The sequence below is a fragment of the Oculina patagonica genome, chromosome 4 (genome assembly GCF_052425735.1).
Source record: "Oculina patagonica isolate OP01 chromosome 4, crgOcupat, whole genome shotgun sequence".
In the NCBI taxonomy this organism is placed as follows: Eukaryota; Metazoa; Cnidaria; class Anthozoa; order Scleractinia; family Oculinidae; genus Oculina; species Oculina patagonica.
In genome coordinates, this window is record NC_135761.1 from 5,872,219 (window position 1) to 5,994,114 (window position 121,896).

Genomic DNA, 121,896 nt, shown 5'->3' on the forward strand with positions numbered 1-121,896 from the left:
ATCATACATGCAGGCCTTCGTGTTCCATTTTTTTCTGAACTCACGTTCGCATCGATAAACGGGATTTGTTGCTCGCCGAACGCTGGGCCACCACGTGCAGCTGACAGTATGTCATGAAACTACAGAAAATAAAGGAAGCACTTGTAACCCTGAGGTACATGATACAATGATGTTTATTAGTGAAATAAACTCACTTCACTCAGGTATGTGCACTTTGCTCATCTCCAGACTAAGGTAACACACCAGCCTAGCAGTGGACAGCTGTTTCGACCACTTTGGATCTCGTCAGCACTGCGTAAGGCACGGTGGTAATGGAAGAAAAGTTCTTATTTCTCCCACCTCAGTGATCCAACACTTCTAGTGTGGTACACAAGGTGGATCCCTGGAGATAAGCGCACCAGTAGTCTCAGTGTAGGAGCATATTTTGGATATTATTTTCATCTGCGGAAAACCATGATTTCATTTATGAGTTCAGTAGTGTGACTCGGAACTTCGCGTTACAACTAGGTGAGAACTCACGTCGCAGATTGCTTTAAAATTATCTTTCAGTTTTATTTACTTTTCCGTAGTCGCTGAACGGTTACTCATATTTAACTTATCAAAAGGAATCCTTGTTTCAACCTTATTGTACCTTCAACCTTAAACTAATTTCGGTTAACTACTGTTGTAAATCTTATAACTTAGGAAACACATACACTTAAGAAAAGATATTTATCTGGCTAAAAATCTGCTTTCCATTATAACTTATTGAAAAACTTTTGCTTTTGCCGAAACGAACTATTTGAGTAAGTTGCGGAATCGTTCGCACGTTTTAGTCAAAGCTCGCATATTGATTAGTTTTACAGATCTCATTAAAAACTAAACTCCCTCGCCAGAGTTGACACGTGCACCTTCGAGTTTTCTTGTTCGCAGCTGAATTGCTTTTTGTTAAATTTCGTATACTTTTTCGTTAATAAACTGCAATCTTTTTCATCAGTAACTTTATGGAGCTATTAGCTTTTGATCTATTCAGGGCTTCCGAAAATCACTCTGAGCCGAGGTTTTCCTGGAATCTGATCATGAAGCCGCCCATCAAAAATACAAAACTGAAATCTTCTTTTTCAGAGTACACTACGTGTTGAAAACAGCGCTCGAAGAGTATGTAGCATTCCAAAAGATCCTCTCATCATACTTCGCTTTGGGTTTTTTTGGCATTTGCTTTACGTGAATTTGGACTTGACACGGAATTTTCCGCTGGGTTAATATCCCTTAAAAAGGAACGTCCACAAGGGATAATACGCAATAGAGTTGCACGGAATCTGTCATTCATTACAGTATATACGATCGGGTTGTAGATGACGGAGGCCTTAGCTAGCAGCTCTGGGACTTCCGCCTCGCCACGGGTCAACGTGTTAGTACCCCGGATGGTGGCAATGATGCTGACTAAGCAATATGGTGACCAGCTCAAGACGAAGGCAGCAATCGCCATGGCAATCGTGCGAACGATTCTGATTTGGGATTTTCTTCGGCTGGCTTGAATTGAAGCGTTGTCCGTCGATGGTTGTTGTGTGTGAATAAACCTGCAATGAATGGAAATGAAATTGGTTAAACTAGTTATTACTTCTGATAATTTTTTGTTTTGTTGAAACAGTGGTTTAGTTTCCAAATAAACTAATAAATACCATTGACAGCGGTCAAGCGCAAATAAAAAACACAGGATTTTCCAGATTTCGCCGCCTCCAACTTTGTAAGAGTTTGAAGTGAAATTGAGCAAAACCTTTTGTGCAAAAACGTTATAAAAAGTAAATCAATTGCACCCCGCCCCATCAACTCTACTCTTGAGCACGCTCTCTGCTACCCTCATTTACTTACCTATAAATCCTGTAATAACAAAAGATAATAACGCCCAGCGGGAGTATAAAGCCAATGAAAACCAACAATGCGTTGTACGCCATTCCAGCCTTTGCTTTGGGTACCCAGTTGGGACAGCAACTAATCCCTGCGGCGCCTGGGACGAACTCGTTCCAGCCTACTAACGGCGGAAACATTGCCATCACTCCGTACAGCCATGTGAAGGTGATAACCGCGGCCATCTTGTTTCTTGAAATTCGTGGCGTGTGGCTGAGCCTCTTAAAGGAGGAGTACATCATAAGGCTCATCATCGTTAAGTTGGCGATGGAGGCGATCCCGACAGATCCGTTGATAAATCCTGACCACACACACTGCGCCTGGCTCTTACGAATGTCGAGCCCGGAAGAGGAGACGTTTGCGGCAACAACCACTGGGTATCCAAACACGATGATAATGATGCCAGCGATCGCTAGGTTGATCATGAGTGGAGTGATGTTTTTGTTCCTGTGTTCTTTGCATCTTAACACGACTATAGTCAGAACATTGCCGACAAACCCCACTACCAAGATGATCGTCATGACAACAATATATGCTATGAATTCTGGGTCATCATGGTTGAGTCTGGGTTGTTGATCGCTGCGAGTTGTTGCTTGAGCCGTACTCGGTGCTTCCGTTGTTAAATTATCCATTTTTCCCGTTGAAACTTTATGCTTGTCAATTTGGTTCGGTTCTTAACGTTTGACGCTCGACTTGTCTAATGTAACATAACTGCATACACTCTGTGTGAGAAAACAAAACAGAAGTATGTTAATTAGTTTACAGAAACGGCATCACGCACCTTAGTCTTTATAATAACATTCCATGGCATTGTGGTCATTGTGTCAGTTCATTAGGGTTTTAAAAAAAAGTGTTAAGAGCTGCACATCCATACCGAAAATGGTCTCTGTGGACAATAACTGAACTAATTAAATAATAAAAGCAAGGGTGTTAATTACACCTAATCAAACCACCTTGACCCCCTGGGGCACAAATCAAACATTTTGAACAGTCTTCATCCGCGGTGGGTGTCAAAGGCACGGCATTTCTTTGAAAGAATTTTGCATATATCGTGCCGCGTTTCAGTTATTGTTTTCACAAAAGCGGTAATGTTTAACTATTTTGTAAACTTAAGCCAATTTTTGTGTACCCTGGGTTCCAGAGGCTTTTTTCTTTTTTGCTGGAAAGACACTATTTGTGAGCGGCGAAGCCGCGATCGTGACGAGCGAAAAAAACGCTCGTTTTTCGCTCGTTCGATCGTGGCTTTACCACTCTATCAACGATCACGGCTTCGCCGCTCTTTGTCGCTGCAAAAAACCCCTCTGGCACCCTGGGTAATTTTTGTGTGACCTCTCGAAGATCATAAGACAAAATTTTCGGAGTGAACATGTTACAGAGATAAACTAGGGCGAGCTTACCCATTTGAAAGCTAAGAGAGCTGGTAACTTAATAAGCGCAGAACCTTTACATTACATTAATTTGCCTTTTCCTTCGCTCTTTTAATCGATAATTTGTCCCAGCCAATCGAGTAAAGAAGATAACTAGGATAACTAGAGCTTGGTGTCATAGTTAACAATTATTCACCGAAGTGGAGGCGCGATTTTGTAGGAACGACGGATCAGGTGAAACAAACAGCACGAATCAGCGGATTTGCCTTCCCCAATTTAGCCACCTCATTATACGAACTGAATCACTTGGGTCGCTTCAAAGGACATCAGGTTTGAAAACTTCTCATACATATACACCAATCAGCACAATGCATATCTTGATGTTCTTGTAGCCGTTGCCTTTTTTCAAAACCGAGGAAGGCCGAAGATCCTCGACTGAAACGTCTTTTTTCTTTTTAAGAGTTTTAAAAAAACGTTATTTGAAACGATTGATATTAGTCAGGGACAGACAAATATTTGTGTTATGAATATTCCTGACTGCAATTTCAGCGTTTATGTTCTTGTAGTCTTTGTTTGACTATAAGCCACTATTCAAAACGCGATAGAGCTTTTCAGTCGTCCCACAGCCAGAACAGATGATATATTTTCATTGTCAATATAAAATACAGCAAGGTGTTTCCGAATAAATTTTTTAACTCTTTACAACATGCTTTCTAAATACAGATTCTCCTTACAGGTCTCCGTAAATCTTCAATTAACCAGTTGGGAGAATTTGATTATGTGAAGACAATTTCCTCGGCGATTGACAACGTTATTCTCGTGATCTATGCAGTTGATTTCGTATTAATATTTGGAGAAAATATAAGGTGTAGATCACAAGTTGAAAGGAATCAACCTTGTGAGGTTTATTTAAGACAATGTAAGTTGAAATATAAACAGCGTTAGAGAATTTGATTAATTTTACATAACACGCGAGCAATTTTAGGCCACAGATGTGCTTTTAAATAATATTTAAATTCAATCGCAGAATAGAAACGTTCTCTGGCTCCCCGGATTCCAGTATCTTTTTTAAAAATAAACTCTTTTTAGTGATCAATGTTTTTATGTTTATTTTTATTCACCATTGCCTTAAGGCAGGATTTTCAACTGAACACTGACTGAGTCAACCAGACAAAGTTATTTGCCACTGCAAGGAACTGAAGCGTAGTTCCCAAGCGTAGTTTTGTGAAGAATGCCAATGATTACTAAATACGATTAGTTAAATGGAAGCGAACAAAACTATTTAGTTTTACCTGCAGTGAAAAGATGATAACTTTTTGTCTCTGTTCAGTTTGCAGTCCAGCGCGCTTCTCAACATTAGCAACACTGAATTAATGCGCAGAAAAGAGATTTAATAAGCCCCAAGCAGCTGTCCTTTCTAATAACTTTAGAAAAGGAGCATATAAACTGTTCAAACAATGATAAATACCTCTCATGCATGCGGCATGGGGTGTTAACTTGGCAGCTAATTTGCGTATATTCAGTTTGTTAAGAAGAGTTGCCATTAACAACCTGACATATAACGGATTGTTTAATTGGACCCAAAGTAAAAGGGAAACAGTTTTTCTTCCTGTTAAGTCCAAAACAAAGCAGCTGTTACCTGCCTGTAAAGTCTAATGACTTTGCAATTGACATCTCTTTTCTTTCCTTTTTATTTTGACGTTTGAACGAAAAATGACATTTCTTTTCCACAGACTTAAAGGTATTCTTGTCAATGGAAAATGATAACCACTTTTAGGCTCAAGTTATCTTAAAAATATCCCTTGAAAGGATTAGCATACATTTTCCAGTTAAATGTTAGTTCTGATTAACTTGTTATTCAAGACACTGTGTCTATTCCTTGTGATTGTCTTTATTCTCGTCACCTGCATGTCTGCTTGAAAATATATTCAGTTTGTATCGGTAGAAGAATTTATATGTTGATCACTCCAGCGATTGCATTTAAAAAAACTTGGTCATTTTGTAGTGTTTTTTTTCTGAATTGTTTGTTACGTTTTGCCAAAAACATTTCAAAGTTTGTAATCAGAGCGACTTCTAATAACGCCATTTACTAAACTTTTTTTCTTTAGTGGGGAAAAGCAGCTGCTCGTCTGCTTGCATATATTATTTCTTCTTTAAACTCAATGGTTTACTGTACATTCTACCATTCTTGGGAGGCATGATGGCCCGATGGTTAGCGCGGTAGCTGGACTCCAGATCGAGCGATCCGGGTTTGTTAAAGCGCTAGTCGGGGGGTCGGGCAAGGGGTGGGGATTTTGACATTTTCTATAAAAAAATGTCAAATTCCCCACCCCCGGGACAAAATAATTGGTCAAAATCCCCATGAAAAGTGGTCAGATGTCCTTCAAACCTTCTATAAATGACCAAACTCCCTACCCTGGGGCCATCACGTACGATCAAAATCCCTACCCTGGGGACCTACCTCACGATCAAAATCCCGTGGTTAGCCCGACCCCCCCCCCCCCTCGGGCTTAACATTGATAGGTGCATTACCTCATAACCGGCGTTTGCACTTAGATGTTCTGCAACGACCAGCAAAGCATTCACACTGGCTCCACCACTTCCTACACGAGCCTTTGGATCTTCCAAGGTCAACAGCAACACATCTTTGTCAAAGAAACCTTTGCTTTGATGGATTTCAAGTTCTGATAAGAGAATAGCATAAGAATGCATTAATAGCATAAATCAACATTTCAATTTAGGCCACCTGTTGTGAATAACAAGTGTTTGTAAATTCCACTTAAATTCTAATGTTCTAAATCGGAAAAAATTCTGAAAGCCAAAATTTTTTATTCAAACCTCGACAATGTTTAATGTTGCCGATGCTATTAAAACATTTCTCCTTAATACCCTTACCCACTTTTGCTTAGGGTGCGTTTCTTTGGGAAAAATCCAAAGCCGGATTCTTGATCCAAAAACGGATTTTGCGTTTCTTTACCTATATCCGAAAATGGATTAATCTTGGATCAATGATCTGAAGAATCCACACTTCGAGTGGATACATCAGATCATATCTGAATCCGGATTTTTAGGATTCATGATCCGTGCGTTTCTTTGGGTAAGGATTCGAAAAAAGTACCTTGGCCCAGCGGTCTTTGCTGTGAAAATACAGGTTCGCTCTTTGTAAACATTGTCATACGGAAAGTTTTAGGCGGTTATTTCGATCAAAATACAAAAATTTTTCACGATAAAAGGAAACGGTAGCTTCAGATAGGTATGTAGTATCATTTTAAACGGGATAGAGGTTTTCTAGAACAGCCACTGTGTGCCTACGGAAGTTGTATCCTTTTAAAATTGTCACGAGTGAAATTTGCCTTGATCATTTCGCACTCATTCTTCGCGCTCAGATGCTTTCTCGCCACATTGTGCTTAACGCTAAAGAAGATCTACTTCGACGTGTGGTTTTTGTAAAAGATTTTGTATGCTTAAATTATTTTAGCTAGGATACAGTCAACGAAAAATAAATTTGTGCTGATATTTTATGTTCTGTGTCGATTCTGTGCGAAATGTGTTTACAGGGTTGTCATGGCAAAAAATCCGTTTTCGGATTCTTCGTTTCTTTGGGAGCAAAGTATCCGTGTGATCTGAGATCAATGATCCAATTTTGGATTTTCCCAAAGAAACGCACCCTTAGATTCCTTATATTGCACCCTGAAGTCGAATGGCATGTCAAACTTGTGGATCGAAGATATTCGAATCCCATTTACAACATTTACTAGGCTGGGAACTGGATTTTGCAAGAATGGATGCAATAAAAACCTAAAAAGGTAAAGCAAGATTGCTACCAGAAGTGTTGCTAGCCTGGCTACACTAAAGCAAGGAGCCCCTTGATCAATATTGCTATTCAGGTCGAAGTCTGTTTATGGCATTGTCACGAAGGTCCTAATTTGGCGATTCTATATTTAACTTAACACAACCAACAACAAATATCACACAGACATAAACACCACTGTATTACCTACCTTTCTGGAAGGTGTGGGCGCTCGTTTTGTTCTGACAAGTCAACACGATCGCTGTCCATCGTTTCCTTCTTTCCTTGTTTACCGCCGCCATTATTCACTGAATGTGCCAGGCGTTACCACGCGGTGGGCTTGGGTTCAAGGGTTCCGGGCGGGGTCGACACGTGTTTTGATTGGTTCAAAACAGGGCGCTAAAATTTCAATACTATGCTTCTCACAATAAAACTTTCGCTGGTCAAATGGATCGGAAAGAGGAAACAAGAATAAGCACAAAACGTCCTTCTAAATTTTAGGAAACTTTTCCCGAAACATTTGCCGTTCCATTGAGTTTCGAATCGGAAATCTCAAAACGTTTGGTTAAATGGAAAGCGTCCCGCCCCTGTATCGCCCATAGGCCATAACTGGATATTAATTGTAGATTGTGCGCAGTCTCTCTTTTGCTCTAAAGTACGTGGACAATATATCACAGGGCTAATTTCAAGCAAAATACCGGCTCTTTGGTCCATTTTGGCCCAAAACGACTTAACACATTTGCCCCGGCCGGCACGGCTGCCTCTGTCTAAACCATCCCTCACCTAAACCACATGCATCCCTTGGGACAACCGCGTGTTATGTATTTCCGCTTTGACTTGCCTGCAAGCCGTCAAGACAGACTAGATCACGCAGTGCTAATTTCAAGCAAAATCACGGCTTTTTGGCTTACTCGGGCGTAACACATTTGCGTTTTCTCAGCCGGCTAGGTTGCCTCCGTCCAAATGCGCACATGCAATACCTAGCCCACTTCGTCCGACAGCCGCATGCAAAGTTTGGCCGATCTGGCTTGCCAACAAAACTGTCAAGACGGACAGGACCATACAGTGCCTACTTTTCGCAAACTTTAAGCAACGTCTCGGATTTTTGGCCCATTTTGGCCCAAAACGACTTAGCACATTTACGTTGACCCCGGCCAGCACGTTCTCGTGCGACCAAATGTGCACATGCAACACCTAGCCCTCTCCTTCGGACAGCCGCTCCGGCTTGCCGGTAAGGTCGTCAAGACTGACCGGACCATGCAGTGCCTACTTTGCGCTAAGTTCAAGCTTTTTGGCTTAATTGGGCGAAAAACATTTGTGTTTCCCCGGCCGGCACGGCCGGCAACCACATGCCAATTTTGGTCGCTCCGGCTTGCCTCCAAGACCATGAGGACCGACCGCACGCTAATTTCAAGCAAAATCCCGAATTTTGGCCCACTTTGGCCCAAAAGGGCGTAACACATTTGCGTTTCCCAGGCCGGCACGGCTGCTCGCGTCTTAGCACATTATATATCGCGCTCCCTTGTTATTTTCGCGTTCGTCTCCACGAACTTTAGAACAGAAGAGACACTGCTTGCAGCGTACCATAGGCCGTTTTACGGATATTGACTTTGCCCCCAGAGCATCCTATAATATTTATATTTTTTTCTTTTATTATGGTAATTGCGGAATTATCACAATAAAAAAAATCATTTTAATAAGCATTATAGGATGCCAAGGGGGAAAAATCAATATGGTCGCCTTATCCGTAAAACGGCCTAATAATGTAATGAATTGATCAATCATAAATCCAATGAAATAACTAGACTAGATACGATTAACGCAATTTTTTGCCATTCAATCGACAACTCCACAAAGAGAGGTTTGGGGTAAAATATCTGAACAATGACGGTTATTTGTCCAGACATTATGTCATTCTTGAAGGAGGGTAGCAAAGGGTTTATGCGTGACACGTAAAAAGAAGAAAATTAGACCGTGACACGTGATTCGTGAATTCTACACGGTAATTTTGTCCGTGCAGCGGGATCACGAATTCCCCTTTGCTATCCTCAAGGTGGTAAAGGGGTTATGCGTGACGCGTGATTTGGGCAAAAATAAGCAAGTGACACCTGAAAATAGCTCAATTTTTTTATTTTATATATTTTTATTTAATTATTTGATTCAAGCTGAACACGTCCGTGAAAAACAAAGTACTCAAAAATAAATTCAAATTTATCGAAGCAAAATTGACAAACGATCGATACAATCTTGAAGCCAACGAATGATTTTGTATAAGGACGCGTTCTTTTGGCTCAATTAATGCATTTTAGGTCTTATCTTATACTGTGAACTCGCCTGAGAGATCAAGTTTTTGCTATATGGCTATTGCAAGGTAAATGCGACACGAATTAACTAATCAGTTAAAGCTTATTTTCTTTAATTAATAATAAATACCCAAATACGTGATCTGTGAAATGGTCCAAAAACAAATACGTGACTCGTACTTTGTAAGAAAATAGGCTTGTGATTCGTGATTGCCCCCCACCCCTTTACCACCCTGTGCATGCAATAACATAAAATGAGAAACCAACACTCAATCGGTTTTTATTTACCTTGGTCTATACGCTTATTTAGAGCCACCGTATCAGTACGGGTTACAACCAACTACATAATGCATGATACCAGCTAAAGTAGGCTTGTGTATATTAACAAAGACTGGGGTGGGGCTCGAGTAATAAAAACAGTAAAAAGTATAAAAAAGAAAATATTAATAACTTTAAACGCAAACGAATTTACTGCAGTAAAAACCTCGAGCATTTATTCGTGTATTGTTGGTGCAGTCTTTCCTCACGCGGCGCCCCACGCAAGTCAAGCCAGTGTTAGTGCATAGCTTTGTACACGCTATGAACCGAGGTTAGTCGAACCTCTTTTACGGGCACTTCTATACAACCAATAACTCACTTGATCCCAACAAATTTACATACAGGGGGGAGGGGAGGGGAGGGAGGGGTAATCCCTGACCTCTAAAACACGGACACTCAGCACTGGGCCTTTGAAGAAGAGTTCATGCGCTTACGTATACGCTTACAAGTTTCTTCGGGCTTTCAAGTTTATTCTTGTTCCCAGAGTGAATTTCGTTTCTTTTGGTCAGATGACCAGAGAGACAAGTAGCTGGGGAGGAGAATGGCTCTCCTTTGTCTCGATCTTGACCCTAAATGGAAAGGGGTCAGGTTGCGAAGTTCTATAAGTGAATCGGCTTTGATATACTCTAACGATTTATATTAATTTTAGATTAATTAATTAAAAAAAATTAATTTAGATTAATTTTTGTGGCGGGAGGAAAGCCGGAGAACCCGGAGAAAAACTCTCGGAGCAAGGACGAGAACCAACAACAAACTCAACCCACATATGACGCCGGGTTCGGGAATCGAACTCGGGCTACATTGGCATGGTGGGAGGCGAGCGCTCTCACCACTGCAACACCCTTGCTCCCCCTAAAGCTCTCATTCAGGAGTTTTTAAATCCGAGGCTTTCCCTTCGACCACTCTCGTAACCGACAAGCTGAAATTCCCTTTGAATTGTCATTGCCTTAAACTCTGTCAAGGTAACCACCTTTCGGAATTTAAGCTTTTTACTTGTATCTGAAGTCGTAACCACTCTACGATTCAGCTGACTCGTAGTGCTAAACGTTTACTTACGCTACTGGGCTGACAGTTACGAAATTTTTAGCCTAATAATGTTTTTCCTGCGATAAAGATGTCGAATAAAAGTTCACGATGATTGACGACTGGAGCGACTTGTTTCCACCACTTTTTTGAATTCCAGAGTTCGTCGCTTACGCGAGAGCTTCGACTTTATTAAAATTTCCTTAATTGATGTATATATAACTAACTCAGTATTTATACGTCAAGTGCACTCGCATGTGTTTTTTTTTTTATTGTTATTATTGCTGGCCGATCGACTTACGGGGAAAACTTATCAACGGCATTACTAGTACTGGTGGCTCGCAACACCTCCATGCCGCGTCAAGGGAGGGATCCCGAACAACCTGAGCTCCCATCAGGTTTCCCTGGAATCTAAACCCGTCTATCAAAACTACGAGACTAAAAACTTCTCTCCCAGTAGCCTGCTCCAGGCGTTCGTTTACTTGGGAAGCAGCGTAAAAACGGTCATTGAAAAAATAAGGGGGGTGGTTTGGGCTAGAAGGCGAGGGAGCCTTGCTCTCTCGCCCCAAATCCCTCGCGATTTTTTCCACTCGCCGGTCTAATCCCATTTTTTGCGCTGCTCCCCAAATAACCGGACGCCTGAAAGAGGCTACGTTTCCAGGCTACTTTTCCAGTTAGTACATTACGTGTTGGAAACACCTCTCGAAGGGTGTGTAACATTCTTAGACTTCTCAAAGATCCCTCATCACACATCGCTTTGGGTTTTTTTCCTTTCCCGCGAATTTGGATTTGACCCGGAATTTGCCGCCGGGTTAATATCCCTTGAAAAGTATCGTCCGCAAGGGATAATGCGCAATAGAGTTGCACGGAATCTGTCATTCATAACAGTATATACGATCGGGTTGTAGATGACCGAGGCCTTGGCAAGCAATTCTGGGACTTCCGCCTCGCCACGGGTCAACGTGTTGGTACCCCGGATGGTGGCAATGATGCTGACGAAGCAATATGGTGACCAGCTCAAGACAAAGGCAGCAATCGCCATGGCAATCGTGCGAACGATTTTGATTTGGGATTTTCTTCGGCTGGCTTGAATAGAAGCGTTGTCTGTGGTGGGTTGTTGCGTGTGAATAAACCTGCATTGAAATGCAACCGGTTAAATCAGTTATTACTCGGCTCATAATTTATGTTGCAACCGCTTATTAGTTTGTAAATACCGTTCACAGCGGTCAAGGGCAAAAATCAAACGTTAGCCTGTGTACAGCCGTCCTGCTCCACAGGCTAATCAAACGCCGGATCGAACTTTGTAAGAGTTTGATGCGAAAATGTGCAAAACTTTTGTGGAAAAACGTTATAAAAAGAGTAGGGCTAAACACGACTACGAGCCAGTAAACTTCGTAAAATAGTTGGGTGGTTGACGGTTACTAAATTTGCAATGCGTATGCGGAGTACAAAGGTGGTTGTCTTAACTTTTGGGTTAAAAGCGAAGGATATCAGAAATATAGGGCGAGTATAAGCGGCAGTTTTGGCGAGTTTTGGCGGAAACTGCGAGCGCAATGCGTTTGACCGCTGTTTGTAAATACCATGGAATACACTCCTTAACTTAAGGGGTAGTAAGAGGATTGTGGAAATTCGAGGAGTGAAAAAAAGATGTCTAGCAAATGCCTCCCCTCTCCCCCTTCTCCTTTTTACGCCTGCTACGCAGGCTATCCTTAACTGTTCGTGTGATGTGACATAAATAGTTGCTAAATGTACAGGTAGTGTGCTCAGTCCTTCTGATAATGCGCCCCTGTTTCAATTTCCGTGTTAATGTTTTTTCAAATGAATGCAAAGACCGTGACGAAACTAGACAAGAACGATTCATTGCGTCAGTGGGCAATAATCTCTAATATTTTTTACCATTTTTTCAAGTTCCCTTGCAAAACATATTACGTGTATCATGCATGACATAATTAAGATGTTACTCTTACACTTAAGTACGCTAACAAATGCCTTACCCCAAGTTGTTTCCCTAAATATTCAAGACAAAAAAATTATACCCCACTCCCCACCAATAGAAAACGTAAATCCATTGAACCCCCTCCCCCATCAACTCTACACTTGAGCACGCTCTCTGTTCCCCTCGTTTACTTGCCTGTAAATCCTGTAATAACAAAAGATAATAACGCCCAGCGGAAGTATAAAGCCAACGAAAACCAACAACCCGTTGTATGCCATTGCAGCCTTTGTTTTGGGTACCCAGTTGGGACAACAACTAATCCCGGCGGCGCCTGGGACGAACTCGTTCCAGCCTACTAACGGCGGAAACATTGCCATCACTCCGTACAACCATGTGAAGGTGATAACCGCGGACATCTTGTTTCTTGAAATTCGTGGCGTGTGGCTGAGCCTCTTAAAAGAGGAGTACATCATAAGGCTCATCATCGTTAAGTTGGCGATGGAAGCGATCCCGACAGATCCGTTGATAAATCCTGACCACACACACTGCGCCTGGCTCTTACGAATGTCGAGCCCGGAAGAGGAGACGTTTGCGGCAACAACCACTGGGTATCCAAACACGATGATAATGATGCCAGCGATCGCTAGGTTGATCATGAGTGGAGTGATGTTTTTGTTCCTGTGTTCTTTGCATCTTAACACGACTATAGTCAGAACATTGCCGACAAACCCCACTACCAAGATGATCGTCATGACAACAATATATGCTATGAATTCTGGGTCATCATGGTTGAGTCTGGGTTGTTGATCGCTGCGGGTTGTTGCTTGAGCCGTACTCGGTGCTTCCGTTGTTAAATTATCCATTTTTCCCGTTGAAACTTTATGCTTGTCAATTTGGTTCGGTTCTTAACGTTTGACGCTCGACTTGTCTAATGTAACATAACTGCATACACTCTGTGTGAGAAAACAAAACAGAAGTATGTTAATTAGTTTACAGAAGCGGCATCACGCACCTTAGTCTTTATAAAAACATTCCATGGCATTGTGGTCATTGTGTCAGTTCATTAGGGTTTTAATAAAAAGTGTTAAGAGCTGCACATCCATACCGAAAATGGTCTCTGTGGACAATAACTGAACTAATTAAATAATAAAAGCAAGGGTGTTAATTACACCTAATCAAACCACCTTGACCCCCTGGGACACAAATCAAATCTTTTGAACAGTCTTCATCCGCGGTGGGTGTCAAAGGCACGGCATTTCTTTGAAAGAATTTTGCATATATCGTGCCGCGTTTCAGTTATTGTTTTCACAAAAGCGGTAATGTTTAACTATTTTGTAACCTTAAGCCAATTTTTGTGTACCCTGGGTTCCAGAGGCTTTTTTCTTTTTTGCTGGAAAGACACTATTTGTGAGCGGCGAAGCCGCGATCGTAACGAGCGAAAAAAACGCTCGTTTTTCGCTCGTTCGATCGTGGCTTTGCCACTCTATCAACGATCACGGCTTCGCCGCTCTTTGTCGCTGCAAAAAACCCCTCTGGCACCCTGGGTAATTTTTGCGTGGCCTCTCGAAGATCATAAGACAAAATTTTCGGAGTGAACATGTTACAGAGATAAACTAGGGCGAGCTTACCCATTTGAAAGCTAAGAGAGCTGGTAACTTAATAAGCGCAGAACCTTTACATTACATTAATTTGCCTTTTCCTTCGCTCTTTTAATCGATAATTTGTCCCAGCCAATCGAGTAAAGAAGATAACTAGGATAACTAGAGCTTGGTGTCATAGTTAACAATTATTCACCGAAGTGGAGGAGCGATTTTGTAAGAACGACGGATCAGGTGAAACAAACAGCACGAATCGGCGGATTTGCCTTCCCCAATTTAGCCACCTCATTATACGAACTGAATCACTTGGGTCGCTTCAAAGGACATCAGGTTTGAAAACTTCTCATACATATACACCAATCAGCACAATGGATATCTTGATGTTCTTGTAGCCGTTGCCTTTTTTCAAAACCGAGGAAGGCCGAAGATCCTCGACTGAAACGTCTTTGTTCTTTTTAAGAGTTTCAAAAAAACGTTATTTGAAACGATTGATATTAGTCAGGGACAGACAAATATTTGTGTTATGAATATTCCTGACTGCAATTTCAGCGTTTATGTTCTTGTAGTCTTTGTTTGACTATAAGCCACTATTCAAAACGCGATAGAGTTTTTCAGTCGTCCCACAGCCAGAACAGATGATATATTTTCATTGTCAATATAAAATACAGCAAGGTGTTTCCGAATAAAATTTTTTAACTTTTTACAACATGCTTTCTAAATACAGATTCTCCTTACAGGTCTCCGTAAATCTTCAATTAACCAGTTGGGAGATTTGATTATGTGAAGACAATTTCCTCGGCGATTGACAACGTTATTCTCGTGATCTATGCAGTTGATTTCGTATTAATCTGATTTGGAGAAAATATAAGGTGTAGATCACAAGTTGAAAGGAATCAACCTTGTGAGGTTTATTTAAGACAATGTAAGTTGAAATATAAACAGCGTTAGAGAATTTGATTAATTTTACATAACACGCGAGCAATTTTAGGCCACAGATGTGCTTTTAAATAATATTTGAATTCAATCGCAGAATAGAAACGTTCTCTGGCTCCCCGGATTCCAGTACCTTTTTTCAAAATAAACTCTTTTTAGTGATCAATGTTTTTATGTTTATTTTTATTTACCATTGCCTTAAGGCAGGATGTTCAACTGAACACTGACTGAGTCAACCAGACAAAGTTATTTGCCTGACTGCAAGGAACTGAAGCGTAGTTCCCAAGCGTAGTTTTGTGAAGAATGCCAATGATTACTAAATACGATTAGTAGAAACTCAGCTGTGTTCTATTGGAAATCCGCGAATCTGATTGGTTCTCCCACTGTTTTCTATTCGCCGATAGAAAACAGTCGCGCGCGCGAGTAGCTTTTTAAGTGGTAAATTTTCTTAATTTTTGTCTTCAAAGTGCACAATATTGTAGGTTTTGGACTACAATCCTTTAGAGTTTCTACTAAAACAATTAGACTACTCGCCCTCGTTTTCTATGAGCGATAGTCAACTCGGCTGCGCCTCGTTGACTATTTGCTCATAGAAAACTCGGGCTCGTAGTCTAATTGTTAATTAGTTAAATGGAAGCGAACAAAACGTTTTAGTTTTACCTGCAGTGAAAAGATGATAACTTTTTGTCTCTGTTCAGTTTGCAGCCCAGCGCGCTTCTCAACATTAGCAACACTGAATTAATGCGCAGAAAAGAGATTAAGCCCCAAGCAGCTGTCCTTTCTAATAACTTTAGAAAAGGAGCATATAAACTGTTCAAACAATGATAAATACCTCTCATGCATGCGGCATGGGGTGTTAACTTAGCAGCTAAGTTGCGTATATTCAGTTTGTTAAGAAGAGTTGCCATTAACAACCTGACATATAACGGCTTGTTTAATTGGACCCAAAGTAAAAGGGAAACAGTTTTTCTTCCTGTTATTAAAGTCTAAAACAAAGCAGCTGTTACCTGCCTGTAAAGTCTAATATAGTTTGCAATTGACAGCTCTTTTCTTTCCTTTTTATTTTGACGTTTGAATGAAAAATGACATTTCTTTTCCACAGACTTAAAGGTATTCTTGTCAATGGAAAATGATAACCACTTTTAGGGCCTGTTTACATGATTCCGGAATGACTTTCATTCTGGAACGAAACTCGTTCCGGAATGAAGTTCGTTCTGCATTTACATGCAGAGTCGATCGGTTCAACCAAAGGCATTTTCACGCGCGTGGTTTTAGCGCGAGGTCAAAACAAGATGGTGCATGTTTCGCGCAAACATGTTTTTGTGCCCATTAATGGCCGTATCTGCAATTTTAACGAGTAATTTGACCATAGAGCTGCTTTTTGGGCTAAACAGTAAATGCTTTTACGTTTTTTCGCTTTGAATTCAAACTGTGGAGTCCGTATCGGTTTCATGAGTTGCGATTTCATCTCGGAACGAATTTCGTTCTGTGTTTACATGATACCAGAATGAAATCTCATTCCAGAACGAAACTTTCATTCCGGAAGAAACCGGATGAACTCACCGGAATGACTTGACTTTCGTCTCGGTATCATGTAAACAGATACAGAGAAATGTATGGGGATGGATGAACTCGTTCCGGAATGAAAGTCATTCCGGAATCATGTAAACAGGCCCTTAGGCTCAAGTTATCTTAAAAATATCCAAAGGATTAGCATACATTTTCCAGTTAAATGTTAGTTCTGATTTACTTGTTATTCAAGACACTGTGTCTATTCCTTGTGGTTGTCTTTATTCTCGTCACCTGCATGTCTGCTTGAAAATATATTCAGTTTGTATCGGTAGAAGAATTTATATGTTGATCACTCCAGCGATTGCATTTAAAAAAACTTGGTCATTTTGTAGTGTTTTTTTTTCTGAATTGTTTGTTACGTTTTGCCAAAAACATTTCAAAGTTTGTAATCAGAGCGACTTCTAATAACGCCATTTACTAAACCTTTTTTCTTTAGTGGGGAAAAGCAGCTGCTCGTCTGCTTGCATATATTATTTCTTCTTTAAACTCAGTGGTTTTACCGTACATTCTACCATTCTTGGGAGGCATGGTGGCCCGATGGCCATGGTTAGCGCGGTAGCTGGACTCCGGATCGAGCGGTCCGGGTCCGCTAGTCGGGGTCATTGTGCTGCGTTCTCAGGAAAGACACTCTACTATCATCGTGTCTCCCCCCCCCCCCCGGTACCAACAAATTTAATGCTGGGGGTAACCCTGCGATGGACTAGCATCCCATCCAGAGGCCGGGGAGTAAAAGTACTCCTAGTCGCTTCATGCTACGGAACGAAGCCGGGCTGATGCTCCGGCCTGACGGAACGCACACTTTACCTATACCTAAGTTACCTACCAACTTTTGACTGACTTAATGTTTCTGGCCAATAACAATTGCTTTTCAACGTAAAGCCATATGAAATGCGCGTAGCATTTTCTATCCGAAGATTGAAACACGAATTCTCTTTACAGATTGGAATACATTTCTTTGTTGGTTAGTTTGGAGAATTCAGGGCCGTAACTAGCAAGAGGCAAGACGAGGCACTTGCCTCGTCTAGATTTTAACCGAAAATGAAAAAAAAAAATGGTTTGTTGGGAAAATTAATTTCAGAGCCTCTAGATTTCAAAATTTTCTGATGACATGACCGCAGAGCCCCTTAGCAATATTTTGCCTCGTCTATGTCTAAAGTCTGGCTACGGCCCACCTCAAAATACCGTGATCACCTCGCTGATGGTTCTCTTTAATTCTCAAGACCTGTTTCTTTTACAATGTTCTGATACTCGTAAGAAAACTTGATTCTAATTGACGATGTGAAGAAAATCGTCTGAATAAAAATAGTCTTTCGCGTCTCTATTTTGGAATACTGCCAAAACGTACTCAAAAGAAATCGAGACATGTTGGTCCATATTGAAGCCAGGTTCTCTCAAATCACGGTGTTACTCAAGACATTTATCGTAAAAGTAAGAAAACAAGACATAGATATATCAAATTATCCCTGCACTTAGGGACGGACCATTATTTTTTTAGAGGGGGGGGGATGAAAAATATTGAAAAAAAATTGTTTGCAGGGCCTGGAAAGACAAAATAAATTGTTTGCAAACACGATATGTATAACAAAAAATAGTAAGAATTTCGAAAAAAAATGTTTGCAGAGGTGCATAAACTAAAAAAAAAGTTTACAGAGAAAAATTTTTCATCCCCCCCCCCCCCTCCAAGAAAATAATGGTCCGTCCCTTACTTACGTTCTGTTCTCTCTGCAAAACTAAGAATGGGCAAAAATTTTAACTTTTAATTTGCAAAATCTCTCGCCAGCTTTTGATGGACAACATTTCTCCACGTTGCCACAAATTTGCATGTTGAGTAATCTCTAATGTGTTTTTGTTATTGTTTTATTCAAGTATACTGTTAAATTATTATATAATTGGAATCTACCTTTTGCAAATACGAAAAATACGCAAAACATTTTTGATTGGGTAACTGTGATCATCAAAATACAGATCGGACATATGATTGCCAATAAAAGCTGCTCTTTAATAAAAGATAACTGCAAAGTTCAATTTTTGTGGTAAATGAATTAAAACTGGCTTTCGAGGTCGGCATAAAGCTTCTTAAATATTGAAGCGCAAGATATGTATTTGATAGTAGAAAATATATTCAAGAAAACCCACTTAGATGTCTGTATCAAACATTTGATTCTGTTTCAAATACTGATTTAAAACATGCCCTTTCCATGCCGGATTTTTTTATATGTTAAATTAGCTGAATCTAGTCAACCACATTGTAAAACCACATAGCCTAAAATCTACGTTGCGATTGACAAGTTTTAGCTAATTTATTGCGTTTCGTTGGACAAACTGTCACGGAGATCTTTTTTCTAGCTTCTGAAATAATTTCAACTTATCAGAAAATCTTTCGACATTCTGCAAATTGACCCGCAGTTATCAGTTCACCTTAGATACCCGGATTAATAGGCATGCATGCATATATAACTGAACCGAATAACAACTTAATTGCCAAGTCTTATTTTTTTTTCTGCAAGATCTGAAATCTTGTCCATGAAGACAATTTTTGCTATTGAATGTTTCCAAACAATCTGCTTACTACCGAAAATAGAAACCAACAAAAGTTTGTTTGTTTTTTCTCTTAAGCTTTTAACAGTGTTGTTACTGAAAAACGAATGTAGTTGTAAAGTTGTTAATAACACATTTCAGATTTCAGTCACAAGGATGAAAAAGATTACTTAACACAAAATAGATATGATTTTGCGAAAGAAGCCTGAAAAACTGCAGGCTTGAATATGACAGGATTCGAATCCTGACCAGTGCGCGCGAAGTGCTTCACGGACTGCGATGGTCTTCCATGTATTAAACAAGAGTGTAATATAAGTGCATGACAATTTCTTTGGTGAGTCGATCTCAGACAACTGCATTTTATTTACGGAGAAATATTAAAGCCGTTTTTAAATTTTTCTTTAAATTTGTCCGGTTGTAGACAAGTGCCTGAAAAAGCCCTTCTTAGGCCCGGTTCAGACGCCGTGCTTTTCATGAGCCGAACTCAATTCGAATTTGGACCGACCCAAATTGACAAAAGTACGCCGCTTGATTCAGACGCCGTACTTTTTGGCCGTTCCGAGGCCGTTCCTAATACAGTTCCAATAATTGAGGTAAACTGCTGGCAAAATACATTATAATAATATATGAATTAGGATCGGCACATGAAAAGTACGGCGTCTGAATCAAAGCCGTTCCAAAGGCGTTCCACAGGCGAAATTCTCGGCCAAGCCAGGCGGGAAGAACGGGTAAGCCGTTCCAAATTGAAATAGCCGTTCTAATTTGATTCAGACGCCGATCTTTTCATGTACCGGACCTAACTCTCCTAGAAGAGATGAGACTTCTGCGAAATATGTTTACGAGATTGATTTCAAGAGTCTACCGAACTAAATCATTTCAGTTAAATTCTTTGCGGTAATCAAAATTTCGTTTTAAGCCAACAATTAATCGATGACAAATTTTATGAAATATTTAAACAGGAAAAGTTTAATATCGGCAACCATTCTAAAGCGGTTGTTTTGCTGAAATGATGTTTGTTGAACGATACAGGTTTTTACGGCTTGATTAATTTTCAGCGATAATTTCATTGGTTCATATTTCTAAATCAATTTCCGTTTTAGCATCCAACTAAGTAGGAACATTCTTTTCCTATCGTATGCAATAATGTGAGAAGCAACAATTTGATGCAAAGGTCGTATTACAAAGAATAAATTGAACCGTCACTGAAAGATTTGCTTGTACGTTGAACACTAGACACACTCCCCAGCCGGGTCCCCTTCAGCCATCTGACTTTTGCCTGAACGAATATAGTGTTGTCTTTTCAGTGCTACATAAAAAAGATGTTATTTTCCGCTCTACATGCGCAACCTGGTGTATCAATAAAATCCTATCCAAAATGGATAAAAACAGTATATAATATATCTGAGAACAGAAGCTTCATTAAAACGTACCTGAAACGAACAGACGAACACGGAATTGCGAAATTCTGCTTCATGTACCGTACGCCGACAAGACTATGACTATGAAGTCCTCCAAGTTAAGATATATTTTCAGATAGGGCGTTACGACCATGAAATTTTATGAAATTCTACCAATCGTGGCAGACAATAAAGAACAAGCTAATGAAATGTGAAGTCGTTTCTTGAGTTCCTTTCGACATAAAACATCTGCTGTTGTTGAAATTGAGTTGTCATTTTAGTCTTTCGCGATAGTGAAAGAAACTTTGAAATATAATGGTAAAAACTTTATATGCTCGATTTCATGATGAAGTGGAACATAAACTAATGGTATAAAAGAAACCTAACCGCGGCATTATAAACAAAACGGATCGAATAAATTAAAGTTCTTATTATATTTCTGGAAAAGAGTTAAAAATCCATTTACGTACCTCTTTTGCAGATTTCAAGACATCTGTAGACAGCTTTTACATTAATGGATTTTACTTTAAAATTAGCAAAGAAAAATGCCTTCTGCTTCAAGCCTTGTGAATGTCGGAGGGCGCCTTCAGACGAAGAGAAAACAATTTAAATTTAAAACAATTTAAATTTACAGTTGGCTTAAGGAGTAGAATAGCTCACAAAAATCCGATAAGATTACGAAGAGAATAAAAAACACATTAACATTTGTTTGGTATATGTAAACAGCATGATATGAATTATCAGAAAACAACCATTTAGAAATGTGTCAGTTTATAATTATACTTTGCTCGGTTGGCGCTTTATGTGGCTGCCTCTAAAACGAACTGAGTTTTCTTTTCATATTACTTGAGCGAGAAATCTCACAAATAGGCGAAACCGTGTGGGTTTTTTTGTTAAATATTGATATATCAAATCACAGAAATCAGCATGATTAGGTCATTGTTTTTGATGAATATAAGCTTAATTTTATTCACACGATGCTGAAAGAGTGAAACAGATTTTTCTTCTATATATATATATTAATAGTCGAGGAGAAAAGATCAATATAGAACTGAATCTTGAGAGACTTTTGATGTCAGATCTAAACCTTCGGTTTTTAAATTTAATTAGCTTCTTTGCATGAGAAGAGATTTCACTCGAGAGAATGTGCGTTTAATTTCATCACAATTTCTCAGAACACATCCAATGAAATTGCTCGAATCTATGCACGCTGCGCTACGCATGCTGTTTCTAACTTTTCTCCGCGCTGTTTGTCATGTGATTGAAGGAAATCCCAAAATATATAAAAGTTTTTTTTAATTAAGGTGAAAAAAATAACAAAGAAGCAATGTACGGAAGGGGGTCTACTATTTCAAGCATTTCTGCTTTTCTGTAGACTCCTCATCACTTTTGATTTGTTAAAAAATATTTATAAATTATTTATGCAAGTGATGGAAGTAATAAAGTTGAAAGTTGGAAGACAAGCAACGATGGTTACAACTAAGAAATGTAAAGACAGATTTCGATCGACAAACCTGAAAAAATGAACCAAAAGAGCTGTCTACGTGACGGAGCTTTTTAAAACTATAAACAAAGCTAAAGCGGCCTTCACACGACAAACTAAAGTTGGCAAACTCATGTTGGCAAATTAAAGTTGGTGTGTGTGAACGACACAACAACAGTTGACAAAGAAATGAGTTGGCGAACTGTTGGCGAAAATAAAGACAAGTTCTATTTTGTCACCAACAGTTGGCCAACTTGTTTGCCGTTGCTGCGTCGTTCACACACACCAGCTTGAGTTTTCAAACACGAGTTGGCTAATAGTTTGTCGTGTAAAGGCCGCTTAAAAAGACCTTAAAATACCGTAAAATTGCTATTGAACCTCCCTCTCCAATGCGCCTCCCATCTGGACGTTCAATCTTTTGAAGAAATCCCCTCGCCCTCTCTATTAATTAAGCTTCCTCCCCAACCCCCCCCCCCCCCCCCCATTGCCAAGATGGTAGATTATCATTATCATGATTATAGAAAGGAAAACACTTTTAAAGTTTTTTAAAGTTATTTCTCCACCATATGTATTTTTATGGTTACTATTTTATGAAAGTGTGTTTCTAGACAGCACGAAAACATTTTAATGTTTTTAAAAAGTCAATTTCACCAATAGCAGCAAACCAACATGCTACAAATAGCATCACGTAAACAATCGACGTCATCGCCTGATGAAGACTAGCAGTATTGCAGTCGTAAGGTCGCGATCATCATCATCATCATCATCATCAACATCATCACTTTGTTTACCCTCGGATTTGAAGAGTAGCTTATACAGCTAATATCTCCGAGCATTTCACAGTAAGCACAGTACAAGGGGCAAAGACCAGACCACAACACCGGGAACTCCATGCCCTACTCTTTACGATGAGTGTGTGGGTTCTTTTACGTCCCCTGCTGACCATAACACTGAAGATGCAGGAGACGGGGCCTACGGTTTATCGTCCTTATCCGAGAAGACTAAGACTTTTTGCGATCAACATCTCAAAGCGATTCCATCGTGAGACAAACGAATAACAAACGAATAAACGTTGGCGAGAATAGAGATGGACAACAAACGCATTTTTAATGACAAAGTCAATTTCTTTTATACATGTACGTACCTTAACTACTGATATATGATTTAAAGTATGCCACCCCCTCCCTAACTTTTAAGCTCCTTTCTTTCAAAGGTCTTGATGAATCTTTTACGGTATCTTAAAATACAAATCCGAATTCTGCGGGGTTGAAATGACTGCATCCACAACTTGTATGGCGAGCATTTATGTGTCTAGCTAATTCCCGATATATAAGAAGACGTAATGCTTCGTGTTTTTTTCCTTTCAAGCAATCACTCGCTGTTTATCCCATACATGTACAATAACAACATCTCAAAAAAATCCATTTAATTTGCATAAGCAAGTCAGTTGTTTGTGTGCGAGTTTTTCTTGTATGTCAAAAACAAAAAACTACAAAATTATTTTTCATGGCCTCTTAATTGGTTATTTACCTTCTTTTTAATCAAAATATTTTTCAATCTTCCGTATAATCTTGCAAGAAGGTAACATTTCAGTGCGTAAGATAAACAGGATTTTAGACGATATTTTATAGTTTTGGCTTCAGTATTATCCAAAGTAAAAGCCACCTCCTACCAAGATCGACACGAGCCGGATGTAGTTGATGTGAACGCATTCAGACGAAGAAAGTACGACATTTGAAATCTTGAGACAATAAATAATAGTTCATGAAGTCATGGTTTCCATCGCAAAACTAAAACGCTTCCTTATAAATAAAATGTATCGTGAAAATACTTGTGATAGACGATTACACTGTTATTTGTTCGAGGTTTAAGGTTAGTATATAGAGTTGATTTCCAAAGGTATTCGCTATTCTTCCTTCAGGGCGTCGCCATCACATCAAACAATTCAGTAACAAGTAAAGACAACCAACGTGTTTTCACTGTTTTCTCCTTGATAGTTATTTAGTAGTTTGGTTTTTGGCGGATTTTCGGTCGCCCAATTTTTGTTCAAGAGTTATCCGTTTAGATCCATCGCTGTGAAATTTTTTGATGTTGCTAGTTTTGATTTCTTTAATCCTGCCATACCCGTAGCCAGATTTAAGATTTAGCCAGCACAGTTGTTTGTTGAGCCTCTCTATGGGTACCCGCAGACTTCGTTATCGTCGCGCTTTTTTGCAAATCTTCGTTTTATGGATTAAAACTGCGTAACAGTGTAGTCAAAGTAATTCACAACGAATAAATATCTCACGTCAGCAATAAATTGCATAAATAGCTGTTTAAATAAATGAAAGCGAACAAGAAAAATCTAAGGATTGTTTGGATTTGTTGCGACGTTGTACTGTTTGTTTTGTGTTTGATGTTATTTGATTTCCAAATTGACTTTCAGTTTATAGGACTCCACAAGCTCGATGCTTTAAAAATCGTTGCTTAAAGTAATGAGATCTTCGTTTTTTTCCGCGGTTATCAAACAAAAATTTTCTTCATAGAGGTCAAAGGGGGGCTCTTTGTTTTATGTAGTTATCACATCATTGGAAAATAGCCGAGAATTCAAGCACAGCTCGCATTTAAGTGATGGCCTTGTTTTGGAAAAACAACATGTCTGACATTAAACGTTTTCTAAACATACCTATGATAGAAAATAACACTGCTGTCTCTCGAGACTTGCCCTCTCACGGTACTCCATGAAGATATTTGCACCGGCGAATGAGGTCACAGACAGTGCAGAGTGTAAAGTCTGTTGATATGTCTTTAAAATGGGTTTTGTTATTCAGAAAGCGAAGAAAACACTCCTTCGAAGCAATTTAACATAACCTGAGGTTAAAAGTCATGTATATTCAGGAAAAAAACAAATTATGCATCCTTAAAACGCGAGGAAGTTGTCTGGCCGCAAGAAAGGCTGAAAGGCTATTGAACCTCCCTCTCCAATGCGCCTCCCATCTGGACGTTCAATCTTTTAAAGAAATCCCCTCGCCCTCTCTATTAATTAAGCTTCCTCCCCTTTTCCACCATATGTATTTTTATGGTTACTATTTTATGAAAGTGTGTTTCTAGACAGCACGAAAACATTTTAATGTTTTTAAAAAGTCAACTTCACCAATAGCAGCAAACCAACATGCTACAAATAGCATCACGTAAACAATCGATGTCATCGCCTGATGAAGACTAACAGTATTGCAGTCGAAAGGTCGCGATCAACATCTCAAAGCGATTCCATCGTGAGACAAACGAATAACAAACGAATAAACGTTGGCGAGAATAGAGATGGACAACAAACGCATTTTTAATGACAAAGTCAATTTCTTTTATACATGTACGTACCTTAACTACTGATATATGATTTGAAGTATGCCACCCCCTCCCTAACTTTTAAGCTCCTTTCTTTCAAAAGGTCTTGATGAATCTTTTACGGTATCTTAAAATACAAATCCGAATTCTGCGGGGTTGAAATGACTGCATCCACAACTTGTATGGCGAGCATTTATGTGTCTAGCTAATTCCCGATATATAAGAAGACGTAATGCATGCTTCGTGTTTTTTTCCTTTCAAGCAATCACTCGCTGTTTATCCCATACATGTACAATAACAACATCTCAAAAAAATCCATTTAATTTGCATAAGCAAGTCAGTTGTTTGTGTGCGAGTTTTTATTGTATGTCAAAAACAAAAAACTACAAAATTATTTTTCATGGCCTCTTAATTGGTTATTTACCTTCTTTTTAATCAAAATATTTTTCAATTTTCCGTATAATCTTGCAAAATCTTAGAAGAAGGTGACAATTCAGTGCGTAAGATAAACAGGATTTTAGACGATATTTTTTAGTTTTGGCTTCAGTATTATCCAAAGTAAAAGCCACCTCCTACCAAGATCGACACGAGCCGGATGTAGTTGATGTGAACGTATTCAGACGAAGAAAGTACGACATTTGAAATCTTGAGACAATAAATAATAGTCCATGAAGTCATGGTTTCCATCGCAAAACTAAAACGCTTCCTTATAAATAAAATGTATTGTGAAAATACTTGTGATTGACGGTTACACTGTTATTTTTTCGAGGCTTAAGGTTGGTATATAGAGTTGATTTCCAAAGGTATTCGCTATTCTTCCTTCAGGGCGTCGCCATCACATCAAACAATTCAGTAACAAGTAAAGACAACCAACGTGTTTTCACTGTTTTCTCCTTGATAGTTATTTAGTAGTTTGGTTTTTGGCGGATTTTCGGTCGCCCAATTTTTGTTCAAGAGTTATCCGTTTAGATCCATCGCTGTGAAATTTTTTGATGTTGCTAGTTTTGATTTCTTTAATCCTGCCATACTCGTAGCCAGATTTAAGATTTAGCCAGCACAGTTGTTTGTTGAGCCTCTCTATGGGTACCCGCAGACTTCCTCAGTTATCGTCGCGCTCTTTTGCAAATCTTCGTTTTATGGATTAAAACTGCGTAACAGTGTAGTCAAAGTAATTCACAACGAATAAATATCTCACTTCAGCAACAAATTGCATAAATAGCCGTTTAAATAAATGAAAGCGAACAAGAAAAATCATTGTTTGGATTTGTTGCGACGTTGTACTGTTTGTTTTGCGTTTGATGTTATTTGATTTCCAAATTGACTTTCAGTTTATAGGACTCCACAAGCTCGATGTTTTAAAAATCGTTGCTTAAAGTAATGAGATCTTCGTTTTTTTCCGCGGTTATCAAACAAAAATTTTCTTCATAGAGGTCAAAGGGGGGCTCTTTGTTTTATGTAGTTATCACATCATTGGAAAATAGCCGAGAATTCAAGCACAGCTCGCATTTAAGTGATGGCCTTGTTTTGGAAAAACAACATGTCTGACATTAAACGTATTCTAAACATACCTATGATAGAAAACAACACTGCTGTTTCTCGAGACTTGCCCTCTCACGGTACTCCATGAAGATATTTGCACGAATGAGGTCACAGACAGTGCAGAGTGTAAAGTCTGTTGATATGTCTTTAAAATGGGTTTTGTTATTCAGAAAGCGAAGAAAACACTCCTTCGAAGCAATTTAACATAATCTGAGGTTAAAAGTCATGTATATTCAGGAAAAAACAAATTATGCATCCTTAAAACGCGAGGAAGTTGTCTGGCCGCAAGAAAGGCTGAAAGGCTATTGAACCTCCCTCTCCAATGCGCCTCCCATCTGGACGTTCAATCTTTTAAAGAAATCCCCTCGCCCTCTCTATTAATTAAGCTTCCTCCCCTTTTCCACCATATGTATTTTTATGGTTACTATTTTATGAAAGTGTGTTTCTAGACAGCACGAAAACATTTTAATGTTTTTAAAAAGTCAACTTCACCAATAGCAGCAAACCAACATGCTACAAATAGCATCACGTAAACAATCGATGTCATCGCCTGATGAAGACTAGCAGTATTGCAGTCGAAAGGTCGCGATCAACATCTCAAAGCGATTCCATCGTGAGACAAACGAATAACAAACGAATAAACGTTGGCGAGAATAGAGATGGACAACAAACGCATTTTTAATGACAAAGTCAATTTCTTTTATACATGTACGTACCTTAACTACTGATATATGATTTGAAGTATGCCACGCCCTCCCTAACTTTTAAGCTCCTTTCTTTCAAAAGGTCTTGATGAATCTTTTACGGTATCTAAAAATACAAATCCGAATTCTGCGGGGTTGAAATGACTGCATCCACAACTTGTATGGCGAGCATTTATGTGTCTAGCTAATTCCCGATATATAAGAAGACGTAATGCTTCGTGTTTTTTTCCTTTCAAGCAATCACTCGCTGTTTATCCCATACATGTACAATAACAACATCTCAAAAAAATCCATTTAATTTGCATAAGCAAGTCAGTTGTTTGTGTGCGAGTTTTTCTTGTATGTCAAAAACAAAAAACTACAAAATTATTTTTCATGGCCTCTTAATTGGTTATTTACCTTCTTTTTAATCAAAATATTTTTCAATCTTCCGCATAATCTTGCAAAATCTTAGAAGGAGGTAACATTTCAGTGCGTAAGATAAACAGGATTTTAGACGATATTTAATTGTTTTGTTCAATTTTTTTAGTTTTGGCTTCAGTATTATCCAAAGTAAAAGCCACCTCCTACCAAGATCGACACGAGCCGGATGTAGTTGATGTGAACGCATTCAGACGAAGAAAGTACGACATTTGAAATCTTGAGACAATAAATAATAGTCCATGAAGTCGTGGTTTCCATCGCAAAACTAAAACGCTTCCTTATAAATAAAATGTATTGTGAAAATACTTGTGATTGACGGTTACACTGTTATTTTTTCGAGGCTTAAGGTTGGTATATAGAGTTGATTTCAAAAAAAAAAAAAAAAGCCACCTCCATCGCAAAACTAAAACGCTTCCTTATAAATAAAATGTATTGTGAAAATACTTGTGATTGACGATTACACTGTTATTTTTTCGAGGCTTAAGGTTGGTATATAGAGTTGATTTTCAAAGGTATTCGCTATTCTTCCTTCAGGGCGTCGCCATCACATCAAACAATTCAGTAACAAGTAAAGACAACCAGCGGGTTTTCACTGTTTTCTCCTTGATAGTTATTTAGTAGTTTGGTTTTTGGCGGATTTTCGGTCGCCCAATTTTTGTTCAAGAGTTATCCGTTTAGATCCATCGATATGAAATTTTTTGATATTGCTAGTTTTGATTTCTTTAATCCTGCCATACCCGTAGCCAGATTTAAGATTTAGCCAGCACAGTTGTTTGTTGAGCCCCTCTATGGGTACCCGCAGACTTCCTCAGTTATCGTCGCGCTTTTTTGCAAATCTTCGTTTTATGGATTAAAACTGCGTAACAGTGTAGTCAAAGTAATTCACAACGAATAAATATCTCACGTCAGCAACAAATTGCATAAATAGCTGTTTAAATAAATGAAAGCGAACAAGAAAAATCTAAGGATTGTTTGGATTTGTTGCGACGTTGTACTGTTTGTTTTGTGTTTGATGTTATTTGATTTCCAAATTGACTTTCAGTTTATAGGACTCCACAAGCTCGATGCTTTAAAAATCGTTGCTTAAAGTAATGAGATCTTCGTTTTTTTCCGCGGTTATCAAACAAAAATTTTCTTCATAGAGGTCAAAGGGGGGCTCTTTGTTTTATGTAGTTATCACATCATTGGAAAATAGCCGAGAATTCAAGCACAGCTCGCATTTAAGTGATGGCCTTGTTTTGAAAAAACAACATGTCTGACATTAAACGTTTTCTAAACATACCTATGATAGAAAACAACACTGCTGTTTCTCGAGACTTGCCCTCTCACGGTACTCCATGAAGATATTTGCACGAATGAGGTCACAGACAGTGCAGAGTGTAAAGTCTGTTGATATGTCTTTAAAATGGGTTTTGTTATTCAGAAAGCGAAGAAAACACTCCTTCGAAGCAAATTAACATAACCTGAGGCTAAAAGTCATGTATATTCAGGAAAAAACAAATTATGCATCCTTAAAACGCGAGGAAGTTGTCTGGCCGCGGTTATTAAAATACGGAACAATGTGACTTTAATAGTTTTTCAAACGTCTTATTGCGTAAACTTTATCACTTTAAGTGCTTTAAGTGTGTCATCTCTGTTTCGATTTTGACATTTATTATCAGTTGTGGCTACGAATTCCTTTTTGGAATCTTTGAATTTCCGACTTTCAGGAACATCGAATTTTAATCAACTGAGTACTCGACTCAATTTCTTACTTTTGTACGAGATGATTTAAGTAGATTTAATAGTTGCATTAAATGATTTATTTGCCTTATTCACCGTTTAAGAAAACCTATTGAAAATCGAAAAGAAATTATCAACCAGTAAATGTAATTTTTAAAAAAGAAAACACGACATTCTACTGTAGTTCTTGATTGAATTTTTGGAAGTTTTCAATAAATTACACTCGCCTAGCTAATAGCTCGTGTAATTTTGAGAACTTTCAAAACATCACTTGTACCTATTAATTAATATTGAAATGTACTCAAGGACGTGCGATTTCCCCCCGCAAAAAGTCAGTCTTATTTGATATTATTTCAAATAGCTGAAGAATCATACCCTGGTATAGGGGAATATTTCTCCCTCTCCAAATAATTGAGCTTTTCTATTTTAACCCCGGATTCGACATCAGTTACTTGTCTGTCTTCTTAGTAATTTATGATGAATAGTGTCAAGTCCAAGAAGTAATGGATCCTCAGGCTATTTTGATAAAAAAAAAGACGCCACGGTGACGCCCAAAAAACTTACATCAATGCAACAATTCACGTTATTATTATTATTATTTTTAGTGCGCAAGAGACTTGTAAGAATCTGATTTCAATTTATTCCCATAAATTTTGTAGCAAACTCCGCGGGAAAATTCAAGTTTGGAGACAAACGTTTCGAAAATTTGCACTTTTTTCATGAAATAGTACATAAAGTGCAAAAACCTTGAGCTACCAATAAACAAGTAGGGACTGAGCGAAGAGCTACAGTAAAAACCCGCGAGTAAGAACCTAACATTTAAGAACCTATTTAGCCTAAAATTTGAAAACAGGTTCTTAATTTCAGAAATTGATTTAAAAAATGTTTACTTTTGGGAAAATATGATAAGTCAACATTCTGGATCCTATTTGGATCCAGAAGCCTTACTACCCCAGTTGCAATGTAACGCAAATTTTATACAAGATCAAAGTCTCTTCGAGATATCGACGTTTTTGCATGAAGTATGAGTCGAAGGTTTATCCTGTGCATTGTTCTTCGAACTTATCATTACAGTTTCTTTGTAGTTTAATTTAACAATTTCCTATCTTCGCGGAGGAAATGCAGCCATATAATTTTGTCAAAAATGGCTCGTTCGCGCCGGGTATTTATACACATATTCCTTAACATTACACAAATAAACAGTGCAAATTTCAGCGAGATCTGACAATTCTATACTTTAAAACTGCAAGGACCTTTCGAGGCAGTCGATTACGGCAGCGAAATTAGCAAATGAAACAGCAAAATATGCGTTCGACGCTTTGTTTTTGCGACGCTATATTTGAATTGTTATAGGTAGACCGCGGCGATTGCTCCATGAAAAAGCACGAAAAAAAAATACGGATATTTCCGACTACTGTCGGAGAAAACATTGCGTAAACAAATCGTTACACTCAAGCTGCGTTTTGTCTAGGCTCGGCGAGGGTCGGATATCAAGACCCAGGATTAAACAAAAGCCACATATACAGTGAGTGCTTTCGAATTATATTTGAAGATGAAATACGAAAGAATTTTGCTGTCTTTGACTGAAATTCCACTCGAACTGCGTAGATACTATCGCATGTTGTAAAGCCGATTCATGCAACATTGCTCTCAACGCGATGCAAGTGCTAGTGATTATTTATTCGTGTTTTAGTTACGCAATCCATTGTTTGTGCGACGCTTTTTATAGATCGCCTTTCAGACACACGTGCGTTGGAGATAAGAAAGCTGACATGTCACTTTTAAAATTGTTATATAACGTTTGTAAATGTGACAAGTCACGTTTTTTCCACGAAATCGCAAGTGATCACCCACAGCGGAAAGTAATCCCTTGAGAAATTAAAACAGTCCCTTGAGAGTTTACAAATATGTGGATCCAAACTTTGTCTACTAACCCCTATTCTACCATTTTTGCTAAACGTCGAAAAAAGGGACGAATACCACTAAAATCTCTATAACAACATTGAAATTTTTTCTTCAGAAATTAAGAACCTATTAAGAACCTAATTAGCTTGAATTTATGTTAATAACCTTTTATGTAAGAACCTGTTTAGGCTCATCTGAAAAACAATACAGATATGTCCAGGATTGAACGCTAATGAGATTCACGTTCCTCATGACAGGCGTCACCAAGTGTCCTCATTAATGAAAGTTCACCAAAACACACCAAATTCTGTCAAATATGAAGTAATATGGAAATGCCCAATAACACAGTCAAACATGAAGTACTCATTAAACAATACTTGCGTTCAATCCTGGACATATAAGTGAAACAATAGGTTCTCACTCGCGGGTTTTTACTGTATCACAACAAATATCACTTAATTTGAGACCAGGTTTTTCAGCCTTTCTTGCGTAAAACCGTATATGTTGCATCTGCTCGCTGCATTCCACCTTGTACGTGCAACTCATTATATAGCATCTGCTGTACTCTTCAAAATGTGCAAAGATGTCGCCCAAGCCACTTTAAACTGAGTAAATAAAGTAGTGAAGAAAATATTATCAACGAAAAATAGTGCTTGAATTCCTGCCCCCTTTGTGCGATTTGATCGAGTTTTCTGTTTAACTAGCCGCACGATGATTGATCTTCTATAACCTGTTCTGAAATTTTCGTTAGAGAGAGATATGAAGCTAAGTACCTGACCACTATAAACAACATTTATTTTTTTATTATTTTTTTTATAAGTACTCTGTATATAGCTCATACACCATGGCCTGTAAATCAATCAAAATGCAGGATTTGCAATACCATGGCTAATTTTTAATACTTTTTCCAAGTTGTCCATAATGTGGAGGAAACTTTAAAAAAGAGAGAAATTTGGAATAGGATAATTATGTTTTCAAATTTAATTAACAGCAAGTTATAATGTAGTCCTTGATTCCTTGGTCAAATTCCATCAAAGTAGTTTATTTCATAAAATAATCACTTTGTTTTAGTCTAGTGAATTCTTGCTACAGATGATGTGGGTTTAACATAGCTACTGATAATCAAACTCTAATCCACTCCCTTCCAATTTTGCCAACACTTCCTTCTCAAATCTCTCATTCAACTCTGGAGTGAAGTGATTCTTCCAGTCTCCGACCACGCCCTTTCGAAGCAGCTTTGGACCATCTTCTGTTCCTCGTAACAAGTAACTTGGCTTATTCAGTTTCATCATGCCATCAAAGGTGCACTGTTCAGCGATGAGATTGATCAGATCATCTGACAGGGACTTGTTGAGGAAGTTGGCGATCATTCTGACATGGGATAGCAGATCCTAAAAGAGATAACATTATTATACATTATTAACAACAACACAACAACAAGAAAACAAGAAAGATATCGAAAAGGCTTTATATTATTTTATTTACCTTATTATGGAATATAACGAAGTATTTTGACAACGCGAACAAAATTTACGCGTAACAAAAAAAAACGTAAAATTAAGAAAAAGTCTGGTAAGATGCTTATAGTAAATGTGTTATCTTAAATAAAACTAATGTGAATTTTTGAAATTCGAGTTAGCATGTATCGTTTATTTTCTATATAATAATAATAATAATAATAATAATAATAATAATAATAATAATAATAATAATGTATTCCTTAAATTTATCATCTGTATTATATAGGCTCGTTTCAACTTGTGGCAAAAAGCCATTTACTAATTCTGCTTGATTTTCAAGAGCACATTTTTTTTCCAAATAATTTACTCCATTAGTAATGGCTATCTAGGTACCACTTCCCCCAACTACTCTACCCACCGCTGTAAATGGGGCAAATAAGATACCGTAAATATAGGTTTAGATCCACAGCATTCAACATCAGAGCCCTTGCCAACATTATTAACAACAGCAACGTCAAAAGCAGGGTACAAATAGGCTTAAGCCATGCACCCACTCCCAAAAATGGATAACTGGTTAGTAGAGTAACCCTATTCGGCAGAATGGCGGAATGACAGAACCGTGATAGTATATTGCCTTAACCAACAAATTAAAGCTAACTGCAAGAAAACTGAAGTGAAAGCTGAAGCTTTTGAGGCCAAGTTAACCACAAGTAAACTAGTGACGTTCCATCATTCCGCCATTTCCTCTGAAAAAGGTCACCGGGTAAGTTCATTTAGGACAGTGGTTAGAGAAACACTAGGTATTTGTCATTACTTCGTGTAAGTCTTCATACTTAAGGAACAAAATGTTTGTATCATTTCTGTGTTGCCACCATCCTAGAACATGATCACTCCAGTGATTCCAAGAAACTGTTTAATAAACAAAATAAAACATCATGTAAAGCATAATGAGGTAACATCAATATTTATTATACATTTGAAGCATGCAACAAGGTGAAGGTATGATACAGCAGCTTAATTAGAGCCAGGGTTCATATCCTTTTTCACAAACAATTTTCCAGGACTTTTCAAGGACTCAGATTGATTTTTCTAGTACTCCAAAATCCACATTTACCCTTTCACTCCCATGATCTCAATATTATTTCTCCATACTGTCTGTACATTCCTTATAATGGTATAGTTCTGAGAATACTAGTGTTACTTGAGTTTAACAGATTTCCAGAACTTTCCAGGACCAGTTGTCTTTTCCCAGGACTTTCCAGTTCTGCAAAGTGCCACAAATATAAAATTCCAGGACTTTCCGGGTTTTCCAAAACTCGTACGAACCCTGTAGAACTTATTATCCTGATTTGTAGCATAGATATATATAAACGCATTATACCCCTGATCTCAGATCTGATGCATTCAGTAGTTAGTTGGATGCACCAAATCAAAAAAATACAATAGTGTCATAGTGTTTTAAACAGTTACGGTACTTACATTTTCCTTGAATAAACAAATTAGCATAAAAATCCCATGGTGCATTTAATCCTGTATCTGCCGCCAGGCTTGACGTGAATTTAAAATCTGACACTACAACATCCTTTGGATTGCGGGCGATGTAAATGTATTTACACTTGGTGTCTTCATTTGCACCTTTAGGAATAGCATCATAAGACAGGTGTGTCTTCAGAAGACGAGGGCTTGGCAGAGTTTTGATGTCAGGCTGAGAAGCATTTGGATTTGTTGCTTCTTCTACAAATGGGATTCGATCTTCAATTCTTTTACTATTGATTTCTCCATTATGATAAATCTGCCAGACGATTTCTTGAACCCAAGTAGTCCCTACAAGAAATAAAATTTGAATTAAAGTTCAGTTGGTACTGATCCTATTTGCCAGTGAATACAGTGATGCAATAATCATAGGTGGCGGAGCAGGGGGGGACTGTAAGCCCCTCCAAATGAAAATTGCTCAGCCCCCAGTCGTTTTGGTGCCGAAAACATCACATGTGCAGCATAAAATTGGTTTGTCAAGATAAAATTATTCTGTCTCCTGAGTGAGTTCAAACATCTTTAAAACTTTGTTTTTCTTGGGAAAAGCTTGACAAAATGATCGGAAATGTTCGTATGGCCCTCGAACAACAATCAGAGAATCTTCGGAAATCTTGGTCAGAAAATAAAAAGCTGCTCCAAAAATAGACTTGCACCAAGTCGCCCTCTATTGGCGAGCGAAGCGAGCCGAAAAGCGTCGCTGAAAACCTGCCAAGCAATTCCGTGTTTCGCAACAACAGTTTCGCAATTCCGCGTTTTAGGATATTCCGTCATTCCGCTAATTAGGATATTCCGCCATTCCGCCATTCCGCCATGCCGTTCCACTATTCCATCATTCCGCCGAATAGGGTCACCCCAATGTTCCAAAATGCTCTGCGCCTCTGATGAAGTCCTTTTTGTGGTATGGTCCCATAAAATCCTCCGACCCATCTCAGACGATAAATAATGATCGGGCACTTTTAATTTTTTTTTTTTTCGAATGGTAAAAAGATGTTATTCAGTCAGTGATACAAGCTACTCGGAAAAATATCCGAGGTCTCCCGACTAACAATGCACACGTCGGGAACTGTAAGCAAATACTAACCACGCGCTTGACACATTTTGTCGACGGTCAAATGCCCGATCATCCTTGCTTCTGTTCGATCAAATTCCCCACTATCTAGGGCCTCAGTCAATTGCCCGGGCGATGATCTCGCTTGGAATTAACCGATACATAAATTTATAAGCAAGCAGCTTACCTGATTTCGGATAGCTGACGATGAATACGTCATCTGATTTTGTCTGGAAATTTGTAATAAAGTCGTGAAGCAACTGAGGGTCGCTAGTAAAATATGCTGGAATTCTTAAGCCTAAAATTTCAACTGTTTTGTTAGATTTCCATTCCCCTTCTATTTCCTGAAAGACTGGAAAGCTCGCCATCATTTGTGACAGACTCGTACCCAGTCGTTACTCGTTTTTTCGTTTTTGGCTACGTTCGAAGAGGATGATGGGAAGGACGTAGAAAAAGTTCGCAAAATAAGTTCGTCCTTCCCTTGATGCCCTGCGCGCCGCTCAAAAAGCAAGAGAAGCGACTGGGTACGAGTCTGCATTTGTGAAGTGTTCTATGCAGTGCGTGACTGAGTGCAAAAAAAGTTGAGGATGCGTCACGTGCCCAATACACGTGACCAATGCACGTGACGACCGTAGTCACGCGAACATTGGCTCATCCTTCTTCTTCTATCAAAAATCTGGTAAAGAATTTTACTCGTTTATTCGTCCTTTCCGAAATCATAAGAAATTTATAGTCCTAAAATTTACCAAAATTTTTCTTCCGAAATATATAAACGCGTCTGACGTCACAATCTGAACACGGTTGCGTGATTTACACAATCAGAGATCACGCGGATATGGATGTTAACCTGCCGTGTGGTTGCGTGACTTATCCAGTCGGGTCAAATTGTAGAGCTTGCAATAATCATGGCGTCTTCTCATATCTTTCAAGTGCCAGAAGGTGAATGGTTATCCGAAAAATTCATTGATGTTTTCGGATTGAAAATACCCGCACATTTCACTCCCGATCCTTAGTTGCTTTGCGACTATATCTCGAATTTTCAGACGAGGCCGGATGATGTTTTCGTGGTAACATACCCCAAGTCAGGTGTGTCAGTATAACGTTGTAAAGATTCGAATTCTCGGTCCTTAAATAGAGTATCATTTTTGTTCCTTTTGGCATTTTGTTCCCATTTTGTTCCTAAATTCTATCAGCTTTAATAAACGCCGAGCTAAACGAAAAAAAAGTATCTTAAATCTGAACTATCCGTACAAGTATTTGTAAAGCGATTTTATATAGATTTGTGTTTGCCCGTGCACGGTTAGCCGCTATTTTGGTCGTCACGGAACGCTTCTCCTCGTCACATTTTTCTGGCAGTGTCTAACCTGTTTAATAGAGGTTGTAAGGAACACCAAAGACTATGTAATATTTAGTTATTAGCCACTGTGTCCGCGTCCGCTTAGTAGAGGTACAACTTACATCAAACACTGGGGAATAATTTTTGGGGCCTTGGCTTCTGTCCGTTTAATAAGGGAGTTTCCGCTTAATACAGGTTTGACTGTGTTAGAAATAAAGTTGAATGTCAAATATCATGCACCGGTATTTAGTGTTGTATTTATAAATTTGGTTTCCCGGATTGGAATTTTGCATAGCATGTTATACAGCTATTTCGAGAAACGTTGTTGGAAAAAAGCACAAAACTGCGCAAGCCAATCCGTAAAGGTAGTATGGGTAGACGTATTGAGCTACTGCACGTGTTGAATACTTATGAGATATAACAACAAAATAAGCGCAATTTTCAGGTTTTCTTTCTTTTCAGACATGTAGAAACAAGGTACGTTTAGACCCTCTGAAGTTCAGAAGAATTTTTCCTCACTCAAAGACATGCGACAGTAAAAGTAAAGCTACAGATATAGGCCTCCTGAGAAGAAAAACAAATTCTCCACGTGCAAAAATACAAACTTGTAAATTTCCTCTAGGCCAATATGCAAAATTCCAGTGAATACCCAGACCACCTTTCGGTCTTGTCGCGTGCACTTTGATGTTTTTTTTTTCGACAACCTTTCTCGAAATAGCTGTATACTTGTCACTTAAAATCCCCACCCTCTTTCCGCCCCTGGTGAGACATTGGGCAATGGGTGAGGTTTCATGAGGACTTTGACTCTTTGCCTTGCCCCAGGGATTGCGGCACTGGTACCTTTTAGTCCATTGCCTTGCGTGAGCGGGGAGGGGTTCGGAGAATCGGGGGTGGAGCTGCATTAGTGCGCACCTTTTTGTCCGTTGCCTCACCTGAGCGGGAAGGGAATAACAACAACATTCGTGACTATAAACCAATAGTATTGACAGGATGAAACTAAGTGACAGTAAAAAAAAGCGAAACTCGAGCGATAACATGCATCAACCGGCTGACAGATAAACGGCTTCTACATTTGTACGTGTTCTTCTTCACGTATCGACACGAACCATTAGTTTCTCACGTAGTGAAGAGAACCATTAGGGTCACGTGATCTCCTCGCAGCAAAGTGGGGTCGACAGTGGGGTCGCGTGATGCTATTCTGTCACGCAATTCTACTGGCCATGGAGAGCTGGCATCTTCACCGAAACTTCAATAATCATCATCATGGCGAGTTTTCCTGTCTTACAAGTGACAGAAGGCGAGTGGTATTCACCTAAATACGTCGAAGCTTTGGGCTTCAGAATTCCTATTCATGTCATTTCCAATCCTCAGTTGTTTTGCGAGTTTATCTCGAAATTTCAGACGAGATCAGATGACGTTTTCGTGGTCGGTTTCCCCAAGTCAGGTCAGTGTCGAGTGCCCAGGCCAAACAAGGAAAGTACGAGAGTTGAAGAGAGTTCAATCTCTCACTCTCGTTTGGCCTGAAACTCTTATTTGCGCTCTCATGCGCTCTCGTCGACTTTTAACGTGTACAAATTTTCCTTGAGATATAGAGTCGATGAGAGTTTTCTCTCGTTTGGTCCGAGAGAGTTTCGAAGAGTTGACGAAAACTCTAATGAAATTCAACTCTCCTGAACTCTTATCATCGTTAGGCCACATTGCTGACATTGGTCAATGAGTCATGAGTCAAATCTTAAATTAGAGTGCTTAATTTGAAAATAGTGCAGCTCTTTATACTAGTATTACTCCTCAAGCAAACCAGAGTCGGGCAGATCAGTGGAACTATAAACCGCAAGCAAGCCAGAGTAGACTGAACTACCGTACATGTAATCGTAAGCAAAGTGGACGTGCTTCTAAGCTTACTTGTATAAAGGGAAACCGTGGTTCAATAGATAATAACCTACTCTGCGTAAAAATCACCTTGACTAATGACCATGCACTCATGACTCGTAGACTCATGTCGGGTTGTCCTAAAACCAGGAATGCCGGTAAACCGAAATGCCGGAAATCCGGATAAGAAAGCCGGGAATCTTAAAACCCGGAATGACCTTTTTTGTGTACACCTTTTTCAAGATAAATACATGGAAATATGTTATATTTTTGGGAAATTGGAAGTTTGTTACAAGTTGCCAATAACGCCTCGAGTTAGCGAATTAAGTTGTCAATTTCGATACAAAGTTACCAACTTCGGCCTGACTGAACTTCGCAATTTAGCAAGTTGAGGAGAAATGAAATATGTTGTTTCAAAGTCATGGCGATATCTGAACTCTATAATTTTAAAGGAAACAAGTTGCGGCGGGAATATTCCAGCGATTCTTGGGCTCAAGTTGCACAATATTTGTTTGACGAAAACGCACAATGGCAATAACAACCTTCTGATCAATGTTCTGACTGATAATGAGTAGAAGCATTATATTCATATACCGTCTATTGCATCTAAGTATGAACACAACCTTTCGAAAATGGGTATCAAACGCTGTCGATGTTCGTCGCTTGATGATGGAAGCAATAATTAAGTTGAAGTGTCAGACAACATTTCGCACCAGCGATCACGCAAGTAATTTGCCGATAAATAAATTTTATGCAGGCATAAATTTGGTCAAATTTTCCTTTTTTGTACAAAAATATATTTTTTACGCTTTGTGCGAGGTATAATCTTAATTTTCGAGTCTTTTGCGTTTTTAAGCCGGATGAAACTGCATGGATGCATGGTTTACCCATCTTTACGGAAAGTTGATTTTAATCGAAGCCTAAGCAAGGCGAAAGGGAAGACTAATTTGTCACTAATGTTCAGCTGAACACAGCTGAACATTAATTTAAAGTTTTTGAACCTTTTATATTTTTATTTTTTAATGGCTTTTTCCCAACGGTTAAGCGTAGCAAAGCTCATAGGCGTACAAGGGGGGGGGGGGCGAGGGGGGCTGCAGCCCCCCCAGCGCCGAAATTTTTCGGGCAAAATGCTTGGAATTCGGGCAACAAGCTTGGAGAAAAAATAAAAAATAAGCTGACAAATCTCAACATGACGTTCAAAACGAATTACATCAACAGAAAAAAGTATTGGAAAATATAACTTTGTGGTTCAAAAGTCTAACTAAATTCTCATGTATGTTTTTCGTTTCCTCTTGCAAATTGCTATAATCCCGTTTGATTCAGTTACAATCATTTTGAAGTAAGAAGTAAGAAGGAAATTGGCAAGGGTGACCAGAAGTTAGGATTCTCCATAGCTCGACCTTGTGCGCGCGGTGAATCCAGGCTAAGACTATGAAGCATAGCTGTTACAGATGTGATGGAGCTAGTGCTTTGACTCAAATGTTAAATCGTTAGGGCTAGCTCAAAAACTTTCAACGGAATGTTTTAACCCATTTACCTGACACGCTTTTACATATCTTTCAAGTGAGGGAATGTAAATTGGCTGCCTGAAAATACGTTAAATTTTGCTGAACTCAGGAGTTGATAAATAATATATTACCGAAGAAAAAAGATACAGTGCATTGACATTTTCGGGCATCACCACGAGTAAGCCGGCAAGTTGAGGTTTGTACACAACTATTTCAATGCCATTTCGTTGTCCATTTTAAATGTCTTTTATTCGGCTTTTAATTCATGTTAATTTTTTTTCGGGCAATTAGGTCTCCGCCCCCCCAGGTCCGAAGGTGCCCGTACGCCTATGGCAAAGCTCTTTTAACATAACTACAGAAGGTTTTAATATGCACAAGTTAAAAACAATGTAAGGTTTATATTGACGTCGACTATTAATTTTGTTCAAACAAATATTGTGCAACTAATTGAGCCGCAACAATCGCTGGAGTACGTATTCCCGCCGCAACTTGTTTCCTTTAATTAAAAATTATCGAGTTCAGATATCGCCATGACTTTGAAACAACATATTTCATTTCTCCTCAACTTCCTAAATTGCGAAGTTCAGTCAGGCCGAAGTTGGTTACTTTGTATCGAAATTGACAATTTAATTCGCTAACTCGAGGCGTTATTGGCAACTTGTAACAAACTTCCAATTTCCCAAAAATATAACATATTTCCACGTATTTATCTTGAAAAAGGTGTACACAAAAAAGGTCATTCCAGGTTTTAGGATTCCGGGCTTTCTTGTCCGGATTACCGGCATTCCTGGTTTTAGGACAACCCCTCATGTCCATGTTCCCTTGTTCTCAACAAAATTTCCCTTGCGTTCCCCTGTTAGCTAACACTATTTCTTTGATTTTGGTGTTCCCTGCCCCCTAAAATATGATTTTGTTGTGTGTTCCCAGTTATATTTTCTTTTTGTTCAGTGAATGGCCATTTTCCCTAGCTTGTTCCTTGAAACCCCTGGGGGAGCCCCCTCAGTGCTACTCATAGAAATCTTCAAGTTTCCTTTGAAATCTCCAAATATGCCTGTCATTACCATGTTACATTTTTGCAGATTTTATATACCTGATTGAAGGATCGTTGATCCATGAAAAGCGCGAACCATGAACGATGCAACCCAAATGATTAATGGGAAATCGGGGAAAAATAATCGTCCTCTGTGACAGAATAAACACCATAATAAGACAGGTTGCATAAATCATAAATAAAAAATTAATAAATAAGGAAAATATCTTGATTAAACAATAAATTAAGTAATACTAATAAGCTTACCGCAAGGCTGTCTACCCAGAAGACCATTGGTTCATATCGTTCATGGTTCATACTTTTCACAGGGTCAACCTTTCTTCAATTAGAGGGATGTTGAATGGTAAAATGCAAGACTTTGCGAGACGGCGAGACTGATATCTTTTCTGCTAGCCCAACTGACCTGTTAAGCCTTGCAAAAGAAATCAAGACTCCGAGAAGGCATCAAAGACGAGACCCCTGACTAATGATCCTCTTATAAAATCATTACTGTAAAAATTGGCTCTCATTTGGAAAGGTTATTTTTGGCAACGGCAGGATAGAAAACAGAAAAGCAACTAATATAATAATTATTAGAATTTCTAAACATTCCATTCAGGAACAACTTGGATGCAGGAAATTGTCTGGCAGATCTTTAACGAAGGAGAGGTCAACAGTAAATTCTTTTTCGCAAAAAGTCCATACCTGGATCTGGCCACCAACCCACATGCTGAACATTTGCAGCCTGACATCAAAACTATGTCAAGTCCTCGTCTTCTGAAAACACACTTAATTTATGATGCTATCCCTAAAGGTGCAACTGAAGACACCAAGTGTAAATACATTTACATTGCTCGCAATCCAAAGGATGTTGCAGTATCATATTTTAAATTTTACACAGCCAGCAGGGCATCATTTAACGGATATAATGGGCCATGGGAATTTTTTGCCAAGTTATTTGTAGAAGGAGAAGTAGAAGAAGTCCTCATCTTCTGAAAACACACTTAATTTATGATGCTATCCCTAAAGGTGCAACTGAAGACACCAAGTGTAAATACATTTACATTGCTCGCAATCCAAAGGATGTTGCAGTATCATATTTTAAATTTTACACAGCCAGCAGGGCATCATTTAACGGATATAATGGGCCATGGGAATTTTTTGCCAAGTTATTTGTAGAAGGAGATGGTAGGTAGGTTTGTTACAGCTTACCTCCCTAGGAGGGGCTACCCTTGGGGGGGGGGGGTTCACTTCAATTATGAGCTATAATAATAGGTATGTGTCACTTTGAAGGGTTGTTTTCAAGCAGTTTAGTCTGGGATAGGGTTTATAGAAATCAGAGAGTTTTGGTCAAAAAAGGGTTTCATTTGCTGGGAAACTGATCGATGGTATGAGGAATTAAGTCCAGACTAGGAATAGAAACTTGGAAGAGAAAAAGGCTTTCCTAAATGTAATTAAATTCATTGCGGAATCTTTGTTGACTACTGGTTTTCCATTAAAACACTCAGATAGTGAATAATACAGTTCTAAAAAATGTAAGTCTGGGATGGGTAGGGATTTTTGGTGTCTAGCCTGGTATTTAATAGGGTCGCAAAATCTGCTGAACGTGGTCTGGTATAAGGTAAGGGTTTCAAACCCCAGCAGCACACCACTACCTAAAAAAAATTCCGAGTGCCCTCCCCCAAGAGAATTGTTCACTATGATTCACTTCCCAGGGGGTGGAGGTGGGGAGGGGGCAGTCCCCATAGTGAACTATATGGGGAAGCCCTGTCCAAAAAATGTATTAAGGTCGCGGGGGATACTTACAGCATGAATAAATTCATTAAGCGAAATTTTGCTTGACCTGCATCTTTTAAAACGCTTATTTCTCGGCCGTTATGGGTGCGATTGAGCTCAAATTGTACAGAGACGTAAATAAATGATGGAATATTATGAATGTCAGCTTTTGCTTGGAAGATTTCACTTGACGGCGGTGATATAGCCTCAGAAGTGACAAATTGGGAGAAACATGATTTTGTGGCAGAGTTTGCGGATCGATTAGGAGACAACACTCTGTGATCTTGTCAATAACTGGTCAGTCAATACCTCAAGTGTGTCATAACAGAAGCGGATTTTTTAATTTAAAGTTTGCCAGGAAGTTATGATGTTTTAAATGCGCAAATTTGCATTTAATGCTGTCTATCTCTTTCTAAGAGCGCTCTTTTAAAATTCCGCTTCTGTTATGACACACTACAGTATTCCTAGTTTGCCTCTCTGCAGTGGCAGCTCATGAAGTTCTATATCCGCGATGAATTCTCTGCCACAAAATTGTCGGAAAAGTCCAAACTTTGAGATTTCCGAAGGTGTCCCGATCAAAACACGGTTTCCAAATGGTAATTATGGTAATTATATTACACGCTTTTATGGTGAGAACAATGCCTTTTCAAAAAGACATAAACAATTCCACACGCAAACACATCAAATCACGCGCGCGTGCTCATATTTTTATGCAAATATCTCGTCGTAAAGTTGTCGATGTCAGTCGTTGCACTTCGTGCATACGCTTTAAATAAATTCATAATGATGGACCTAAGCTGTCCCCTAAGCTGTCCTTAGCAGTGTATATTGATCTTTAAAAGACCAACTGAACAGTTGACTCATCTGATCGAGTATTTAAAAAGGTTAATCAAGTGCAACTTTTTAAAAACAGATGCATTTTCCTTTTTCTTTGAAGATATATGAAATGGTTACCTTTTCTGTCAAAAAGGGTAAGGGAAAGGGTTTGGACCTCCAGGGAGAATCTTCCAGAATACATTTAACAAGTTTATTTTGCTTTTTAAAATTAAAAATCTGTATGTGTAATGACATTTGTTTTATAGTTGGCTGGAGCAAGTGGAATGACCATGTTCTAGGGATGGTGGAAGCACAAAGATGACCCCAATGTCCTGTTTCTTAAATATGAAGATTTACAAAAGGTTTGTTGCAGTTGTATGATCAGTGTATGATTGTAGACGATTGTATAAAGAGTTTTTACATTACAGTCCAACATTTTTGAGACGTCATTTTCTAGCACGTCTGCATGCTAGCTCTTCATGAAGGACTTCTCGTGATCTTTTGTTTGAATGGTTGAATGAGGTAACTGATCCTTTCGGTCGTTTGACCACAATGTTGTAAAAAAAATCGGATCACAGCTTCATGTCGAATGATTACGGCACATTTTAAAAACACTGAGACATCCGAAGACAATCTTAGATCAGCGTTCGATCTAGTGATCCCTTAATATATTAAATAAGGACGGTGGCCCAGACTGATTCTTCTGCTGATTTTTGAAAACAACATGGAATCTTTGACGCTGCCTCATAAATGTTCAGAGGTTTAACCTGCATTGAATTCTGTGAAAAACGTGTCGCGATCCGAAGTTTCCGAAGTTAATTTATTGTTGACAAACAAAAATGAACAATGGCTTAATAAAAATTTAAATAAATCTAAGAAAAAAATGCATCTAATTTGACTGTCTCTCTCTTAGGATCTGCCTTCCCATGTTAGAATGATCGCCAACTTCCTCAACAAGCCGCTGTCAGATGAGCTCATCAGTCGCATTGCTGAACAGTGCACTTTCAGTGGAATGAAGAAAAATGCTGCAAGTTACGAGTTAAAGTTAAAGACAGTTAAAGATGTCGACTCTTCTTTACTTCGTAAGGGCGTGGTCGGAGACTGGAAGAATTACTTCACTCCAGAGTTGAATGAGAGATTTGAGAAGGAAGTGTTGGCAAAATTGGAAGGAAGTGGATTAGAATTTGATTTTGAGATATAGAACACATTCACCAATACGAACAGAAAAAAACGATAAAGGAAGGCCACCTCAGGGGATGTGCAATTATGAGAACTTTCAAAGCATCACTCGTACTTAAGTTCCTGTGATTTCCCAAAGAAGAACTATTTTGATTATTGTAAGAAAATGATCAGAATGTTAAAGATAGTTACATATATACCGCAGGGTTCACTTGATGAAACAATATTTCTATATCAACCAACGAAAGACACGAGGCAATGAGAATAAAAGAGGAAATCCCTCAATGTAGCCACAACGTATCTGTTTAAAATAAAAAATATAAAAATATATTAGACAAGTTTCGTTTATTGCCTTGCGCGAGCGGGTATGGGGCAGGGTGGCGCTGCATCAGCACCTTTTAGTCCATTGCCTTATAAAGTGAACGGGTTAGTAACTTTCTGTCCGCCTGAATGAGAGCCTGGGTATAAAATCTCCCCCATGCATATTGGAAGATACCTAGAAGTGTAACTGGTAGCTGGGGTGTTTCCAGTGCGGGTGCAAAGCCACCTAGGTGCATAAGTCATCGTGCTTATACGTAATGGATCAGTCAATTCCAATCGAGATCATCCCCTCCGGGCAACCCCCGGGCATTTGATCGCTACTGAGGCCCAGCGGGGAATTGGATCGACCAGAAGCCCGGATGGTCGGCATTCGACCGTCGACAAAATGTGTCATAAACTCGCTAGCGAGCTTAAGCGCGTGAAGTTACCTTATTATAGGAAATTAACGCTTCATGAAATTAACGCGAATTTCAAAAATTCGCGTTAATTTAAGTCGCGTTAATTTTTGTTAACGTTAATTTCCGCGCCGTTAATAAAGTGGAGCGTTAATTTCCATGACCTTAATTTCCATTATTTTGGCCCCAATTTTTTCAATACAGTCCACACGTCTTGACTCTTAGGAAAAGGCATAATTTCATCAGGGTGGAAATCTGCCGGATCACTAAAACTGTAAAGAATGCTTGAGGCGGTCAGATTCCTTTGTGTTGAAGTAATTTTGATCCAACAAGTTCTTTTCTCCTTTGTGTTGTCGCGTTAATTTCCTTCATTTTGAAATGTTACCCCTTCTTTCGCGTTAATTTCCTTTATTGGGAAGCAATTTTTCCTTCAATTCGCGTTAATTTAAGTCGCGTTAATTTCAAATACCTTAATTAACACAAGCGTTAATTTCCTATAATAAGGTAGTATTTTGTTACGTTAATGTAAAGTAGTTTCAACGAACCTTTCCTATTAAAATTTTTTGATTAATACGGCACGAGATCGAGTGTCCGTTTAGACCTAGTGTCAACGAGACAACCCAACTCACAATGACATTTCAACCTCGACCGGTGGTGCATTTGACCGTACAACTGGCCCACGTAGGGAGGTACTTTTCCCCCCCTCACAAACTTTTTTCACTTTTTTCAAAAATTGAATTCCCGATTTTCTTTTAGACGAACATTAAATTAAACTTGTGAAAAGCCCCCAGCTAGGTACTTTTGAAATGGGTCGCGAGCTTTCGTCGCTGTATCGTGACTTCATGAGGGTCGCGTAATCTAGTTCGCGTGATGTTTTAATATCACGCGAACATATATATTTTAATATAATTATACCTGCGGCCATTCAGTCACGCGATCCCACGAGAGCGCTTGCATGGGAATAGGTTATTATGGCGAGTTTTCCTGTGTTCGAAGTAACAGAAGGAGAGTGGACATCAGGTCCATACGTTAACGTTTTGGGCTTCAGAATTCCTGCACATTTCACGTCCGATCCTCAGTTGCTTTGCGACTTTATCTCGAATTTTCAGACGAGGCCGGATGACGTTTTCGTGGTCGGTTTCCCCAAATCAGGTAAGTGACGGATAGAAACCTTCTCATGTAAACACTGACGATCATGTCTCGTACAAAAGATCACAAGTGAAGAAACTGGCGTTAAACTAGTCAGTGACAAGAAGATCGCAGGTATCATTTCATTTTGACACGGCAAGCTACGTGTACTATTAAGCTTACTCCCACTTTTTAATTTGCTATAAAATTTGCAGCCGGCCAGGACTCACTTGACTAAAGGCTTGCGCTTTCCACTTGTCAGAACTGGCAGGCCAGTATTCGAGAACAGAATTCCGCTTTTAGTCAGATTTTGTTTTGTCAAATCAGTCAATACATATATTTTATACTTTGTTATGCTGGATTTGTGGGAAAATCTCGTGGAAAAGGCGCATTTCACACTCAAAACAACCGGACCGTAAACAGCGCTCTAAAGCAAACAAATCAAACAAAGCAATTTTGTAAGCGTAATCTTGTCATCATTTCTGCCTTGTAGTCCTACGTACTAAGTGCAATAACGGTTGTCGAAAACTCCTGAGAAATCTTCGAGTTTCATTTTCGATCCTTTGAAATCTCCAAAATAATGTGAACCATATTGGAAGTGACCTCCCGCGAGGAATGCCGGTTTAAAGAACGACGAGTTGGTTGGCGAGTGGCGAGTTGGTTGGTGGCGAGATTGCTTGGTGGCGAGGTGACCGGATACCCCCGCGAGCATCGGGAGCTAATTCGTTATTCGATACGAGTGCTCGTTTGCTTGCCCGCTCGGCTCACTTCGCTCGCGGATTTCTTTTTTCGCACTGCCCCATGTCACAGCTGACAGCTGGCATGCCCAGGTCAGGTAGGGGCAGGGTGGGGGGTACGGCTTACAGTTGACCATATGGGGAGGCAACGCCCAAAGGACTACTTTTTCAGGCAGGAGGTATATCTGCGGCTTGCCTTGTTAAATAATTTTCGGGGAAACAGAGAAAACATACGGGGTAACAAAACAGAGCAACAACTTTTCATGTTTAACAATACCGGTATGTAAACATTTCATTCAGGGACAACTTGGATGCAAGAAATTGTCTGGCAGATCTTCAACGAAGGAGAGGTCAGCAGTAAAACAACTTTTGCTCGAGTTCCATTCCTAGAAGTGGCCACCAACCCACATTCTATGCAAGGCGACATCAAAACTATGTCAAGTCCTCGTATTTTGAAGACACACTTCCTTTATGATGCTATTCCTAAAGGTGCAACTGAGGACACTAAGTGTAAATATATCTATATGGCTCGCAATCCAAAGGATTCTGCAGTATCATATTTTAAATTTGTGGCATCTCTGACATCATACAATGGATATAATGGGCCATGGGAATTTTTTGTCAAGTTATTTTTAGAAGGAAACGGTAAGTTAAAATTTGTTGCCATTTGAATTCTCCTTTTCTTATCTTCACTTATTTCTAGTAGCATTGGTAAGAGAATTGAGTATCACATCAGTGACTCATTCATGTGTAGAAAATAACCCCTCCCAGGGAAGATTTTTTGGTTTGAATCCCCCGGCCACCCCTCTGGAAATTCCAGTTAATCAGTTAAGCCTATACTTTGCTTTAAAAATTTTAACTTTGGGTATGGATATTTTCTGGAACTGCAAATTCTTATATGACTCACTCTCTTTTATCCAGTGTTGTTGTGAATTTTTCGTAAACAGGCATAAGAATTCAGTATAATTTTGCCACACTACCATCATTGGCCATTTTCTTATAATCTGATGTCCAAACAAAGTGCTCCACAAAGATTTATTACACCACCAAGACAGTAATGAGAGCCATGACTTTATTCCAAACAATTCAGCATCAACTTGTTATAAGAGTGGAGGTTTCCTTCAATTTATTGGAATGAGGCATTCCCTAGTTTTGTTCTAACCCTGGCGCTCCCTTCCCACATTGGAGAGCACTTTGTTGATGTTAAATTGAATTTTGTTTTTATTGGGAAGATCTTCCAGATAGGAAAAAAGATTGCAAAAACCATGAAAATTGAAAAAAGAACAAGCTTAATCAAATTATGCTAAAAAAGACATCTTATTTGTCGCATTTAGTTGGCTGGAGCAAGTGGAGTGACCATGTTCTGGGATGGTGGAAGCACAAAGATGAACCCAATGTCTTGTTTCTTAAATATGAAGAACTGCAGAAGGTTTGAACATTACAATTGCAAAGCGCTAAATGTTTATAACAGGGGGGCGGGGGAGGGTTAAGGTGCACTGAGGAGAGTACTTGCCTTCCACCAATGTTGCCCACGTTTGATTCCAGCCAGGTGCCAAGTTATGTGGGTTGAGTTTGTTGTTGGTTCTTGTCTAGCGGCGAGGGTTTTTTCACTGGTTACACCTGCTTTCTCCCCCCCCCCCTGAAAAACCAACATTTAAAGTGAAATTCCAATTTGACATGAATAGAGGAGCCACATGGAAACCAGAAAGAGCTGATGTGGCTTGCTCTCTTAATATTTTTAATATTAATCATGCATTATTTTGTTTATTATTTATTTTGTTGTTAAATGATTCAGAATGTCAAGCGAGACCTGCTCCTGACTTAGTCCTAACTACAAAACTGCCTGGGGAAGCGAAATTTGAAAGTTTTTGTCCAAAGAGGAAGCTGTAATTAACTGCGCTGTGCAGTTCTTATTTGCTCCAATAGTCCATTTTCGGAGCTGGTTATTCAATCTTTAAACGGTAATTACAACACTGGATGCTGATTTAAAAGATTTTTTTGTTTCACGGATCAGGATCGTGGGAATTAAATTTGGCCACCATTAGCATATAAGAAAAATGTTTAATTTCGGATGGAACTAGTCAACCATGAAATGTCACGCAAGGTGTTTTGTTACCATCTTGTTTGTCAGTCGCAACAATGTTCGACGCAGGTAAAGGGGATAACGGGAGGGGGTGCATTTTTTGTTCCCCCCACATGGCTCCCCTAAAGTGCTCACGAGACCAGCGCAGTTGTAAGCTCTAAGAGCTCTTGTTCAATTTCGTTCCCAGAGCCTTGTATGTATGCATGTCTTTTTGAGAATAGCTCACGCATGCATGGTGTCAAAACAAAACAGATCTAATTTAGGCTTCACTAAAATTGGCCCTAAATTATTTTGTCTGTGTCTCCTAGGATCTACTTTCGCATGTCCGAATGATCGCCAAATTTCTCAACAAGCCGCTGTCAGATGATCTCATCAGTCGCATTGCCGAACAGTGTACTTTCAGTGGAATGAAGAAAAATGCCTCCAGTTTCTCAATACCAATAAAAGATGGCGAGACTTCACTGCTTCGGAAGGGAGAGATTGGAGACTGGAAGAATTACTTCACTCCAGAGTTGAACAAGAGATTTGAGAAGGAAGTGTTGGCAAAATTGAAAGGAAGTGGATTAGAATTTGATTTTGAATCACATCATATTACCAGCTCTATTTAGCTCCCTCCCTCCACCAGGGTGGCACCCCACACCTCACCTAGTTTTAATGTGAGTGGGAGTTTTCACATTGCATGCACAATCATTACTTTGCCATGCAAAATGACTCTCATGGGAAACATCAAGTAAACATAGAGCTGACCTGCTTACTCACTATCAAAAAACAAGACTTGTTCATTCAAAACTCTGCTTTAGAATCTGACCTGTAATCTTAAAACTTATGGAGGACACACCTTTGCTGTAGCCGCCTCATTGCTATTATGGAATGCTTTACCTCCTGTTGCCTGGAATGCACGTCAATTGACACTTACACAAAAAATATAAAACAGCTTTTTGTGTGTGCTTATTATGAATACTGAGTCTCAATCTTGTGTCACTAGTGTTTCAATTTAAACTACACTTTTGCTAACCGCCGCCTGGTTAGCTCAATTGGTAGAGCGCCGGACTGCTGTGCGGGAGGTCGTGGGTTCGAACCCCAGACCGGACTAACACTCAGGGTCTTAAAATAACTGAGGAGAATGTGCTGCCTTTGTAATTACATCTGCAAATGGTTAGACATTGTAGTCTTCTCGGAAAAGGACGATAAACCGTAGATCCCGTCTCCTGTATCTTCAGTCTTGTAACAAGGGACGTTAAAGAACCCACACACTATTCGCAAAGAGTAGGGCACGAAGCTCCCGGTGTTGTGGTCTGGTGTGAAAAGCGCAATTGAACGTATGGAAAATGCGCTATATAAAAGTAATGCAGAGTACTAGCTTTCAGAGTACTATCCCACTAAAGCACTCCCTAATCACAGTGTTAACTCTCGTGGGGGGTCTTTGTGGACTGAAATGAAACTTTCAAACATAGAAGCAGATCTGTTCCTTTGTGATCAACCAACACGCTCAGTAGCTTAGAAGCACCTGAATGGTGAGCAGAAGACCATCATGGTTTCAACTCACTTTTTTTTTGGGGGGGAGGGGGTAGGGCTGTCCCATGCTCAAGACAACTGAATATTTACTGTTTCAGTACCTCTTTCTCAAAAAGTAATTATTTAAAACTTTTAGTTGTTTACTGATAAGGTGTTTTATTACATCAAACCTTCAGGCAATTAGTTTTTTGTTTGTTTTATAAACTACTAAAATCTCCAAAAATGGTTTTTCCTACTCTGCACATTATTTCAATTGCCCTAAACTTCAGTCTTGATTTCTTAGCCAGTAATTTTAGCAGATATCTGATCACAAAATTATGGGTCACACACTTTATAGACAGTGGAAGGGCAGTTAACAACATGTTTGTTAACTGGTTGCCACCTTCCAAGTTAAAAAGAAACCTATAGCCCTTTTGTAACAAGGTCTTCATGCTGTTACCAAAGTCCACACTTTTACAGTTCATCTCATAGTCTACATATTTCTATGGTTTACCAGTTCAGACACACCCAGGATGCTTGTATAGAAATGTGTGGTCTATTCAGATGCATTTATCTATAGTGTCTCTTCATCAGTTCACGAATACAAAACAACAGAAAGTTTGCCTGTGGAGTCATTACATTATCAGATGAACAGTTTCTCGAGTCCACTACTTAGATACTTCATGCATTGCATGAGCCAGGTAGGCAACATTCCCGGATGTCACACCAGCAATAGAAATACGTCCATCCTTGGTCAAATAGATCGAGAATTCCTTTGTGAGTCTATCAACCTGAGGAATGGATGCAATATCAATTTTAACAATGAGCATTAAACAAGTGTCACACCCTGGAGAAGCATCTTTAAACATCAGGACATCAAGACAATGAAAATGTGTAAGTCATTACAAATTCAGTTATTAATTCACGCATGCCCAAAGAAGTGGTAGATGTCCCAGACGGGACTTAACAACCGAATGCAGTTTTATCGATCACGAAAAACCAATTTGTAACTATGCGTAGATCAAACGAGTAAACAAACTAGCGAGCAAACGCTTTGAACATGAAAACTTTGATAAATTCAGTTCAGACAAGCAAACACTCGCTTTAAATATGTGACCTTTAAATAAATGACCTCGTTTTTGGCGTCATTGCAAGCTGAGTGTCGTAAACAATTAAAGAACGGCGCTTCAAAAAGCTTCAAAGCACTTTCGATCATCCGCAACAACGACGTTCATTGTTTTTCAGTGATTTAAACAGTGGAATGATCTTTATAAGTAGAAACAATGTTCTATAAAAGTTCATATGATGCGCCGTAAACATTTATTTTTTTTCAAGAAAGTTTCGAACACACGCCGGCAAGACTTGTGAAAGCTATGAATCAGAGATGATTGAAAAAATAAAGACTTTGGATCATGCTGAGAACAATGAGTACACATGTACTAACCTGGTCTGGTTTAAGTCCTGTAAAACAAAACATTCCAATCTGTTCTGTGATGTGTGACCAGTTGTGAGATGAACCTGAGAAGAAAAATAATAGCACAATAATATTTTTATAGCATGGTTAAACCATCAGTTGGATTCCAACTGATTTCACATAGTATGCAGTAAATGTATTGAAGAGTTAATGCTAACAGATGAGGATCTATTATAGGGGGTTGTACATTCTGCAAACTGCTATAACTTGTTCATCCTAGACTGGAAAAAGCTTCCGTTTTCTCCTAAACTAAACCACCATATTTTTTTGAACCTGAACTGCCAGATAAATAGAATGTACCTGCAAACGGTTGCACCAAATTGGCTTAAATTGCCAAACTGCAAGATTATAATAGACCCTCGACAGCATAGTGTCAGACTATTTGACTTATGAGTGGTATAATATATAAAGGAGAAGCCGCGAGCCAAGCGGCCCACACTGCTGGAGCTTATCCCGGTTTTCTTGGCATTAAGCGGCTAGGAATATTTCTACTCCCCCCTGAATGGGATGCTAGTCCATTGCAGGGTTCCCCCCAGCATTATTTCGCAGGTACCCATTTATACACCTGGGTGGAGAGAGGCACTATGAGAGCAGTGTCTTGCCCAAGGACACAACACAAGTGATTCCGGCCAGGGCTCGAACTCTGACCGCTCGATCCGGAGTCTGGCGCACTAACTATTAGGCCACCACGCCTCCCATAGTGGTATACTGTATATAGCAATGAACTAATAAGTAACATTACAAGATGTCATGAGCAAGTCTGTGACAGAAATGGTCTGTGTGAGCATTTTGAATATGATTTCAATGTCTTCACTTGTGTGTTCATAGGAATTAAAAATATTCATTTCTCCTGAAAAAATAAGTTTGTGATGGAAGAACAAGATTCAGTTTCCAAGAAACCTGTTGTTTGGGTGCCAAATTCTGTAAACTGTCAGATTACAGCCTTGTAAATGTAATAAAATAAACATACCTTCCTTCTTTAAATTGTCAACAAGTTGTTGTCTCATGGAGATAATTCTATCAGCCATTCCTTTGACTTCCACCTCCCACTGGGGTCTCAGTTCAGGATCACTCAACACCATCCCTGCTATACGAGCACCGTGGATTGGAGGGTTGGAGTAAAGTGGACGGATCAATATCTTGATCTGCGACAGGACGCGTTCTGCCTCCTCTTTTGATTCACAGGTAGCTGTTATCATTCCTACTCTCTCACCTGACCAACAAGGTAAAATATAACAAAAGCACATTTGCAGTCTGATTTTACTTTTATGCCAGGGGGCAGCATACATGTACATGTAGACTGGAGATCGAAAACATCTCTCAAGAGATCTCTATAGAGGTAATACATGTACATGAGAAGGACTCTGTGACTATGCTGGGATAGGGAAAGTTGCAAGCACAATAACTTATCTTTATATGAGCTCTCCTTCATGATGCGCAATATCCTGCACAGTAGTGAATTCAGACCTTCAGCTAAGCTGGGGGCCCCATCATCCAGGCCCTAAAATAAGGAGGGGGCCCACTCTCCAAAATTTTTCTCAGCCCTTCGGGCCTCTATTTGGCCAAAAAATAAGGTGGGGGCCCCTCCCCTAGATCCCCCACTGCTGCATACAACCATCCAAGTTGCAGCCATTTTAGCCAACATGGCGACTAGAATTTTGGAGCTGGCATCTACAAAAGGACTGCTCTGGAGCAAACTATCATCTGAACTAAAATCTGCTCTGTATGTTATGAATTCACTTTGAAAAATTAGTTGATTTTTTACCTCATGGTAATGAGGTATTAAAAATGACGATTTATTTCACTCATGGACTCACTCACTCACTCCATTCCGATATAAAACCACAATTAATTCATGCATTAAACGGTAAACGTGCTGACAGAAAGGTCTGGTTTTCCCCTGCCTCCCCGCCCTTGTGTTCTGTTCATATATCTGGGGGGTGGGATAGAGGCCAAATGTTTGCTTGAGTGCAGAGATGAACATTCAAAATGGCATGTCGGGCCGAAATTCTCAATGGTGGTTTTTCGTCCCTTTCGCTTCATCCTCGATCTAAATACACCTTTGTAGACCTTACAAACGAAGAGGAAATGTTCCGGAAAATACTCAAGTGGAAAGAAATGGGCTTCAAAGCAAAGGTTGTTGAACCTGTTGGACAACGGAGAATCGATCAGGCGCAGGAAGAATGCAACTTTACCATCCTGGAGAAAAGGTACTAAGCGTTCCTTCCTCTGTTGTATTTTTGTACAAAACAAGCAGGATATATAAATGCACTTTGAGGTTTCACCAATCGTTCGGAAGCTGTTCGGTAAATGTGACACGACAAAGCACATGCTTTTCGTATTGAAGTGCCGAGAAGTGCTGTTATACACGCGCACATGACAAAGGACATGTTTTTCGTATTGAAGTGCTGAGAAGTGCTGTTATACACGCAAATGACAAAGGATATTTTTTCGTGCTAAGACGTGCTGCTGTTCGTCTCTTTGCGGAGTAGATTTTTGGTCTGTTATTGATTCAAGTATGGATGTAGATACAGAAAATAAATTAAAGTAAAATGACAGGTGCGATGTCATTAAGGTGTAAAAATGCCCTTTAATTTAATAAGAAAATATTAAATTACAATTTAATCACACAAAACTTGAAGAAATGTTTATTTTCAATGGAATGAAATATGAATTAATTGACACTACACTATGTCCGTAGTGTCTATCACGGACCAGTCAAGGAGTGAACTTGGAGTTTAAAAGGAAAAAAAAAACTATCAAGTTTTGGCTCAACTAGAGACAACAGCGCTACCTCAGATTTACATCTTACAGAATAAGTATGATTGGCTGTTATTCATGCTGCTAAAAACACCTTCCAACAAACTAACACTAAAAAATCTTTACAAAGGCAGTCACTTCAGAAACACACAAGTTATGTTTGTGTCAGTCACGGAGTGTGCGTGACATAGACCGAATGCATAGATAGCTGCCAATTTAAAATTCTTTTGTATGCATTTAAATTAGCCTGACTAACCTCGTTTTTGAGTTGATAATTCGAAAGAATTTTTTCTCTAGAGCGAGGTTAGTCAGGCTAATTTAATTGCATACAAAAGAATTTTAAATTGGCAGCCATTTATGCATTCGGTCTATGAATTTCCTTCACCACGTCATCTTTTGCTTTAAACAACATGTCTGGCTGGATAAAGCAGGGGCACCCAACGGAATATTTCGTTAAAAATATCTGTTCGGAAGACGATTTGAGATCTAGAATTTTCGGAACATTCATTGTAAATTTTTTTGCTTGCCTGCCTTTCCTAGGATTTTCGAATATCTAAAAAATGGTATAATTGTTCATTTTTAACGGATTTTTACTCTAAAAATGTCACCTAGAATTTTCGGGAGCCCTTCTCTGGCTGGAATTTTTTCGAAAAGGTAAGTTTTGATCCCTATAACTTTCGGATCACTAGACTTTCAGCTAGGAAATCCGAACAGATAAAAAAAATTTAGGGGATAAAAATATGCCTATATCTACCGTTTAAATACTAAAATACGTTGAACGGTGCTATCTTTAAGTGGTTTTGAATTATATTCTCGATGGGTGCCCCTGATAAAGGCCTGCTAACGCATCTAAATATTTATTTTGTTCCGAATGTTCAATAAAATATGGTCCACTTCACGCCAATAAAATGTAGACTAAGGCCCTATTTCTCCGTTTAGCGTCGACCGACGAGCTTTTCGAAATATAAATAGAGCAATCTAACTGCACATGTTATTCCCCTGGCGCGTTGACATATATCCCGTGCCTTGACACATTGTTGCTGTGCTTGCAATTTACGTTTTGATTCCCAAAATAAACTCAAAAAAAAAAAAAATCAACATGTTCTGGGTAAATTGTACAACTTGTACTCGCTCCGAGCCAAACACCTGACAAAAATAAATACTTCACACATACAGACCACAGAGTATTCGTAAATATTTACACGTCCAAGCGGTCTTTGCTTACCTTTTCGCAATGTGATTAATCAGTCCTAAGGATCAAAGGTTACACTAAAATATTTTGTGGTGAAAAAATAGAAATCGCGCTACGAAACCTGAGAGCACGGACCATCAATGCTGCAACTTCCATGGAAAAATTAAACATTCAAAGGCAACCAAAGTGACATGTTTGAACGCTTATTTGAAAAAAACCTATCAATGACCCATTGACGCAAGAAAACATTCAAAGGCAAATTAAGTGAGATTGTGACATTATTGATGGCAGCTATAAGCTACATGCAGTTACGCTTAAATTATAAAAAGTATTATTGCGCTTGCCGTGTGACGTCTTTTAGTTAACACGACATCCACAGCACGTTTTTGTTTCGTGTCACGCCATCTCGTGTCACGTTAGTATTGAACGCTAGTAATAAAGTGAAATTGCGTTACATTATTGGACGCTTATTTCTTTGGAAAAAATGCGAAGGTCGGCACTTCATCGAATTACCATGAGGTTGCTCGAAGAGCCTTTGATTTATTCTTAGTTTTGTTTCTTTTTATTGCCTTTTTCCAGAGATAAAATTTGTGGAAAATTTTTTTTTTCATTCATGATTTTTGGCACATAGATTTACAGTTGGTAATATTTTGACAACTAAATTTTTTTATTGGCGACTTCAGATAAACAGATTAAGTCACCAAATGGCCACTAAGAAAAAAAGTCAACTTGGAGGGTTGTGCAATAAACATGCAGATCCAAGGGATAACCCCTTAAAAACAAGAGTGTTGTTCAGATGTTTAGCAGCAAAAAACAAACAAACAAATACATGTAAGTCCTGTGCACAAACTTTGCAGAAGTACCCTGGTATCAAGAAGTAACCAGCGGCCTTCAGTTTAGGGGTATCATCCAGAGGGGGGGGGGGGGGGGGGGTGCGCTCAAAAAAATTTTCTCGGGCTTCCAGGTCTCCATTTGTTCTAAAAATAAGGGGGGCAGGGCTCCCGGCCCCTCCCCCTAGATTCGCCACTGGTAACATACATGTAATTCTTCGGTTAAAACAAACAATGAACTACCACTGAATTACCATAGAGGCCCATGTTCTTGGCAAATGACTGAGCCACTAGAACTTTATGTCCATCCTGAACAAAGTGCCTAAGAGCCCACGCATCCTTGTCAGTGTCTCCACTAGCAAAGCCTTGGTACGCCATGTCAAAATACGGAAACAGCTTGCGATCCTGGAAATGAGATGACAAACATGTGTCAGATTAATAATCATGTACAAATAATGTAATGCATGTAAATTTCTATGTAATTCTTGTCTTTTGCACACATTGCAGACCTGTGATACAACATAAACTGTGAATTCAATGAAACCTTTTTCTTTCTTAAACAACTTTTCCTTTCCTTTATCCTTCACCATCACTACTCTTTACAGTGCTTGAAAAAAAGCCTGTCCATCCAGGTCTCTGGGGAAATAAGTTTTTTCTTTTGGGTAACTAACTTGTTATTCTTACTTGTGCAAAGGCAAGCCATCTGCTTACTATTTGATTTTTAAGTCTAAAAGAGTAAACTTAGATCGACAAGCAAATTATTTTTTAACTGTCCCAGGTAAGCAAATTTGACAGTTTTTCTAAATCTTTTTCGACCCCTGCAAGTGCAAATAGGAAGTACAGAACATTATATACTGGAGACTGAGAATGACATCATTAACTACACACACCTTTATAATCTGTGATAGGTCCTTCCACTCTTCTTTCTAAAATTTATACAAAAGAAGGTAACTGTTGACTTGAGCTAATACTAATTTAGTTGTACCAGTCATTCATTATCACTGACAGACAACAGCTAGATTTCTTCAGTTGCTTGTCAAGGGTTTATGTTACTGAAAATTGACAAGATAAGCACAGCCACTTACAAGCCTTAGAATGCAATGCAATAATGCTCAATCCCAGACAGGAAATATCCATACACATTGGAAATTCCCCAGAGGGGTGGGGAGTTCACGGGGTACCAATATTTTCCAAAACAACATATTATTCACAGTGAACATGACAGTTAAATGAATTCACAGTCCTATTTTCAGAATATGACACTGCACTGAACAGTGTTGTAGTTGAACGTTCAACTGAATAATGCAGAGCTACAAATAGCAGTCCGTCATTGGACGACCAAAATTTGCTAATGTCCGACGAAATCCCAAGTGTGCTCGGACATGATGTCTGGACAATTTTTTCATCTAAATCATTTTACGGCAACAATGAATAAAATCTGTCCGACCACAATTTTGTTTTGTCCGACTAAGACGGTGTCTTAGTAGGACATATACATGTCCTTTCAAGTGAAAAAATTATTTGCAGCCCTGATAATGTAAAACTTACAATTATGTCACATACCTTTGGATCTACTCCAGTTGGATTATGGGCACACGCGTGCAACAGAATAACTGAATTCTCTGGAATTTTCTGTCAAAAAGATACCAGCTTTCATTAATTTTCTAAAGCAATGCTTTGGAAAATACACGTAAAACATGTACAGCCTTAAAATAACCAGCTTACTGCAATATCCTCAATACAGCCTTTGAAGTCAAAGCCGCATGTCTGTGGGTCGTAGTATCTGTATTGTTTTACTCCAAGTCCTGAATGCCTGTTGAGTGGAGAGGAAAAACATTTAAATTTAAGAATCTTATGGCCATGCAACTTTGTGAATTCAAATAATTGGCTGCTGTTGAATGAATCTGATGGCACGTCAAAATTAATATGCAGCATCAGAAAATTAATTAATATTGAATTTCAATAAAAGACCATTGACATAGCTTTGATTGGTTGTAAATCATTTTAGAAATTAAAGCATTCTTTTTTACTATTTCTTCCCATAAAATTATAAGTTAGCAAAGGTTCCATTCTAGTGAGTTAATAAAAGACTCATGAACTTTTGTGAGAAAAATTTTCAATTTTTTCCTGTGTCAGTGACATTATGGTTTATTGCCTAGTGAATTCTCTTCCAGTATCAATCATTGGCTCGACTAGCTTTTATACTTTTAAGAAAAAGATGATTGAATTGTTAATGAATTTAGTCTGAATTTTCCTAGCCACACATCCACAACTAAATTTCTAACAAATGAATAACCGAGGTGGCTTCCACTGTAAGTCTGGTGGATTCTTGGAGGTCTCCTCGCCTTACACCATATTTATTACTAATAGTTTAATCTTAAAGTGGCTAATAAAAAAAGATGATGATGATGATGATGATGATGATGATGATGATGATTGTTTGGCACTGTGGAAACACAAGCAACTGTTTATAAATTTCAGTTTTCATATCTTTATTTTTCTCTCTCAGGGTTCCTACTCTTTTGAGCATTTGAAATTCCATCACCTTCCATGACCTTTTCCATGTCTTTTCAAAGTTTTCTATGACTTAAATTTGACCATTTTTCTTGGAAAATTTCAAAAATTATCTTGATTTCGGGGTGGGGTTTTACCCCTTTCTTCACAAAAAATAACCTGGCGGTTGCCTAATTTATTTTGTACAATATCAATAGTTTATCATAATACATGTACTTGAGTATGGGCGTGTGATTTCCCCAGGATGGTGTGGGTAGCCAAACATCTTTGCTTCCAGGGAAGAAGCTTTTCTGGAAAAGAAATAAACAATACTATGAGCTATCTATTAATGACTTAAAGTTAAATATAATTATCAAAATTCAAATTCACCAAAAGATAGTTGGGAACCATACTGTGAAATTCCTATCTTTTTATATAAACAAGATAGCGTGAAAAAGGTTTCCTTTTGAGGGGAGCCAATATGTGTCCCTGTATTGCCCTTTATAGGGAGCACCCAACCCCCACTCCCCACCCCTGTCCCCTGCCTGAAATACAGATGAGAGTACTTAGCAAACAGAAATGTCATATTTAGCTTCAACCCCCAACTGGTTAGCTCAGTTGGTAGAGCGCCCGACTGTTATGTTGGAGGTCTGGCCCAGGGTTTGAATCCCAGATCGGACCAAACACTCAGGGTCTTAAAAGAACTGAGGAGAACGTGCTGCCTTTGCAATATGATATCTGCAAATGGTTCTAGATGTTCTAGTCTTCTTGGATAAGGACGATAAACCCTTGGTCCCGTCTCCTGCATCTTCAGTGTTGTATGGTCAGCAGGGTCATTAAAGAACCCACACACTTATCACAAAGAGTAGGGCACAGAGTTCCTGGTGTCATGGTCTGGCCTTGTTTCGCAGGTTGGTGCTTAACCAGGTTTCGCAGGTGGTTAACCTCATTGCAACCTTTCCCCCTTGGACAGAATGGCCATGACTACCATATTTATACGATAAAGTGCCCTGGGCGCTTGTTAAATTTTTGGACCTTGGGAGTGGGCGCTTATTAAATTTTTACCATTGTCAGCAATAATTAGTAAGTTTATTTTGCAACAAATCAATAAATGATAGCAAAATGTAAAGATGTACCAATTAAAGCAGAATTTAACCTTGTTATTGAAAGTTTCTGTTCTTTATTCAATTTCAATTCCACTGTCACTAAGGTATACTCCTCTTGGGCACTCTAGCTTGTTTTTTTGGAGGAGGGTAGGGGGCGGGGTTGGGCACTTATTTGAGGTTGGGCGCTTAATCAAATAAATACAGTATGACTTCAAAATAACACAAAGTACAGTTAAAACAGACCAGGAATGCTGTACCAATCCTTAGAGCACCAGTGCCTGAGATACCTTGAGCTGATGCATTCTGGAAAAAAAAGAAGAAACACCACTCGAACATTGATCAAAATTGAAACCTACTGTAATGTCACAGCAAACAGAAATTGACAAGAAAAATTTACAACAGCAATGTGTAACACATTTCAAAACAATCACATACAAGGCTATTCTTGATGACTTCACTGTCTTCTCCAAAAGCCAGTTTAGCAGCAGGTACAGTGAATTCTGGTAAACCATGAATAGGGGCATACTCTTTGTCTTGATTCTTGGCCAGTAGTTTTTCTTCAGCCTGATTAAAAATTGTGCAAAGTAAATAACACTTGGTTTAATTTTGTCAGTTTTCTCAGACTGTGATTTTACATCCAGGGCTACCCCTTTCGTTAGTTTCCTTAACCTCTCCACCCATAAACAAACCTATTGCTTAAATTTACATGCAATTTAAAGGAGTTAAAAGAGCACCAACAGTGCTAGCGGTCTGAGGTTGGCTTGGAGGGGCATGGGCACTGGCGTGCACAGCATGTTGTTAGTGTGGTGTATGTTTCGACTACGTGAGGAGATTTCCAGCCAGCGTTGCATGCCAAGAATTTCTATGGGTTGTGACTTGATTTTTTTTACCTTTTTCACTGACGGCAGAACATAAGGTTTTCCAGCGTCATCTCTGTAAGCTCCAACACCAAGGTTGATTTTCTTGGGGTTTGTATCTTTCTTGTAAGCTTCAGTAATTCCAAGAATGGCATCCGGGGGACCAAGTTCAACCTGTGACCACCATGAGCTAAGAATAAAAAAAAATTATTACTGGTGTCTGGAATATAAATGTACTGTCAAGTCTTAGCTAGCAGGTGATCAGCTAACCAATTTTGTCTTGAAAATTTAAGACATAATTTTTATTTATGGCGTAGAATTTTGAGAAACTTGGCATATTTTGGCATGTAAAGGAGTGGAGGGTGACATGGGGTCTAAACCACCTGCCTCAGGACTGTGCCTTTTACTCCCACTTCCCGTATTTTTTACTCCTGCCTCCTGCCCTCCTGCTCCCTGACTCTTCCCTTCTCCCCCCGGGGGATACTCCCATATGTGGCCTATATTACCTGTATGTGCCGCCCGATAGGGTATGGTTTTTGAGGTTTTCTGTCCTTAAATAGGGTATCATTTTTGCTCCTTTTGGCAATGTGTTCCTGGTGTGATCCTTAGATAGGGTACCTAAATTCTTTTAGCTAAAATAAATGCCCAGCTAAACAAAAACAAAAAATCTTAAAACTGAATTTACTGTTCAGGTATTAGAGAAGCGATTTTATAAAGATTTGTGTCTTGGTTAGCCGTTATTTGCGTCGTCAGGGTGTCATTTTTCGGTTTTGGGCCTTAAAAAGGGTATCAATTCCACTTTCTTTATCCTTAAATAGGGTCAGGGTTTAGGAACCTTGGCAGCACACCCCTATCTGAAATTTATGGGAGTACCCCCCCCCCCCCTCCCGGACTTCTACCGCTTCTCGCCCCTTTTCTCCCAGGCTCCTGCCCCCATGTCCTCCTCTACGCAGGATGCAATTTGGCATATGGGTTGATTGCCAGATCAGCCATTAAGCCTGGTTCTTATATGATCGTCCTGATCGTCTCTGTCGCTTCTGTTGCTTTAAAAAGTTTGCTTGCTCCAATCACCTCAGACTTTGCAAACGACAGAAGTGACAGAGACGATCGGGGCGATCATATGAGAACCAGCCTTTAGGGGGCAATCATTTTAATCATTAATTAGCTTGACATATTGTATTAATTCTTCTGACATGTGATATGGGGCAAGGGGTAACAGGATGATGAGCAGTAAAAATTGTTTGTGATAATTTTAGGACTCAGACAGAACAGAAAATATACTTGCATCAAATAAAAAATTTATCACACTGCTTCTTCAATTTAACTATTTCATTATAGTTTACTGTCATTATTTGCATTCATCAGCGTAGCCATGGTCTAAAAATGTCAGTAGAGTACCTTGCCAAGAAACTGTATGTACAAAACGCTATTTGTTATGTAGCTCAGCTCTCTGCCACCAAAAAAAATAAAAGATGGACATAATACAAACCTTGATCTTGATGCTGTTGCAAGACAGACCTTAGTAGGAGTGGATTTCAACCAAAACTGACTAACAACCCGGGGAAAAGCCATGATTTGGAACAATAACTGAAACCCGTGCGCAAAGACATGCGCACAAGTCGAGGAATCTGTACGTTGGCAATGCACTCTGGGATATCATCCTTCGGTGCGGAGAAGACGCCTTGTTTTTTTCGGTCCTCAGATCGCCAGAAGAGCGAATTGTAATTTTGTGGCGGAATCTTGAGGCATTTTGGACGCTTTTCGCTTTAAATTGATGGAGGAACTGGAAAGGTACATCAGTTTAGTCTTAATGAAGCTGAAGAATCGAGAAAACGGACATTTCTATCTGTAGCGTGCACGCTCCCGTAATTCTAATAAGCTTATTGAAGTTCTTGTCGTTCGGGTTTTGCGGTGTGATTTTTGCTGATACTTAACGCGTGTTTCTTTCTTAGGACGTCAGGAGATCAGGCAGGCGTAGAAGGGCTGCAAAGCTTTAATTTTGCACAATTTTGTTCGTCAAATAGAAGGCTTTTACAGCAAAATAGACAGCGCCCTCGGGCGCGTTTGCATCTGGCCTTGTCTTCGTTGAAAGGTCAATCTACAGAAGATAATGCTGTGAGTACTGAAAACATCTTCTAGTTAATAAGCTTTTCTCTTTGGCGAGACTGTGAAAAATGTCTAAAACAGGACCACGGATTTTTTTTCAGTGCATTTAGTAGCTCGGCTTACTGACTCTTACTTGCACCGTACGAAAGAATCGTATTCAAATGGCCTCGTGCGTTTAGAAGGCTTTTTGTGCTTATTTTACGTGCGGGGAGTCGAGGAAGAGCTTATTATCAGATCAGGAGGAATACGGTTATCATTAGGCGTATTACTTTGTTCGGAAATTTACCATATTCTAAACATCTACAAGTGTCTCCATCCTTGACTAAATCGCTAAAGTATTAATTTTAAGAAAATGTGTCTCAATTTATTAAGATTTAAAGTGTACTTGGACATTTTAGGACTGTCATGGCACTTTAAAAATTGTTGTTTTATTTTTTTTATCACCAAGATGAATGTACAAAGCTTAGAGCAGGAAATACATTAATTTTACTCTGTTTTGTATTGCTGATTATAGACCTTGCAGCAAAGTCAGGATGTTGTAGCAGATACATCCAAGAAGTAAGTTTTACACAAGTCATGTAATTTAATGTGAGGGTTGTGGAATGGTAAATGTGAGACGGCGAGACTGATATCTTTTCAGCGAGCCCGAGATATTTTTAGCCAAATCAAGACTCTGAGAAGGCGTCAAAGAAAAAATCGAGACAGTGAGACCCCTGAAATTTGGCCAAAATTATGTGAGACACGCATTTTTTGAAGGACCATTCACCACCCCTAATTATGTGGTAGAAGTATAGAAAAGATTGTGACCAGGCTTTCATATGAACAAAGTCCATCAATTCCTGTTACATTCAGCCATTTGGCATAACATGGCTGGCCAAAAATATTCTGACCCATCAAATTCAACTCAGAGATATAATCTTTATAAAGACATGCTTGGAAGTACATGTTGTATACAAGAATCTATGTTTGCCTGGTCATCAAGGTATTGCTCTAAAAAGAAAATAAAAGCATGATTCTGACAATGCAGGCAATGTTGATAATAATACCGTATTTGTTTTTGTTTTTTTGTTTCCTAGCAAAACATCACGCAAAGTCATTCCATCTAAGATGACCTCTGAAGCCATTAAAGAATTTTACAACTTTGCCATGAGTACAAGAAAAAGCAAAGGACAGAAACAAAATAAGAGTTTGCAAAATCTGGATGGAGCAGTGGATGCTGCAATGGATCACTCCCCAGAGACTTCCAATGTAGCAACAGTTAGCTCTGCAGATTGCAGAAATGAACTACCAAGTACTGGAATTGCACCAAGTTCTCAGATGCAAGGGCCTGTACTATTGAACATTGATTCTCAAGGAAACCCAACACAGATCCCTTTCATGACGCCACATGTCTTGCCGTTACCCGGTGGAGGCCAACCTGCCCTAGTGTTTTTTGTAGGTTCACCAAGCGTGCCGGCTACTGGAGAACTACCAGGTGTTACTAACATGGCTTCTACTACACCTTTCGGAAATGCAATGTTCTTTACGCAGCCTGTTACTCTGAATGTTGTTCCACAAGATGCTGCTTCTAGTGGAGGAGTTATAGAAAAAGCCATGGAACTTGCGCAGTTTCAAACAAATCCCATACAAACTGACAATCAACCACTATCTCAAAATACAACAGAGTTGGTGGTTTCAGAGAGTGGTTTTGTTCCTCCAAATGCAAGCTGTAATTTGCAGTCAAGTGTAGCACAAGGACCATTAACCATTGATTCCTCTTTTAGCACACTGCCTCAGGTTTCTCAAAATGTAGTCATAACACATTCAGTAGCAGCTGGAGACAATGTGCCCATTGACAATGTGTCGCAGTCGGTAACAGTACAGACTTCACAGATTATGCAGAATCAGAGCCTTGCCGATTTGCGATCGTTTCTAGAAGAAGCACGGGCAGAGCTTGCTGACAGATCAGCCATGAGTGCAGAGACAGATCAGTATGACACTGCTGGGCCGAAGCTAATTTATAAAAGGAAAGGTTTGAGAGTCAGAGAAGTGATGACTCAGACAGGTGCAGACCCAGAGATCGTTATCATCAGTGAAAGAAAGCTGGATTGTGATGAAGATGTTCCTGTGGAGGAGCCAGTAGAAAATTCCAATACAAACAGAACTGTAAAAAAGCCAGGTTTGTTAAATACCATCACTTACATCTAAGCATGAACATAGGTGTACGGGCACCTTCGGACTTAGGGGGGCGGAGACCTTTTTGCCCGAAAAAAAATGGCATGGGTTAAAAGCCGGATAAACAGGCATATGAAATGGACAACAAAATGGTGTTGAAATAGTTGTGTACAAACCTTGCCTGCTTGCTTACATGTAAAGGAAATGATAGTTCTTTAAATAATCTTGTGGCGTTGCCCGAAGGTGTCAATGCACTGAATCCTTTTTCTTCAGAAATATTTTATCTATTCACTAAAGTTTAGCAAAATTAAAGTATTTTTAGGAGGCAACTTACATTGTTTTTTTCCCCCACTTGAAAGTTATGTAAAAGCGTGTAAAACATTCAGGGATGAATGGGTTGAAACATTTTGTAAAAAGTTTTGAGCTAACCCTGAGAACTTACCATTTGAGTCAAAAGTATTAGTTTCATTACATTTGTAACCGTATCGCAGCTTTCTTTCAAGTTCTTAAACTGGGTCCACCGCCCGCAAACGTTCAAGCTATGGAAAAGCTGATTGCGACTGAATCAAGCTGAGGGGTCACGCAGAATTTGCAAGAAAAATCAAATATGATTATAGCAATTTGCGAGAGGAAACGAAAGCAGATAAATGAGAAATTTGGACTTTTGAACCACAAAGTTCGATATATTTCCAATACTTTTTCTGTTGATGTAATTCGCTTTGATTGTAATGTTGAGATTTGTCTGCTTATTTTCTAATTTTTCTCTGGCTTGTTGCCCGAATTCTTAGCATTTTGCCCGAAAAATTTTGGCACTGGGGGGGCTGCAGCCCCCCTCGCGCCCCGCCTCGTACGCCTATGAGCATGAACACTCGCCGCCGAAACATGATTTAATTGGATATTAAATGTGGCATGATCCATCATCAAATGTTGAAGTTTAGCAGACAGTAACCGTAACTTTTGACTCAAAATGTTCACCTTAAACATTGAGTGGTTTAAATTAATCTTTGGTTCAAAATTTTTTTAAAGCAGTTTGATTTTCATTTTTCATTGTCTACCAATGATTATGACAATCTGAAACAAAGTGGAATTAAAAATTTAAAACCAAAGATAAATTTAAAACACAACATGTATATCATGGTAATTGTAGAATCTCAACCAGTTTTTCCAAGCAAAACTCTTATTTATCTCTTTAAAGTCTCTGCAAGGGTGAGACGATTTGGATGTGACAAATGTGAGAAGAAATTTTACACAAACAATGACCTCAGACGGCACCAAACCAGCCACCAAGAGTCAAGACCTTTCACCTGTGAGGTAATCTGACTGTATGTGTAGCTCACAATTTTCTTTTTTTTTTCTTGACTGTTGTGTGCAATCCAAAACCCTGAAATGTTGACTGGGTTACCCTAATAGCTCATTAGAAGTGTTTTCTTTGGTGCGAGGCAATGTGAAGTATTAGTCTGTACTCCCCCTGGATAAAATGCTTATCTTCCAGCACATTCAAGGTTTCCTAACAGTCCATGGTGGGTGGAGGCAGGCAGCATTGGGATTATAAAAAAATACAGTAGAATCCTGTTATTGTCTTAACTCTTGGGGAAACGAAAATTGCTTCGAGAAATTGGGTGGTTTAAGAAATCAGGGGTGAAATTACAGAGAAGTACTATCAAAGGGAAAACAGATTTGGTTGAGAAATCAGGAGTTTCAAGAAACCGAGGGTTTGAGAATGTATCCTAAAGAAAAAAGAGGATATCGGTTGAAATAGTTCTTATTAAATAACTTTGATAATTACTTGTGAAGAAAAGCATGTAATGTATAGTATCTTCTATTCATTTTAGGAGTGTCAGAAAGGATTTAGAACTTCCAGTGAACTAACCCTTCACAAGGCCATTCATGTAGAAGTCAAACAATACAAGTGTGAATTTTGTGGAAAAGAGTTCAGGACAAAAGGCTGTATTAAGTCCCACATCAAGTATCATATTGGTGAGAAAAATAATTGTTGTGATTTATGTGACCCTCCATAGGAATGTCTTGTTGTAAAAAGGACTATCTAAAAAGTCGACTAAAACCCTTTGCAAACCCTTAGGCAAACGCTTTGCATATTTTTTGCAGACCTATCACAAACACTTTCAAAACCCTTTGTAAACGCTTTCCAAACACTTTCAAACTCTTTTCAAACCCTTTGTAAATGCTTTCAAAACTCTATTCAAACCCTTTGCAACTGCTTCTCAAACACTTTACAAAGGTTTCGCAAACCCCGTTGGCAGGCATTTGAAACTCTGTTTGGCCCAAATTGATGTGTTGATAAGACGTGTTTTCATATGGAAGGTCACATATTATTCAGTGAGACATCAGAGTTATCGTCAGTAGTAACTGCTTGATTTATCTACTGCTGTTTTGTATTAATTTTTTTTTTTTCCTAATGAGTCTGCCTTTAATTCAAAAGGGGACAAACGACACAAGTGTACAGAGTGCGACAGAGCATTTGTAAAAAGCGCAGACCTCAAGCGACACATGGCAGGACACAGAAATGAAAAGAAGTTTGTATGTGATGACTGTGGTTCGGCCTTCACACGTCGAGATAACTTGAAGGCGCATAGACTGCTACATACCAGGGAATCTGTAGTAACATGCGATTTGTGTTCCAAGGAGTTCATTAATGCAGTCTATTTGAAGAGACACATGCACATACATAAACAGGCCAAGAAAAAACCTTATGAGTAAGTACATGTAGTACTACTTGTACTGTAAATTGTTTGTTCTTTTCTTTTCTTTTTCTTTTACTTTTGATTATGGGATACTGTTTATCCAATAGTCTATTAAATGTTTGCATCTTATTTTCTGTTTATATTTCCTTCAGTGTGTCACATTTAACCAAGTCAAAGAAAGTTTATTTAATGTTTGTAATTTCTCAGCTTGTTTAGCTCTTTACAATCCTGAGGGTTTTTTTGATGGCAAAATGAATGGTGGTGGTGGTTGTTTTTTCGAAGCTTTGGGGATTCTGTCTTGATTTGTACAGTACCCACTATTATCTTAATTAAGAACATGGACAGAGAATAAATGCAAGGATGAAGTTAGAATAATTTTACATAATAATACATCCCAGATTCAGAGGTAATATAACAGACTACAACTTTGGTTATTTTATTAACTAGGTTTTCATGAAGGATTGTTTTGGATGGAATGTTGTCCTTTTGCTAAGTAATTTGGATTGGATTGTCTTAAGTTTGCATGCAAAAGTTGTAACTAAGTTATTGAACCAAAATTTAAACTCTGAAAGTAAAACCACGAAACACAAATTTGCTGGGTTGTGGATAAGCTGACAATTTCTTTGTTATTTTTTGGCATACAGGACTTGTAATAGTGAAGCAATTTCACAGAAAAATTCAATAATCAGTATTTCATTTAAATATGGATATGCGCTAATTACAACCTTTGAGCTTGTTACAATGTTAGTTGTCGTATAAACAGATAATGATAGGAATTGTGACGCCAAAAAAATTAGTGAAACTATACCACAAAGTTTCAATAAACAGTATTACCCTAGACCTTGTTAGATTGTAGTTATTATTAAAACAGGCAATGATATGATAGGAGTTACTATAGCACCAAAAGAATTAATTTAGTGAAACTATACCACAGAATGTTTTAATTTATAACTCACGATTTCATTTAAAGACGGATCTGCACCCTTTTTATGAGACGGTGCAGATCCGTCTTTGAATAAAATGGTGGGAGAACGACAGATTGGGACCAAACATGTGGTATGGATCAGTGGATTAGTGTACTACCCCTAGTCACACACCCCCCTCCTCCCCCACACATGATCATGTAGGGGAAAGCTCGATCAAGATGCCAGTGCCTATGCAAGGTGCCGTCCACCACCAATAAATTATGTATATAAAAGGATATTACTCCATTTGCAAGAAAAAAGCTTTTAAATGCTTTAAGATCATGGGTTTAGCCAGGTGGGAGTCCAGGAGTCCTATGGACGGCCACTTTTCAGAGAAAATTAATATGAATAACTGTATAAATAGATTTTTGGCAACTGTGGCAATCTTTAGATACCTTTGCACTCATAACTGCAGAAAAACACCTTGAATGATCCTCAGTCCCTCCTATAGGGACAAAGTCAGGCCTAATAAAAATTTTGGACTCCCACTTTTAAAATCCTGGCTAGAAGCCTGTTTAAAATGCTTGTGCTTAAAAAAGATACAAGATACCAAATACAAGTAGGAAAAACTAGTTCCTTTCTGTATTTTTTTTTTATTTGTCTAGATGTCAGTGGTGCCCTAAGACATACGAACAGTTGGAAGGTTTGAGACGGCATATCCGACAACATGTAGGTGATGAAAAGTTTGTGTGCAAAGACTGCGGGAAGAAGTTTATTACCAGTATCCAGCTCAAACGACATCTTTGGCTCTCACATGACCAAGACAGTCCATACAGAAGATCCATTCTTTAAAATACCATGGATATGTGTGGAGTGTGCATGCTAGAGGTGTACTCTCGACTGTGAATGGACACAAGTCAAGATAGAAAATGTCCTGCAGAATAAAGAGTGCTTTGTTACCTATAAGTAGTGGCAGAAGGCTGATATGTATATCTGAGGTTAAAATTGACTGTTCTGTGCAAATGCTCAAGTTATTCAATAATGACATACAGAAGTACAAGAATGGGTTATCACAGACAGTAGACTGACAAATGCAAGCTGCCAATCTGTATTCTTCTTCCAACATACTTAGCTGTGTGGCGAATAAAACTGCAAATTCATGCTATGATTTATGTAACAGTGTAGACTAGTTGTTTGGGTAGTTTTACTGAGGGGAAATCATTTGTTTCATCACAGTTCCAGAAAGTATCCATACCCACCCCATGGAAGGTCATTGGAAATTCTAAGGGGGTGGGGAGTCTAAAGATTCATAGCAAAAAGCCTTCATGAGACATTTTCTGGAACAACACAATGGCATTTCAATGAGGGAACTTAGGACATGGTGCAGAAATCTACATCTACATTTTATTAAGTTGGTAAAAGTCCATTCGGATATCACACCGTCTTAACATAATTACAGAAACCCAAGAGAAGGGAAATAAAGTGCCAAAAGTAAAATGTGCCAGGTATGAAATAATAAAGACTATGGGAAGCAGGAGATAAATAAGTAGGAAGCAAATTTCTTTCTTTGTTTTTTATTTTATTTTTGACCTTAGGTGACTTTCCATGACTTCTATACTTCATACATTATACAAAGCCAGTGTAGTTGCACCATATTTTTGGTTGGCCATTGTCCAACAACCATCAGTGATCTGTTATTTTCTGGTGAAGCTCTGCTTTAAAAAGTTTACCTAGTTTAAAACAAATTTAACCTGAATTTAAATTTGACCTGTAACATATATAAATATAACTCCAGGGTTGAGATTTAAGACAGATTACAGCCTTAAAGCTTATCATGTTCTTTTATCCTCTGTCGCTGTTTTCACTTTTTGCATTATTATCCAGAAGACAAGTAGTGGTTGCTTGCCTCTAAGGCTATTACACACAGTTCTCTACATGCCAGGAATTTAAGCCATTTCATGGCTGTGCAATAAGAAGAGATGGTGGTCTTGTGTCAGCTATCTTGCATCTCTTCTGTGACTGTCCAAATTTTTTGCTTCCTGAATGAGGCTTTCCACTGCTTTTTCATAGTCTGCTTTCTTGTCTTGAATGAAAACAAGCTGAGGAAAGCGGACTAATGTGGAGTAGGCAGGAAGCAGCCTCCTAGAAATGATAGGGAAAGATTAGTTGTTAAAATGTGATGGACTTAATGCACTGATGGCTACTGCTTTGAAAGTACAAGAGTTTGATAGAAAGACCCTGGCACTTTCTTTATGACAAGAGACTTGAACAAAAGTGAAAAGCAACATAATTTCCAGATCACAGCTATCCCTGTATAATGCTGTACAGATTGTAATTCATAGCCTGTAATGTTACCAATTAATTAATACACAATTTAGTACTGTACAATGACCCCCGCCCTAGCCTGTTCCACGCGTTCGGTTAGTTGGGAAGCGGCGCAAGGAACGGCAAGCAAAAAAATGGGGTGGGGACTAAGGCGAGGGTGGGGACTAAGGCTCGCTCTCCCTCCCCCGCCCCCCTCCCCTTATTTTTTTTTCGCTCGCCGTTTTTCGCGCTTCCCAACTAAGGCCTGGTTCCCTAGGACATAGAATAGGAAGGGAAAAAAAAATTTTTCAAAAAAAAAAAAAAAAAAATAGGAAAAAAAAAAAAAAACTAACCGAACGCCTGGAAGAGGCTACCCCCGCCCCTTTGCAGAATTCACCACAGACCGAAAAAAATAATACGAGAGAATTATGCTACTCATGACCAACAAAGATAGGGAACTCAGAATTATCTCTCAGTTGACTGACTTGAATTGGGAGGCACGGTGGCCTAATGGTTAGCGCACTGGACTCCTGAAGGAGTGGTCCGGGTTTGAGCCCTGGCCGGGGTCATTGTGTTGTGTTCTTGGGCAAGACACTGCTCTCATAGTGCCTCTCTCCACCCAGGTGTATAAATGGGTACTGGCGACATAATGCTGGGGGGGTACCCTGCAATGTATCAGCATTCCATTCAGAGGGGAGTAGAAATATTCCTAGCCGCTTAATTCTACAGAAACCAGGATAAGCTGCGGCAAGTAGGATGCTTGGTTCAAGGCTTCCATTTGACTGCCGTCTACCACAGTTGACTCCAGTCAAGCATCATGATCCAATTTTTCAAGACTCAAGCCACTATATTAAAGAAAAAAAAAAACGATCCCAAGTGCATTGTTGAGTTATATAAGCACGCGGGAATTTTTAAGAACACGAGAGGTGCATAGAGAAGCACGAGGCACAGCCGAGTGCTTCTCGCACTTTTGAGTGTTCTTAAAAATTCCCAAGTGCTTATATAACTCAACAATGCACGAGGAGAAAGTTTTTTATTTCTTTATGTTAAAGAAATTGCACACGCTAAATCTCCTGACGTAAGCAGCATGCATTATAACTCGATAAAGCACACGCGTGACGTATGCAGCGTGCTTTATGGGATTATAATGAATTCGAATTGACCAATCACAGTGCGGGCAATTCGTTGACCATTTTATTATGCAGAATAAACTGTGGACAACTTTTGTACTGTGAATGCAAAGTTTCTAAGTACAGCATCAAAATACCTGATGTAATCTCTGTTTTCATTCAACAAGTTCTGCACTTTTTCTTCACTGCTTTTCAGTTCATCTGGAACTGCCCAAAATATGGCTGCACCTTTCAGGTCTCGACTTATTTTCACCTATAAGTGAAAAAGATAGCCTGAGCAAACTGCTGTCTCTCATAACATGCTTATTGGTCCCCCACTCAGATGTCTGTGATCTGACCAGAAAAAATTTTCTTTGGTGATGATGCAGCCTCTTAAAAAAGTCTGTGTAGTGTATCTGATTGATTTTCTGGTATGCTGATTAAATGTTAAAGCTACATCACGTTACATACCACATTTTCTCAAATAAATGCCCCCGGCGTTTATTTTTAACTTGGCTTCGTGAACCCGGCGTTTATTTGAAGCTGGCGTTTAATCGGGGCCCAGCGTTTATTAATGGACTGCAATTTTCTGCCAATTTTTTCAGATTGATTTATTGTTACCGATCTTCGAGACCAAGGGGCGGTTTGTCAAGGCGGGACGATTTTTCTCTTCATTCTGCCCCGAAAAAGTGTCCTTGGGTATCCAAAGGTGATTATTTCCCAAAGGTGCACTATTACGGATTGGATAGTTTATGTTGCAATCGAGATTTGTGACAAACAGAATATATTTACTTGTTAGCTTGACCTCAAATAAACGCCGGGACCTCGAACAAACGCCCCCAGCGTTTATTTAAAAACTAGTAATTTTGACCCGGCGTTTACACGAGGCCGGCGTTTAATCAAGAAAATACAGTAATCAGTATTGAATTTTTTCTAGTCGAATATCAGTCGTAAGTATCATTCTCACACCAAGGGTCTTTGCTACTTCAAAAGCAAGACACTTGTAGTAGGAAGGTTGACTAATAATTTAAGACATCCAACCAGATCTTTCTAGGGTCACTCCCCAGGGGGTTTTATACGGATACGGGGAGGCTCCGCCCTGAGGTCCAACCCCTTACCCTTTTATATACCATTTTCACAGAAATTAAGCACCCCTTTCTTATACCTGCATGACATGAGTTTCCTTGTCATTTTTATAAAGTGCTTAATAAATTCAAATGATACAGCCATAAGTTGTCTGTTCCAAATATTTTAATTAAAGGCCCTTTTAAATACCTAAATGACAGATTGTGAGATCCCTACCCTTTTGTATAGCTGAAGCCTGGAAAAGTACCCCTTTCGAGAGGAGCCTCCCTGTATAGGTCATTATAGGGAGTACGTATACCCCCCTGGGGTCGCTCATTTTCCAATCTCTTGGAAGAATCAAGTACATCTGCTTGAATTGTCTTGTAAACTACATTTTGTATAATCATGGTACTTCATGGTACTATATGATACTTCATAACTATGGTACATCACATGGTTTTAATTTGCCAGCACCTGTGCAACCTCCACTTGAAAATCCCCAATGACAGAGCTTAGCTCAGGACCATTTAGTATGTCTTGGATCACACCAAGTAAAGTGTCGGACACTGTGTGTTGTTTGATGGTGTCTGGGACATCAGGGGCATCCTCTCCAATCAAGGGATCCAACTGAAAGATTTCTTCTTGCTTCCAAAAAGTCTGTATTTCGTAAAGAAAAGATTCCAAATAAAAATGATGATCAGTGGCATGCGTTGTTGGAGTATAACTTCAGTGACATGAAAGGACCATATTTCATTATGCCTGCATTTCAAAGCATGCAAAGGAAAATAATTATTTGGATTTTTGCTTTGCATGCTAAAATTGTGGCCACTAGTTCATCACTGCATGAGAAGCTTCCACCCCCCCTGCTTATAAGCCCTCCTGGTTATAAGCCCATCTACCTGGAAACAAAAAAATACATCCGATTATAAGCCACTCTCCCCCCCCCCCCCCCGGATATAAGCCCCCCTCTGCTGAATGACAGTACTGAACAGGGCTAAATATTGCTTTATTAAGCGTTTTTAACTTAAAAATGTATTTTGATCAACACTGCCGTGGCTCGTTTCGAAATGTCTTTTTTCCTCCGCTTATAAGCCCCTTCGCTTATAAGCCCAGGGCTTATAATCGGAATTTTACGGTATGCCCCCCAATTTAACATCATGATAGTGGAGATGAATTTATGAGGTGTTAGCTTGCCTTGAAATTTACAGTTATGTAGTGCATTTCAATAATTTAACCTTGAAGCCAAAAGTCAATTTGGTAGTATTATTTACCTTCTTTGCTTGTCCTGAATTTTTCCTGAAAAAAATATATAATAAGATAATTTTAAAATTGTACAAATTAAAATAAAGCAAAAGAACAACTATGGTACGTCATTTTTTCAATATCATGTACAATGTATAGCATCCCAGGGATACTCAGGATTTCAAATGATGGGGATGATTGAATGGGGGCAAAAATCAAGACCCAAAAAAATCCCTAGTGCTTCTAGGTCCACATGCTATAGTGCTTCCAACAAAACCCCCAAAAATCCCTGGACCAAAAATTAAACCCCCCAAAATCCCATGCCGAATTTCTGACCCTTAAATTTCCAGAAAGGGGGAATGACATGACACAAAGACAAACATTAGAAACATGTTTGTTTGTGCTTGATACGCAGAACTATGCAGCCAAGACACTACCACGAAATCTTTATATTGTTTTTAATACCCAAAGCAAGTCCCTAGTACTTAAATCATGAAAGCCACCAAAAAAATACTCACCAAATTTTCCTACTGAAAAAAAATCCCGGAATCGAAAATTTCAACTAAAAAATCCTTTGATCATCCCTATCATTTGAAATCCCGAGAACCCCCTCCCCCTCTTGGGTATAGCACTACCCCACGCCGCCCCTCCCTCCCCTCCCTAGCCCCCCTCTGGCTTAACATTTGATTCATATGAGCACAACATACTTCTTTGATCCTTCAACTTTCTGATCTACGTCCGGTCGGGCAAGGTACTTTATGGTAAGAGAAATTTTTTGCTCTCTTACAAAAATCGAAAATATACTACTGCACTTCTTTTTCCTATTAAAATGCAACACATGTCAGTTTCCCCGGTCAGTTTCCCGCCATATCCCCGCAGAAGTCCCCCACCTTGATTTCCTCTTTCTTGCTCCGATAGAAAATTTGTCTTGGTACTTTGGAAAGGACAGTGCAGAAAATATCCTTTGAGGAATGATGCAGACCTCGACGTTCTTCGAAATGATTGTAGGGAAGCGGCTAATCGCAAAATTAACCAACAGCCTGGATCTCGAAAACAAACTCATCCCTTTTGGATTTCTGCTGGGAATGCTGTGTAACCGCGCTCTGACGCATTGCGACCAGGCCCATAAATTTCAAAATGGCGGACGAAGAAGACACATTTCACGAGAGAAAAAGAGCTAAGATTGAGCTGCGGAAATATACTAAAGTTCCAATATGGATATGCGAAAATCACGATGAAGTCCTTTACTATATTCATAGAGCTATCGGATCAAGACATATCGCATTTGAAGGAATAACAGTTCTTCATTTTGACTCGCACCCCGACCTTACTGTTCCTGTGAAGATGAAGGCAAGCACAGTGTTTGAGCAAGAAAAGCTGTACGAAGAGATCAGTATTGCAGACTGGATTCTGCCAGCTGTCTACGCTGGACATGTTAATAAGGTTATCTGGGTCAAGCCACCCTGGGCGGATCAAATCAAGGAAGGCGTATTTCACTTCAAGGTTGGAAAACACAAGGAAACTGGATTTGTTAGGTAAGCTTAAGTCTACCTACTGTCATCTTAGATCATATAAAGTTTGAAATATCAACAAATATTTTTAGACTGAAAATAGAAAGGTTGAAAAAGCGTGCTGAAAACTGATCACAACTAACATAAAAAGTAGTGGAAAGGTCCGTCTGGAAAGTTATTTAATTTTCTGGATATTGGCTGTTTATTTTCTCGAGCTTTTTGATGAGAAAAGAAAAAGAAAACTGACAAGTAAAAATACCCTGAGCCATGTTATACAGCTTAACAATAATTTACAAAATCATTTATTATTACAATACATTATGATAGATTTCTCAAACGTAGGGGAGACTAAGAAGAGTAAGACTCACTAAAAAGAGTTTAACACATTCTTGCATGTTATTAGGGCGATCAGTGTTTGACATGATAAAAAATGGTTTGTATCTGATCTTAAAATCGCTTTCAAAAGTTGTTAAAAAACGTATAAAACTGAATTTTAGGTAACTCTCTGTTACCTTCATCGAAGTAGAAAATCGGTTCTAATCAGTTTTTATAATCCAGAAAATTAAATCAATCTGAACCGATTTGAACTCTGATGAAGGTAACAGAGAGTTACCGAAAATTCAGTTTTATACATTTTTTAACAACTTTTTAACTGATTTTAAGATGAGATACAAGCCATTTTTTATCATATTCTTATATATTATGTCATAAAATAAAACTTAGTACTGATCAACTCCACTCTCCAAGCGAAGGCCTTTAATATAACATAATTTGATTGGGGTAGCCTTTACCACATGAATAGCAATATTATTAAATGTTGGGACTGGAAGCTAGTACGAGATGTAGAGTGCTCTCCTGGCTCAACTAATGTCAATCTTTTTTCAGGGTGACATGCTGTGAAACTTATTTCATTGAAGAACTGCTTTATGCAGATGAGGAATCACTTGAAAACTGCAGAGATCTGGAATTTATTGTGTGTACTCTCAAACCTGAATTGATCAAACAAACCGACAAAAGTATTGGTCAGGATGAATCAGTTGCCCGGGCTATAAACAATGAAAGCTCAACTAATTTGGATGCGAGGAAAGAGGATAGTAAAACTGTATCTAATGTAAAGGAACAAGAAAGGTGCAACGTTAAGACAAATCTGCTGAGTATATCTGAATCATCACTTCTCTTGGACATGATTTCTCAAGAAAATAATTTTATTCTGGATATTGACATGGACTTCTTTTCAACCCAAAACCCATTTAAACTGCTTTACACAGAGGTATGTACTGTTTTTACTTTGAGTTGTGTTATTATGTTGGATATGTACAAGAGCAGAGAGATACAGTGGCCTAAAAGTAAGCGCACTGACGAGTCTGGTTCAAACCCTGGCTGGAGTCATTGCATGTGTTGTTGGGCAAGACACTTTATTCTAACAGTGCCTCTCACTCAGGTGTACAAATGGGTACCAGCAAATTTATTACCAGGGGGTAAACCCTGCAGTGGGACATGTGGCCTGATGCAAACATTTCCTTTTATACAGCAACTGAAATTGGTCATTGAGGCAGCTGGCTGATGCCATGTCAGTCGCTAAAAATAGCAATTAACATTTGAAGTTTTAGCACTTTATTTCCCTTGTAGGAGGAGTTCAAGTCTCTTACAGATATCTACAGATTTGAGGAACCATTATCAACAAGCAGAAAGGTAATAAAATTGAAAGTGAGTGGGCAGACAAATATTATTATTGTTTGTTTGTTTTTGAGTAGGTAGTATTTCCAAATGAGTTACTGTATCGAAAATTCCACTCATAATTTAAATGGTTTTTAATTATAAATAATACATTTAAATTAATTTAAAATGAGGTGAAGGGTTGAATCGAATTTTGGAATAAAGCTGTCATAAACTAGAAATTTCTAGAAACTTCCAGAAATTATCAGAAATCTGGAAATTCGTTTTGCAAGGGTATCATTATTAATAATATTTACATGTATCTGTTAGCTATAATCTGTCCTGATTTCTTTCACATACTTTGTACACTTGACTGGGAGCCTAGCCAAGTTGAGTGTTTAATTTTATTTTTATTTTGTTCCACTTATGTTTTTGTAAATTATGTCAGTCTACTGACTTTCCAGAACTAACTTCTCAGTCAGTAACAAATGCTTTCTTTTGACTGCACAGGACTTGGACAGATGCTTGAGGTTACGCAAAGCACAAGTGGACAAAATTGAGGCCACATACACGTATCTGCAAGAACAATCTTCTGGTAGCAATGATGCAAAGTTAAATGATGATACATCACCAGACTGTTGCCTGAATCAGGATCTAGTAAAACTTGCAGAAAGGATTGAATTATGCAAAGGGGAAAAACCTGATTATGAAATGGTACAAAAATGTACTTACATTGTTTCCTTTTTATATACATAATTTTTACAATATTAAAAATAAGGAAGGAAATAACTCAAGTGCACCCTTGAACCTTGGACCCAGGGTTGGTACGCGTCTTGAAAACCCTTAAATTTCAGGAGTTCGATTTCAAGGCCTTGAAAGTACTTGAAATTGGTTTTCGGTCCTTGAAAGTCCTTGATTTTTTTATTGAACGTCAAAAGGCTTCAGGAAATGAGAAGACCGCCAAAATAAGCGATTTTTTTTAGTTCTTCAGCGAGCACATCAATGGCAAAACAGACTGGAAATTGTTGGTTTGAGGTAGATTTCATAAAAAAAGTCCTTGAAATTTCCAAGAAGGGTCCTGGAAAGTCCTTAAAAAGTCCTTGAATTTTTGGCCTGAAAAAGTGTACGAACCCTGTGGACCATGTGATCCAGAGTCCAGCACTTACCATTAGGCCACCACATCTCTGATACAGTGGAACCTCGATTTAACGAACCTCTATATAGCGAAGTCCTCGACATAACGAACGATATTCTTCCCCCCAGTAATAGTAAAATATATGGAAAAGAACCTCGTTAAGGTGAACATATTTTGCCAGTCCCTTGGCACTTCATTATATCGAGGTTCCACTGTAACTTGTAGTTTCTCCATAACTTGTGGTGTACCTTAAGAGAAAGGCTTGTGCACAGGGTCATGTATTCTGCTCACAATGGAAAACTTGCAAAATGTAGGCCAGATTTTGTTTCTAGAATGGTCACTGCATGAGCACCAGGAGTTGAGATCAAGTCATGTTCAAATAATTCTACACTACTGCATCCTTGTTTGATGTTGCTTTAATTAAGCCTGGTTTTCACTAGCGACGCAAGCACAAGCGCTTTGACTCAAGCAAAAGCACAAGCGCATTGCACTTGGATGCTTGTGTTTCTGCTTGCGGCAAGCACAAGCACAATGATCAAAATTTGTCCTTTTTGCATGATCGCGCTTGTGCTTGCGTCGCTAGTAAAAACCAGGCTTTAATGTCTTTGATGGTTAAGCTGCCTTTTGACTCCATTTACCCAGGAATTTTTAGTGTTAAAATGTTTTTTTTTGTAGCTGCACTTTTCTGGAATGTCATCAGAGATTCCTCATCATGTGAGCTCCCTTGAAAAGATTGACAGCTTGATGGATTCCATGGCAACAGTGTTAAAATCCCTTCCAAAACCTACTCTTATTACTATGGCCAGGTATACTGTCGCTCTGTTTAAATATATTGTTTATCGCTATTTATTCAAATGTTATGTTATTTTATTGTACCTTCAGTTACATGCGAACTCTGTTCAGTCAACGGTTAACGTTTTTCACTGCCGTCAATCATCTAAGCGGACCTCTCAGGGAACAGAAGTTTGCTTTAACCAGTTAAAAAAAGTTCACGTCTCTCGAATCTGATTGGTATACCTATGTCAATCCATTTTCTTTGTTTCTGTTTTTTCAAGGTTCGTTATCGTTAATGCCAGAGAAAAACGCAATCGTTAGTTGGGTTTTAAACTTCAGAGTTCGCGTGTTACTGAAAGGTTCAATATCAATCAATCAATCAATCAACTTTATTAAAAGAGGGTAACGGCAAACAGTAAAAACTACTGACAAACAAGCGGCCCTCGGATTACAAATTACAACTACATAATATATACTCGGATTACAAATTACAACTACATAATATATACAATTTAAAATTTGAATTAAAATACAGAAATTTCTAAAAATAGGGATTAAGAATTAAAAAACTGTAAAATGATGAATGTCCTTAAGGCTAGATGCGTAAAAATCAATTAGGCCATTTTTAAAACAATGTAGACTCTCACTTTTCTTTAAGAAATTGGGAAGAGTGTTCCAAAGTCTAGTTGCTCTCACGCTAAATGATCGCCCTCCTTCGGTTTTTCGTTTGAAACGGGGGCAGGCCAAGTTGACAGAGCCATATCGACTATTTCTTTCATTTATTTCAGAGTTTGGCACTAAAAGTTCGTTCATATAGGATGGGCTTTGGCCATTAATACGTTTGTACACTTGTGTTAAGATGTTTATTTTAACCTCGAGATGAACCGGAAGCCAATTTAAAATCTTGAAAAGTTCAACGCTGTTCGCTCGTGTGTCGGCGTCAAGGATAACGCGCGCAGCGCGTTTCTGGAGGCGAAGAATCCTCTGCAAATTCCCCAGAGAACACGACGACCACACCACGGAGGCGTAGAGCATGTCTTGCTTGATCATCGCGTTGTAATATGCTATCCTTTGTTGAAAAGGGAGAAATTTCTTAATTCTTTTCAGTACAGCAATACGCTGGGAAACCTTTCTACAGAGGTCATCGATATGTTCATCGAAGGACAGTTTGGAGTCGATTGTGACTCCCAGCTGTCCCAGGAATACAGCCTGTTTTTATAAAACCGGAAGGGGCTAATAAACTTATTTCCCCACACCCACCATATTTTTACCACTGATATTTTTTTAGAAACTCTTGAAGCTGGGAAATAATTGCAATTTTCTGTACGAAATGAAAACTTTTTGTGTGTTCTTAGGTCATCGTATGATGAGTATACTCCTCCAGATCAAGTGGAACATATTCAGTCTTCTCTTCTTCGAGTTATACGTACTTGTTATGGTGAGAACATATCGATAAACAAATCTTATGACACTGAAAGTCGCTAAAGGAATAAATTATCAAAAGAATAACAGTGTAATCACTCTGGACAATCACGTTGGACGCAGGCAAACCAGAGAACCGACGATCGCCGCTTTCGAGGGAACATTTACTGAGTGTGAAGAAAACATAGCTTAAAAATAGATTGTTTAGGGGGTCCAAATCCGCTGTGACACCTGCACGAAGCGCGGGAAAACGTGTGTGAGCGAGTGACGATTAGTTTTGGTTTTACTTGCATGTGATTGGTTGAGAAAGTGGCGCGAGTTTTTTTAAACCAATCACTTAGCGAGGTATTTAGCGAAGTGAAATGGGCATAAAAATATAAATAGCTTCCCGGGAATGTGCACGTGTGATGCCCGGTCCACGAAATGTAAAGAAGATTTGTGAACTCAACGCACAGCAGAAGAGTAAAGGCAGTCAATTGTTTAATATGTATGCCCCAAATAGTCGTGGCAAACAAGAAGAAAGCCTTCGACGTGGCTTCCAGACGTCTAACACTGCTTTTTTTGACATGATTATAAGAAGTCATTCACGTTCGGCGTCACCGCCACTGCTCCAAGAACCTGCAAAAACGATCCAACATGAACTGACGCGTCCGTTCGAAGCCTTGGGTGTTAAAGTCGTTTACACCAACGATGTCTTTGAAGCAGAAAGCTGGCTGAAGGCTTATATCGTAGATTGTTCAGCAAGGGCTATTGGCTTTGATATCGAGTGGAAACCACAGTTCGTAAGAAAGAAAAATGGCGGTATCGAAAACAAGACGGCCGTTCTTCAATTAGGAGTTGAAAAATCTTGCTTAGTTCTACATATTTATCACATGAGTGAATTGCCAGAGTTACTCATTTCAATTCTGAGAGATGAAAATATCTTGAAAGTTGGAGTGGACACTGAGAAAGACGCCTTGAAACTCCACAGAGATAAAGGTTTGGTCTGCGAAGGAATGGCCGACATCCAAGCAATGGCGATGAAGTCTCTCGGTATTCCAGCATCCGCGCCAAAATTAGGACTGAAAACACTGGCGAAACGCTTTCTTGGTATCGAACTCGAAAAATCCAAGGAAGTAGCGATAAGCGACTGGGAAAACTTCCCTCTACAGCTAAAGCAGATTGAATACGCTGCTCTTGATGCTTGGGCCGGAGTGAAAATTTACAAAGCAATGTCACCACAGTCTTGTTTTGTGTACTATGTATTGAGGTTTACGCTTTTCATTTTGCTTTTCTACGCTCTGCTTCAATTCTACAAAGTAGATATAAAGTAACTGGTTAGAATGAGCTAGAATGCCCTTATCATGAACGCCAAATTCGATTCGACAGGGTCTGACACTGTATCATCATAAGCATTTATACTCCATCGGCTACCCCTAAAGACTGGTTTTCACTTCGCATAAGCACTTGCATGTACAAGCTTAAGCGTCAGTAAGTCAGTTACATAGATTAACAATCGCCGTTGTTCGTTCTTCTCATAATATTTACTATCGTAAATTTCTAACAAAATGTACTAAAAAAGAATGCCTAAAAATCAAAAATTGCTTTATTGTATACTTACAGAACGTGTTGAAACCTACTTTCCTGGACAAAATATATTTTTATTGCATTGCTAAGCATTAAACCGTGCTAACGTTTACAGCAGTTTTCATTTGAGTGTCGAAATTAATCTATTGCTTTGCTTCACTTTATAGCTCTTTTACAAGCGTTTTCCCGCGTTTGGCGTCGGTCACGTGTTTTTTTTTAGTTTTTATTGGTTCATTGTCTTGTTTATGCTTGCAATGATTGGCTAGAGCGATTATCAGTTGACACTTCAAAGTAGTTCATGTACATGTGTTCATGTAGCTTCCCTTATAACTTTATAATTCCTATTTTTGTTTTCATATTTTGGGATTTGAATCGCGTATTGTCGTGCATGAAAATAAAAAAGAAGAATACAGTCGTTAAATTGTATCAGTAGATTCTAGACAAGTTCTCCGTTATTTTGCAGATTTAGGTCGGTATCCTGCTAATTTGTCGGACGATCTGATTAAAAACTTGTTTCCATGTAACTGTTGTCAACTGTGATATTCGCAGACGTTAATTCAGCATTTTAGTACTATTATCATGCCAACAATACTGCTGCCCTTTGTACAAAGTGAAAATCCATAAAAGTAAAATAAAAGCATTAACTAACGTATTGTATATCAAGGTGTATTAAAATGATTCTTTCTCTTGCCGCGTAGCATTAACCAATGGTTCAAGCGAAAAGTAAGCACATGCATTGTTTATTTATTTGACGCGCTTTTAAGAATAAATATTAGGGCCGATCGATTAGTATGGGATTTTCCCAGGCTATGTGGCCTTGACACATTAATAAAGTTTATCTATCTATCTATCATCTATGTGAAAATATATGTCATACAGATGATACGTTTACCATAATGAAATATTTTTATTTGTCGGATAATGAACAATCGAAAAACAGAACTAGATTAAGAAATCGATCCCTGGACACTTTCCTCAATGTATCGAAAGTGCCTGATTTAAGACTTTCGAGGTCGATCGCGGCCCCTTCGCTTCCCCGCTCTCGACCTCGGAGGCTATGCACCGGGTTCCAAAACTTTCAGCGAGTTTGACAAGTTTGTAAGAATAGTTTCTAAGACAAAGCCCACTATCCTAACCCAACCTCAAGGAAAAGAACCCTTCACGTTAACAGTACTGCATCATATATCGAGAAAGTTTTTCTGTTTTACTGTAAATGGCTTTTCGCTCTTTCTTTTACATGTAAATAATTTGAAAATTACTGTTTCCCTTCTTTTTTTTTTCAATTTCCAGTTTCCAGTTTCTGTGGGACCTGTTACACTCGACCTTTATTAGCTATTGGCGAAAGAAAGCAAACAGAATCTTGCAGACAATTTAAATACGAATATGTATCACTTGTATACATGCATCAGTGCATGAGTTTTTAATATATGCAAAGTCATATTTTGAAGTGTTTTGATAAAAAATCGATGTAAATTAAATTCGAAAACAAACGAACTGCGTAATATTGTTTCTTGTTTTTCAAGAGACCGGGTGGAATTTAATAAATCTTGGGAAACTCTCCCTTACTGCTGATTAAACTGAAGTTATTGTGGTTGTTTGTTTCAATATTTATCTTGGAAATCCAAATTTGTTTCCTTATTGTCGCGGCAGATACGAAAACGCTCACTCCAATTGGTTCGTCTCGCGCCAGTATTTAGTATGCATAAAACTCGTATATCATTACTTAGACACCGGAAGATTTCTTGACGTGAAAAAGGCAATCACAAAAGATTTATTTAATCCAAGCAAATTGAAATGTTTTGATGAACTGGCGAGGGTCGAGTTTTCTTCGCGATCACCATATTTCTTCCAGTGGTTGGCGCCTGTTTTCAACGTGAAAAGGCACGATACTACACTAACAGTATATGATTCAGTTAGCAGGCAGTTAATTTACGCTTTTATGAAAAGGAATTGTTTTTGGCAAATGAAACGATGTGAAATGCCGTAAACAGCAAGCCCGGCCGTGGATTGAATATTGCTCCGAAAAACCTGCAATCGGCGAAAGCGGTCCAAGCAGGAAAAATTTTGGCTTCTTGAATATAGAGATTGAATTACATTTCTTGTAATTTAATTCTGTATTCTGCGGCGAAGAGAGCATTATTAATCATATCTGAGAATTGAGAGGCATTGTATCTTAATCGAACCATATATTTTTTGTGGAGACGTCTTTGTTGCAGTTGAAGAAGGAAGGAAAAAATTAACACACCAAAGCGAGAACCGCTTCAAATGGGAACACTGATAGTTGTCCTAAAGTGAGGTAATTGGTGTGCTGACAGATTTTTCAGCAGCCTAAAACCACGTGAAACAAGATACATCACCAGAAGAAAGATTGAATAATGTTTGGAGATTGCTTCCCATGTCTGTAAGTATTAGAAAATTTGTTTGTTGTTGCAAATATCCTTCTAAGCCAGTAATAGTTTTGATAGTCGCCTGGCGGAGATCCCCGCTCGCTTCATGTAAATAGTGTATTTAAATCGGACTTCATTTAATAAAGAAAAAAATTAGCTAACCTTAAACAGTTAATCTTGGAAAAAGGTTCCATTCAGCACCTATTGAGCGACAACAAGTTACAATTCAAAAATGAAGAATAATTTTGATTAAATTGACAAAATTGAAAATCCTAAAATTGTTGATTTGCCCGTTAATTTTACGTTCGTGTGTTTTCTTTCCTGGTTTATTAATGACAGTTTCATGTAGCTTTTTATTTTCCGCTCCTTTTTCCCGGTAAGTTTTACTTGGAAAGGTAACACACAAAGATTTCTAGTCACTTGGTTTTTCAGCTAAACGCTGCTAAAACTATTAAAAGCGAGCGAGCGTCGTTTTCCCGCTGTTTCGAAGGGACCCCTTACGTAGACGAAAACTGTCAAATTTACAATTGATAAACTTCAGTTTAGTAATTTGCTGGCCTCCTTTAGCGAATTAATCGGTTAACACTGCACCAGCGTTCGCTGGGCAAATTTAAGAAGCCACGAACTTTAGAAGTCTGCATTTATTCGCGAACACGAATCTGATTATCAAACGGAAACTTGAGTGATCTAATTTCAGTGAAAAGGCCAGCGTTCAGGTCTCCGGGTTGTTTACTAAATGGATCAAATGAAATCGCTTACTCTTTCGATTTTCCTAAAAACTAACATTTTGCCTCAAGATTTCGCTGGTTTAAATTTTTTTGAAAGGTAAAATTGTTGATTTTACAGCCGCCTTGCGATTCTATTAAGCTGTTGATTTATTTTATTTTGATATCTTCGTGTTGATTTTTGCATTGTACGGCTAATCGAAATAAAACCCAGTTAAAATCGAGTAGTGAAACAAAGTTTACAGACATCGATGTCAAACTGCGCTAGAAATAAAATGAAAAAGCCAAAAGTTTATACTGAGTACTGTAATTACATAAAATTATGTTAATTGTAGCTCGAAAATAGACAAAGTGGTAAATTTTTTATATTGTTTCATCGTTTGAAAGAAACAAAATACAAATAAACACCGAGACCCCGCGTGGGGGGGGTCCAGCGGGAAATTGGATCTATATTATATTCGGCTGGAATAAAACCAAAATTTGAAATTTTGCATAGTACACACACAAAACAACCATGGCTGTTTAATTTTAAGCCACAACATTTTCTTGAGCATGAATATTTTTAAGAAAACTTTCTTGAACAAGCATGACTCATATTGGCGTTCGACCAAAACGTTAGCACGAAGATTTTGTTTTATGTTTTAATACTGCTTGATCCATCGTTGTACATGTTTAAATCCTCATATATTTTTTATTGGAAAAATCGTTTGCCAGAAATCAAATTCTTATGCAGATTAATCGATAGTGCAATGTACTACCGATATAGTACAATAGAATCCCAATTTCTAGAATACTCGATACTTCGAACCAGTGTCATTTCCCTCGAGTTTGCTCCACTCATCGATCAGTCGAGCACTGTGATTTTACCCTCGAACACGCTCGAATCAATTTTCGTTTCCCTTATTTGGAGGACGTTCGATTTTTCCTCTTATCGTAAAATCCTTTTTAAGCCATCCATATCTTTTAAGACCCCTTTCTAACAAGCCGCGCTCTGGAGGTTATTTTTTCAATATGTTAGCACCCCCCCCCCCCCCACCCCCCCGCGCGCGCGCTCTGACTCTCTATTAAGCGCCGCTTTTCCCTAGATGGTAGATCACGTCAACCTATGAACGAAAAGTACATGGCAACTTTACGCTTTTTAGGTTATTGATGAACCACGTTTACTTTTTGTTGTCCTATTTTGTGAAAGTGCGTTACTAAACAACACTATAAAACATTTCAAATCCCACTTTTACATGTACCCTAACTACCTTAAGGTTACAATTGTAAGCGGCTACTAATTTTAGCAATTTTAGCGAGTTTTGCTAAAATCGCTAAATTTAGTGCTCGCTAAAATGTGTCTCGGTCGAATTTAAAATCTAGATTGACTCTTGGTGTTTTGTTATTTTTTGATATGTTAAAGTTTAGTAGATTGACTAACTGTTGACGAAATTTTAGAAAAATCTGTAAGAGCGTTTTCAAGTAAATCAAGAATGAAACTTTCGAAAAAACACCGTTTTAATTTCAAATAGGCGCTTTAAAATTGTTTCATATTATTTGAGCACAGTTACTCTCACTGAAATATAAATACTTACACCATCAAAGATCATTAGCTAAAAGCGAAAGACGTTTTGCTTTAATTTGTTAAAATATATCGACTGCCGATTGTAGGAAATTGTAAGAAAATACCAAAAACTTCATTCTTGATTTACTCTAAAACGCTCTTACAAATTTTCCTAAAATTTTGTGTACAGGTAGTCAATCTACTATACTTGAACATATAAAAAAATGAATCCCAAGAGTCAATCTAGATTTCGAGAAAATCAAGCTTGTTTGAGAACAAAAGAAAATGTCAATGGTTGCTATGGTAACCTTTGTGACAAAGTGACGGGTAAAAAAATTAAAATTTGCTCATATTTGATCATTATGGTGTATTTTGGCAAAAATCGAACATTGGCTTCCTAGATAATTTTAATTTTCAAAACATCCACCCTTCGGCTAAAAAAACTACATCGAGCCTCCTTAAATTTAAGTACAGTTGAACCCCGGCAACTCGAACTCTGAAGGGAAACGAAAAACAGTTCGAGTTAGCGGGGTTTTCGAGTTAACCGAGTAAAAATGACTGAAAAGTGGGTCCAAGGGAAATGGAAGTTAGTTCGAGTTAGCGAGGTTGTTCGAGTTATCCGAGTTCGAGTTACCGGGGTTCTACTGTACCTCCCCTACCACTCCAAAGGGAAACAAAAACAGCATAGTCGACTTGAAAAATTCTTATAAAAATAGATGCCGGTAAACGGCAATGCAAATGCTCGTTCAATTTCAAGTGAGTTTTTTTTTACTGAACATTTATTTCCATCTAAGATATATGTCCATTAAAAACTGGTTTACACAACATCACTAACTTTTAAAATTTTTCGGAAAATTGCTAAATTAAATAGTCGCTAAATCTTGCTCAGGAAAAATCACTATAATTACCGGTATATGAAATAAGCCCTCCCCTTCCTAATAACCCCCGTCTATAACCCTTCTTCCCCCAAAAAAAGGTTTTGAAAAGAAATTAGAAAAGAAATATTAAAGCCCCACAGGGTCCTAATAAAGATTTTACCGTATTTGTCATTCTAGCACCTTGACCACAAATGACGTCATATTTGTTATCACCTCAAAGTACTGAGTGTTATATAACGAAATAAAAAAGGTGACGGCGCTTTCAATTTTTCAGCGTGTGTCGTTAGTTTCTAGGATGTGATGTAGCGTAGTCTTAAGTTTCTATTTTGAAATAAACAGATACCCAACACCTTCACGTTTTCGTGGAACATGTCTAACTTACGTACGATAAAAAATCCCCAAAATATGAGTTTTCTTATTAATTAATTACCATTGTACAAAATTGAGATAAAGATTCAAATTAACAACAAATACAGCACGAAGCTTTTTTAAAAATAAAATAAAATAATATGATTTAATTAATTTCCCTCATTATTACATACTATATTTCGAAAAGATTGTTATCAGAAATTCTCACTGATTCCTATCTTTTAATTTCGCCATATTGTTGTAAGTGACGCATTTGCATTTCTTAAAACGATTTATACTTGTTTTACATATATAATTACGATTATAAGCTATTTAGGAGAGGAGAATTTCGTTTAGATGGATAGGATGTATGGTAATCTTTATTTTCACACGGTTAAATCGTCAGCTTAAAAAATACCACATATAGTCCTAACATTAATACTAAAATTCTAAAGATAAGCTATTATAAAGAAAAAGCTACTTTTCCACGAATGCCGTGCTTTAAAGTACTTGTTTTAGTAAACCTTTAAATTTCCCAAGGGACTCTGCTTTATGCTTGTCTTACGTTGGAAGGGAGACTGTTCCAGAAGACTACGCCGCTGCATTGTAATAGTTAGTACGCGGTAATGGAACATTGAGTTTGTTCTCAGAGGCCCTTGGGTTGCAAGGTTTTTCACTTTTCAAATTTAGAGACCTGTAAACTATCGTGCCTCTTTGAATTTGCTGCTGGCGTGCTAGATTTTCTGACTCAGTTCTTCAGAGTAAATTGTAGTTTATTGAAGATAAGAGATCGTAAGAGCTATCGCGCGATAGGCCTAACATTTCTCGCAACTCACGTAAGGAATAAATACGCGCGCAAAAAAATATATAAATTTGCATCACAGTAGCCCTGACTCTAACACTAAAAAAGATGGGCGTTAGCAGTAAATTATCACCCCGTATCCACTATATACATCTCATTGACCGAAAAGACCGAGGGCCGATATTAGGCTCCTAGTACGGTCCAAAGCGCTCATGGTTAATAAGAGATTCATTATACGAATGAAAATATTTTTTATTTTTTTTTTAATAAAACGGAAGGCAGAAATCACAAAAAGAACTGTATTCTGACCGAGAACTACAGGCTAAGTTTATTTGTTTTACCTTTGTAAGCCGTTACAATGCATGAACTCGCGCGGAATTATTTGGGACAATACCCGGTCAAATACTTAGGGACGGACCATTATTTTTTTGGAGGGGGGGGGGGGGATGAAAAATATTGAAAAAAAATTGTATGCAGGGCCTGGAAACACATAAATTGTTTGCAAACACGATATGTATAACAAAAAATAGTAAGAATTTCGAAAAAAAATGTTTGCAGAGGTGCGTAAACTAAAAAAAAAAAGTTTGCAGAGGAAGATTTTTCATCCCCCCTCCCAAGAAAATAATGGTCCGTCCCTTAGAAAGTATTGGACCGACTATGGAGTGATCTGATTGGTTGATTTTGGATATTGGTTCTCCGCTACCTTCGTCGTGTTATAAGACCTGGTTACTTTTATCAACTCTTTAGCCGGAAAAACAGCATTTGATTTAGGAACAATCTGAAATATGGAATGCTACGGAGACATTTAACCTTAGGTAAAGTTCAGTCTATGTCGGGCCATTAAATGACCCATACCCCCATAGCATGAAGCGACTAGAGGTATTTGTACTTTCTTTGTAGGGGATGTTGGACCATTGCAGTCGGGGGAATAAGTGCCAGTTTATGGCGACATCACTTCTCCGAGAAGTGACCGAGCCGGCGGTTTTCGTCCCAGACGTTACTAAGCAGCATGACGTATTTGTACGCGCGATTGCTTTCGGCGTACTCGTGATTGCTCGCTAGTTTTCGATTCGACGAAATAATTCGTAAATTATTCGATTACTTCAACAAAGATTTGCCAAAACCGGCACTTTTTCCCCCGACTGATTGTAGGGCTACTGCCAGAATCAAATTCGTGAGAAACGGTTGCCTGATGGCTAGTGCGCTGGACTTCGGATCGAGCCCTGGCCGGGGTCATTGTGCTTGCTGTGTTCTTTGAAACGATGAGTTTATGGCTATTGAGAGCTTATTTCCCTGTTTTTGGGAACTCGGCAAGTGTTTCGGTCAACAGCTTAAGCTCTTGACGGGTGAGTGGACAAAATTGTTTTGCAAAAAATGCGATTGATTCTTTGCGAAGCGGGGAGAATAACTCGGTAGAGCCACTTGCTTTGCTGCCGGCCCTAGTTACGTATGCCATCAGAGGTACAGGGAACTTGTTCCTTCGCCTTACTCAGCGACAACGCAGCAGAAAACCAGGAAACTTCTTTGAAACGCAGAAAAACTTCTTTATTGTAGAGTAAACCTCGACGATACTTCATACTAACTCATAGTAGAAACTGGTAAGAGTAATCGAGGAGTTTTTAAGGCAATCGATTTGCAACAGTTTACGCGTTGCTTATATACTGACCTAGATAAATACAGGTATCTTTGCTATTAATTTTATTAGTACAAGATCTACTGTACGTGAAGTTAGTTTTTCATGCGAAAATTTGACCGTTTTTCCAGAATATAATATTCTAGTGGGTTGAGTTTCTGGTTATATTTAAAAATCCAGATTAACGTTTGAACGTTTACCTTGAGGAGTATAATGTAAAAGGTTTTCTTTGATCATGAAATGCAAAAATTTATTTTGCTCATGAATAGATCGATCTAATAGTATATTTGCTAAGTATGGGCAGATGTCCTTTTCAACTCCTTTCCTAAAGTAAACTTCTGTAAGTGCATGTTTTGTAACGATTGTACAAGTACAGTGTTAATTAGTACCTTTATGTGCAAAATTCACAGGCATTTTCTGGTTCTGAGATATTTTATGAGTTCGTTTCCTAATACTTAGGTAGGGGTCTTATTCCTCGCGGGACAAGTTGGACAAGACACTTTGCAATCACAGTGCTTCTCTCAACCAATAGTAGCATGCGTATCAGACGCCTGTGTAGTTTTTCGGTGCGTATTTGGGAAACGCGAAAGGCGCAAGACGGCCACGCGAGGACAAAAAAGAGAGAAGGCTTTCTCTTCTTTTTCCTCGCGTGGCCGTCTTGCACCTTTCGCATTTCCCAAATACGCACAGAAAAACTACACAGGCGTCTGCTACGCATGCTATATAAATAGGTACCGGCGAATTAAATGTGGTAGTGACCTTGCGATGGACTAGCATCCCATCAACGGGAGGCGGGGGAGCAGTAGAAATATTCCTGCCGACCTGATAGGTTATACCAGGCTCGAAAGCAGAATTAACCTTTCTTCCCTCAGGGCTATTCAGAAACTTGCATTGTTCTTGGAGACAGAAACTTTTATTAGGCATTAGGGCGGATATCCCACTGTGGGACGCAAACATGTAGAACATCAATTCGTGCAAAAAAATATCAGATTTTCTAGATATCAAGTGTCGAAGCAGGAAACATTACAAATCCATTGGCATAAACTGAACTATAGCAGAATAAATAAGCAAGCCACTTCAAGTGTAGTGCTCGCAGGCCTTTTATTGGTGTGACATAGACTTAGTTTGGGCGTTGCACTCTTCAGGTAATGGGCTCCTAACACAGGTGGTATATTTTAGATCAGTTTTTACATTAACAGCCTGGCCAAGCGGAGACGCAAGTATTCACAACTTGAACTTCTGTACAGACTTGCGTTGGGTGCAGTAGCCAAACGGACTCGCGCGTTTTCCTGCAAGTACACGCAAGTTGGCAAAAGAGCCATTTAAATGCAACAACTAGCCTGCGAACACAGACGTATTTCCGGCTGTGGCTATGCAACAACAGGACTCGTGTAGACTGACGTTGGGTGGCCAAACGGTGAAAAACTTGAGCCGATCTGCGTGCAAATTTGATCAAGACCAAAGTGAACGCAACGGTCAACACAGGTGCAGGCAAGTCCGGGCTAAACGAAGACGCAAGTAGACGCAGAGATCAAAACTTTATCTTTTTTTATGTTTACTGAAAAAAAAAAAAACATTTAAACTGAAGCGTTCATCATAATCAGACCACTGTCAACTAACATCTCTCATTGAACAAGACATTGCATAAGCAATTGTTCGTTATGTTTTCATAATCAATTGCGTATCGCCTTTTTGGTAGTTTATAGACACTGCGGCTTCCTTTTTCAAAGCCTTCATCTGAATTATTTATTATAATTCACTGAATTTTCCATTAAATTTGAAAAAATTCTTTGATCTTTTCAAAATCCAAAACAAAATATTTGTTTATTATACAAAAAGGATGAAAGAATCCTTTAGAAAGTCGAAAAAAGCGCTTCACATCTTTTTGTGTGCAAATCCGATTTCGCGCATTATGTACTTGCTAAATTTTCTGTCTTCTCAGTTAATGTTACCAAAAAAGGAGTTATTTAAAAGCGAGAGTATATCATTGAACAGATTTGAATTTCAGATTACAACAAATTTGTATTGCTTTAGTTCCTGTTTGATTATTAAGAACCTTTCCTTCACATTATAAAGGCAAATAACCTAAATTCGGTGATTGAAAATTGTGTGGAATTGATCTAACAACGTTTTTATCAATGAAATTGCAAATCAAAACGAAATCAAGTTTTATTAACATATAATTTTCATAACGAACTGGATAGTTTCTGAAAGGAATTTTAAAATATGACGGGAAGAGATCACGATTTTTCAGAATCTCCCGTGCTAAGTGTATGCGCGTTATGGTGTGATCTGCGCAAATTTTAATGATCTCACTCCAGCCACCTGCCTTGATCGCGAATCACCATAACAACTTACTTTTTCAAAAACAATTGGCGTGCGCTTAGCTTATCATTGCGGTTGGTTTCTGTCAACTTGTCGAGTTTTTGTAATGAACTATGGGTTTTCTAAAAACACTGTGCGACAAAGAAACAATAACTTACGGCTGGATGCGGTTATGAAAAGGTGAAACTGTCTGCCCGTTTGCTCCAATGTGTTTTGAAATGTTAGTTTATGGTTTTTTAGGAGCGAGACATCTGTTGAAACCACCTGGTTTGGCATATTTTGGTCTGTCGCCGAATAGAAGTGCCCGACTTGTTCATTAGTCTGGCGCTGTTTATGCATAGAATGAATACAAAGAACTCAAAAAAAATTATGTGCAAATCAGCCACAATGAAACATTTCAGTTGTAGTTTAACTTTTCCAAAAACGATGATAGGCTAAGAGGTTTTGTCGAAAAGATTTTTTTCGTAATTCAATTGGCCGAAGCCACCGCACAGCAAATCAAGACAAATTGCCACATGTGGGCAAAATGATTGCTAAACTCAACCGCACTTTATAAACGCTTTTAAAAGTTTCTTTACTGGTTTAATAAATTCGGTGGTAAATTGATTTTCGGCCCGCAGTGACGTATGCAAATTAGCTTGTTTCGTATTGTCCGTGAACGAAAACAGCCAAGACCATTACTAGTAAGTAATTCCAATAAATTTCCTATCTGTGGCGCTTGGAAATTTGACGCACTAAAGCCCGTGAATTTTTTTTCACGCTCCGCAGGGCTGCTACGAGACTTGGAAGCAATGTACGAGGAAGCGTTCACACGCTAACAGATAAATCCATGGCTTTGTGGGACAAGGTTCGCAAGCGATTGGGGAATTCGGACAACTCGGCTGGATGTAGTTGTGGTCGTGAATACCCAAATAGCGAAGGTGTTTTTTACGAAGATTACTTCACGAGGTGAGCTGGGAGGGTAATTGTAGGGTGAAGTTTACAGAAGTTACGGTTTTTTAGGTTTTTAGGTTACGACTGGTGGTCAAACAAGCTTACTTCCGACGCAGTCGAGTGGTTTTAAATATTTGAAAACGATTTGGACGTTCTTTATAAATCGTTAGCCCATTACTAATCGCTCGAAGGTCCGGTTGTGAGCGCGATGCGAAATACAATCGACGTTGGCCCGGCCGTGAAAACAAAGCGGAATTTTTACAGCGTTTCCCCTCCGCGGAACTTCCTCTTATACTGAAATGTATCAAAGATCGCGAGATCAGTTACATTAAAATTTATCAAGAACCACGGCTTTTTCTGGTGCGTAACTCTGGAGCGAAATTTTTTTAGACAGTACGATAGTAGGAAGATTTATTTTAAGATTTATTTTTTTTGTAAAGAATATTTTTGAAATCAATAAAAGTTTTTCTGTGCGCCAAATTTTCCGCCAACGAAAAGTTTCATAAAGGACTGGGCACTAGCCTTTGCCTTATTTACAAAATGGCGGAACTTTCATTCACATCAAGTTCTGGATTGGAGCCTCATACAATTCCTTTGAAAGAAAGGTATCGCCCTTCTTCACATTTGAAGTTTATTCAAAGAATTTCTGTAATCTGTTAGTATTTCAAAATGCGTGTTTTGTGGCTTAAAGTAGTGAAACCGAAGACAACAATAATCGCGGCGAAAAAAGCGCACAGCAGCTGTCGTGATGTTGTTCATCAGTTTTGTGCCAAAAATCGATGAACTGTTTGTTCAAACTACCCCTTTCTGTGAAAAGATTGAAAATCTATATTTTCCTATGGGAAGGCCTTCGTTTTGGTGATGCTCTATAAGATTTATCGTTTTGGTTTTACCTGACACGACACATTAATCTGTCTATAATCTTCGAGTTTTTTCAATTTTGCCGGCCTGGCCTCAAATGAATGATGTAAGCTTATCGATCACGAGACGGAAATTCTAAATTTATTAGTCAGTTTTATTAATGTGTAGACTAAACAAGCTGAGAAATATAATATAAACGCTCCAAAAGTAACTATTTATGAAAACAATGGCTTCAATGCTCTTAAACCTTAGCTTCTTTGTTTGATATTTTTATCATTCTTCTAATTTGAGAAACTTTTTCACTTTCCTTGAATGAGGGCTTATTCTCATCACATCCAGACAGTTATGATTTATGCTCTATTTTTTTCGCATAAGGTTAGAATGAAACATCTGCCTAGCTGTATGCTAATTCAGAGATGTGGAACCCTGGAGATTGACAATCTGTCTAGACATGACACTTGTTATCTGCGGCCAGTGTTGATCCATAACGACGACCTAAAAATGACAGCTAGTGCATAATTCCTGTAATGCTAATAGAACAGATTGAAGTCTAGTTCATGAAAGTAATTAGCAAAATTGGACAACTGCAATTAAGTGGGTGTCCAATGTAGAAATCATGCCATTATTTACAGACCAAATATTTGGATGATACAAGGTCCTACCACCAATAAATAAAACAACAAGAAATTGAGGCAAAACAATCAATTAAACTTTGTGGGGGATAGGTAGATAAAAAATGCCACCCCAAAGACCCTATTTCCATGACTTGATACCTTTTATCAGAGCTCCTGGCATCAAGATATTGGACTAGGCAGCCTAATTTGAGTCTGATTCGTTTGCATGCTGGTACCAGCAGTTTCTAATCCAGTTTGATAAACACAGTCACAGTATGTTTGCATATGTAATGAGGATAATACATGGTTGTGTGGAAATATGAAATTTATCTTGAGTGTTCAAATAGATATCTCAAAGTGAGTGCAGGGAAAGAGTGAAATATTGATTTGAACACGTGACAGCAGATAAATTTCATATCTCCAAGCAACCATGTATTATTCTGTTTATTATATATAAACCGAACTAGAGACAAGGTTTTTAACAATTTTCCAAAGATGTCCGAAGATTTCCTAAGAGTTTCAAAATGTTGTCTGAAGGTTGTACAAATATTTTCGAACATTTTCCGTACTTTTCTGAAAAATTTCCGAAGATTGCCGAGAAAGATCTGAGGATGCTTCGACTTAATATTGATAAACTTTGGCTCATTGAGCATTGAAACATGGCAAACTCTGCAAACTGATTGGTCAAAAATGATATCACACATGTGTGGATATCATTTTTATCCACACATACGTGATACCACTTTTATCGATTTGCTACCACTTGCTATAGCACTGCAGTTTATACTTTATGTAATGTCTGATTTTTGTTTTTTTGCTTAAATTTGTATTAGATTTTCCCTGCTACTGCTAGAACCAGGCGAGATTTACTTTGAAGATTTTAGTGTTTTTCATTATCCATATGACTTGCCTGAAGAAGAAGCTATCAAAAGGTATTTGCTTGTACAAGTATCATTAGATGATATAAAACTTTTTTATTAGGTAGAGGAATATCGAGAAGTGTTCAACATTTAATTAAATTCACCTTACTAATACTTGTCTACAAGATGTATGTTGTGGTTCAGTTTTACCCTTGGTACAGTTTCCTGTTTTAATAAATAATTGTACCAAGGATTTACTTAAACCGCAACACATGTATGGAAAGGCATAAGGAGATTTTATATTTTGACATCAGGGCTAAAAGGACTAATAATCCAACCGTGTCTAAATTTAGTTCAGCTAGTATTAAATTTAATTATTAATACCAGTAAAAATGTTCTAGGATCATACCAGCAATGTATGCAGAGAGATATGGAGCTATAGCATTTTGTACACATTGCAGACCTATAATATTGAAGGATAACTGTTGCTTTTACTTGCCAGCTGACGTAATGTTCTCACTAGAGAACTCTGATCATATTTCAACTTTGTTTACCCCATCACAGTACTTCTGCTTATTGGCTAAGTGGTTTACAGTGCTGGTGTTGTAATCCAGGAGTTCCTGGGTTCAAACCCTCCTGTTAAAAGGCATATACTTAAAATGTCTGGTGTTTCAGCTGACGTACTCGGTCATTGTTTCTTGGTTGTCCTGAATCCTTAGTCACGCTTTCAATTGTATATAGCTAACTAGTCTGCCTCCTGCTTGTTGGGATGCGTAACTATTTGTTTCCCCTGTTTCAATGGCATGTCAGTGTACTAACGAATGAGTACTTTTCATTATTTAGTAATGTGGCCTTGAAAGGATATACTTACCGGTACTATTTGTTGTTCTTATTTTTACAGGAAGCAAAGAGGGAGATTAAAGATCTGTTCAAAGTCTATTCTTTTTGACCCCATTGATACATCCTGCCCAATTTTAAAGGTACTTACAAGTATGTCTTGTTATGGCTAAAACTAGTGTCATATTAGAAAATGAAGCATAGCTTTCTGGACATTAGAAGCCCGAAAGAAGTAAACCATCAGAAGTAGTTGTGTTAAAATTTAACCATTGTTGGTTTGGTTCCAGTTTCCCCTTAGAGAATGTATTTCGATTGCTCACTGGTCTGGATCTCTCATGTCAAGGTGAGATGGTAATGGTATCTTGTCAAAAAACCTTATGTTGTGAGTTTTCTTTTATTTGGAATTAATAGTGTAATTATCAAGCCACTCAATCACTCTGTCAGTTGGTTACACAGTCAATGAGATTTTTCATTAGGGGTGGGTGGGTAGGTCAGTTGGTGGTTCATCAATCAATCAATCAATCAATTAATCAATCAATCAATCAATTAGTCATTCAGTATTTCTGTTTAGCCCTCTGCCTGTCTATCCCTCCATCAGTCCATAATCTGTCTGCCTGTTCATCCATTCCATTAAATCTTTTTGGTTTATTTTATCATTGTTTGCTTTAGAATTGACAAAGGAGATGTGCTGGCAATTGAGTCCAAGCAAGTCATAGAAATGAAAGAAGGCAACACTATAGCACCATATACGTTTAGAAGAGTAAGTACTGTGATCCACAACCACTAAAACCATAACATTCCCTGATTCATTACAAAGCAAATATGTGATTATTAGCTTACAAAATTTCATTTCTTGTTAGTGTGAAAAATGAAAGAAAGTTGTCAACTAGGGCATACACATGTATTTGTCAGAACTGAAAATTTATTAAAGACAATAATATTAATAAGGAATTCATTTAATCAAATGATATGGTAAATTCGAATTTTATTTGTTAATTATTAGCCTGCCATTTATTGTTTTTCTGTCTCTTGCAGGAAAAAGCCAAGTATTTATTTTCATTTAATTTTGTAGCTTTGAATTTTGTATTACCCCAGTTAGAACAGGTGGGTTGTTTAATGTTTTGGTAATATTTGTATGTAAACTTAATTTTAGTGATTAATTTAAATTTAAAATTTGCTCATTTTTCATTTGATAATGAATAAATCAATCAAACAGTCAGTCAGTCAGTCAGTACAGTCAGTCAGTTAGTCAATCAATCAATCAATCAATCAATCAATCAATCAATCAGTCAGTCAGTCAATCAGAAAGTCAGTTATAATTGATAATTACAATCAATTTGATTTCCAGTAAACTGAACTGCACTTCTTGGCCTTGGTTTATTTAGTAATCATTTTGAAGTTATTGTTTAAAAACAAGTCTTAAATATTCAATTATTATAACCTTTTTTCTGCTATTTCTGACAGCTTCACAGAGCATCCACTCTCATGCCGGCTGATCAGCAAGCTATGGTGGGTGAATTAGTAACTTTTTTATTAGTGTATTCTTGAGTGCTGAGAAATAACACAAATAATAAATTCCTGTTAGTGACAGCAATTGATTGTTAGGATTTAACTTTTAAACTTACAAACGTATTAAGTCTGTGTGAGCAGTGCAACAATAATATTATTAGTCCTTAAAACTTAGTCAGATTGGGTAAGGTGCATGTTAAATGTTTAACTCAAATGTATCTTTCTCCCTTAGATTAATTCAATTGTACAGTCACGGCAGGCCAGAGTTAGTTTTAATACAAGTTGGTAAGTTTCCTGTTGATTTCCGTGGCCCCTTAGTTAAGCTTGCCATATAATGTACCTCTAATTTTTATAACTGTTTAATAATGAGTCTTTTCGAAGCTATCAGTAAGCCATAAATTAACATTAATTATCGTAATCATGATGACTGCTAATGACATAGCCTTAGTACAAACAACAGTACGCACCCATTTAATGAGGGCACACTTTGTAATTATTAAAATTAACTAGCTTTTGTAAACTTTAACTTAAAGTTCTATCTGTCATCAGTCCTACGTCACTACGGAGTACCATGAGAAGCACGCGCGCTGCGAGCCTCTCCTATGGCCCTCTCAGGACTACCCCTTCAGGATATCCTTAAAGCAGGTGGATGGTCGAATGCGGAGGTCTTTGCTCGTCACACACAAGCCTTTGGCCAGAACTCGGAACCATAGATCGCACTAGACAGAAAACAATGAAGTTTTTTTTGTCGCAACGCGTCCGCACCTCACCTTTGATCATCGCAATTTACTTTTTCCTTATTGTCAATCACAATGTTTGAGGTATATTTCCTCCCCCACACTGCCGTCTCCTTTATACTGCCCGGTGGACTGCCAGCGCCCTGAAATCTCATGGTACTCCGAGTGACGAGGACAGAAGAACAAGACACCGAAGTATGTTTGATGGGATCACTGTCACAGTCCGGGAGGTGCCCCCCTTAGGGGCCCCGTCCCACCCTCCTTCCTGTGAGTGCAGCAAGTTATCAAGGCCAATAAGCGGCGCGTGCCCATGTTCCCCGGGAGGAAGAAGAACCCTACAAACACAACTACAGGTAAGTCCGTAATTGTAGAATTATTTTCAAAACTTGGTGTAATTGGACATAAACTTACTTTCAGTTCTAAATTTTAACATTCTACTGGGTATGTACAGTCAGTATTGAATTGTGTGACTTCCAATAATATTGCATTTATCTATCATTTCTTTTCAGGTTAGAAGATTTACACGAGAAGATTGTCATGGAAACAATGGGTATGTTACTACATGTGTTTCCCTTTTTCAGTGGCTGATCAGTGTAGTCAAAGAGAAACTGGTGAATGCAGATATCTGATCGAAATGTACACCTTTTTATTTAAAATTGTCAAGAGAAACCTGATTGTAATTTTTCTTTTCCTTCTCTTTCCAGCAAAACGGATCACCCCTCTTGTGTGCAATCCAGGTCGCATTATGCTCACCTCTTCAAGACTGTACTTTCAACCTTTTAATAATGCTGACCCAGTAAGTCCTAGCTTTTAAACAATACTTTTAAATATAACAGATTTATAGTGAACAGGCTTTGTGCTAGGAATTCATATTTTAATTGACAAGGAACCATCTTTCTTCAACTCTGTGGTGGCAGAAACATTTTGTTTAAAAAAAGTTTACAAAAAGGAGTGCATTGGTCCAGTTGGAAGTTTTCGTAAAATGTTTAAAGAATTGGTAAACCAATTCTCCTGATCAATTAATTACAAATCACACAAAATATTGCTCTTCCAAAATCTTGATTTTAGTTGTCATTAATCAAAAGTTCACTTAATAAGTGAGGATGGGGCGATATTCAATACCAACTATTCAATACACCAATATTTTGACAATTTTGGAAAATATCAATCAATACTCCTGAAAAATTTTGCACTTTTGATACATTTTGAATACTGCACATGTGACCTGAGCCTGCGCTCTTGTGGTCAGCACCTGAGGTTTAAAAATGCAACACTGAGCAAACAAATAATGATATTCTTGTCAATATTGAAATTGCTGATTCAACCTTGAAAGAAAGAGACCAATAATCAACATTGATGGCGATTTATAGTACCAGGGCTGTCCCTTGTATGGTCAAACAAACCACATGGACGGCATGGAAATCAGGACGGCAATGACATCATAGTATCAATATCAAGAAAAAAGGCAAATACTGTGTCTATATTGTATCGTTTTGAAAAACTTGTATCGGCCCATCTTTACAATAATAAGATTAGCTTGCGGTTTCTTTTGATTGAAAGGAATGTTGACTCATTGTCAGAAATTCATTTGACTTTACTTTCTTTTGTTTACTTACAGTGTCCAGTTGTTAAATGCAAATTATCCAAAATTTGCAGGGTTGTCAAAAGAAGATATCTTCTTAGACATGTGGTATGCTTATCATTTCTTTAATATGTAATTAAATATAATTGTGTAAATTTGAATTCAACTGAGTTTTATACTCACGTTCTTGCCAATATGTATACAGCTGTGAAAATTAGCCCAGAGATAAAAGTTCATGGTAAAAACTGCAGTCCATTAATGTTTAAAGACCTTGCTGGCTGTGTATAGTTCTGACTGAACTATATGGTATCCCCTCCCCTATTATTTTGCCTTCATGTCAATACTTTTTCAAAGTTTGATAACATATTAAACTTCTCTTCAAGATGTCCCATTTTCATTTCAAAAACAACAACAACAAGTACTTATAGCATAAATAACGGTTTTTCATTTGACAGGGTGTGGAAGTTTTTTCGACTGATGGTTCTCATATGTATCTCATATTCAACTCACCTAAAGAACGAGACTTATTTTACGAACAAATTGTTCAACAGCCAGGTGGGTTATTAATATCTTTTGGCATGCTTCTTTAGTGTATTTTGTGTTTTGCACTGGACTATATTTTCAACATGGCCTTGGGATTGTGAAAGGCCTGTTTATTCTTTCTTTTCTTTAATTAAAAATGGCTTAACTCAATGCATATTTTTTTGTAAAGGGAGCAGGGATCAGTGGCGCAGTGGTGAGAGCGCTCCCCTCCAACCAATGTGGGTCGAGTTCGATTTCAAGAATTCTGTGTCATATGTGTTGAGTTTGTTGTTGGTTCTTGTCCTTGCTCTGAGGGTTTTTCTCCGGGTTCTCCAGTTTTCCTCCCTCCACAAAAACCAACACTTCCAAATTCCAATTCGATTAGGAATACACAGCCCCACAAGCTCATAGCTTTAATCCTCACCGTGTCCAAATAAACTAAGGTCATTTATTTATTTTATTTTTACTTATAGAGGTTGAATTAGAAGACACAAGACAAGAGAACATGACCTTAAGATGGCAGAATGGAGCTATCTCAAATTTTGAATATTTAATGTACCTTAATAGGTAAGTTGAATTGATATGCTTGCAACAGTTATACAATGCATTTTTTAAATTTACAAATTTTCAAAAAGTTTTCGAATAACAAAATCTTTTGTGAAACTTTTGAGAAGAAAAATTAGCGATAAGAAAATAGAACAACGGTTCGATGACTCCATGTCATCATTATCAAGTTAAAAAGAATACTGAGTTGAAGCTTTATAAATATAGTTAGTAGAAACTCAGCTGTGTTCTATTGGAAGGAATCTGATTGGTTCTCCCACTGTTTTCTATTCGCCGAAGAAAACAGTCGCGCGCGGAGTAACTTTTTAAGCGGTAAATTTTCTTGATTTTCGTCTTTAAAGTGCACAATATTGTAGGTTTTGGACTGCAATCCTTTAGAGTTTCTACTAAAACAATTAGACTACTCGCCCTCGTTTTCTATGAGCGATAGTCAACTCGGCTGCGCCTCGTTGACTATTTGCTCATAGAAAACTCGGGCTCGTAGTCTAATTGTTAATTATCAGAGAATGGAGTGAAAATATTTGGGTTGTGAAAATCTATGTAATACATAGTAAAAAGGTTGGCACAGACGAAATCTGATTGCGTGTTAAGTGTAGTCATAATGTTCCTGATGTAGAGCATTTCATAAATTAAACAATCCAGCTTTGTGTGGCATTTCTTTAGAACAGTCAACTGGTACTCCAGTCTTCGATCTCTATATAAAGCGTCAACTCTATATTCTAGTTAACTTGATAATGATGACATGGAGTCATCGATACGGAAACATAATTCTATTTTCTTATCGCTAATTTTTCTTCTTAAATGTTTCGCAAAAAAGGTTCTAATATATATCACTGAGTGTACTTAAGGCTTGTGGAATAAAGTGGTTGTTGTTCTTGCCTTTCAGTTTAGCAGATAGAAGTTTTAATGATCTCACACAGTATCCTGTGTTTCCCTGGGTACTAGCAGATTACAAAAATTCTGAGCTTGGTAAGTTTACCCATTAACCTAACACTCAATCTCACAAATAGCACACAAAATAACTTAAAGTATTTGTTTGTTTCTAGATTTAAACAAAGAAGAAACATTCCGAGATTTGTCTAAACCTATAGGAGCCCTAAATAAAGTGAGACTAGCCCAGTTAAAGGTATGAAGCTGATTAAAGTACAGCTCGTTCATACATTTGTGCATACAGTATATAAAAATAAAATTTTGCTGCCGTTTAAAAGTTGAATTTGTTATAAGTTACTTTTGGTGATTGGTAAATGTTGTATTTGCAGGAGAGATGCAAGGAGATGCCAGATCCCAAGTTCTTATATGGCTCTCATTATTCCACTCCTGGTTATGTGTTGTACTATCTTGTTAGAGTTGGTAAGATTCTCTGTTAGTGGTTAATGCACTTAGGCATGCTGTAAAAATTTTGGATTTGGGTTTTATGTGTAGAATCTTTTCCTGGATTTAAAGCATGCTTTTTTCACAGATAAATATTACTTTGCTTCCGCTTATTGCAAAGCCTACAAGTTTAATGTGGAACCCCCTTCTTCTAAAACACAGAATCTAATACATAATAAATATATATTTAATAAATATTATATATCCCGGCCACCATATTAAAGCTAAGCCTTAAGATATTTGTAACTATAGTGTAATTTTCTTAACTCACTGAAGTTTGATTTGTTTGTCTTCGCAGCACCAGAGTTTATGCTGTGCCTACAGGGAGGAAAATTTGACCAACCGGATAGATTATTTAACAGGTGCATACTTTTTGCCCGTTTTAAAAATAGAAATTGATTGACGTCTTTTAATTTGTGATTAACCCGCATTTCTTTGGTCAAACGTCGTCCACAAGATAAGATAAGATAAGATAAGATAAGATAAAATTTTATTGTACACACTTAAGTAGTCAAAGCATTGTATTTCGAATATAAGAAAGTGGTTTGATTGATTGGAACCCTTCAAAAGTATAAATACGACCGAACGGTCACCAAAATAATGTAGTGCAAATATTTTGATTTAAAAATCTGCCCAAGGCTTTGGGCTTCCTAAATCCAACTTTCTAGCAATCAGTCATGAAATGTAGCAAAATGTTTATCAATTATGTTCTAGATAATATTGTAAGTTGATCTTTTTACTTATATTTAGTATTGGTGAAACCTGGGAGAATGTTTTGACAGGACATGCAGATGTCAAAGAGGTATGGGTACATTTTTTTTGGTCTAAATAGAGGGATAAATTTTATCAGTAAGCACAACTATGCTAAATGTAAGTACATGGTTGATTTGGCTCAAAGGACAGTTGCAAATTACAACGAAACGCACCAAATCGTTGCTATTTCGACTACCACCCTCCAACAACAGTTCCCGGCTCCAAAATTTCGACCTTCTTTGGAATCGCAGACAAACGTTGTCTATAAAATTCCTTGTGCTGAGTGTTCATGGTGTTACATTGGTGAGACGGGCAGAGCCTTCAACACCAGGAAAAAAGAACACCTGAGAAATGTTAAAACCGCGGCAAAAGGTTCGAGAATCGCAAATCACGTCTGGTCCAATAATCACGCGATTGACTTTGATAATGCATCTGTCATTGACAAAGGCAGCTTTAGAACAAGAAAAACGTTGGAAGCGTGGCATTCGAAGCTTACTCCCAATGCGGATAACAATTCCTGTCCTCTACCTGGACAGTACAACATTCTTTTTCACAAATTTTCTTAGTTATTAGCATTTTTATTTCGCAACTTCACACATTGCATATTTTTACCTTTTTACATTTTACCCGTCGAAGGCTGTAGTTCAAACAGCCGAAAGCTCGTATTTTTAAAGTTTTTAAGCCAGAGATCGTTTTAAATTTTATAATACCTTATTATTACTTATTTTCGCGGGACTTAATTTTCGCGATTTCCGCGATTTTCAAACAATCGCGAAATTAAAGACCCGCGAAAATTTATTTCAAACGTTTTCTATTGTATTTTTTATGTTAATTACGTATTTTTGACCAAATCGCGAAAATAAAGTCCCGCGAAATATGTCCGTTCCATTTTCGCGAAATTAAGTTCCCGCGAAAATAAGTAACAATAAGGTAACGCTAAGCCGGTGGTAAACGAGGACATATTGTCGTTCGTGATGTTTTATTGGGCGTACAAACGGGAACACTTTGTTGCAGACACAACTGATATGTTTCTGAAAGAAATCAGAAACGTTTAGAACTGTGTCTTGGACACAAATTTTGTGTCCGCAACAAAGTTGATGCGCGCGCGGGCAAACAGACAAGTACGTATTTTTTCTTGTTTTAACAGCTGATTCCAGAATTCTTCCAGTCATCTGGTGAATTTTTGTTAAACAGCCAAAGCCTGCCTTTGGGCTGCAAACAAGACAAGACAAAAGTTATGGATGTCGAGCTTCCTTGCTGGGCAAAAGGTATTGTCATCAAAATTATTCTTAGTGCAATATTTGTCTGACATTGTCAAGTAGATAGGGATAAACAATAATTAATAAATAAAACGACTGAGTTAAAGGGACACTGTCACCAGTTTCACTTCAAAAACTCAAGTGCCTAAGGCATGGAAACTACGAACAGTGGTCAAATTTTGTTAAAAATCAGCATGCTAGTGTACTGAAGCGATAAACAAGTGATATTATTTTGATGCCATCAGGAACTTTAGATCTCAATTCGAAAAGTCAGGCTGATTTTTTCAAGTTTTGTCCTTATGGACTGGAAAAACACCTAAAAGTTGTTATGGCTCCCTTCTTCCTTCAACAACAATTGACTTTATATCTCCATCTAGATGTACTAGGTGCATTTTATGTACGAAAAGACCTATTCACCAATTTTAGTTCTTTTTACCGAAAAGCTTTAAAATCCCCGTGACAGTGTCCCTTTAAATAGAAATGTACGGCACTGGAAAAATTTCTATTTTGAGCTTGTCACTGCGAAACTAAAATGTTTCGATGGGATTTTTTCCCTTTTCGCCGACGTGTTGTTATACAGAAAGACTTTAGTATTCGCATTGTACCTTTGTCTCTGTGAAATGATTAACTTATTCTTCACTTTATACCAAAAGGTTGATAGTTTTTACTGTGCTGGGGGATTCTGAATATCTTAGCTGCCGCGTCTATGTTTAAAATAAACTTACTTGCGTTCACCACCCTAAGGATGTTGAACATAGTCGCATGTTTCCGATCTACTGGGAAAGAATGGTATTGGATGTTTACCAAACCAACTGTACACACAAATTGTAAATTTAATTTTTTATATAATTTCTTGCGGATTAGATTCAGGGGACTTCATTCACAAGAACCGAGAAGCTCTTGAGTGTCCTTATGTGTCAGAAAGAATACATCATTGGATAGATTTGATATTTGGATATAAACAAAGAGGACACGAGGCATGGCAAGCAGATAATGGTAAGAATTACTACAGTGTGAACAATGAAACGTGCTGATGAACCGTAGTCACTCGAAAAGGGTTTTGACGTAATTGCCAACGAGACAGCCGAGCCAAGAGGCGAGGCTGTCGAGGCGGCAGAATCATATAGCCGTACGTGTGCGTATGAGTGTATAGGCAGATAAAATCTTAAGTTCTGCGAAAGGGACTTTTTTTTACCATATTTGGGTGTAAGTAAACCCCATATTTGGGTTGTATTGTTCTTCCCAACTGGTTCCCAGTCTCTCACTCCTTGCTAGAGAGCAAATGTCCAAAGTGGCGTCCACGCGGCTCGCTGTTAAAATTTTCAATGTGGTCATTCATCCCTTTACCGATCAATACACCTTTAGGGAACTATAAATCGAAAGAGAATACCCTACAGAATATTCGACCGCCGAAAAAATGAACATCAAGGTCTTCAAAGCGATGAAATGATCTTTCGACTTTGGAGTCCTTTGATTTACGATCGAAGAGAGACATGAAAAGCAAAAGCGGACTGTTGACTTCAAATAGAGTTTCTTGACTTATGAGAATGCTGAAGTCGGGTTAATGCTACCTTTTAGTGTTGATTGTGTTTATAGTAATTGTTTGACCGATAATTTATTCCAAATCATGGCACGCATTTTCGCTCCGCGTAGGAATAACATCAATACAAAGCGACGCTCACTAAAGCCTGGTTTTCACTAGCGACGCAAGCACAAGCGCAAGCACAAGCATAACAGCTCTTAATTCATCGTGAAAACGGCATCGACGCAAGCATAAGCACAACCGCAAGCACAAGCACAAGGATCAAAATTTTTCCTTTTCTTGTGCTTGCGCTTGTGCTTGCGTTCGTGTGAAAACAAAGATCATGCTTTCTTTAAAAATAAATGTTTCGTTTTTCTCCTTTATTAGTCGCTTTCACTTTCTTCGTCACACGAGTAGAGGAGAGAGAGTTTCTGAGAGTTTCTGCCACAATATTTGTAGGGAGAACGGAGTCGAGAACGGAGCCTTCTAACTTGTAAACATCATATTCTTATGCTAATGTGCTTGTGCTTATGTCGACGTTCGTTTTCACTTGGCACGAATTAACGAACTAGTTATGCTTGCGTTTGTGCTTGCGCTTGTGCTTGCGTCGCTAGTGAAAACCAGGCTTAATTACTGCATGTCATACACACAAGAAAGTCAAACGTTTTTTGCTTCTAACGGCAAATGTAATGTTAACTTAAAATAAAAGTTTTGTCTCGAAATAATCCTTGACCGTTCAAGTTTTGTTTTCTGTTCAAATTTTTCAAGTTTTGCGTAACTGAACATGACACTTCGCATGCGAGACTGAAATCTGACCCGTGCATTACTGTCTCTGATTACTGAAAATTATTTTTAAAAAAGCATCTTAGCAGTTTTGATTTTGGGACTTGATTTATAAGAAGTTCTTGAAATGCAACTATTCCTTTTGTGGACGGAAACATTTTAATCATCGCTTGTTGTATTTAAAAAACAGTGATTAAACCTCATTTATTGCCTACATTTTGTGACATTTTAACGTTGAAAAGAAAGATTTAAATTCAAGAGTTATCAATCTGTAAAACCCGTAGTCTGCGTAGCAGACATCTGTACGTTTTTTAGTGTGTTTAAAAGAGTGTGCGATCGCGAGAATACGCGCGCTGGAAACTACGGCGCCTGCTACGCAGGCTATCAAGCCCGTGTCATTAGTGAACACCAGAGAAATAGCACTTTATTCGCATATTACCTAAAATACAATTTACCATATTTTGGTCATTTCAAATATAGTTCTATTAAAAACCATTCAATATCTGTTCTTATGAACAAACATGAGTATTTCGCTCGTTGGCACTTACCGATAGGTAAAACTAGTATAGAGCAATTTTCAATTGAGTGTCGTAAAACCAAAACCAAAGTAATCACTCTAGCCAATCACAAAGAACACAGACAATCCAGCAAACCAATCAAATCTCGAAGCAAATACATGTAGCTGGCACGAAGAGCGGGAAAACGTGCGCAAGCGAGTCACGATTGGTTTTGGTTTTCCTTTTGATTGGCTGAGAAAGTGGCGCGAAAGTTTTAAACCAATCACTGAGCGTAGTAATGCAAAACCAATGCAAACGCGAATTTCTTTCGACTTTCAAGTGAAAACCGCTATATCAAGCACAAAAGACAGTGTTTCATCGGGATATCCGGACACCGAAAAAAGAGTTAAAAAGACGAAGAGCAGCGGTGTATTTTTGACGAAATTCGAGGTGTTTAGATAGCCGATGAAACTCTGTCACGAGTGTTTGATATACCTTCTCAATCGAAACAAAAACTATGGGAGTAAACGCAGAAATAAAATCGTAAAAATCTATGCTTACAAAGACCGGGTATCCAAACCTCCTTCACGGTTATGATTTTCTTTGTTTTAATTTGTTAAATTATTAGTTGAGAAAATTTGTATAAACACAAAGAGAAAAGTGTTTTAGCTCATTTCAAAAACTGAGAAAAAGGTTGAAAATACTTAGTTGAAGTGAAGGAAATTCGGAATTCGTTTGTTTTTTTGTGATCATTCTCCCTATCGAAAGATTGATACCTCTTAAGAAAGGAACCCTCATTGTTTTTGTTGTTGTTGTTGTTGTTGTTGTTGTTGTTATTACAAAGAAAGACACGGAGATAACTTTCAAATAAACCGGCCTAACTGTTGTTTGAATTATATTGATGGGCTTATAGCTACTTTACTTCTTATTTCAGTGTTTTACTACTTAACATACGAAGGAGCTGTCGACCTTGATGGGTAAGAACCACCATGTCCATTTTAACAATTACAATAAACTGATGTTTTGCTGGCTTATTGTCGAACTCTTAGTGATTAAACGTCTTTTTTTCTTCCATGTATTTCTGTAGGATCGAGGACCCAAATGAGCGGGCATCTTTAGAAGCTCAGATCTTGGAATTTGGACAAACTCCTAAACAGCTGTTTATTCACCCCCATCCACAGAAACTGGTAAACTGCTATTTCTATTGTAATCTTTTTGTAGAAATTTTTCATTTCAGTATTGGGAAGAAATCTGTCAAATGTACTATGCCCCCCCCGCCCCCGCCCATGTCTCCATACCACGCGAGCACGTAAATAATATGGCTTGCTCCGCGAGCGGGCAAGATGAAGTTAACCCTGCGTTCTGATTGGCTACCTAAGCGGGCAAGATAGGCCTATCTTGCCCGCTCGGGATCGCCCGCATTTTTCCCGCAAATTTATTGTTATGGTTGCCGCCGGCTCTCGCTCTGAAATTTAACGCGATAAAAAATATTTTTATTCTTGAAACTTCTCAATCAGTTAAATCAGTTCATTTTATCGTTTAATCCCCACTCGTGACAAATAAGTTCGTGTGGTCGTTCGTGCTTTGAACTGGCTTCCTTCAGGTTACAGTACAGAAAGTCATTTTAGTTCTTATCTCGTGACTTTATTGTCCATATATTAAATCCTTTATTGACCAGGCTTGCTCGGTCAAGATGGCGGGATATTTGCCACGTTCACTTTTTTTGAGTGTTTTTGGACCTCGAGTTCGTCTCGGTCCACAAACACGCAAAAATGAACTTGGCCAATACCCCGTCATCTTGACTGAACAAGCTTGAACAAAAACCCATATTTATGGGACATAATCATACGCGGCGGAGCAGGGGGGCAGTAGCCCCCCCCCCCCCAAACGAAAATTTTGGGAGACTGAGCCCCCCCCCCCCCCCCCCCCCACGTTTTGGTGCCGAAAATATCGCGAGCCGGCGCAGCGTTAAATTGGTTTGTCAAGATATTCCGTCATGTGAGTGAGTTCAAACATCTTCGAAACTTCCTTGGAAGCCTTCGGGAAACTTCGTTTTTCTTCGGAAAAGTTCGAAAAACGATCGGAAACGTTCGTATGCCCTTCGAACAACAATCGTAGAATCTTTGGAAATCTTTCGTTTAGAAACTGCTCAGAAAAAACTTGCTCCAAATATAAAAACCTGCCGAGTATGTTTGGGACAGTCTTATCCCCCCCCCCCCCCCCCCCACGTCCCAAAACGCTCCGCCGCCTTTGATAATATTGATAAACCATGACGTTCTCAGTACAAACTTTCAAAGAAAACGTGAAATAAGTTAGGAGAATTTATATGTTGTTTATTTAAGGTGACTGGAGCGAGTCCTAACACCAGCAACAATCCCACACCCATCAGCAGCAGTGTACTGAATGGAGAGAGTCCCAGTGAACCAGACACGAAGAGTATAGGAAATGTACCCGTCATCAAAGTTAATGGTACGTATTAAAACTGCGTGTCGTCAAAAACGTTTACTCGAAGATTGAATCGTTTTAAAAAAAGATTTGTCACGATATGTGAAGTAAGATTTTTTAGCAAGTTCTAATTACCTCGAAATTGAAGTAAGCCTTGGATCAATTCTTTTCCCTGATAGAAAAGCACCAAATAAATAATAGCAAACCTAAAATGAACAAAGATGGTCAAGTTTGAAAAAAAAATTAGGTTGACTTTTAATGACGAACTAGACTAAACTAGGCTAAGTCTTGCAGAATGTGCCACCATTAACGTAGTTCTTTTACCAGCCGTACTTGTACTTAGCAATCATAGGAAACAGTGATTCATTGAACCATGAAAGACCTGTCATGAACACAGCACAGAACCCTTAGTTGTTTTTAGGCTTTTTTCCGCAACTAAGTGCTTCGGATAGCGGCTGCCATAGGCGCCTTATATGCTGATGTCCGGTCTAATCCCATAGATTTGAATTGTGAAGCGCATTGATCATGAGCTTTGTAAATACGCTATATAAGCACCCATATCATCACCACATCACCATCGGTTGCTTACACAACAGCGATGGTCTTTCACCCGTAGTTTAGATATGATATTTGATACATTCTTTGACAAGCCACTTAATGTTTCAGTTGATTTTGATGAAGTATTCAGCCACAATCATTCACAGTGGACCAACATGGACAAACTACAGCAGGCCACGTGTCACAAACTCCACAAAGAGTAAGACTAGTTTTGTTCTCTGTGTATTTAATTTTCACCTATAGGTTTGACAGTTCACCTGGGCTGTCCGTACAACCCGTGAATATTATGTCGACTAATAAGTTGCTTGAGAGTTATACGTAAAGCCACATAGCATCTAAACTCTCCTTACTTGTTTCCTTATATTTTCTGCACTCTCTTTGGGAGAATTTGTTTTTGGGTCAGGATGCCTTCTCTGAGGTTATCAGATCCTTCTTTATTCTTACGACTCGTTTACTTCAAGTTCTACATCCGACATTTAAGCATTCGTAAAAAACGCTTCTTTCCTTCTTTCTGGTTTGCATGTCGACTTTGAACTCTTGCTTATATAATACGATCATCTTTTTATGGTCTTTTTCACGCGTTATTCTATCCAGTTTATGAAAATACCACGACCTGCATAAATGCATGTAATCCTCGTTTCCTCCCTTTGAACGTTTCCCTTCGTTCCTTACCTTAACATGACATTTCCTTTCCATAACGTCACGATCAACTTCAAACATTCCTTAAACCTTGTAAAACCGACACATCATAAACGCTTACCTACACTTCCTCATTTCCATATTTTTTAAACATTCGCATTGAATTGCCACACATACCGACCACTGGTATAAATATTTTGATTAAATACTCATTAAACTTCTGATTTAACTTATATCAACATATCAAATGTAGATTGATCCCTAAAATCTCTAGTTCTCGAAAAAAATTAATAAATTAAACGGCTTGTGTGATTGAGTCATTGACGGTGAAAATCATCTTTAAAAACAAGAACAATCATCTAAAAATTTAAAAAAATTGTTTTTGATATTTTATGTAGGGGGAAGAAGTGCCGTTTTCGCAGACCTTCGTTTCGTGAGCGAAACGTGATACGTGATACGTGAACATGACCTTAGCATGGTGCAGTAAATATACGTCATGTTATTTAGGAACGCGTTTCGCGAAAAAATCGCGAGCTTAGAATTGGTACTTATTCCCCCGATCGCTATGGTAAAAGAGGGACACTTTATGTATGTTAACCTAATGTGTCATGTGTAGGGAGGCTTCGTCTTGTTCTGTGAATGTCAATATAACCAACAGTCAGCTCACGCAACACAGAAGGTAACTACAATCCTACAAGGAATTAGGTATAATCAAGTGACGCATGAAACCGGAAACTGTTAATGTTAAACCATGTATTTAAAGTTAACGGTAGTCCAATCATCTTAAACATACGCGAAAAAATATAAAGTAAGGCTTAAACCCTGTCAACTTAAAAATAACCCACTTGGTAGATTATTTGGTAGATTAGTTTTTGACATTTAGTTCTCCAAACTTGCTGCCTCTCAGAAGTTTCTGATTGGCCAAGGAATGGGAAACTTGCTGCACTTCAACGGCTCCCAGGCCGGAAAGTGTTTTAAACGTTTAAAACACTGTGAAGATTCTAAAAAATGACGCAGTAAACGACTGCATTAGTAGCTATTACCGCTATTGTTATGAAACTGCATCATAGAGATTCGTCGAGAAAGGAAAACTAAACGAAAATTGTAAAGTAATAGCCACTGTTCAATTCTCATGTTTCAGAGGATACTGAATAAGACAGTGTGTAAAGGTCAGCTTCAATCTTTAAAATTTATATATTTAAACGATTTTCCCCACAAGTCCTTTCAAGTTCCAGCATATCTGGACTCAACCAACCACCCAAAAAAACTCCACAGAACCGTTTCTTGCACACTCTTAATCACAACGACATTCTTGTGTTCTTAGTAGTCAAACCTGCTTTTGGAAAGTAGAAAAGTTGCTCTGCATGCTATTCTCATGGGCTCTCCTTTGCATGTTACAATCAATCGTCTTCCAAAGAGAACTTTCTAATTCGGTTCTTATTCTTCTTTCCTTTTACTGATGAATGCTATTTACATCTCCTCAATGTTGCAATGTTATTTACAAGTTTATAACCCATTTAGTACCTTTACAATACAATACTTTAATTTGACACTCCCCTTACGGGGCTTTTCAGTGACAATAAATTACAATAGAAATAACAATTTATGAATTGGTATATGGTATAAGGTATTATATTTGTGCAGCAAGACAGAATAAAAACAAAAACAAGCTACAATGAATGTAATGAGTGCATTGGGGGCGGAGGGATCTTCAAAACATTCGTTTGTCGGTGTTACAGTAAACCGTTACAATCTAATCTATTACTACCTCGTAATTTCCTTTAAGTGGCTGTGAAATAAAACATAATTGCTGCTTATTCAAAATAAAGAAAAAAAGTTTTAAAGGCGATTTATGACGTCATCACTTTCCTCATTTTAAATACCTTCGGCGGCAATTAATTTTTACTTCATAGGCACTTAAATTCTGATTACCGTTGTTTTATGACCGAGTTTTAGGCCAAAAATTAAATATCAGTCTTATGTTGTTTATAATTCATTTTTCAGCACTGTAACGTCGGTGAGACTATCAAAGGATTGCAAAAACGTCTTCTCGGTTTCTCAAGGTATAAAACTTTCCCACTACATGTTATAGTGCAGCTAAAATCTACACGCTGTCAGGAAACTAAACCTAAACAATCTCGTCAAAGAACCAATAACACCTGGTGGTTGAAGTGTAGTAAACCAGTCAAAACTCGAGATAAGAGGGTGTAACCGTTGGCAAGCGCGGGAAAGCTGCGTAATCTTCTCAGGGTAATCGTGATTTGACATACAGTTGAAGCTCTCTTAACGGACACTCTTGTAAGCGGACAGCTCTACTTACGGCCGCCTTGTTTGAAACCCCGTTTAAACTCCCATACAAACTCTAAATTTTTACATTCTCGTAAGCGGACATTCCCGTAAGCGGCCGCGGACACTTTTTCAGATTACGGCTTAGACTTTTTCTTTGTTTTTAAGCTCCCGTAAGCGGACACCTCGAAGAAAATCCTATAAAAAAACCTCTGTATCTTGTTTTTATCAATCAACTTCACATCGCCGTTCATCACAATGATTCTACAGTAGTTACAGTACCATATTTCAGTGTTTGTTTTGTCGTCATCCACTCGTTTTTTGGCTCCCGTAGCGACACTTCCCCTACACCCAGTGGCCGCTCGAGTACCACTCGTAAGCGGCCGCTCCAGTTACGGACACCGCGTCCCAAAGGTGTCCGCTTACGAGAGCTTCGACTGTATATGGAACGTATTTGCCTTTTTCCCGCGCTTTACAAACTCATGTAGCTGGATGAAATGCGGGAAAGTTCCCGTAAGCTGATAAGACGCAAAAGCAAAACCATTCATGTTGGGTCGGGTAGCAGCTCTCGCAAGAGGTTTAGGCGTACATACCTTTTTCCCGCGCTTGTCACGGTAGCTTGAATGAACAGCATGACGCCAAGTCATTCAACGAACTTTCATGAGTAGCTACTTTTACTGTCAATCACGAGGCTTTTCTATTGCAGTTGTTGTAAAAGATATCTATTTCAAGTTGTTTCTCTTGCACTTCAGATACTCAACTCAAGATGTACTCGATAGAAACCAGGCAACAAGTGAGGGGGATCAATTTATCGTCTATGGTAGGATGTTTTACTCACAAATTGGATTTTTGTTTGGCGGCTTAAAGGTTAGTCTGTGAACGCGCAAACCTAAACATGCTCTGTGTATACAAGGGAGGCTTGTGGACATTGTGCTTGAAGCCTGTCTGACCAAACATTGGAGCCTTGCTTTAACTCGGGGTGGAGGCCGCTCAAGGCGCCAAAATTCATCCACTTCCATAAAAAGAGACACTGTGCTTATACTGTTCTTATAGTATCCTAAAACTGCCGTAACACTATACTAATGTTATTTCACCCTTGTAAAAAGAGCCAGCCTCCGGTTTCATCATTTGTAAACTTTCTTGTTCCTTTGATACAGGCTCTTTCGTCTTGTGCCATTATGCCGGACTCAAAAACTATCATAGTTGGATCCTGGGATAATAAAATGTGAGCATTATTCCCTTAAAAGTGCTTATGTAGGATGCTTTGCCTTGTCGTTTTGATCAACTTAGGCATCTCGATTTAAAAAAAAAAGCATCTGGATAACCAAAACTCGGAGTTTGAGTAATTTTGGTTATTTTTTTTCTTGCAGATACATTTACTCTGTGGAGTATGGAAGAGTTGTTGACACCAAGGCGGGGCATGATGATGCAAGTAAGTGTTAGTTATTAGAGCTTGTAATATATTGATATAAAAATATGCCTTCTCTGTTTCTCAAGGTATAAAATGTTCCCAGTAGTTATATAGTGCGGTTAAAATCTAAACTGGGCGGCCATATTGAATGATTGCGTAAAAACTTGAAAGCAAACGAAAATGGAAGCAAACCGTGTTGGGTTTGGCTTCTTACGAGATTGGCTCTGATTGTTGAAACATGTCACACGAGTGTGTTAACAAGACGCCTAGTAAACGCAAACCAAAATAGGTAAAAGTTTAGTCTGCGTTCGAGCTTAGTGGCCCATCAGGCCGGAGCTTATCCCGGTTTAGCATGAAGCGACTGGGAGTATTTCTATTCCCTCCTATTGATTTATTACCTTTTTATTGCATTTTGAGATGGTTGAATACGTATGTCATGAGTGTTGTTGTATTTGCAATTTAGTTTCATGTTTGTGCTGGAATGATGGCATCCTAGTCACTGCTTCATGGGATTCTACGGTCAAGGTAAGCATGATAACCCTACCTACCGTTTTCTGCACTGAACGTTACATATTGAAAAACAATGAAGATATTTAGAGAAGCAACTATTATTTTCGACTCGCCGGAAAATGATAAGAATCCTGTTGTTAGAAATCCATAGAGCCCGCTATTCTCATAAACGAACATGAAAGACTTGTTTTCTTTCGCGCGGTGATAAGAATCTTGAAAACGAAGCTTAGTTTCTATGAACGGAAGATTGTTTAGCCGTCTTCATTTGTTGTTTTCGTAAGTGTATATATCTTATTTACTTGAAGGTGTGGAAGTTCTTTCCTGAACCAGATGGCAAGAAACCGTCACCACCTGAAATTCTGGTAAAATACACTTCTTGATTTTTCGATAATTAGTTAGAGAGATCATGGCACACAATTACTTATCTAACTTACCTTTTTGTAGTAGCTATATATCTCCCCTGTAACCGTGCGTAGATCCGAACATATTTTTGAAGAATGTGTCCGAAATCGTGATGTTGGTGATAATTCATTTGTTTTTGTTCCATTTCCTCTCCAGGCTGAGCTTGAACACGACACTGAGGTAAAACTGTCTTAAATTCCTCACAGTTTAATTTGTATTTCATTCTGTTCTTCTGTATTAGAGCGGTTTTCAGGTTCGAAAGTAATTTGCGTTTGCTTTGGTTTTGCACTACTACGCTTAGTGATTGGTCTAAAAATCTCGCGCCACTTTCTCAGCCAATCAAAACTAAAACCGAAACCAATCGTCTCTGGCTCGCGCACGTTTTCCCGCGCTTCGTACCGGCTGGGTCGCCCACTACCTCTCGGAACGAGTTAATTCATTGGTTCTTAAAACAATAGATAACAGGTGACAACAATGCCCCTATAGCCCTGAATAACAATAGAGGTAGTGTTTACAGCGGGCGAATGAAAATAGAGGTTCCAGAGAGGTAGTGTCTTACTGTGCCGGCTACATGTATTCGCTTCGCGTTTTGATTGGTTCACTGGATTGTCTGTGTCCTTTGTGATTGGCCAGAGTTATTACTTTGGTTTTGGTTTTCGACACTCAATTGAAAACTGCTCTAATCTATCCATCTGTGATTGCATTTTCAGGTGAATTCTGTTGACCTTGATCCTACAAACACGCTTGTGGTGACAGGAACAATGGACGGTAAGTGTCTGTAAAACTCAGAACGATGATCGGTGGTCCCTTCTTTTTTTTTGGATAGCGGGGGAAGGGGGGGGAAAAAAAAAAAAAAAAAAAAAAAAAAAAAAAAAAAAAAAAAAGTAACGATGATATCAATGTTATTTACTTCTGTCTTAGCTAGCGCCTTCCAAACCCGTAAATCAGGTTTGTCGATGTTTTGATTTTGTCCAACTTCTCCATCGTACTCCTTTTTGCGGCTTTTTACCTTTCAATTCTTTTCGAAAACTTGCGTAACGTGTTTTGATTGTGTGTTTTGTTGATCACAGGAACAGTAATGCTTTGGAACATCGATCAACAAGCTGCAATCAGTCATCACCCAAGTAAGTTTGCACATTTCATATGAAAATTTGAACGGCGTTGTACTGTATTTTCAATTACTTTTAACATTTCTATGTTTTTTGTAGTTTTCCAAACTTTAAGTGCAGTCAAGTTTGATTATCACACCTTTATCCTCGAGCACACTGCAAGAATTTCGTTGAGCGTGAGATTATTTAACAATACATGTAACTTATTTTCCTTTTTCAGTTCATAAGGAGACGGTAAATGCAGTTCTTTTCAGCCCAGGTAAGACTTTGTTTTATTCCCTTGTTGAGTGTGTTTATGCCATGCGTTTAAAATAAAATGGTTTTACACTGACCTTTATTTCAGATGGACAGCGGATTCTCTCATGTGGCGCTGACCACTTCATGAGAGTTCTGGATGTTCATACAGGGACTGAAGTGTATTCTAAAGATGTCGGCGAGGAAATCAGGTACGTTGCAAACGTGCTATTTCTGTATGCTCTGTCGTTGTTGAGAAATTTGAGAATGTAAAAGTAAAAATTTGAGTAGACAACAGAGAAAAACGAATTTATTCCCCTTATCTGACATTTACTTAGGCTTGTATTCTTCTGTGAATTCTCAGCTAAGCCAGGAGAATAAAAATATATTTCGCTGATGTTAAGAAAATGGTGCAATCCACGCTTATTCGGCCACAAACTGAATCAAAACAAACGAATCAAACAATAACCCCCCGGGGGGGGGACAATAACTGAATCAAACTCGCAAACACGCATTTTTCTGTGCTGTGTTACACTGTATTTAGTAATCTTTAGTAATCATGCGGCATTGTTTTGGTTTGGCAGATGTGCTGTGTGGGACGGTCAGATGGTACTCGCCGGTGGTGAATCCGGCTACCTACAGATCTGGGATCTGATCAATGTTCAGGAGGTGTGCAGAATCACGGCTCATGAAGGTAAACGTACAAATACCCCCGCGCTGTGGACACTAAGCTCTTGAACTGTTCTTGTGTTGCAAGTCATTAATGAAGATCCGCTGTAGACGTGCACTTATTATAAGCCTCGCGCGCTCAATCCCCTCCTCCCCCCCCCCCCCCCCTTTCCCGGGGAAGAGACGTCCGAAATTCGACCGGAAAAATTCCGTACTGATGACGTGGTTTTACAAGGATGTGTATATTGCCTGTGATTGGTTGTTGCTTGGTTTTGGATTTTTTCGCGCGCAAATAACGACCAATCAGCGATACTGCACGGATCCCTGGATCTCAACCAAATCAATTTTTTCAATCAAGGTTGATGCCAGTGGGTAAAACCTTCCCTGACCGACCGAATTAGCCGCAAACGGGTTTTTTAGGACACTACCAACCGAAAACGGCTGATCCCATTTTAACACGGTCTCAGTGATCAGAAGTAACTTAAATTGGAGATACTGGTTGCTAAACGGAAACAGACAAAAACTCGCCATGTGTAGTGGCTGATTCTCGCCTTTCTTTATAACAGGAGCTATTCGATGCATTGATGTATCAAGTGACGGCTGTACCGTGGTGACCGGTGGAGAAGATGGTCAGGTGATCATGTGGAAACTTCACGTGTAACACACGTCACATCCTTAGCCGGAGAGGACCTGGTGCCAAGAATGGTACCCAATACCTCGAGGACCCGTGGTTACGGGCTGGCCCGGGAACAAGCTGAACAGGAACCAGATGACGTTGCCAACATAGAGATGTTGCATGTTCTGTAATGAAAACTGTTCCAGTTCAATGACGTGGCAACCATTTTGAAAGAAATCTCAGTTAAGGACTGCTCTTGTACTCACACTACCGCGTTTCAGATGTATTTGTAACGGCGAAGTATGCAGGCTGTAATACCATTGAAAACTGAGAAAAGAAAATATGAATTCTAGTTTCAAATCATCGTTGAAAATATATAAAAAGATATCCAGCTTATTGATCGGGTTCTTCACAGACAAGTGCTTCGTTTTCGCAAAGAAGCCGCACATGTCTGTAAGGAAGCTTGATTTACAAATTTAAATAATGACAAATTTCACAAAAGGGTTCAGATTTATTGTGGAAAAACGTAATGTGTAATGTTATGGCCAAAATTTTACTCTGTAAATATATTGTTACCGAGTTCTCTAATTTAGCGGCCCTAAAACAAAGAAATACAGAATCTCGTAAGTTGCGTTTGTAAATGTAGAAATTTATAATAGCTGTAATATTATTGTAATAGTACCTTTGAGCGCAAAAGAAACGATTTAGATATAATGGTTTTTATAATATTTATTTGGGATAGATTGTTTCCCGCAGCGAAGATTTATGAATTAGATAGTCGATATCCCGCAATTTCGTCTTGTTGATCGTTCTATGGTACGGGGATTTTTCCCCAGAGCTCTGGTACTTAAATTTGGTTAGGAATACAAAATGGTAATTTGTGTTTTCGAAACTAAAACATTTGTATACCTTTTTTTCCTGGTAACTACAAAAAGGAGCCAAACGAAAGGGAATGCGAAGTTACTTTATCGTTCAACATAAAATATGGCTACTTGTACATTAGACTATTTGACGCTATACAAACTTTTTACTAAAAACAATATAGTTGAACACGCAGATTGGTACTCTCAGTGTTTTTGTTGTTGTTGTTGCTGCTGCTGCTGCTGCTGCTGCTGCTGCTGCTGCTGTTGCAATCTTCATTCCGCGAACGGCCTATATAATCCAAAATGACGGCTTGTTAGAGAGGGAATATGCGAAATTTTAAGGCTCAGGGAAAATGACCAAGTACCCCTGCCTGCCGCTTTCTTAGCTTTGACGCCCAGAGTTCGGAGACGGAATTGAAATAATTGCAGTCCAAAATGTACGTGTTGGTGTCACCTGTTCAAAAGGTGGGG

The 121,896-nt window shown here is 38.5% G+C and overlaps 11 protein-coding genes and 1 pseudogene across 15 annotated transcripts in view; 6 read left to right on the forward strand and 6 right to left on the reverse strand.

Moving 5' to 3' along the window:
* Positions 1-7,357, reverse strand: part of LOC144648108 (L-fucose kinase-like) — a 34,190-nt gene extending 26,833 nt beyond the window's left edge. Inside the window, exons 1-2 of the mRNA XM_078507743.1 lie at positions 7,256-7,357; positions 5,787-5,938 (exon numbers count right to left, since the gene is read on the reverse strand). Coding sequence (XP_078363869.1) covers positions 5,787-5,938; positions 7,256-7,346 — 243 coding nt within the window. The 5' untranslated portion in view covers positions 7,347-7,357. The remainder of the gene's footprint in view (positions 1-5,786; positions 5,939-7,255) is intronic.
* LOC144651266 (melanopsin-like) lies at positions 178-2,747 on the reverse strand. The gene is made up of 2 exons (XM_078511201.1): positions 1,852-2,747; positions 178-1,559 (listed from the first exon to the last, which is right to left on the reverse strand). The coding sequence occupies exons 1-2, from the start codon at positions 2,517-2,519 to the stop codon at positions 1,166-1,168; spliced, it is 1,062 nt and encodes a 353-aa protein (XP_078367327.1). The 5' UTR covers positions 2,520-2,747; the 3' UTR covers positions 178-1,165.
* Positions 7,358-10,354: 2,997 nt separating the features above from the next.
* On the reverse strand, positions 10,355-24,909 carry LOC144651267 (melanopsin-like). Its single transcript, XM_078511202.1, has 4 exons — positions 24,811-24,909; positions 21,133-21,246; positions 12,820-13,577; positions 10,355-11,821 (listed from the first exon to the last, which is right to left on the reverse strand). The coding sequence occupies exons 3-4, from the start codon at positions 13,485-13,487 to the stop codon at positions 11,434-11,436; spliced, it is 1,056 nt and encodes a 351-aa protein (XP_078367328.1). The 5' UTR covers positions 13,488-13,577; positions 21,133-21,246; positions 24,811-24,909; the 3' UTR covers positions 10,355-11,433.
* A 7,638-nt stretch (positions 24,910-32,547) lies between these two features.
* LOC144651290 (sulfotransferase 1C2-like) lies at positions 32,548-36,179 on the reverse strand. The gene is made up of 4 exons (XM_078511230.1): positions 35,991-36,179; positions 34,702-35,046; positions 34,037-34,131; positions 32,548-33,153 (listed from the first exon to the last, which is right to left on the reverse strand). The coding sequence occupies exons 1-4, from the start codon at positions 36,172-36,174 to the stop codon at positions 32,875-32,877; spliced, it is 903 nt and encodes a 300-aa protein (XP_078367356.1). The 5' UTR covers positions 36,175-36,179; the 3' UTR covers positions 32,548-32,874.
* A 2,223-nt stretch (positions 36,180-38,402) lies between these two features.
* LOC144651352 (sulfotransferase 1B1-like) lies at positions 38,403-45,601 on the forward strand (annotated as a pseudogene). Its single transcript, XR_013570300.1, has 5 exons — positions 38,403-38,583; positions 42,166-42,360; positions 42,576-42,734; positions 44,405-44,500; positions 45,052-45,601. The product of XR_013570300.1 is annotated as a sulfotransferase 1B1-like (transcript).
* A 1,385-nt stretch (positions 45,602-46,986) lies between these two features.
* On the forward strand, positions 46,987-50,939 carry LOC144651337 (sulfotransferase 1E1-like). Its single transcript, XM_078511290.1, has 4 exons — positions 46,987-47,185; positions 48,199-48,543; positions 49,233-49,327; positions 50,290-50,939. The coding sequence occupies exons 1-4, from the start codon at positions 47,005-47,007 to the stop codon at positions 50,587-50,589; spliced, it is 921 nt and encodes a 306-aa protein (XP_078367416.1). The 5' UTR covers positions 46,987-47,004; the 3' UTR covers positions 50,590-50,939.
* Positions 50,940-51,626: 687 nt separating this feature from the next.
* Positions 51,627-63,795, reverse strand: LOC144651309 (aspartate aminotransferase, mitochondrial-like). Its single transcript, XM_078511254.1, has 12 exons — positions 63,677-63,795; positions 62,221-62,377; positions 61,766-61,894; positions 61,574-61,633; positions 60,462-60,535; positions 59,457-59,544; positions 59,295-59,363; positions 58,622-58,657; positions 57,986-58,136; positions 53,920-54,162; positions 52,920-52,993; positions 51,627-52,266 (listed from the first exon to the last, which is right to left on the reverse strand). Exons 1-12 carry the CDS (start codon positions 63,757-63,759, stop codon positions 52,144-52,146), a joined length of 1,287 nt encoding a protein of 428 aa, XP_078367380.1. The 5' UTR covers positions 63,760-63,795; the 3' UTR covers positions 51,627-52,143.
* A 30-nt stretch (positions 63,796-63,825) lies between these two features.
* Positions 63,826-71,231, forward strand: LOC144651208 (uncharacterized). Its single transcript, XM_078511116.1, has 8 exons — positions 63,826-63,978; positions 64,140-64,302; positions 64,808-64,851; positions 65,370-66,451; positions 67,643-67,758; positions 68,280-68,424; positions 68,888-69,161; positions 70,720-71,231. The coding sequence occupies exons 1-8, from the start codon at positions 63,962-63,964 to the stop codon at positions 70,904-70,906; spliced, it is 2,028 nt and encodes a 675-aa protein (XP_078367242.1). The 5' UTR covers positions 63,826-63,961; the 3' UTR covers positions 70,907-71,231.
* Positions 71,232-71,618: 387 nt separating this feature from the next.
* Positions 71,619-76,913, reverse strand: LOC144651318 (putative ribosome-binding factor A, mitochondrial). The gene is made up of 5 exons (XM_078511269.1): positions 76,665-76,913; positions 75,804-75,828; positions 75,007-75,189; positions 73,626-73,741; positions 71,619-72,196 (listed from the first exon to the last, which is right to left on the reverse strand). The coding sequence occupies exons 1-5, from the start codon at positions 76,835-76,837 to the stop codon at positions 72,052-72,054; spliced, it is 642 nt and encodes a 213-aa protein (XP_078367395.1). The 5' UTR covers positions 76,838-76,913; the 3' UTR covers positions 71,619-72,051.
* On the forward strand, positions 76,840-82,398 carry LOC144651241 (UPF0489 protein C5orf22-like). Its single transcript, XM_078511172.1, has 6 exons — positions 76,840-77,309; positions 78,171-78,555; positions 78,915-78,977; positions 79,452-79,655; positions 80,752-80,882; positions 82,206-82,398. Exons 1-6 carry the CDS (start codon positions 76,912-76,914, stop codon positions 82,333-82,335), a joined length of 1,311 nt encoding a protein of 436 aa, XP_078367298.1. The 5' UTR covers positions 76,840-76,911; the 3' UTR covers positions 82,336-82,398.
* A 266-nt stretch (positions 82,399-82,664) lies between these two features.
* On the forward strand, positions 82,665-84,492 carry LOC144651289 (bifunctional 3'-5' exonuclease/ATP-dependent helicase WRN-like). Its single transcript, XM_078511228.1, has one exon. It carries the CDS (start codon positions 82,680-82,682, stop codon positions 83,583-83,585), a length of 906 nt encoding a protein of 301 aa, XP_078367354.1. The 5' UTR covers positions 82,665-82,679; the 3' UTR covers positions 83,586-84,492.
* Positions 84,493-85,582: 1,090 nt separating this feature from the next.
* Positions 85,583-121,620, forward strand: LOC144651197 (protein FAN-like). 4 transcript variants are annotated; one of them, XM_078511104.1, is made up of 39 exons: positions 85,583-86,239; positions 95,248-95,427; positions 97,721-97,819; positions 98,649-98,727; positions 98,872-98,927; positions 99,254-99,344; positions 99,620-99,688; positions 100,049-100,093; positions 100,326-100,378; positions 101,340-101,380; positions 101,535-101,626; positions 102,449-102,520; positions 102,868-102,967; positions 103,408-103,501; positions 104,385-104,467; positions 104,545-104,624; positions 104,758-104,848; positions 105,168-105,231; positions 105,620-105,671; positions 106,770-106,890; positions 107,746-107,877; positions 110,618-110,660; positions 110,771-110,870; positions 112,026-112,152; positions 112,795-112,885; positions 113,942-114,004; positions 115,330-115,388; positions 116,364-116,431; positions 116,769-116,836; positions 116,982-117,043; positions 117,486-117,547; positions 117,838-117,894; positions 118,091-118,114; positions 118,645-118,702; positions 119,005-119,058; positions 119,264-119,302; positions 119,387-119,489; positions 119,862-119,971; positions 120,513-121,620. In XM_078511104.1, the coding sequence occupies exons 1-39, from the start codon at positions 86,214-86,216 to the stop codon at positions 120,605-120,607; spliced, it is 3,003 nt and encodes a 1,000-aa protein (XP_078367230.1). In that variant the 5' UTR covers positions 85,583-86,213; the 3' UTR covers positions 120,608-121,620. The 4 variants fall into 4 exon arrangements, with proteins under 4 accessions (XP_078367230.1, XP_078367229.1, XP_078367231.1 ...); XM_078511103.1 differs by lacking the exon at positions 85,583-86,239 and adding an exon at positions 94,215-94,659; XM_078511105.1 differs by lacking the exons at positions 85,583-86,239; positions 113,942-114,004 and adding an exon at positions 94,218-94,659.
* The last annotated feature ends 276 nt before the right edge of the window (positions 121,621-121,896 follow it).

Coding starts and splice junctions, on each gene's coding strand:
- LOC144651290 (XM_078511230.1), bottom strand. CDS start 36,174: ATGATGGCGAGCTTTCCAGTCTTTCAGGAAATAGAAGGGGAATGGAAA. Junction 35,047..35,990: donor CGTCAGCTATCCGAAATCAG/GTAAGCTGCTTG, acceptor TATTTCTTGTAG/GGACTACTTGGGTTCAAGAA. Junction 33,154..34,036: donor AGTATGAAGACTTACACGAA/GTAATGACAAAT, acceptor TATCTCTTTTAG/GATCTGCTATCCCATGTCAG.
- LOC144651208 (XM_078511116.1), top strand. Junction 67,759..68,279: donor CAAGACCTTTCACCTGTGAG/GTAATCTGACTG, acceptor TATTCATTTTAG/GAGTGTCAGAAAGGATTTAG. Junction 69,162..70,719: donor GCCAAGAAAAAACCTTATGA/GTAAGTACATGT, acceptor TTATTTGTCTAG/ATGTCAGTGGTGCCCTAAGA.
- LOC144651197 (XM_078511103.1), top strand. CDS start 94,586: ATGAACTATGGGTTTTCTAAAAACACTGTGCGACAAAGAAACAATAAC. Junction 105,672..106,769: donor GACATGCAGATGTCAAAGAG/GTATGGGTACAT, acceptor TTGTTTTAACAG/CTGATTCCAGAATTCTTCCA. Junction 114,005..115,329: donor CAGCTCACGCAACACAGAAG/GTAACTACAATC, acceptor TTCATTTTTCAG/CACTGTAACGTCGGTGAGAC.
- LOC144651289 (XM_078511228.1), top strand. CDS start 82,680: ATGCCCGGTCCACGAAATGTAAAGAAGATTTGTGAACTCAACGCACAG.
- LOC144651241 (XM_078511172.1), top strand. CDS start 76,912: ATGGCGGACGAAGAAGACACATTTCACGAGAGAAAAAGAGCTAAGATT. Junction 78,556..78,914: donor TTAAACTGCTTTACACAGAG/GTATGTACTGTT, acceptor TTTCCCTTGTAG/GAGGAGTTCAAGTCTCTTAC. Junction 80,883..82,205: donor ACTCTTATTACTATGGCCAG/GTATACTGTCGC, acceptor GTGTGTTCTTAG/GTCATCGTATGATGAGTATA.
- LOC144651266 (XM_078511201.1), bottom strand. CDS start 2,519: ATGGATAATTTAACAACGGAAGCACCGAGTACGGCTCAAGCAACAACT. Junction 1,560..1,851: donor TGTTATTACAGGATTTATAG/GTAAGTAAATGA, acceptor CATTCATTGCAG/GTTTATTCACACACAACAAC.
- LOC144651267 (XM_078511202.1), bottom strand. CDS start 13,487: ATGGATAATTTAACAACGGAAGCACCGAGTACGGCTCAAGCAACAACC. Junction 11,822..12,819: donor TGTTATTACAGGATTTACAG/GCAAGTAAACGA, acceptor ATTTCAATGCAG/GTTTATTCACACGCAACAAC.
- LOC144651337 (XM_078511290.1), top strand. CDS start 47,005: ATGGCGAGTTTTCCTGTGTTCGAAGTAACAGAAGGAGAGTGGACATCA. Junction 47,186..48,198: donor GGTCGGTTTCCCCAAATCAG/GTAAGTGACGGA, acceptor CATTTCATTCAG/GGACAACTTGGATGCAAGAA. Junction 49,328..50,289: donor AATATGAAGAACTGCAGAAG/GTTTGAACATTA, acceptor TGTGTCTCCTAG/GATCTACTTTCGCATGTCCG.
- LOC144651318 (XM_078511269.1), bottom strand. CDS start 76,837: ATGAGTTTGTTTTCGAGATCCAGGCTGTTGGTTAATTTTGCGATTAGC. Junction 75,190..75,803: donor ATTCAGGACAAGCAAAGAAG/GTAAATAATACT, acceptor TACGAAATACAG/ACTTTTTGGAAGCAAGAAGA. Junction 72,197..73,625: donor GAAAACAGAGATTACATCAG/GTATTTTGATGC, acceptor TATCATTTCTAG/GAGGCTGCTTCCTGCCTACT.
- LOC144651309 (XM_078511254.1), bottom strand. CDS start 63,759: ATGGCTTTTCCCCGGGTTGTTAGTCAGTTTTGGTTGAAATCCACTCCT. Junction 62,378..63,676: donor GCAACAGCATCAAGATCAAG/GTTTGTATTATG, acceptor TTTTATTCTTAG/CTCATGGTGGTCACAGGTTG. Junction 52,267..52,919: donor CAGGACTTAAACCAGACCAG/GTTAGTACATGT, acceptor TCCATTCCTCAG/GTTGATAGACTCACAAAGGA.